Consider the following 109,140-nt stretch of genomic DNA (forward strand, 5'->3'; position numbering starts at 1 on the left):
CAAAAATATGGATAAGAAAAGCAAGCATGATAGCACTGAAGTTCAGAAAACTGTAAAGGACTAGTAACTTGAACATGGGCAACAAAAATAACACTGAAATAGTGACATAACAATTTTTAGTGGAGTGTTAGAAAAGCAGATTTGTGGTGTGTAAGTAATTGGAGTATTCATGTGTTGTATCATACGTGAAGTTGAGTGTCTTTAATAATAACTGCTAGTAACTATCGTGATATCGTATAGCCTAAATATTTTGAGGGGAAATTTTTGCTGATTCGCAGTTTTGGGGGTTACCAACGAAAATTTTATCCTTGAAATATTTAGACCTCCATATAGTCTAATACATTTTGGAAGTGTTTTCAAATCCATTTTAAAAAAAATTAATTTTAGCAACATCGCTCAACCTTGAAAAAATTGCCCCTCGAAATATTTAGGCTATACGGTACTATCATCATCATGATATAAAAGTTACTATCAAATTGTGATAGTGATAGTTGTACTATCACTCAGCTCTAGCTGTCAGCAGTACTTTGATTTAACCATGGAATGTCATTGCACACACAGTCGCACCTACACACACAACTACACCCACCACACTACACACACACATACGCGCGCGTGCGCACACACACACACACACACACACACACACACACACACACACACACACACACACACACACACACACACACACACACACACACACACACACACACACACACACACACACACACACACACACACACACACACACACACACACACACACACACACACACACACACACACACACACACACACACACACACACACACACACACACACACACACACACACACACACACACACACACACACACACACACACACACACACACACACACACACACACACACACACACACACACACACACACACACACACACACACACACACACACACACACACACACACACACACACACACACACACACACACACACACACACACACACACACACACACACACACACACACACACACACACACACACACACACACACACACACACACACACACACACACACACACACACACACACACACACACACACACACACACACACACACACACACACACACACACACACACACACACACACACACACACACACACACACACACACACACACACACACACACACACACACACACACACACACACACACACACACACACACACACACACACACACACACACACACACACACACACACACACACACACACACACACACACACACACACACACACACACACACACACACACACACACACACACACACACACACACACACACACACACACACACACACACACACACACACACACACACACACACACACACACACACACACACACACACACACACACACACACACACACACACACACACACACACACACACACACACACACACACACACACACACACACACACACACACACACACACACACACACACACACACACACACACACACACACACACTACACATTCACACACACTACACATGTACACACACTACACATGCACACACACTACACATACCTACACACAATTGCTACTCTATTTGTGAAAGTTAATTTGAAGAAACTTTGAACCTTGAGTTAAAAGCAAAAAATATGGCTATAGTAGCTAGCTAGCTATATGTTGTGTAAGTTAAATAATTTCATACCATTATCCAAATTTAGGCTATCACCTCAATCAATCACTAGGGTCTATTTAGGATGTCCAACAAATTTGGTACAGTGTCTGCCGTACTGCCATACTCCTCAGCACACTGTAATATACAAAATCAATTGTTTGTACCAATTGTTTTGAATAAAGTGTTTGTTTTTATTACAGGTTTTTGCAATTGAATTCGTCGCCTTTGCAATTGAATTCGTCCCGTTTGCAATTGAATTCGTCGGTATTGCAATTGAATTCGTCGGTATTGCAATTGAATTCGTCCCGTTTGCAATTGAATTCGTCGCTTTTGCAATTGAATTCGTCGCTTTTGCAGTTGAATTAGTCGGTTTTGCAATAGAATTCGTCGAGTTTGCATTACAATTCGTCATAAACAAAACGGCTCCAAGAAACCAACCCGTTCATTAAGAGATGAACTATTTATGCCTTGGAGAGTTACACTTGAGACACTAGAAGGTAATTGAAGCTGGTAGTACGCGAAGTTGATAGCTGTCTGACAAGTTAATTAGCTTGCTCGCGAGTGACCACACCCATCGCGAATGGCGCACTAGAGTTTGGAATGTTGTTGGAGAGGCTGTAGAGGAAGAATTATTGCCTTATAAAGAGTTGTTTACTACTGTTGTACTTGAACAAGTTCTTGTAGCAGCTGCTACATCATGTTTTCATGTTTGCTCCAGCTGCCATTCTTGTTATGGACGAATTTAACTGCAAAAGCGACGAATTCAATTGCAAAAGCGACGAATTCAATTGCAAACGGGACGAATTCAATTGCAAAACCGACGAATTCAACTGCAAACGGGACGAATTCAATTGCAAACGGGACGAATTCAATTGCAAAAGCGACGAACTCAATTGCAAACGGGACCGGCGAATTCAATTGCAAAGTCGCCGAATTCAATTGCAAAAACCTGTAATGCAGGCAGCAACAATGTCTTCATCCAAAGTCTGGTGTAACTGATGATCACTCTCATAGGCCATAGCAGGCCACTACCTCAACTGATTGTTTATTATTAGAAGAACATGCACTGTCATCATCATGAGGGAAGCATTTTCATTGGAGATAAGCTATTAAGATATAACAAATGTATTTAGCATTCTTGCACTTAGTTTGCTAGTAAAATTACTTTAAACCAACAAATATTTTATTCATGAGCAACCACTACAATGTGAGAACGGTATCACAAGTCAACGAGCATCACAGAAGGCATTTTCACAATGCAGCAGGATATTTATTACTACAATTACAGTGTTAGTGTTATGCTATACTATGCTACAGTATTGTATTGCTGCTTACCTTTTTACACTATAGGCAAGCCAAATTTGATATTTTATGTATTATTGAGCAGCTATTAGATAATTGATTTTGTACAATTACGCTAGGGGTGTCACTAGCTCAGTTCAGTGCAATGCGTGTATGGCCATGTTGGAAGTTTACTTGTTCCCTGTGAAGTACTTAGTCTCACAAAAACTACTTTGCTGACCGGCCATGAACATGCAACTTTCCAAAATAAGGAGACAGACAACGACAAACACACTACTGGTAAACACACCTGCGTTAATGATCATCCCACATGGAAACCAAAAATATGTACCTTTAGCTGGTAAGATTTGGGTTCCCACTGTTGTGGCTCCTTTGCCACATGCCTTTATAATCATGTGTTTAGTCCCCAGAACCATAAAAAGTCTTATCATAGTAACAGTGAAGAACCAGAGAACAAAGAAGTGACTCCTTGAGATGCAGAGTGATCGATATTTTGGCACAAACCAAGTCTGCATAAACTGATAGTTCCCAACCCTATTCTGTCAGTATCCTACAGAACTACAGCGGGACCTCCCTAAAATGGACTATTTTTGGCCTATTTTTGTGACATTATACAAGGTTATCCTTTTTAGAGATAAAATATACTAGACCAAAATCCTTGTTTGGAAAGGTTTTTTCTATTGTGTGCTTAGCTTAAGAGAGGTCCCACTGTACATTTATCCACTGCAGTTTGGGTTCTTGACATGACCTAGCCATTAAAAGCTTTATAAATATAGTCACCATTGAAATAATTATAGGAGTCGTCAGTAATTCTACCAACCAGCACAGATGATGCTGCACCAGTTGCACACCAATCCTGCACGCATAAACACACCCTGCATACATTATACTCACAGTTGTATTGCCACAGATAGTTGGATTATAACCATGTTGGAAGTCCACATCACTAGGTATAATCACTGGACTTAACTATTGGAAATATGACTGGATGCATGTACATGTACCAAAAGTAACTGCTAGTTATAGTTAAAGCACCGCCACACATGTGTATGGAAATACAGCATGAGGGGCGTGTCAAGAGGGTAATACAGCACGAGGCAAAGCCGAGTGCTGTATTTGCCTCAAGACACCTTTTGAATGCTGTATTTTTTGTACTGAACGTCTGTAGGACATCTGGTCCTACAGCCTGTTTAAAGATGCTAAGTTGGTTTTTTAAAAGTGTCACATTGTACTTTCTGATCGTCTTGCTTGGAGTGATTTTCTTGAGTCCCCAAATTCCTTCAATTTTCAGTGATCAGAATACAGTATAATTATGCAGCTAATTTGGCAAATACAGTACAGTCATACGAATTATTGGGCAAATACAGTACACTTGAACAAATACAATATGGAAAATTTATGTAAGGAATGTTACAAACACTCAGACAGCATGATTGATCACATGCATGGCATTGTAAATCGCCAAACTAATCCTACCAGATTGTTCTACAACTAGAAATAGATTACATGAACACTTACTGATAGTGCGATCAAAGCAACAACCCCACACAGACAGCACAATGGATCATGTGCGTGACATTGTTGTCAAACGTTAAACTAATTCTACCAGTTTGTCCTGCGGCTGCAAAAAGATTGTATGACAAGTAACGTAGTAATATGACTCATAGAGTACAGTTATGGTCTGTATGGAAAATACAGTACACGGTGGCACTTTGATCCTCCCATGCAAAGTACAATATATAGCATTATAGTACCATGTGGGCATAGCAACAAAGGGGACTAAGTCGGCTAGAGCACAACAAAGTTTATTATTAAAAGGCCTCCTCTTCATTCAGAATAAAAACTGTATCTTAGAAGGATTTAAAAAGGCATGTCGCACAGACCTCCCTAAATAGAGCATGCTATTTACAAATTGTATCAACCAGTTACCTTAGAGCTTCCTAGTCTCTCAATTAATTTTTGTTGCTATACCTCCATGTGGCATTGCAACACACAGAGGTGAGTAAGAATCATAATTAGTACAAAATAAATACAGTTGGAGAAGAAATTCCATAAGAAACGAGTTAGCGACACAGCTAGTGGTAGGAGAAAAAGAGAATACCATTGGTTGATGGTGCATGGCAATGAATAAAATTCTGATCTAGCGTTGTACAAATATGCGCATCTCAGTCTAATCCTATCCTCAATATTATCCTGCATCTACCTGCACTTACTTTTTTATCACACAGACTCAGCGATGCCTATAGTATCAACCCTATAACCTTCAGCACATATGGATAACAAAAAAATAGCCTCAAATCAATGTTGCCGTTAACAAGTGTTGGCTAATGCCCAGAAATGAGAAATGATGATTGGCTTGTTATGAACAAGGCAGTTCAGCTGAATGAATAAAACATATTGTATCCATGTTTCATGTGCGTTAATCCTCAAACTGAGGCTACACATTTTTTGGAAACATTAGACAAACAAACCAGCTGATACAAGGCTTCACAAGCAGAACACTGCACTAATGTCCATGGATTTGTAAAGTATGGGCAATTATTTTATATCAGGATGGTTTAGTGCCAGGGTAAAGACTAAGATACAAATTCCCATCTGATTTGCTTACGGATTCACTTGCATGGAGTGGGGGATACAGGCCCCCTGCATCCTCTACACCATCACTACCACTAGTAATCTGTTGTACCATCCCCAAGATGCAATGAGGCAACAAAGGTCGGTTGGTTGCACATAATAATTTCATACACTAGGCTACAGCACTATCATCAAGAGTTACAGGGGATTTATTACTTCTTGCAACATTGGAGAGTGAAAAGCGTAGAGCATGGTATGGCTTCTTACATGTTAACTAGCCACAAACAGTATAGTTCACTCCCATTATGGTGGTTGTTTACTGTTATCATTCCTAATATGGACTATAGAACAACATTCTTTGGTCAATTAAAGAAGCCATATGACACTTTATGCTTTTTGAATTTTGCCTTCTGTGTTGCAAGAAGTAATAAATCCCCTGTAACAGCAAAAGATAGTTAATGTGGCTATCAAGTTATGTGACACCAAAATCAGTGCACACTAATTATGTTGTATACCCAACAGTTGCCAAGCCCCAATGTTGGTTACCAATGTTGTAAGCCATCATAATTATATACCCAGGGTTCAACCCAGGTGTGCATTATAAAAGGACATCAGCTAACTTGTCATTTGATAGTAGACTGAGACAAGTGCACACAGTTTGCAGTTTGCACACCTCAATTATCCTGACAGTTCTGTTGCCTCTAACTTGGCTTATCAGACTTCACAGTCATCTCAAGTATCGATTCTAATTATAGCACTCAGTAATATGCATGTAATTATTTTTATGAAGACGTTTATGAACTTAACATGGGTGAACAAAAAGATAGCCCCACATTAGCCAGTCCGAGCTTTTTAATGAACGGGAAATTGAGTTGGTTAACCTCAAACCTTACAAGCTCTACTAATTGCCTAGTCTGGCATAGCGCAGACCCTAACTGCCTACAAAATTTGATTTTACCCAAGATTTCAATACTCAATTACAAAAGACGGGTGTAATGCCTCGTGTAATATCCAGAAATTTTGAAGTTAGATTTCTAGTAAAGATTTCAGGATTGACCTACAAGATTTCCAGCTTGTTTTTGACCCCTTGGAGAGGCAATCATGCACTCTTTAGGGTACAATAATGATGTTCACAATCCATTAGTATACAAGTCATTTAAAAATGTGCTGCAGGCACAAAATACCAGCCATTTTTGGAGGGCGAAAGATTTTTTTTATATGACTGTGCAAAGCCTCTAAGTAGAGTATAAAAGCACAGAATAAATGATTAGTTAGCTACTCATGTCTAGCCTTGCTAGTTTCTCTTCAAACTGCATTAAAAATTCAACTAGAGTAGGGACCATAGTACATCAATAAAAAGTACTGAAACAAGCTGGAGTAGTGCATGATATTAAATCACACAGTAAAGTAATAAGAAGTGTCATATCCCTACTGTTCATTTCCATTGTGGTAGCTATATAACACTAATTCTTATTGTTTTACTGTGATTTAATATCGTGCACTACTCCAGCTTGTTTCAGTACTTTTTATCGATGTGCTATGTATGGTCCCTACTCTAGTTGAAAATTCCAATTTTTTTGTGTACTTGTTTATTAACTGGTAAACCCATGCATACCACATCTGAAATGGCACTGTGCATCCCAGCTATATCAATTATTTTCTGAAAAGTGAAGTATCCATTATGCTTCGTTGTCAGCTATATTTCAAATCAAGAGCTGTTCGAAAAGTACCTCTGCATACGGCATACCAAAAGAAAAACGCCCCAGTTATATCAATTATTGACTGAAAAGTGAAGTACCCATTATGCTTTGTTGTCAGCTATGTTCAACCCATTACACAGCAGTACAAACCTCTGCAATCAAAATAGCCACCATGAAAAATACAGACAATTTCTGTTACAAAGGAAGTCATCACGTGCTACCACCAAATTGACACTTTTTGCTGTCAGAAAAGATGAATTGGACACAGAGGAGAACACTGGAAAGTCCATGAAGAATGCATTGTATGTACTGTGCAGCGGTATGTCAAAGGGTACCTCTCGGGCCAAAGTGACATTGAACAGTGAAAAAATCAAGCCCATAGCTTTAGCCATTATCGAGTTATGCTTGTCTGAAGGCATCAGTCAGTCAGTTACTCAACCAGTAGAAAATTTAAATTATATATATATTTAAATTCTGTAGCAACTTGTTGAAAGCATTCGAGTTGATCTGAAAGCTTGTTTCGGCTTAGTTTTGCCTAGCCAATACTGCCTCACTGTTGTCAGGGAAAATTGAGGCTGGTTTTTGGGTGATGTTATTTCATGGGCCACGCCTACTCCTTTGTGGTCCCTACTATACAGTACTATTGCACTGTATGATGATATCGTTACTTGGAGAATTCCAAATTTTTATTGAAGAGGGTAGGAATTTATTTTTGTCATTGGTTTTTGAAATTTCATCTGGTATAATGGCCAGATGAAACCGGTATAAGATGGGTATTGGCAGGTATGTCAATAAGGTAATAATGTGATGTCAGCTGAAACATATCAATGACAAAAGAAGTAGTTTGAGGATTAAACCAATAAGCTCAAGCATGGTAAAATAAGTTACTCTTCAGATGTTACAGAAGTTTTTAGGTGGCTATACAGTGAGTAACAAAGCTGACAAACTGAGCTCACATATTGTCAGTTTCTTCCTCAGAGTCTGGGTGTGTGTGGCTTGGTGTTCTCCCAGTACCTTCCTTGGGCACTATAAGCTAGATAATGAGTCTTTGAGGATTGTTCTTGGTCTATGTTTCAGTGTTCCTATTGTTGTTGAACATATGTGTTCCTATTGTTGTGTAAAGTGGTACTTACAGTTTGTCTTGCAGGTGTAGTGGAGGCTGTAGGTAAAAGTTACTCCATAGTGTGCGAACAAGCTTTCTATAGGGGTGCCTACCCCCCCTCCAGGAAATTTTGATAATTTAACGTTCTGAGGTTGATTTTGGTGGCAATTTTGACTGAAATTTGGTTGATAGTTCAACATTGGAAGTATGAATATTAAAAGTATGGCTGAGTTAAAACCAGAATCGGTAAAGGCCTATCGGCTGCTCCCTAAGAAAATTAATATTGAGATTGAATTTGGTGGCAATTATGACTGAAATTTGCTGAGCTCAACACTATAGTCATATAGTGCAAGGGAAATTTTGAAAAATCCACTTTCTGATATTGACTTTAGCAGCAATTTTTACTATTGTAAATGTTTATGGAAATTCAATACTATGAAGTCCACAAGGAAATTTTTGAAAAATTAACCTTTTGAGAATGATTTTGGAGCTAATATGTTTAAGTTGATAGATTTAGATTTTATTGAAAGTTCAAGTATTACCAAGCTACAAAACAAAATTAGCATAAGGTCCCCCTGCACAGGCAACTGCATAAAAAATGTTTGAATTATATATAAGGTGCCTAGCAATGCTCAATGAGCAACACCATTAAAAAATTCTGGAGGGGACACATGGCTCCTCTGGATCCACTACTGTATACAGTACATATATATTATGCATTGGTTGGTGATATTCTATACATGAGCATGAGTATCACCTATATATACAATCCTTCCTATTATACATGCATGTGACTGTGTATTAAAATTTAATATTTACAAAATATTACAGATTCATGTAATTATTAAGTCAACTCTTCAGCAGCTTTCTTCAATACGTTGGCTGGGTTCATCACTGTACACTATATTATAAAGGTGCATATGAGAATCTTACTTATGAGTTATGACACATATGATATAGATGCTGACCTGGGGGATTGGGAATACAGGTGGACTAGGGGCATGCTCTCTGTCAAAGTCTTCCAATGATCCACATTTAGCAATGTCATCCTTCCAGTGGCCTGATAATGTTTGACCCTTGTCAAGGAATATGAACTTGCCCGTACCATTCTTCATATTGTTAGCCCATGATCCCTCAAACCTGTTGTTGTTGGCTAGAGAGAGAGAGAGGGTGGTATAACATACAACTGACATTCACATGTTGTTGAAGGTGAAAGTGCAGTGAATGTGATACAACTGAAACATCAATCAAAGATATAATAGCCTTTATTACAAAGACCCTTTACTCACATTTCATTAATTTCCTGCTTCTCATGACATATTTATTACATTTAACACAATTATCTACAGTCAAGACTTCATGAACTCTTAACACAGTATATACCTAGTCTTAGTAGGCCATTTCCATGACATTGATCGTTGTACCACTCCCCTTCATATACTGATCCATCAGAGTAGTACATCCTGCCCCATCCTGACCTCTTACCAGCATACCATTCTCCCTCATAGTACTCATCAGTAGAATAATAATTGGTACCATAACCCTGTAGTGTGCATGTTAGAGTCAAATGGAGTACTGGGAAAATAAATAGTAGAATATAAATTAAAAGGTGTTCACAATACATACAGTTGAATTGCATTGTTAAGATGCCACAATTTTATTGACTTCTGAAAGGCAACAAACCTAACGTCTCAGAACAAAATTATGATGTTAGATACCTTTATAGCATGAAAAAAAAATTGGGACTGTACTGCTCCAGATATAGTTACAGTAATATAATAATGACTACATCATCCTCACTACAGAGGGTAGACATGTGTATTACAACAACATTATGAGAACAGTCACTATTGCAACTGTAAATCTCAATTGTTAGTGACCATGCACAGTGACAGTAAAAGTGATATATTTAAAAAGGTGAGCTCCCTGCAGGCTATAGAATATCAGAGGTTAGCTCTCCCAGAAGTTTAGCTTTCTGGTGTCTTAAAGTTCACAATTAATTTATAGACAGAATTTGATTCAACTATCACATCAACTTAACTAGTCAAAGTAGTTAAAACAGAATTGGTTAGGCTAATTAGATCATTGCAATGAAATATTGTCATGGAAAAAAAAATTTAGTGCTATAATACAAAAATCACATGTAGGCGGTCAGAGAAGGATTATTACAGAGGTAAGACACTAGTTATTGGCTGAGAGGATACCAGCTTTGTAAGACTACTTTATGAATATCTTTTATGAAGACTTTTACTGCTCTATTAGAGTATAAGTATATCAATCCTGAGCTCTATATAATATGTCCCATTCCTAGAAATAATTTCAACCAAATCTCATAGTAGCTTAGCTTCCCATTCAATTACCTATGACCATGCAGTCTCCTTTATAAGGTACCAAAAAAACCATAACTACAGAATAACTGACTGGACAGGACAGTAACCAGCTTACTAATTATTATTATAGGATCAGCTGTTGTGAATACTGTACACATAGAAAATTTGGTGGTGAGTTTAATTTGGTTATTTGGTAAATAGTGTTAAATTAAAATTACGCCAAATACAATCAGTCCTGGCTTAATTATTCACACAGATTCAGTGGTGTACCAGGCAGCATGCTGAGTATAGCTATGGCTACTATTAACCTAGTTTTCAACTATGTTTTGCCTGTTATGCAGCCTTAAACATGGAGAACGGTTTGTGAAGCCAGTCTTTAACCAATCTGCTTACTCCAACTGTTGAAGGCAAGTTGCAAAATTTCTGAGCAACATAAAAGCATTGGTGTACTGTGAATCGATTCCTTGCATTGTTGAATTTAAAGGTGGACAAGTTATGTCCATGATGCACTGTACATACTGCGGTATGCCAAAAGGCACTTGTTGGTCTATATTATGTGAAAAAATCAAGCCCCTGTAGACTTAGTCATAACAGTTGACCCTCGGTTATCTGAACCCCAGGAAATGGTAAAAAGTGTTCAGATAAGTGAATTATTTGGACAACTGAACTTGCACTGTTTAAATACTTATTAGAATATACACTGACACTCAAAATACTCTAATATAACAATCATTTCCTACTTCGGATAAATGAGGGTCAGATCTACTGTATTGAACTATGCTTATTTGAAGACATTAATAAGTCAGTCATTTGGTCACAAGAAATTCCACTAAAAATAATTGTTTTTGGAAGCATTCCAGGTAGCGCTTAATTAGACCATTCTCGGGATATTATAATTTTTTAAATAAGTACACAAGTAGGTAAAGCAAGCTCTTACCCTTTTAAATTAGCAGTGGTTGTTGAGAGGCTAAACAACTTGGAAAGGGTCAGACATCTCACAAACATAAATTACTCTAATAGAACACACACTTGAAGAGCGGCTTATTGAATAGTCACTTTCAGCACATTGTAGAGGTAGTCCCTGGGGATTAATACAGCTGAGTCTTATAATAAAAAAACCCATGAAGAAACTGAGTGTGGATTCTCAAGGGGAACTAGAGTAGAAGTGAGAGGATACAAACTCAACCTAAAATACTCTTTAATATGTGACCAGATCTGGACATAATTGCATATTTTTCAAATTCCTGTTTATTAAATATTTATAATCTACTTAGCCAAGTGTACCCACTGGCAAAGTTTCAGCTTCATACGCCAATAACTTTTGGAGTTACAGCCCTACAAAATAGCAACAGAAAAATCAATTTGTACAGCAAAAGTATAGGGAAAATAAATTACAGGCGCTTACAAAAATGCTTGTAACTTACCAACGGTTTGAGGTACGGAGCTGAAAGTTTCACCATTATGTTCGCCATGTACAGGGGAATCAATTACTGGGTAAGTTTTTCCTTTAGTTACCCATCTTCATTGCATACAAAGATGAAATTCATGAAGAAAAATCGATCATGTATGATCGCTTCGACATGACGTAAACAAGTGCTCATAACTTACATATCCTTGGGTCTACTACAACGAAACAACGATTTTCCAACTCCTCTTGAGCAGGCGAATAAGATGATATCCAGGATTTTATTGTTAGTCCTTTCCTTCATTAAGAAAGAGACGTTCAAAAAATTCATGGAAATTTTTCAACAATACGCAAATATTTCACCTAATGTATTCAATGCTTTATATTGTAAATTTAGGCTTGTGCGATTATGTCCCTTTTTCGCAGATGCGGTCACAAATAATAGTCAATTGTCATGTAATGACCATGTAAGTGGTATTCTAATACAAGCAGCTACATTCTACCATTCACTTTGTCCATCTGAGCGCCCTGATAATGCTTTTGACCTGTCTCCACTTTCATATCTTGTAGAAGAATGTTGGCTTACAAGGTCACTGCAAGTTAGCAGAAGTACCTTGTTTCATGTAATGCACATACAATTAGTGTTGAACCGATAACCAAATTAGCCGATTATTCCGATAACTGATATTAAGCAACCGATACCGATAACTGATCCGATATACACTAATAACACTATCTCTCAACTTCATCATTAAATGACTCACATTAGTGACATAAGCATTGATATACAGCTCATTCTAGACTAAAATATAAAGTTAGATGTATACCACAAGCAAAAGCTACTCATGTTGACAAGGTTTAAGTACATTTTACTACTGCTGTATGGTTGAGGCAAATGGCTGGTACTACATAGAAACCTAAACCTCAGTTTACTGTTGGGCATGGCCTAAAACCTGACAGTTTATTATGGGCCTGGCTTGTAGTCACCACTAAACCATCAACACATAACTTAATTAAAATGCCAAATAACTTATGTCTAGCCTCCCCCACATCATTATACTACACAGCACAGTGGAGATTAACATCGGCTTTAATTTAATCAAAACCGATTAATCGGCTAGTAGCCAATATCGGCCCGATATCGATTATTGAACTGATTATCGGTGCAACATACAATTACTATATATCCAGTGTAAGGCTATATCAGATACTGAAACCTGTGTGCTAGGCTTTATTTATAGATTTTACTATTGCTGGGTGAGAGATATATACCTACTAACCCTTGTGATCATGTTGGTAAACCAAGATTGTTAGGTGTAAAAGAGAATTTTTGGCCACACGACACTCACAATCTTGATTTGCTCTTGAAAAACTGCATGGGGTCATCATGTTACTCTAACAGAAAAGTTGAAATCCAATATAAACATCAACCTATATGACAAATCTATTGTTTTTAGTTAACTAATAAATAGTAAAAGTGAAAATCTGCAGTAATCCAGGCATACGTAAAAGAGCAGTAGGCATTTGATGACTGTTCTAATTATGACTGCTCTATTAGAGTAACTCAATAGTGAGTGGATTGAAAGTGATTTTTTTAAAAACTACTCTTATGCTCCCCAAAGCAAGAGGAGCTTGAAAATCCTTGTTTTGAAGAAAAATATGAGTGTCAGAGTGGATGAGCAATTCTCTGACAGTTTTTCCCGATGTTTTCACCTTTACTGGTTGCAGGAAGGATCTGGGAGAAAAAACTTATCCAACAATGGATTCGCCTGTTCACGGAGAACACAATGATATATTTTCATGGAGAACATGATATAAATTGCATCTCCATAGAGGAAGTTATGACCGTTTAATCAAGTGCCTGTAGTTTATTTTCCATGTACAAACCAATCTTTCTGTTGTTACCACTTTGTCACTAGTGCTGTTATTTTGAAAGTTATTGGCTTCTAGAGCTGAAACTTTGGCTAACCGTTTCTTTGTCTATCTGGATATGGAAAACGTAATGAACTGGAATTTGAAAAATGCACTAACATGTGGGGTTCTTGCAGATCCGGTCACAAATATTCTATAGTTGCTTTTGGCCATGCGGATATTCAAGGTGCTGAGGTTTGGATAAGTGAGATCCGCTCCACTGTATTACCAAATTGTGTAGATGCCTGCCCTAAATACCACCACTCTCTTCTCACACACTGGAATTACTATTGCACTAAAGCTAAAGTCTACATATAAATCTAGGAAAACAGAATCTTCACACTATAAAAACCTGTTGAACTGCAGAAAAAATCCCAGACCCAAACCTCCAGCTACATGCAATCACATACACCAGAGGATGCAGAACTTCCTCTATATTCACCTTAAGCACATTGACTTCTCGCCAACTAAGTCACATGCATATAGTAATTACAGTACTTGCATCACTAACGTGTTTCTTGTCATTCTTCCACCCTCCTGCATATTCCTTCACTAATATTCCACTCCTCATGACACTGTACACACCATAGCCATGACGATTATCATCCTTCCAGTCTCCATCATACACTGCTCCAGTTTTACGCCATATTTGGTTACCTTTACCTGTATAATATCACCTTAACATAGTACCCAGAGTAATCCTAACAAGCTCACCGTTTTTCTTGTTGTCATACCAATCTCCAGTATATGTGTCACCGGTGGTAGTGAGTACAGCATGGTGGACGCCTTTCTTTTGAGCTAGCCTGTCCCATTCTTTCCAGAGGGGTTCACGTTTCTTCTGTGTCTTCGTGATAGGCATCGTTTACGTTGCTAATAGCAACGACCTCGTGGGATCTCGTGCGCAACCAAGGACCGCCCCCCAATGGCGGGATAGACAATACCATCGCGTTGCAGATGAAGCCCTGGGTGTTGCTGGAATGGTCGCCTCATTTGCCATTTAATGCTCGTGTATGCTGGACAAGATGTCTGATATTTGGTTGACAAAGGCGCAGTCCCGAAGTGAACTCGATGCCGCAAGCTCCGTGTCACTCGCTCGTTCCATCTATGGCTCGCAGGTTAGTAGTAGAAAAGATCTCCTGCAATGACCCTTAGACCTGTTCTGTTAACAGGCATACTTTGATGGCAGCACCAGCAGCTTCCAGGGCTCAGAGGTCAACTTGTTACAGACCAGGCCACAGTCAGCAGTGCATATCCAATCAGGGGGTCGCCTTAATCGACCAAAGTCTTCACCAGCTAGAGCACTAACAGAGAGAAACAAAAAGGTGCCTCCTTGGAGTGTTACACTATTTGGTACAGTAGTGTTTGTAGTCACGGCCAGCCTCTGCCATGGTTGGTAGCTGGAGTGCGCATCATCTAGGTAATACCCGTCCCAGTTCTGCTTATCCAATGCGTGGGAGACCGTCAAGTGCACTAAGGCCTGGCAGTGGAGTGAGAAGACGTCCTCAGAGTGCCGCACCCTGGGTATGTCATCTGTTTGTGTGATGTATGTTGTGATGGTTACTGTAGTCGACGTCCACTCCACTTATTGAAGTAGAGGATTTTGAAGACACTTCCACCAGGAGTACAAGTCGTATCAAATCAGCCAATCCAGTGAGTGTATAGCAAAGGGTGTGTTACCCACTGCACAGTACTAATGTCTCTGAAAATATAGTCAAACACATTGTCTCTGAAAATAGTCGTACAGGAATTTCGATGCATTAAATTTTCTGTGAATATCAGTAAATGAAATGCATGATATTACTAGGAGTCTAACACTTAATTATTTGCAATTGGACATTTTATTGTGTCACTTGTACAGGTGGCATTGAATAGCATTCCAGAATACATTAAAGTATGGGAGGGAAAACCCCTACTTCCCCGTGATTATGGAAACAAGCAGTTTGAACGCAAGCCATGGCAACGACCAAAAAGTGACTATGGCACTCATGCCTATAGAAGAAGACGCAAGTCCAGTAAGGATGCAGTGACCCCCATTATCTCTGTGACAACGATCGATGGATCCAATGATGGCAATGATGATGATGGGCTAGGTGATGGTAGTCGTGGTGATGGTCACAGAACTAAACATGCCTGGGGGGATGATGATGGTGACGGAAGAAACAGGGTATGCATTATTTAGAGTGTGATGTGGTGTTGAGGTGTTACAATTGTATGTAGTTCTTGCAGGATGTTGATGGAGGGAAGGACAATGGTGATGACACTGGTGGTAGAGGTGGTGATGATGGGAAGCGTAACCAATCAGATTTGTTTACTGGTGGTCGTCGTGACAATGATGATGGTAGTTCAAGACGTAACCGTGGTAATGCAGACAACAGCGACCTATGGGCATCCCGACTAGTGAGTGTTAACTGAACAATATGTTGTGTGTTACTATGAGAACACTTAGCAACCACCACAGGGGGACAGTGATTCAGACGATGATTTTTTCAAGAAGGTATACCCTTGAACATCATGTGATCTCTGATTCTGGCCTTGCCTGCGTGCCTAGAATTACAAAAGACGTTCAATGTAGTATCATTTAAAACTAAAGATTTTATGAGAAGTTTTATGGGAACTATTTTTTCCTTTTCAGTCTGAGGAAGCTGAGTCATCAAATACTCAGTTGCCAAGTATTACTAATTTGACCAATGAAAGGCCAGAATCAGATGATGAATCTGACAGTAATAGTCGGTTGCCATCACAACCGACTTTAAAACTACCGCCAGTAGTAGCCGCTGATGTTAGTAAACTACCCCCCTTGGTTGCCAAGGGCGACACTGGGAGGAGTGTTCTAATACAGCTGCAACAGGTGTGGCTGATCATGTGATCTGGTAATGTTGAGCTCCTCCCCTCTGCAGAAACCACAAGATGTACAGTGGATGGACTATCGGATGGCACTGGCTCGACACTCAACAAGATTTGAGCTGCCAATGGATATGAGAAAACTGGAAAGTTAGTGTATGGTGTATATTGTTTTGGTTGGTGCATCCCCTATAAGCAAATTTCCGATTAAAAAGGTATGTACCTGTCAATTAACTAGGAAAACCAATTATTTTTGTGTTGAGGAAAGAATGCTTGTGAGTATTTTGGGACATGTATTGCATGGAAGTACAAAATTTGGACTTTGTATAAAGGAATTCTTTGGCCAAGTTTGGTTCTTTTACCATAATGCTCATGACATCTTCTCCCTCACATAGCAATGACTCCAGAGAGATACCTGTGTACCCATTGTATAGTCAGTGATCGTCGAGTACAGCACTACAAGAGGGTGTTCACTGCCATCACTAAGAAGACACACCCACTACAAGCTGCAGCCAATTGTCTACATGGATTCAATGAACTAATTCCTGCTCTAATTGATGCTCACTACAGTTCATTGTCAGAGAGCGAAGTCCGCAAGGTGTTGGAGGTAGTGTGCTTGTCACCTGACCAGTCAGTGGACTTCAAGTTGTTCTCTGGAGTGTGTGCACTTACTGAGAGAATGTACAGGGACAAGTTCATGTTAGTTACTATTCTGTTGTCGTGTGTGTTGGGGATTGTGTGTTCTTATTATGTTTGCCTTGTTTCAGTATTGCTATAGCACAAGTGGTCATGTTCAGTATACTTTTGTTAACTAGTTCACAAAAAGTTCCTGCTACAGAACAGTTTTTCTGGAATGGTCATAATAGTGAAAAAGAAACAAAGAGATAATTAGTCACAAAATTTCTGGTTTGCGAAAAATTCAACCTTGCACAAATCTGCTACCGTATACCTGGAAATTTTCAACTTTCGCAATTAGTAAAACTACCGTGAAATTTTATTACGTTAAAAATTGTGTGTCTTACAAACTTCACCTTGCTGATAAATTAGTGTGGTTCCTGGTGTGTGATACTGTTTGTATGCTTACAAACAATATTACACATTCCGATATTTATTAAAGTGGGTGTGGCTCACTAAAGAAGCTGGCCTACTGCCAGAGATTGCTGCTGCTTCGTTCAGATGTGCTTTAGCCATCTGTATGACGCTTGAAGTAAAATCATGACTCTTTGTAACCTTGTGGTCAGGAACGAACATCTTCCAACAGTGATCCGAGAGATGTAAACAATAAAAATCCTTGGCTAAGAGGCATCCGTGAAATTTAAAGTGCAAAAATCCTGACAAAAGTACATAACTGTGAAATATACATACTGCAAAAATTTCCAGGTATATATATGGTATACATATCGTTGGAAGTAGCATGCATTTTGTTATTTTACATGGCTTGCTTATTAAATCATTGGATCAATCTTTGGACCCAATTGACCCTTATTTAATCACATGATCACCTTGCAAGTAGAGATAACACCACAAAAGGTCATGATTCTAAGCCCATCACAAAGTGAGGATTGCCAAATACAGCTTGCCGCTGACAAGTGCCAATGTAGTTATAGCTACTGTTGGACATGCAGATTGTTCTTCAGCCAGTAGAAATTAATATGTTTATTTTACTGACCCACTGATCCTGTACTCAGCTGAAGATCTAGTTGAAGTAGTCTTAATTGTGTTGTACTATTTCTAGCTCTTCTAGATCCACTGGTCCGGCTCAGGAGTATGGCCGATACAAGGAAGTGGTGGAGGATGCTGACTTTGAGGCATTAGACTGGAAGCTACGAGGCTGCACAGTAAGTAACCACTTAACAATTGTGTATAGTACTATTGCATCTCATTCTCCAGATCAGTAAATCACTTCGCAATTTATTCACTCAACTTTAAAGTTTCTCACGAAATAAAACACTGCCACAGGTATTTTTAATTTATTTTAGTCCTCAGAGGACAATAAGAAATAATTTTGTACTGAATATATAATTTTTGTACTTTTGATGCACATGGAATTCTATTTTTTGTATAGTAATTTTGGAATTGTAGTGATTTTGTAACTGTGCATTGAATAAAAACTTCTTACTCAATGTTGTCTGCATTGAGCCCCACCCCCTGTACTAAAGAAAACAGGGAGGAAATGGCAGACAGGTGGTACTGTATGGTGGCCCCAAACAACCAGCGTACTCTGAACACTGCTTGCTCTGACAGACCACCAACTCAAGTATGGTAAAATGGTTAGTGTAGTGCCCCCCTCCACCCTGTTGCACGCAAGATCAATCCCTGCCATACCTGGTGCTATTACAAATAACCAAATGCTAAATTATAATGAAATTTTCATTGTGCTCAAAACACCATTTTGTGTGGGTACTGTCCCTTTTGTAATGTAAATCGTCCCCTCAAGTACCCCTTTAACTCGGGTATCTTGGCAACAGCCCCCAATACTGACTGATCAATGTCCTTTTGGTCTTGTTTTCTCTCATCACTCGCACTGTAACCCTGACAACAACAACATCACATTACAAGTTTAGTTTAGTAGTTACTCTTACTTGTTCACTTTCTTTGAACACACTCTCTCCCTCAGCTTTCTTGGCTTCCGTCCTCTTGAAGTATGCATCATCAAATTTCTCCGGCACCACAAATCCAGCTAGGTCAACTTTGGTCTGTGTTGCTATGACATATGTCTGACTGACACGTCTTAATGGGACACCGTTCAACAGGTAAGGACCTGAGAAAATATTACAGGTGACTTGTTTTACTTAATGTGGAGAGAAGAGTATCTAACGCTGTATAGTCCTGTAACAGATGATTGTGCAGAAGTTAAATGGCTTCTTTTCCATGTTCTAGTATTTGTTCGTTCCATCACTGCACAGTGAAGAATGTTGAATATTACCCTACTGAACCAGCAAATCACTGAAGACTGAGAGAGCAAATATAACACTGCTCCTTCAATTACAAAATACTACAAGGTAGGTTTCACTTGTTAACATGGTGACACATGGCCGGGATGCAGTTGAAATTTCCAAACGGGATCCCATTGTCTGTAATTTGTTTTTCAGATGTGCTCACAAGAGTAATCCTTGAAGGGTTATCAACCATGCTCTTTAGTACAACACCGCTGCTCTTGCTGGCCAAGTTGAACGCATGCTGACATCTTTATGGTTAAATATGAATACACTAGCCAGTTTACACTATATACACGGAAAAGAAACCATTTAACTCCTGCGCAATCATCTGTTAACACGACTATATGGCATTAGATAATCTAGTCTCCTCTCCATATTAACTCTTGGTTTTACATTTAGGACTAAGACTACACATGGTCTAGAGTAAGCACTTCACATGTGAGAAACAGGTTCTCTAATCAGTTGCAAGTCAAGCCTTATTACATCCTCAGTGCTTCAGCACTTTCTTAAATTTTTGTACAAAATGTTCAGTGTGGTTATGCTTGTGTGCACCATAAGTTAGAAAATACTCTTAATCTATGCTACAATCATAGATAGTATATACTACGTACCCGGGATTGCGTACCGCCAGTTTTCAAAGGAATGATCATCGTTGTACTTGTTAACACTTTTCCTTTGTTCTAATTGTAGTGTACCGCGCAAGTGTTGCACTAGGCAGCATAGTACTGGATCTCAACAATATCATATCTGCTACTCTCTACTGTTCCAACGGCTAGAGAACAGATCCTGATAGGCTAAGTGTCAAAGCCAAAAAATCGGCACAAGCTGAGTCGTAAAATAGTGGTATCCGCTTCGTGTTGTTGGAAGGTGTTTGGGGATCTTAGCTCTTGTTAAATGGCTAAATATGTCACTTACTATGATGCTGTTGGTTGAGTGGACAGACGAAACGTTTAAGATAGGAATGACGATTGTAGCTTTGTTTTTTGAGTCGTTATTCGATGAAATATGGTGGCGAGTTTGAGGCTTGTAAAATCACTTGCACAATGCTAATGCTGTATTTCAAGGTTTTCCTGGTAATTCAGTCTATTGAGAAGTGTTCGAGTGTATCCTTCACTGTTTACATAATGGTGAAGAGGTTAAATCTTTCGTATTAGTAAAATCGCCAGGAGGTGGCCAGTTTTACAGGAAACATTTACGATTTCTAACAGAAGACCGTATATTGAAGTACAACACCGATTGGCAGTGTTGATAAGTGTTAATGAAGTCGGTACGCAATCCCGGGTACGTAGTATATAATATCTATGCTACAATCAAAAGTAATGTTATAAAGCAGCCTGAGGCGTACACCAACCACACTACAGATAGTGTACAAACTGCAAGTGTAGAGATGTCACTGTACAAAATTTTTTCCACACAGAACTAACCAGTTACAAGTAGCAGACCAGTCTCCAGTTGTTTGAGAAACACGACCCGCTGCAATGAGTTCACTCTGTCAATGAGGAATACATTGATAACTACCCACCTTGCCCATGTGTCTACCAGCTACCAAGATCAGTACAGTACCAGGGGTGATGGAAGAGCGTAGTTTAGGTGCTCTTGACCGCTTGGTCATCTTTAAGCGACGAGGGTCGTCTTCAGTTGGGTAATAACGCGGCTAAACCACACATATCGCGGTTATTGGCCATACCAGACATCGTCGAAGTTTACTTACCGACTTGTGCACCTGTACTACTCTTGTTTTACCATTTTTGTCGCCTCCGACTTCTTTCACTTTAATGTGCTGTACTTTCTTAGTTGGAGGAGGCACTTTGACTAGTTTCTTCTTGTATATCGCCTTCTTCTTATACATAGCTGTCCTCCCATATCGAGAAACGCCTCGAGCTAACAAATAATTCCTTGGTTGGTGTGGGTTCCCCATCGTCCTCACCTAAGCATCGAAACACAAGAAATATCAGTCCACTGCACACCTCTACTAGTTCTAGCACACAATGGGTAGGATTAGCCTGGATTTAGAAGGATGATGCCTCACCTGTGATGGACCTCGTGAGCAAGAGGAATTGAATTGTGTGGTACCCGAATCAAATTGCACCACGTGGGTAGGCATGGATTGGAGTCATGTTGTGCCATCGCTACGAGTGGATGTCATTTCAGCACTCAAAGTACAAGGGTACGATAAAATGACACCCGTACAGGTTAGGCGAGATAGCTTTATCTGGCTGTAAAATATGGCGTCGTTGTAGGCAGCTACCATTCCTCAAATGCTACAGAAGAAGGATGTAGCAGTTGAAGCGGTATAGTAAAATGTTGTGTGCGTGCACCATAGTGTAGTCACGGTGTTAATAGGTGACTGGCTCGGGGAAGACGTTAGCATTTGTTATTCCAATGTTGGAAATGTTAATGTGAGTGTGTGATGGGGTTGTTTGCAGTATGGGTGCACATGTGTGTTGTGACTTGTTTGTGAGCAAATGTGAAGTACCATAGTTACGCGTGGTTAAAAAATGCGAATGGCACCCTGCTCTGTATACTGGTGGATAAGTTCCACAATACCAACTAGGCCTGAGCGATTATGGCATTCATAACATTATGATTATTTAAAAGAAAACATCACGGTTATTTGATTTATTCGATAGTAATTTTTATGACAACTGGAATACAGCAAAAGCTTGACAATGTAGTATGTAATTAAAGTACATTAGGTATAAAAGTGTTATAAGTATGGTAAGGTACAGTTCAAGGCAAATTTTCATACAAAAAATGAGCATACTGACGTTTTCAGGGAGCAAACATGCTCTCTTTTTGTTCACAATACCTCCAGCAATACTAAATGCTCTTTCACTAGGTGTAGATGTGGCTGGCACAGATAAATACTTTCTTGCCATTCTAGCTAGGGCAGGAAACTTCTACTCATTCTGCTTCCACCACAGAAGTGGGTAGCTAACCTCATATATGCCTCTTCATCCACATATCTTCTTATCTATGCTTTTGCTGTTTCAGTAGAATCACGATTAGAAGGTTCAAGTACAAGAGACGTTTTTCCCCTCGTAATTTCTTAGCTGGATTGCTTCCTTCTGGGCTCTCATCTTCTTTCTCCTTCACAAAAGTGTTTGTTATCTGGTACTTCTTGTTCTGGGTGCTTTACCAATGGAGTTTTCTCTTCATTGCCTAGATAAGATGGCAATTTAAACTTTGGGTCAAGAAATGAAACATTAAGAAACATTGATGCAGCTTCAGTGTACCGATCATGAAGGTTGTCAATCATAGCAGTTTTCATTGCCTTCACCCACCTTGAATCTTGATCAGAGCACACTAAATGATCATCTAACAGTATGTTCAACAGTAGGCTAACTGTGGATATAGTCACCCACTTTTCACCTCCAACTGCTTCACTACTGGCTTCATAATTTCAATGAATTGCTCAAGGGTAACAAATTCACCATCAAAAGGCATTAGATCTCCCTTCCGAACAGCACACAAAGCAACACTTAATGGCTCTCGTAATAGTATTATTCTTTCAGCCATATAGTATGCTGAGTTCCAGCTAGTTGGAACGTCTCGTACTCAACACAACTACTCATAATGTAAGTCGATTTGTTTTTGATGTAGCGTATACATAGATTTTGTGGAGTGATGAAAATGACTTACTAGTCGTTGACATCTTGCTAAAGCATTGGAGACTGCAGGTAACTTTAGTGCAGCCTCTACTGCTAACTGAAGGCTATGTGAAAAACATGGAATTCTTACCCATTCCATCAAGTCCATTGCAAGAACCATATTAGATCCATCATCAGTAGTTGCTGCAGATACCTGCTCTAGGTGACAGATTCCATTCATCAAGTACATTCTGAATTTCTTCAGTAATATTCAATCCAGTGTGAGATTGTACGAACTAACAAATGGCTTTGAAGATCAAAAGAACGATTGATATAATGAACAGTAACTGTTCCATAAGATCAGTTTTGACAGGACGTCCAAAAATCTGCATTGACAGAGTAATTGTCAGCATTCACCAGATTGTCCAGCACACGCTCTCTCTCCTTTTCATACATCTTGCACATGTGATTGCTGGCCAGTGTCTTCCTATCTGGAGGCTCATATCTTGATTCCATTACATGCAACAGTTTACGAAAACCGGGTTCATTCACTGTTTGGAAAGGGTGCATACCTTTCGCAATAAAATAGCACACTAAATCAGTGATGGTTTTCCAACACGAAGAAGTATGGGCAAGAGGTAATTGACTCTTGAACAACAAAGGAACTCTTAACTGGTGGCTAGAGCTACTTACAAATTGTGAAGATGTCTCAGTCTCATCTATCTCTCCAGTCATCTCTGTGTCAGCGACTCTGGTAACATTAGTAGCACTAGCACACCTTGGTGAACTCTCATCAGGTTTACCTTCTCTGAAGTGACCAGGATGGGACTCTTTAAGGTGTTGCCACATATTAGTGGTGTTTCCAACGTACGAAAAATCTCGAGGGAAAAGTTTGCAATTCACTTGCTTCTGTTTCTTCTTGTCTGGCTCTAGAAACTTCCTATTTTTAGCTGGGAAGCCAAAATAATCCCATACTCTGCTCATAGCTCTTTCAAGCCTCAACAATTCAAGTGATTTGCCATGGTGCATCCTCAAACATGACCATGTTGTCTGTCACCATTTTTATTAATCAGGTGACGAAAATTCATGAAATTTGCACGTGTGATAGATAGTGAGGGAATTTAATTTAAAAGGTGGTGCTTTTAGAATTGATTGTGTTGCAAACATCGCGACTATTCTGATAATTGATTAATCGCTCAGGCCTAATACCAACCATATACTGCTGGTTCCAGTGGAAAAGTTTTGCAATGCACCTGCACTTGAAAAATACTCATTTGATGACATAGTTTGAATAAGTGCCTTGTGTATTAGCTACTAGTCGTGTGCGCTAATCATGAATGCTGAGTATCTCGTGGAAAGTTGTGTCAGGGCACTATCAAAACATTTTGGGGTCCCTTTTTTGAAGAGGTATTACCTTTCCTTCAAGAGGATGGAAATCCACTTGATAGATTGCTGTTGCTGTCTATAAATCAAGTTGCATTGTTGAGCAGGATTTCTACCTTGTGTTACATGTTTTTGAGGAGGTGGTGCCATTACAGGCACTGGAAGATACTTGATTTGCCACAAGGAGGCATGGAGATACAAAAGCTCTGTTAGAAATACCTCAAAGCCATCTTGTACCTACCACTAAGTCAAGTAGTAGTTATAAGTCTATGCAAACAACTCATACCACTAGTGAACTGTCGTGACTATAGTGTAGATGTGTTTAAAGTGTTGTAGATGACTAAAGTAATTTTATTGCTTTTGTGATTGCAAATAATTGACTGTAGATAAGAAGAATGATTTGTGTAAAAATAAGCCTCAAAGCCAGGGCTTTGCAGTATTAGAAACCAATGATTAATAAATCATGTTAAATATTTCATTGCACAAGAGAAATGGTGCAGCTAAAATTGTAGTATTAGAAGGTGTAAGGAAAGGGGGTGATGATAAGCTTCAGGCAAACAGATGCTTGTGCATGTTTTCTTGTTTGTAGAAAACATCAGAAGGGTCTCCTCCATACACAACAGAAGTGACAAAACTAATTGCAAATATGCCATGGTCTTATGCCAGCTACACTTGCACTTTCTTCATACACTTTTGACAGTCATCCCCACCAAATGTATTCTAGCGAGTAGCCACGTTGTTTGGCCATATCAACATTTGGAAACACGGAGTCATACACTGAATTGCTGTTACAGCCGATGTTGGAGACAACAATCCAATGATGCCTATTTAAGCAGTGAATTATTTGGACAGAATCGTTATGAAGATATAGCATATTTCTTGCAAAATGGTTGAGCGTAATCCACCAATGAAAGGTAACTGTTCTTTTATCAGTTTCTGAGCAAACTGTATATATATGCTTATCAGAAAACTCACCCCCCAATATGAAAAGAATTATTTTATCATTCAAATTAAGCAGCCATTGATCGTATCGGACCCACCTTTTCATAGATTCTACATTCATCCAGTGATTAGATGTGCAAGTCCCTCAGAACTTGACTTTAGAAGACAGGCTTTTGTTTTCCCTTTGTAAATAAGCTGTGGTGGCCAGATAGTGTGCCAGCAAAAACTGGCATTTATCTCCCAAACTAGATAGGGGAACACTCTTGGATCCCTGCCTTGCCATAGTCCAGTCACTGACTTGAACATACTTTAGACCAATCTGGTCAAAGTTTATTATCAGTTCAGGCAGAATTTTTTCCAAAGCCACCACCAAACAAAAAAAAAAAAACTTTAGCATTGAAGTCTACATAGTTTTTTGCCTTTGTTGTAACCTTTTATATCCCATCTGCTGCAATGGATAACGTGCCCAGTCTTTTGTCAACACAACCGGTCCACCGACAGAGGCTAGCATTCCAGGATGTCGTATGCACATAACTGCTGTACCAGCAGTTCTCACAACAAACATATTCACAGTTGCGCCAAGCCACCCCATGCTCCTGCACTTCCTTGTCGTACTTCTCCCCAATTAGTAATGGTCACTCATTCTTTGCTGCTGGTAACACTTTCACCTCTATATCTTGGCACCCTGTTACTTTCTCTTTCCCATTTCATCCAGGTATTTAATTTCCCAGCTTCTTGTAGTGCTCTCCTTTAGTGTATCTGGCTCACAGCTGAAGTATTGAGTGGGAGCCACATTGGCGTGGTCCAACGCGTACTTGGCTATTTCAGCTTTTTTTTTTGTATAGTCAACCGACCAGAGATATGGATTACACTTCATCGGTGGTAACACCTGGCTTTTTCTGCTGGCATATGGAAACCGTTTTCTCCTTTCACCTCATGCTTGAAGTACTTGAGCAATGCCATTATCAGCACACAGTACAAGGCTTGCACAAAGGTACACAACTTCGCATGAGTCAAAAAAAAAAGTTTGTATAGAAATCAAACATTTAACTGGGGTAAAAGTTCATTCCTTGGCTCAACTGTTGCCAAGATTTACAAGTGCATGTCCCACTTAAGTTTCATCAACGCCTTTTGTAACCTTGGAGCAGAGTTAGTGGGGCTGACTGTATACTGTGAAGATATTATGAATTAATCCACACCACAAATTCAAGGGCTAGAATAAAGTTTATACCATGCATCACTTGAAATCCTCATCATGTTCCTGCATTTCTAGTTGCGTGATAGTAGTTTAGTAGTAGTAAGGTATGCATTACTTTTGTTTTCATTTATAATCTTTTGCCTACAGATATCTTTGTGTAACTTGCCTATAACTTGCTTCCTTGTCAGAAAATGGAGTTCTATGTGTACTGATGTTTCATTCATATATTAGTTCTACATTCCACTGTTTTTGATTGGTACTGTTTGTTTACTGTAGACCACTTGCTCCTGGATCACATGATACACTTGCTGTCATAGTGACACCCACCCGCGAACTAGCCACACAGATAGGTCATGTGATCCAGTCTCTAGTGGACCACCTAGTAGCCTGTAGGCTTGTGTTACAACTGTTTATTGGTGGGTGTGGTCCTGATGATGACATCATCAGATTTAAACAAGAGGGGTGTGTTATCATATGATCTATTGTTCTGCTGACATCATTATGTTATACCAGGTGTAATGTAGTCATAGCAACACCAGGTCGATTGGTTGATCTGCTAGAACGTCAAGACTTTGGATTATCACATAGTGTGAAGTCACTGGTGAGTATCATGTACCGTATTACGGGAATGATTTGCGGAAGAAAACATTTGCGAATGATCTATTTCCTCATTCGCAAGAAAACGTTCGTGATTTATTGCATTAAGCAATTAATAATTGGACGCGCTCACAACAAATGAATCTTTTTTCCATGGATAGCTAGGGAACGCTCGACTATATGGCTGACTCTGACATGTTGCGTACTACGCATACTATAGTAGCCATGCATGATCGCTGTTTGCTAGAGATGTAGGCATTCACGATAATGAGTGTGGACGATAGCACCCTATAGCCTTGGGGGGCCGTGTGGCATGAGGCTAAGATACACTATTCCGGAAGAGTGAATCGCTGGGCTGCAATTATATTTGCCCCATTTAGTGGCACTGATTTTTCCACTGTCACTGAAGTTTGCATCTCTGTTTCAATCACATGCCACGGTCCTGCACCTCACTGGCTATACCGTCACGCATATATAGAAGTTTAGCGAGTAGCTACCCGCTTATGCACTCATTACATGAATGCTGAATGCTACATCAACTTATCCATGAAAAAAGTAGGAAAAGAGATTTTAAAAAAATTTTTTTTTTGCAAGAAAACATTCACGAATGTACCTAAAATCGTGAAAATCGCGAATGTTTTCTTCTGCGAATCATTCCCTGTTATACGGTATGTATCTGTGTGTGTACATGTGTGTGTGTGTGTGTGGAACTTTTGATTGGATTTTCAATAAACCAGTAGAGGTCCTGCCTAACTAGATATATAACTAAGTGAGAAAGCCAGTGTTCTCAAATTGTGTACATAAGAGTGACATAATTTGATGCAGCATGATGTGGCATCATTCCCACAACTCCTCTACTTCATAGGAGATACTAATATTGGATGAAGCTGATCGATTGTTAGAACTTGGCTTTTCTGAAAGGTACTGTGTCCTACCTAGCTACACCCACTAATGATCATGTGATCTGCAGACTCAACACCATTCTGCGCTACATGCCTAAGCAACGTCGAACGGTATTTTTGTTGTTATTAGGTTAAATGTGATATGATTGACTTTGGTTATTTGTTAGGGTCTATTTTCAGCTACTCAGACAAGAGAACTGCAGCAGCTAATTAGGGCAGGGCTCAGAAATCCTGTGGCTGTCACTGTTCACCAGAAACAGGTGCCTATGTTGATTGCTGCTATGGTATCTACTGCTAGCCTTTGTTGTTTCCTTAGCGATTACCAGACAGCCTTTCCTGCTACTACAAGGTGAGCCACACCCATTTATTCCTACCTACTCTGCATGCATGGCTTCAGGTGGTTGAACCAAAGGATAAGTTGGATTGCCTGATAGGATTTCTACAGCAAAACAAGGTATGGCACATAGTAGACAGTGGAACCTCTGGTTAGTACCATAATAACTAGTTGCATAAAATCTAATGTATGAACCTAGTAGTACTTAGTATGAACCTAATGTAATTAAAAGACATTGTCTTCATCAATTTTAAGAGATTTCACCATATTGATGCGTGTTTGTATTCATGACATTTGAGATGGTCTGTTTATTTCCAGCTACTGAAGAATATGGTATTCTTATCAACATGTGCTGGTGTGGACTACTTCACTGAGTTGCTAAAGAGGTAGTTGTGTTGCTATGGTGATGCACTGTGTGTACTCAGTGCAGTCTTACTAAAGGACTGAACATTTTGGCCATTCATGGGAAGATGAAATCACGACGTGTTAAAATTTTTAAAGAATTTTCTCTACTAGAGAGGTAATGTAACTTGTGCTGCTGCTGCTGCAGCCTGCAGCAACACTGGATTAACTTCTCTCATAATCTACAGTGGAGTGTTAATATGTACAGACTTAATGGCCAGAGGTGTTGACATTCCCATGGTCAACTGGATAATACATTTTGATGCACCAAATGATGCTAGAAGTTTCATCCATCGATCAGGTCGCACTGCTAGGATGGGCAGAGAGGGAAAATCTCTGCTGTTACTGTTACCGATGGAAACTGCGTATGTAGACTTTCTGAGGCTGAACCAGGCCGCCACTGTTACAGAATATGGTGATGCCATAGAGTTGGTACCATCCAGTGGGAAGGTACAGAAGATGGCCAAAAGGTGTCGAGAGATTTATGAGAAAGGATTGAAAGCTTTTGTGTCTGCAATTCAGGCATACAGCAAACATGAGTGTAAACTGATTTTCAAATTGAAAGGTGCTCCACAAAGTGGTTTTGTCTCCAGCCACTCTTACACTCTGTTATGAAACTATCTACAATAACAGGGTTCTTGTTGTCTAGTAAGGGCTTTTATCACAAGCAGTCTTGTAAATAGATCGTGTATGGGTGGCTGGAGACATGGCCACTCTGTGTGATCTGTGTTTGATGAAGTAATTACACTCACAGATCTTGATATTAATGGACTGGCCATATCCTATGGATTACTACATCTCCCACGAATGCCAGAATTACGAGGACGTGAGATTGTCACATTGTCTGATGTCAACCCTGATATGATACCATACAAGTGAATATTATGCTTTTGTTAATATGATGACTCAGCAACACCTAATAGGGACAAAGTACGAGAAAGGCATCGTAAACAGAAACTGTCACAACTACAAGAAAAGAAAGAAGAACTTCCAGCTGCAAAACGTAGGAAGGTATGGCTAGATAGTATAGTAGCAATAGTTTGGGTTATTAAATGTGAATATAGTCTTTTCATGTGGACTATTACACTTCTTGGTTATATATCATTAATAACACGTAATGTTGGTACTGTGTAGGTAACAATGAAAAAGAAGAAACTAAAAACAACCATGACATCTAAGCGACGGGTGAGTTACCCCCAAAAGCTATTCTGTTTCAGTGGTGTGTAAAATGTATAGTGTTTTACTGATACAGAATTGGAGGAATTAGCTCAAGAAGCTCGACAGCTAAAGAAATGGAGAGCAGGCAAAGTATGTACCTTAGACCCCACCCTCCAGTGGTACTTATTTTCTTCTGAGGCAACTTCAACTATAAATAATTAGAACAAAATGAGTGCAATAATAAAAAAAAAGTACAAGTGAGGTAGCATAGTCTCGACAAAATGGCAACTTTGCAGTTAAATGTATTGGAAGAATACAAGGCTTGTGCTCAGAATTTCTAGCAGTATTTTAGCTTCATTTTCCACCTATGAAAATTTTTAAAAGGTGGGTTGGTTGGGCCCGTGAAACAACAAGTTGACATGTCCTGATTTTTATACATTCACAGGATACAGAGTAGCAGATTGGTTTGCTTTACACTTTGATAATTTTAAAGCACTTTGATATTCCTGATTTTTTTCTCAGCTGGGCTGTCTATATAATCTCAATCATGTTTAACCACATTGAGGGTGGGATGTGCACTAGAATTGCATCAACTATATGATAATGTTGTTAGATTTCCAAGCAACAACTAGAAGATTCAGAGGAGCAACAATTAACTATGTAATTGTACAAGTCGATATAATTTCTGTATGTGTCTATTCATTTGTATCATGTTTCATCAATGCTTTGGACCAGTAAATGGTCACAAGTTATGGTTAAAAGGAGCGACATTTTCCTGCTAAGCTTACACCTTTGATTCATGTTTTCACTTTTAGTGATCTGCACACTTACTATGCCCAACACATGCTTATTTAAAAGTGCATGTGGCCCCGTATATACATAATACACTTAATTCAGTACCACATACATGCATACAGTTGGTTATACTACTGACTATAAGTAAATGCTTGTCAATCCACTCCATTTAAAATGCAAATTCATTTACATATGCATTAAGGGGTGCAGCCCCAATAAAGATAATGACTGCTGCAGTATTTGCATGATGTGAGCCTCACCATATGAAAATAGCTGTGCTCAATTGGTGCAATATACAGCCGCATTCATTATGATTGACATCTCGCATTTCAGCTGTGTAACCAACATGCTCACCCTACTTTGCAAAATTATATTATGACCAAATTTGATAAAACAAGGCTTCCATATGCATCCACTTTTATGATTTTGAACCATAACTCAATGTAGGAGTATGCCATTAGTTTCAAATTTTTTGACCTGGTAGTTTACAATGCTATGGAAGAATTATGTGAAATTTTTAGGTCAATAGCTTACTATCAAGTTAGTGAGAAAAATTGGATGTGTGGAAGCCTTAATTGTTTTATCAAATTCAGTCACATATAGTCTCATTTAGGGATGTGGCGATTATGCCGGCATAATTTTGGGCATAATAGGTATGTGTGGGAATCAGGAATTATGCTAGCATTTTGAGGTGATTATAAAGCTTTAACGGTAGGAAAATCTGCAGATTACACAATTCCGTTAAAAAAATCGAGATACTTTAATAGAGCAGTCAGAAATTCTAATAGAACAGTCACTGAATATTATTTACTCTAATAAAGCAGTCACATTGAAACGAAATACTCTAATACAGCAACCAGCTAAAGAATGCAAGACTATTGGAAGTTTAAACATCGATGAAAATGGTCTGATACAGCAAGAAACTGGCATCACTGATTAGCCAATATGATTGTGGCATAATTTTAGGAATAATGGGCAATTCTCAAAAGCATAATAGGTGATTTTTTTTAGCACTGCTCAAAAGCATAATGCTCAATTTTTGGAGCATAATAGCCTCATTCCTAGTCTCATTGATATAATTACTAACTCCTGTTGATTTAATTCCTGTCACTTTCTAACACCATGCAGAGGCCATAAGATTTCATCATATCTATGCAAGGACATTAATTCAGTACAGTAAACTCATTTTCTCCTAAATCAATAAGATTGTGGAATTTACTTCCACCAGACCTATATAATCAAACAACAATCACTGCAAATTTTTAAGTACCAACTGAAACTATTACATTTCCCACCAATCAGTACCCCATACATGTCTGAGTATAATCATTGCGGTCACTTCCTGTAAAACACTGCTCAAGATTTGATATGATGTATATAGCTACTTTTTCAGAACAATTAATATTACTGTGGCATGTGCATGTGCTAAGCACTCCTTCATAATTATTATAGAGAAAACACTTTATGACACTACCAGCACTTTCACACTTTGACTATACTAGGTGTTGACAGATCTTATCTTTACATCATGTCATGATTGTGAAGAGCTTATCCAGTTCTGTTACGTCATTTTTTCTAGCCAGCTGCAGTCAGTGAAGCCACAGCATGTAATTTTCTATGGATATAGAGGCACCAGGAGCTGATAAGCGTAGGGCTAGGATTATATAAAGTGAAATTCACAGCTGTAATAATTATCACTTATGGTTTCCCCCCCCCCCAAAAAATCTTATAGGCTAGTGCATGGTAAATGCCTTGTTCAGGCTCTCTCTTCTGAGTTCACCCTCCAGTGTATGCCATTACACTTGTTGCATGAGCCAATTAGCAATGTGCGTACTATCTACATCATGCACAGTACTTGGAGCTCTTCCTACTTCCTTGAACTATTGGTGACCCCCTCATGTCAAACAACTGTATATATACTTTCCAACTCAGTGGAAATACCTTGCAGGTTCCTTATTGTAGCACTGTTTCAGTCAGTAATGTCAAATACAACTCCATTACTGAGTATACTAGTAAAGTACTAAGTTAGGGTCCGCAACGCGAAAAATCGATATCCTCCAATCAACTACCTAACTATTGTCATGTGTTAGGCTAAGTGTAACTTGAATAGCACCAGCGTGGCAACTAAGTTTGTCACTTTCTTCTGGTAGAAAACGACACAAATGTCTTAAAATCACGTGATTTTTCGTTGCAGCAGTTCGTAAAGTTCTTCGTATACCACAATATTCACTCTCAACATTGTTCAAGTAGTCTATCATCAACTCAAAGTATTGGTGGTTTGATTTTATTGGTCAGTTTCCGGTGGCAGCACGATCTGTGCAGCTTTTTGGCGACAGACAAAATGTTTCTTGCTCTGGAGCACAGGACAAGCAGAGCAGCAACTGCACTGTGGGTCAGCAATGACCAGTACTAGGTAAAGTACCTGCATGTGGAGTATGGTTATAATTGAAGCTTGCTGGCCATCTGGCTGAGCCATCTATATGCTGAAATTCGGCCAAAATGACGCAGTTTTTGCAAACAAATACCAGAATGGTTGATACATCAGTGAGACAGTCTCCAACAGCAAGGATACGAAGCTTATAAACACCTAACAATACGGCTATCTCGCCCAGTAAACGTATAGAGCAATCCAATGCATGAAATAGGCACTCACGTGATAGATATTCAAATCTCGAAAAGTACAACCATAATCTATTCCATGACATTAAAATCACTTGGAATCAAGTGACAATCAGCATTAGGTTCAACATCTCGATTAGCCCAGCAGTCTGAGACTCCCTCACAACATAAAACACACCGTGCCTGCACTGGCCCAGACCACGCCTGAGTGAACAATTAACACAAATATTTACAGAAGGAGCACACTGCATGGTTCCTATTCAGAAATGAAAGCGATTTCATGGGTATTTCCGCGATTTGAATTTCGATCACGTGAGTGCCTATTTCATGCATTGGATTGCTCTGTGCGTTTACTGGGCGAGATAGCCGTATTGTTAGGTGTTTATAAGCTTCGTATCCTTGCTGTTGGAGACTGTCTCACTGATGTATCAACCATTCTGGTATTTGTTTGCAAAAATTGCGTCATTTTGGCCGAATTTCCTCGCGAATTTCAACATATAGATGGCTCAGCGGCTCAGCCAGATGGCCAGCAAGCTTCAATTATAACCATACTCCACATGCAGGTACTTTACCTAGTACTGGTCATTGCTGACCCACGGCGCAGTTGCTGCTCTGCTTGTCCTGTGCTCCAGAGCAAGAAACATTTTGTCTGTCGCCAAAAAGCTGCACAGATCATGCTGCCACCAGAAATTGACCAATAAAATCAAACCACCAATACTTCGAGTTGATGATAGACTACTTGAACAATGTTGAGAGTGAATATCGTGGCATACGAGGAACCCTACGAACTGCTGCAACGAAAAATCACGTGATTTTAAGACATTTGTATCGTTTTCTATCAGAAGAAAGTGACAAACTTGGCTGCCACGATGGTGTTATTCAAGTTACACTTAGCCTAACACATGACAATAGTTAAGTAGTTGATTGGAGGATATCGATTTTTCGCATTGCGGACCCTAACTAAGTCTGGCCGGCTTCCACAAGTTGTAGTCTGATGTCCGTGCGTCCCGCCCTGATCCATAAAAGTCAGTGACGGCGAAGGCACTCGTTTTCATGAACGATACCACAATTACCCTGATAGAACATACATCTACTCTAATAGAACGCACACTAACCGACGTCCCGTTTGTGTATGGATTGTTATATTACGCATGCGCATTAAGTCCACTTTATCGGATCATCTCATATGGCCAGAACAGAACCGTAATCAGCAATGAACGAACAGAAGAGAGTGTTGACTGACAACTACACGTTCATTATTGAAAATCTGGAAGCTGATGACGTGATTGATGAGCTAATTCAGGAAAAGATAATGGGCCGTAGTGTACAGTTGGTGGGGATGAGTAGAGTTGACAAGAATCGAATTATAGTTGATCAACTAAGTACTGCTGGACCCGGCACACTGAAGATGTTTTGTGAGATTTTGAGGGGAACAAGAGGCAAATGTTTATTGCAGAAAAGTTGGATGCTGAACGTAAGCTAAATCATACAGGGCAGTTATTAACTCCACACCAGCCGAGCTCATCACAAATTAATACACTGTATTTATTGCTCTGCAGGTATCCATTTAAGTACTAGCAAGTGTAAACTGCCTACTGTAAAATCCACTGTAATGGATCCTACTGTAATAAGCAGGTTGCAGGCCAGATATCTCAGATACTTGTCAACTGACTGGCCACACTGCTATGTTCAACTGGCTTTGGTGAAAGGAGAAAAGATGACGAGTCCGGATGACAAGATAATAGAGATAACAAGACTAACATTACATGGGAAAGTTGATGAAATATTGTTGAGAAAGGAGCAGCTTAGTGAGCTAAGCGACATCTTTCATTACCAAAACAAGCCCTGCCCTCGACTGATAATCATAACAGGCGGCCCAGGTATAGCAAAAATTAAATTAAAATTGTTATGTAGTGCATGGATGCTGGTAATTGTGTAGGGATAGGCAAGACAACCCTTGCCAATGAGATCTGTGTGAAGTGGGCAAAGGATGCATTTTAGCTGCAGATTTTGATGTTGTGATTCTAATACCTTTAAAGTTTGTCCAGCAGAAGTCAATCGAAGAAGAAATGATTGAGCACATTGGAAAGGAGGCATATGAGCACATGAAGAAATCAGCAGGTAGCAGGTGTCTGGTAATATTGGAGGGATTGGATGAGATGCCAGCTGAATGTCGATGGAATGATACATTCTTAGTACGTATAATGAAGTGTACGTTGCTGGAAAAGGGCACAATTCTCATTACATCAAGACCACATGCTTGTGAGACACTGGATGTAGATAGGATTATAGAAGTAGTAGGATTTGGTAAGGAAGAGATCCGAGGGTTTGTGGAAGTCTTTTAGCAAAGACATGAAATGTGCTGAGGAATGTTTACAACGACTAAAGGAGTATCCTCACTTAGAAAGCTTATCATGTGTACCCATGAATTTAGTGATGATAGTCAATATATTCGAGTGTGGTGGAATGATGCCACCATCCACCCTTACTGAATTACTCCAAATGTTCGTCGTGATGATATTGCAGAGGCAAGTTAGGAAGAAATTTGAGGGGAAGCAAGTGTGTTTAACTGTAGCAACTAGTGAAGATTGCATATAATGTTTGCAGGTATTCCCAAAGAGGCAGTGAGGACTCTATTGTTATTAAGCAAGTTAGCTTATCGTGGCTTTCTTGACTGGTACTTTAATATAGAAAATTATTCTGGCTTTGAAAATGAGAGAGATGGATATTTGATGTTTGGTATGTGGAAGGAGCCAAAAATTATTTTTACTGTAGAAGATCTGATTGAGTGCGGTATAGAGGCGACAGAAGGATGGGATGGATACAGCCTTTTAAAAGTTACACATACTCACCATTTACCCACAGATATCTTAACGTACAGTTTTTCCCATTTGACCATACAAGAGTTTTTGTGTGCAGTTTACATTTCAACACTATCACATGGAGAGCAACAGATTTTAGTACGTATATGAACACTAATCTTTAGAGACTATCCTAATGTTATGGCATTTTTGTGTGGATTAACAGGATTAGCGTCCAATGAAATGTTTCAGTTTGTGCTCTCAAAGTTAACAGGGTCATTTGGTCACGATGTCATGGCAGCAGTTAAGTGTTTGTACGAGGGTAAACTGACTTGCCTGTCTCAATCAACTCTACCCATTGAATTGAACATGAATGGAAATATTTTACTACACTGTGATTGTTTGTGTATCTCCCGTGTGTTGTCATGTTGTCCAATTGCAATGCTGGACATGTATGGGTGTCATATAGGAGACACAGGAGCTGAATTGTTAGTACAGGATTGTCCATACAAGAGCATTAGTCAATTACTGGAAGTGTTACATCTCAGTTACAATAATCTTACAATTAAAGGGGTAATGCATATAGTGAAGATTTTGAAGACTAGTAAGTCATGATTGCTGTCACTATTACCTACATGTTGCCACATTTTTGTATTATAAATTTAGGTGGTGCCTCATTATGAGTGCTAAATGTTAGTGGTAATCCTATTGGTGATGATGGAGTATCATTATTATCAAAGGAACTCCAGTACTATGACATTCTGACTGAGCTATGGGTAGTAAAATGTGGAATATCAACAAAAGGTGCTACAAGTCTTTGTGTGTTTATATACTACAATTTTGTATTATTTTGATATGTACCGTGTTTGTATACAGTTAGGTGAATTTGGATGTCAAACAATTTAATAAATGAAATTTCTTCCTTGTAAAGTTGAAGTAGTTGTTTCGTTTTGCGTTTTGTGCACATATGCAGTATTGTTGGTGTATGCATGCAAGACATGTATCATGCTGTCAGCTAAAATATGCTCACTATACGTAGGTGCTCTCTGTATTAGTGAAGTATTGTGGGATTCTCTACAAGTCCTTAACTTGTCATTAAATGGTATCGGTGATGATGGTATCATTGGCATCACAGAAGCACTTAGTAACAGTCACATTTGCTGTTTATATGTGATAACGTGTGGCATTACTCTCACTGGAGCAAGAGCACTTGGAGAAGGAATACAAATCAACAACAGTGTTAGAACACTAGATGTACGGGATAATTCTATCACCGTGGAGGGAACTCAACTAATACTGCAGTCAGCTGTGGACAATGGAGTCTGTCAAGAAGTAGTTATTGATAGTGACTACAAAAGTGATGATGAAGTGGTAAAGACAATGGTGATATTGGAACAGAGGAAGAAGCAAGAGGTAATGGTATTGCAAAGAGTTTGGTGGTTGTGTTGTGAATGTTTTACTGTGAAAAGAGTTACAACAAAATAACACCACAAAGAGGGAACATGTAAAAGAAAATGAACAAGATGTTAGTAGTAAAGATGAAGTAGCTATAAAGGCCATAGGTATATAGTTAGGAGGTTGTATTATAAATGAATGCAGCTGTATATACCAACAGATCAAACTGTCGTCCAGGCAGGGAGTGGAGTATCAAGGTATTACTGCTGTCATGGTTGTTACCATTACATAATTAGGATTGCTCATCATAAGAAATGTAACATCATGTAGATCAAGTGATCATACACTCCTTATCAATTATTGTATTAGTATATTTACAAGTTAGCTAAAAGGTATTATGGTTTATAACTTAATACATTATACAATTAAATGAGTACATGATAGAGTTAAAAGGATATACAGAAGCTCCCTTTCAAAGAAGTCATGTAACTCAATAAGCAAGGTGATTAATTGTTAGCCAAGCAAATAAAAAATGACCTGTAATCCCCAGTCAGTATACTAGATATTTCACAAGTGGGGGAATTTTTTTATGGTTACATTGTAGTTATGGAATAGACTTATATATAATTTCAGGGAAATTTGTGACTAAATACAAAACTTATACAACTGCAAATCGTAACCATATAAGTGTTTCCTGTGATATAGTTATGCATCTGCCTAATGTTTATTTCATTATTGATTCTACATGGGTACATTATATTTTCCATGGATTAAGTCAGCATTCTAAAAAAATAACTAGAAATCAAAATTTTATACCCTGGTATTAAGGCAATAGCAACATTATAGACTACATTGTTGTGCATGCAGTACTCAGTGTGAAGTGTATATGCTGCTACAGCTAGTAAGTACTCGATGTAGTAGTACTCTGAGAGATACAATGTAATATAGACTGTACATATATATATATAGAACATGATTAACTACCTAACACTGTTTGCTGGACTGATAAGACATTCTCTACTTCAGTAATCTGACACTTTAAACTCTAACAAGCATTCGGATTTATAGAGATTTCACTGCATTCTAATAGATCATGCAGCCAATATAATTATAGCAAATATCCATGATGTATCATGTGGAAATGATGTGGAATATTGAATTTCATTTCCATTGGAGAAAATGTTTTTAGCTATACATACATGTAAATGGATGATTAAAAAGTATGGCAATCGATCTTTTTAAGAATCTGGACTGCATTACCAATGCATGGGTTGTTTTCTCATTGTAACACTTCAATTTCTTCAACCACAGAAGGTTTGAGCTACAATGGTTAACTTATTCATGTACTAATTTTTAACTGATTCACACTCTGTATATAGGCATGACAACAAATTGGCTTTTTATAACTAGAAATTACTTATTCAAATTAAACTCATCACTACTGAACCTCTATCAGATCTATTATAGCAATGCTTTTTGTAAGTGTACAAGAAAAGACTGCATGTTAGTCACTACTGGGTCTGGGATTTTTTCATGTTTCAACTACATGTTTCTGACTCCCTGTATTCACAGGCTTTAAGCCTCCTCACAGGTGTCCCCAGTGGGATAGCACTAACAATAAGCTGATCATCCTAATAACAAGTAATAAACTGATCTTGACCTTACTGGCATATCAAAGTGATGTATATATGGTATCTCTTCCTAAAAAGATAGGACAGAGAAAGGAATGAAGGGAGGGGACTGCAGTTCATCTGTTGTGAATGACTTGTGCATATTGTAGTTTGTTGTCCAGTTTTCGAACCATTAAAATAGTCAAGGTCTCTCGGTGGCTGGGCCTTTGCCCACATGCAGACTCCTGCATCTATAACTTACCATATACTGCTATTGGATACCTCCCATTGAAAAATCCTGGCTTTATGCTTCTGATTACTCTATAGAACCAAGTGGAGTTTGAAAGTTCCTTCTCATTCTTTATCCTACAGAAATAGTTTTGCATTGGTGCTGCAACTATGCAAACAACTGAACAGCTAATAAGCTTTACATTACATGTAAAGGGACCATGAAGTATAAAAATATTCGAAAGAAAGAAAGAATATTGCAGTATGCACATGCTATGTTTAAGAAAAAATGATTTTATGGTTACTTTATTAGATAGATTCGCATGAAGGTTCATGGCCAAAAATTAAAACTGAAACTTCTATGGTAACAGTTACAACACTATTAGCATGTTTGGCATACAAAGCTAATGTTTTATTTCACGTTCGATTGTAAATTATAACACCACCATCATTGATACTTTTCATAAACCAAGATAAGGTAGCACATAAAATAGCACATAAAATAATCAGTTGTGTATATCTAAATAAGTTATATTTGTCAAGTAAATCAGATTACAAAACAAAATAGCTAGAGACAATGTATAGTTTCTGGATACAAGCTATATCTCATGATAGTATAGTTCTAATTAGCTATTAGTCACTTTCTATACAATTACATTGTATAACTAACTCTAATAAATAAATACTATGAAATTGTTTAGATGGATATTTATAAATAGCTCACGTCTAAGGCTTCAGCTTGTCTAACTCCACTAGGTGGTGCAATCTAGTTAGAAATAGAAAACAAACCACACAATTTGTAAATCATTAAGTGGCACCAATTGTTAATTACAGTATAGTATACCTTCAATTATCTGAATATTGATTATCCGAACCCTCAATTAACTTAACAGTATAAGTGACTGTTCTATTAGAGTATTTCAGCTAGAGGTGTATGTTCTACTAGAGCAGTTTACTGACAAATGAATGGCCTTCATCCAAACAAATTCAGTTATCTTATAGGTTTTTGCAATTGAATTCGTCACCTTTGCAATTGACTTCGTCCCGGTTGCAGTTGAGTTCGTTGGTTTTGGAATTGATTTCGTTGCTTTTGCATTAGAATTTGTCCGTAACAAGATTGCCAGCTGCAGTAAACATGAAAACAAGATGTAGCAGCTGCTCCATGATCTTGTTGAAGTCCAACTGTTGTAAACAACTCTTTATGATAATTCTTCTGCTACAGCTTCTTCAGCAACATTCGCAACTGTTCTTCGCCAATGGCGATGGGTGTGGTCACTCGTGAACAAGCTAATTAACTTGACAGGCAGCTAATGGCTTTGCATATAACCATTACTCTCTAGTGTCTCAAGTGGTATTATCCATGGCGAAAACGATTCACCTTGTGGTGATAGGCTGGTTTCTTAGAGTGTAGTTATGACGAATTCTTGTGCAAACGTGACGAATTCTTGTGCAAACGTGACAAATTCTAATGCAAAAGTGACAAAATCAATTGCAAAACAGATGAAATCAATTGCAAAACCAATGAATTCAATTGCAAACGGGACGAACTCTACTGCAAACGGGACGAAGTAAAGGTGACGAATTCAATTGCAATAACCTGTAATACTTTTTATGATTTAATTGGCACACAGGTATTCGGATAATGGAGGTCCCACTGTAGTAAAGAGTGGTTATGTGTGATCAAAGAAAGAATAATTTGTTGCATACTCACTATTCATCTTTATTATGCTTTATCTTTGCTTTAGTGTTTTAAAGTGAAATCTCACTTTTTATTTAAGGCTTTACAGCAAAAGTGCTGAAATCTCACTTAGCAGCCACCTCTTTAATAAGACCAGTGGCAATCTCTAATAGGTCCAAAAAAACACAGCCAAGGTGTACTTCATTACCTCGCCACCTCATTATTAAGACCAGATTTTTGTAGTTGGCCCTATTAATGAGGTCTCACAGTATTATGGTGACCATTCAATTAGAGCACTTGAATCATGCTGTAACTGTTACTCCAATTAATTTGAAACCACAAAAAATAAACTGTGATAGGTGGTAGACTATCCACGCACTAAATTTTCACCATGATCCCAAAGAGGTTTATCCTGTAGGCAAGTGGTCTTTTTTCGAGAATCTGGATTGCATGCTCATTCCCAATGGTTGGTTTTCTCATTGCAACACTTTGATTTCACAGAAGGTTTGAGTTATGATGAGTAATCTATTCACGTACCGATTTTAAATAAGCAGTTTACTCTGAGGCAGTGACAACAACTTTATCATGAAATTCTTCATTGCATCCAAACCGAATTTATTAATGAGATTCACCTTTAAACCCAATACTCCTTTACATATGCCAGATTTCAAGGCAATCACAAAACATATTATAAGTGTGGTCCATGTAATGAATTGAAAGATTCTACTATTAAAATAACTGATACCAATAACTTTATTTTCTCACATGTTTAAACAGGTTTGGGCTATCAAAATGCTAACATTTAAAACAATCAGTTCATTACATATAAAATATTGCACTTCATGATATCAGACTAAGAATTAAGTCACACCGATTATTGCATACTACTCTAATAAAACAATCAAATATGCGCTACAGTAAATCTCCCATGACCTTAGGTGAGCTTGGGGAATAATAAAATGATTAGATTAATCAAAGGCTGCCAAGTACTTTAATATAATTGGTCAAATATTTTACTTACCACTTGTAGTTCACCAGTTTTGGTTTTTGAAATTAGTTTCTCATTGCTGATGAAACAAAACCATATCAATCATCACCAACAATATAGTAAAAACCTACCCCTTGTGGAAGAGGATTGTGCCAGATTTGTTACCAACTAGATTGTGGGTTACACTATAGCCACGGTCACACATTGTCAACATGAGACAGTTAATATAACATTACTTACTTTCCAGACGAGTCGATGCTGAGGCACTCCAACTTGTTACTGTGTTCAGACAACAATTTGATAAGGAACTCTATCACGTGTTCCACTTCGATCAATAGGTCACCCTGTGGGTGAAGCCAGAACATCATGTCACAAGTATCCCAGCAGAACCTGTGCAATGTGGATACCTTGGGACCAACCAATATTGTCCTAGTCAGTTTATGAACTAAGAGATTCCCAAGTGTCTTTATTTTATTTTTGATTGTGCACATTAGCAAGAAAAAGTAGTGAATTACAAGAAAAATACTGTTGACTTGACTTCAACTTTATAAAACCCCTCAACCATGACATACTGCATTATACGATTGAGGTAAATGCTTAAGCTACCTACCTCAAATTTAGCTCACCTTACAGTCCTTAGAGTCAGTTGGCAATCTAATGATGATCACCCCATCAGTCAGTGAGCTGACCACTATCCCTGAGATGCTCTCAAACAGGTGCTGCTCTTTCAACTTATATGTGCCTGACTCTAGCACTAAACATCCCTACTTGTACAGGAGGCTAGGTTACTTTGGGGATGTTGCTTTTGGTATACTGACCTTGTCTGTGATCGCTATCACCCTTGGACGAGGCTTGTAACCATGTCGATCGTATTTTGTACAGTGTGCAGCATACTACACATGAACACGTGTAGTTACATGAGCAGTGTTGAAATAGCAACACAAGTGTACATGTACCTTGACAGTCCCAAGACCAGGGAACTTATTCAGACAGTTAGTCTGCATGTACTGCTGTTCTGATGGGGCTAGGGGTATGAGGAATACGTACATATAAATAACAAGTATAGTATCCCACTATCAATGACACTTCCATTACCCTACCCTTACTGTAACATACATACATACATACATACCCAAGCGGTTTGACACAAACGGAGCAGCCACACTGGCAGGATATGCTTCCTTACGTCCTTTAAATGCCTCACTTGCTGTTAGCTTCAGGCTAAGCTGAACATGTTTAATGACATACAACTATTTCCCTACATATATTTGCTTTACACTAACCTGTGCCTTCCTTTCTGGTGTTAGTTTCTGCATGTACCCTCGCACCATATTTCTCTGATGTATCAATCGAAGCATGTCAGATGCCTTGACAAAATAAAACCCTTACTGTTACCAACACCACAATGATGACATCATTAATAATTCACCTCAACTAGAGCTGGGGGAGGAGTTGGCCAGGAGTGATCAAGAACATTACGAGGGAGTTGCTGGGATAACCTCTTCAGGAAATTGACCCTGACAAACTCCAGGAACTAAACAATAATCCAAGCACTAGCATCCATTGAGATACTCCCCACCCACACATAGTGAATTGAAAACAGAAAAAAAACCCAACCAAAACTAAAAACATTGAATACAAACATTGAAAACCCACTCCAATACCATTTCACAACTAGGTGTTTTTTGATAAGTGACCACATCTAGTCCATCATTTTTAAAGGCCGTGAGGGTCAGGTCTTCCATGACAGTGAGTGGGTAATAATATAATAGCATTTAAAATGGTTAAACACCTAACGGGTTTATACCAACAGTCAGCACCCAAAGATATGCTACATCTTGACACACACACATGCACGCACACATCTTATGGTACAGTACAATCTATGATGAACGTACATTAACATTCTCTGGACATTTTGGTTTATTACGATTCTTGAAGCCAATAACAAACCTGTTCAAGACATAGTCAATAAGTGAAACGTGTTGCCATTTACTTACTTCCTGACAACCATTGCAGCTGCCCTGTACCGCTTGGCATAGCGCTGAGCAGTAACACGTCTCCAATGTTTGGCTATCATCGTTACTATAGTAATAACACAACATTATTGTTGGATCATATGAGTGTACTAAGAGCTCACCTGACCACTGCATCTTATGGTACACCTTCCTCTGCTGGTACATCCTGAACAATGCTGTGATCTGAGTGACCAGTTCATGCTTACGATTCTGGAAACGATCTTCAGTTTCAAACAGCGTCTTTGGAAATCGGATGAATATTTTAGTCCTACAGGGATATGTCAACATGCAAAGCAAGACAGGCACATGCTACCACATACTTGCCAATCTTGTACTGCTCAGAAGTGTAGCCGAGGTGGGTGCACAGCTCTCTAATACCATCCCTATCATTGCCTGTAACCAGACCATGTAATACACAAGTAGACAGTCAATAACTGCCCACACATTGAAGGTAATTCTGATGGGTAACTCTCAGTACAGGAAATACTGTGAACAATTTTCCGCAATTTATAGGCCAACAGAGTAAACAGTATAGCCAGCAACTGTCAAGTATTGCAAAAAGTGGGCAACTAGTATGAGGTTATGTAAGTACTACAACCCACCACACACCTCTCCAAGTGGGCCAGGTCTTAGGACAGAGGGACTTGTAGCGCTCCAAGAACACTGCAAATGGTCTACGATAGCAGAAGCCTGCCCGACGCACACGAAGGTTCTCCATCAGACCAAGATATTTCACTTGATGGAAAATGATTTTCTCATCCAGCAATGCTATGTGATAAATACATGATGGTATCACCAGCAGTACAATGATACACCATGCACTTACCAGGTCTTTTGTCATCATTTGGCTTGATACAGCGGACATAAGATGGCTGTTTGGACATCAGTATCACCATCAACTCTGCAAGACTGGTCTTGAATTGAGTGGCTGCCTATATAGATGAATACAGCAGTAAGAAAAAAAAAAGGACAATGAGGCAACTTCCTCAAAATTGTGCAGCACAAATGCCATACCCACTAGTAGTCAAGCAGACTGCACCCACTAACTTACAGTTGGAGGTCTCTTCTTAGATTGCAGCTCCTCTAGGGTAAAGATATCCTTTAGTACTACATTACTACTGCCACTCATTGCCTGATGACATGGAAACAAATGATATTACATTACTGAAGAAGGAACACTCACCTCTTTCAGGTCACGATATAATAGGTCATTGTTCTTATCCACAAACCCAGTGATGCAGTAGGTGACATCACCAGCATAGTGACACAGTCGGAACTCCTACAGCAGCATCAACCATGTAAATCATTTCTTAGTAGAGATCATGTCTTACATTACGAGCCAGCGTCTTTCTTCCTTCATAGTCAGTAGTCTGATGACTGGTACAGCATAAGTAAAGCTATTATTAACTAAACAATGGCTACCTGATGAAGTGGGCATGATTCCCGACTCCCTTACAAAGTCGTTCCAGGAAAGTGTCATCAGAGACTTCGCCAGGTCTCAGACACTCCTCATCCTACACAGCATGTAATGTAAACTATAACTGAATCTATTATACTCACCAATATGGCAATAATTCCTTTATGCTTTTCCTCCACAAGATCACAGATAATCTTGTTGTTAAAATACTCCACTGGCTCCCACTACAACCAACCAATGATAGCAAGCAGCTACCAGCCCCACCCACCAAACCTCAATATTCTCCTGGAAGTATTCCTCTTGCTCTGACTTGAGCGTTAGCTCGATAAACAACTGCTGTAGTTTCTCGTTGCAGTAATTGATGCAGAATTGTTCAAAACTGTACACAATATAATCTGTTAGTCCCAATAATAACATCTGCTACTAACCTGTTAACCACAAATATCTCAAAGCCATAGATATCCAGCAATCCCATCACATTTTTCCTCACTTTGGTCTGCATTCATATTACTTATAATTCTACTAACAATACTTCCCCAATACCTTATTCTCTAATGAGGAGTTTAGCCGGCGCACTAACCACTGGAACATCCTCTCGTAGGTTGCCTTAGCTAAAGCATCACGTGCATACAAAGCTTGTTCTACTGATAATGGAGTCAGCAGCTTCTCCCCACGAGCTTCTATTGTACGATGGGTCAAGGACTTCTCCAAGGTCTCAGCTGAACATTGCAACAACTATTCACAACATCCACACTCAAACACATTGTGGTTACGGGCTATAGTAGGTCACCTTGGCTAGAACACTGGCTTGGTCGGTGTCCTTCAGTTGTGAGCTCTCATCTGTATCTCCCCTCACATAATCAAGGTTTCCCAGATGCATAACTCCACCAACAATCTCCCACAGACCCTATATAATAATCCATAACAGATACACTACCTACTAAGCTAGGGAGTACGATGAACGTCTAGCTTGTTTTCACTATAGACATCAATAATTTTTATATGGACAACTACATTATGAAGTTACCCCCTCCACACACTTAACACCAGTGATACATTCATCAACATACCTGACATTCTATGTCCTGGAAGCCCAACACAGACAGGGCTTGCTGCACCACTACAAAGTCAGACTTGTCATTGATAGTCTTCACGTTAGTACAGTCACCCTGTAAATTTATTCATGAACATCATGTGACCAGTACTTTGGAGGGGGGGAATAACCTGGCACAACAAGCGATAAGACTGTGGGTCTGACTTTAGCTGTAGTTGTGACAACAAACTAGACCCAGCACCAGCAAGTAGCTGATAGAAAATGTGAAAGTTGCGCTCGCCTGAAATAACAGTCAATAATAGCAGATAGGGACTGGAAGGTAACCACACCTTGTGCCTGTGTCACAACCCTTGATTTCTCCAGCAGATAATTGTTGATGTGACCACCAACTGGAGACCCCTGTGATGCACATACAATAAATACTAATGGTAGCATTCAGAAAATAATACTCATTTGTTATACATTAACACACCTTATAATCAAACTCAATATCCATGTATTTTCCAAACCGACTGGAATTATCATTACGTATCGTCTTGGCATTACCGAAAGCCTACAAGGGAGCAGCAGTAGGGATGTAATTATTTTAATCACCACTAATCAACTAACAGACACATTACACACAACACCATAAGCCATCATACAACATTGAAAAGGCTGCATGAAAATTAATTACGCAGTTCACTACACCAAATCCACCAAAGAACATCTCCACATTAAGAAATCTCATTAGTTGAAGTCTTAGTTTTGATGACACTGTGACACCAACAAGAGAATCTTGATAAGATTTTTTCATACAGTGCCAGCAGCAGTAACACAATACTTTAAATGCATAGATAGATGGAGAATTTTCAAGTGTGCAGTTCATTTTCTCTTTGGCAAAGTAATTGTTGTTGCATTCCAATCATGACTTATACTCAGTGGAATTATGTACAATTATGTGACGCATAAAAGCCCATTTTTGTATTATCAATATTGCTTCCAATTAAGGCTAATTCATATAACGTGAAAAAGTTATATAATGCAGTATTTTATTTAGGATCTATGTATGTAAACAAATATTATGACAATTGTGATAATGAGGTGCATTTTATCAAATTATTATCGCATAGCCTTAATGTGTGTACACATGCATGACACACACACACACACACACACACACACACACACACACACACACACACACACACACACACACACACACACACACGCACGCACGCAAATGCACAAGCAAACAAACACACCTCCAATACAGGGTTAGACTGCAGTAACCTCTCCTTCACTCTATCAACATCACCAGCATGACCACTACAAGAAGCCAAGTAGTGCAAGATCTTCTTAGAAGCCTCTGAATGAAACACATACCACATTATCTAATAATGCATGCACCCCATTAACAAATTGACGTGACAACTAGATGTCAGCCACATCATTACTTCACAACTAATCACTACCTGTCTTGCCAGCTCCACTCTCCCCTGAAATCAGCACACACTGGTCAACAGCCTCCTCTCTCATTGACCTGTAAGCTGCATCAGCTATGGCATAGCTATAAGCATGCAAACAAACATCATTATGCATCATTCCACATGTAAAAAAAGGAGATACGTTATTTATATGGCTAATATGTCTCCACATAAGGACTAATCGTATGCACCACAAACGCTACTCACATGTGTGGTGGTAATTCATACAGATTAACACCACGATACTCGTCCATAGCTTCAGTCCCATACAGGCCAGGAATGGTCTTGTACGGGTTAACAGACACCAGCACGCTGCCTATGTAGGTCTGTACGCATTTATGCTAGGATAAAGTGGAAGTTGTACGTCGTAACTAACGTAAATAAGGTTCTCCTGGTATCGCTTCTTGAGGTTCTCCACGAAAGCATTTTCGCTTCTGTAGTCTTCCAGTAGCACAAAGTCTTGTACACCAATTTTGTCTCGCTTAGCGAGTTGGCTTTCCATGGTCAGCTAAGCTCGGCTCCACAATGACTTAGCCTCGAACAGTTTTTGCCCTGATATGGTAACGCGTATGATAAATATGCGAATAGTTTACGTAGAATACAGCGGAACGTCAGCTGACGTGTAGAGACGCATTCAGGTAGCTACCCTAGTTTAGTATTCGTCCACCTGGTACCCTGCGTCGAGCTTAATGTGTTGTATAAAATTGTTTGAGACAAAATTCTGGTGTTAAGCATCTAACTTATTGTCGACTACTAACCAACCACATGGGGCTGATCAGTGCTGAAAACGTTGTCACGTACGTATCTATGGTGATATTATTTATCATCAATCTATTGAACTACATAGATCGCTACACTATAGTGGGTAAGCATTAATTAGAACTCTACATGTTGAATATATAATGTGCATTATTAGGGGTTTTACCCGAGCTCAAGAATGGAACACAAAATGGTTTCCATGAATACTTGTCTGACACTAAAGTGGCTTTCCTACAAACTGGTTTTATCATTAGTTACATGTGTTTCTCTCCTGTATTTGGTTATCTTGGTGACCGATTCAGTCGTAAGCATATAATGGGAGTAGGAGTGATATTATGGTCATCGTTTACTGCAGCCAGTTCCTTTGCTCCAGTAAGCTATCAGTTCTACCAAGAGTAATAATATAATTTACTCTTGGTTCTACTAGTTGTAATGTTGCAATGGTCCTTGCAGAATTACTGGGCCCTATTAGTGATGAGATCAATGGTTGGAGTAGGAGAGGCTAGTTATGTGACAGTGGCTCCAACCATCATTGCTGATTTGTTTTCAGCTAGAATGAGAGTTAGGGCACTGTCCATCTATTACATTGCCATCCCTGTTGGTACTGCAATGGGTTATGGGGTGGGATCAGGAGCAGCTACAATTGCTAATGAGACACTCTCCAAGAATTATACAGCCACTCATGACCTGATGAAACCATGGAGATTTGCCTTAAGGGTATGTGGGATATTTACAGTGGAACAGTATCCACTTAGTTGTATGATGCATGGTATGTGTGCAGGTCACCCCCGTGTTGGGCATACTGTGTGCTCTGTTAATATTGTGTATTCTGAGGGAGCCAGCTCGAGGACAGAAAGAAGGTGTTAGCGTCCGTGGCAAGTCAGGAGTACGAGCTTACTTTGAGGATATTATATACTGTGTCAAGATCCCTTCATATATGTTATCAGCATTGGGTTTTGCTATGGGAACATTTTCCATTGGAGCACTAGCACAATGGGCCTCATTATTCATCTACAAGACATCACGTGATATTGGCCATCCATACAGCAACACATTGACTAACTTATTGTTTGGTGTGGTGACGGTTGTCGGGGGACTGGGGGGCACAGTAGTAGGGTCAGAGACTTCTAAACGACTACATTCAAAAGTTGGACCAGCATCCGACTGTTTTGTGTGTGCTACAAGCTTACTACTAGGTGGTGTGTTCACTTATTTGGCACTCACAACATCACGGCACATCCTGGAGCTCAGTTGGGTAAGGCCATCATAATATGATACTTACTATGTTGGTTGTTAGGTTTTGATGTTTTTTGCTGTCTTCTCATTGTGTCTATGTTGGGCTCCTGTCACCGTAATTGTCTTAGTAAGTTTTTGCTATAGTGATACATGATGTATTAATTATGGTGACAACAGAACACTGTTATACCAGAGAGGAGGTCAACAGCTGCTGGTTTTCAAGTGTTCTTGTCTCATATTCTGGGTGACTCCTTCTCTCCACTTCTAGTTGGAGCGGTACGTTTTTTTCCCACCACTTTTACCAAGAACACATCAATTATTTCTTTTTCAGGTGTCTGATACAATCCGTGGTGATCATAAGACCGATCATGCAGAGTCACTCTCTTTACTAAAGGCTCTCTATATCACTTGTTTTGCTGCAGTCATCGGTAGTGGACTATTCTTGATGGCCACGTTCTACATCCGTGAAGACTGCCACAAGGTGGATATATATGCCAACAAGCACCGCAGCAAGTTGGGCCGTGATCCAACATCTAGTGAAAGTGACACTGAACCTCTTGTTAACAGTGACTACAATGCAGCTGTTAATGAATAAAACACCATTATTTTTAAAATTTTGTACAGTATTACAATTACTTGTGCCCCAATTGCAATTTCTTTGCTACCATAACTCTTTATAATGGTTAATGTACCTTATCTATTTTATTTAGTATAAGATTTAGTGTATTTACCATAATACCTCCTAAGTGATTAAAGTCTTATCGTTCGAACGGTAACAGCTGATGGCGGTTAGATGACACGCGGTACGTTATGTCTGCTGAAAAAGTGAGCAAGGTCGTCTTCGTCAATATGATGATACTGTTCGTCATCAACATGCTGAATTACGCGGACAGAACTACAATATTGGGTGAGCATTAATCAGAATCTAGAGCTGCAGGACTGGAAGCAGTCTTACTCGCTGTTATCCCATGTATGTTAGAAGGTATATATTATCTATGGTTAGAAAAATAATATGTATGCAACTTTTAGACCGTTGGATCGTTAGCGGATACAAGATCTCTAGTCTAGAGATTTTTAATTTATTTATATTTATTATTACTGTGTAAACCTCACAGAGAGTATATAACACAGATAATGGTACAAATGAGTTCTATAATTACAAAGTGGTAGATGTTGTAATTTTGTTCATCACGTGGTTTTATAGGTACATGTTGTTTGGAGTTGGCTGACTTTACTTGTTGCTTTGGAAAGTAGCTGCTTCCCTCAGAATTATCTTACCATGCTTGATTCTATAACGTTTTCCTTCCTTGTTAAGATTAGCTAGTTCTTCACAAAGTTGTTTGCTCTTTTGTTGTTCTAGTGGAGTCAAGTCAGGTGTGATGAAAGTTTTGGTGACGTGTGATGGGTGCTCTTTGCTTCTCAGGTTCCATCGATTACGAAGGATGGTGAGTGTTTCTTCTCTAGAATAGAGTGATACCTTGATTAGCCTGGGTTTATTACCTTGTTTTCCAATACATATAGCGTTAGTGATAGAAGCTGATACACCAATATACTAGTTGAATAAAGTGGATAGATTCTGGATGTCTTCTTTTTTTCTGGCATGTGCTTCTGTTAAGTTTGGTTCGGGAACATTATGTACAATCAGGTTTTGTCTCCTTTTCCTTTTCTTTTTCTTCCAATATGATGTCAGCAGTCATCGAAACAATAGATTTGACAGATAAGGGATGTTTGCTGGAGAGTCGAGTAGAGCGGAGCTCTTGTTTGGGTGGCTGACTACTTACTGTAGAGACATTATCCAAATCTTCTACATCATGGCAGTTTAATTGGTAGGACAGGTCATTTATTGTCTCAGCTAAACTATCAAACTTGTTGAACAAAGTATCCTGTACTGGTTTTGTTTTCAATAGTAGTACAAGCTTCTTTAGTTTTGTCATAGGTGACAAGAACAGTAGGAAGTTTATTGATACACTCACAACAAAGAAAATACAATGTTTTTGGGAAGGTCGCAAAGGTCAACACTTATCCTTGCACAACTTCGGTGCTGATGCCTTTCACACCACACACACTCTAGATAGTCTGACAATTGGTCTATCACAAGTAATACAAGTATCACAATTGTTGATTGGTATGGTTTCAGGTGAAGTCAAGTAGTGCTCGCAGTCGCGCCTGATTCCTCTAATTACTGACATGGCAACAGCAAAAAACACTTATCACTTCCTCATCAATCAAGTTAAACCATAGGTTAAACCAACAAACGAGTCACTTTTTCAGTCAAAGAAGAGAGCGAGTCAGTTGCCAGCCACTCCAGTGATCACGTGATTTTTTTTTTATTAAAGCTTTACAGCACAAGTGCTGAAGGTCTGTAGGACACCTGGTCCTACAACCTGCTCAAAGACATTAGATACAAAGACATTAGTTACGTAAGGTGTGTTTGAAAAGTTGCAGGAAGGAGAAAAAATCCATGACTGGACCTAGGTAGCCTCGAACCTGCAGCCATCCAATTTATGCTAAATATATTGTTTGACCATATATTATAATCAAAGTATTGCCAATCTGTGTGCACCACATTGTTCCATGTGTCTGCCTTTCCTCCTCCGCTCAGGTGTATTTCCATGTGGGCAAGTGGTCCATTTATATTATATATGACTGGCTGCTTATTTACCTGAGCAAAGCCATAGCACAACTACATAAAAGCATACTTAAGGTTGTATCCTCATCTTTTAACATAAATTTGTGCCAACTCTAGTACACTGACACATTAGCTAACTTTACAAGATCATTTGTAATGCAGAAAACAATGGAGGAATACAGAATAATGGAATATTTTAGTGCTGATAGTAAATAGATGCTGGGACAGAGAATTTATTTGGAGTAGCCTTATTAGTCTCGCATACTTTCCTGAGGGAAAGTCAAGACCATGCCTATTTGTCTCTTTACATGTATATACACATGTGTTGATTAAACCACATTCCAAGCACCATTTGCTGTAAATTCAGTGGTAAAGGTATGACTCCTGCAGCACTACATGATGCTGAAGCACTGCTGGTCCGGCAGGAGTCACACTCGATCCTTCCTCACTTGGCCATGCCATATTGCCAGGCTCTCGACATTCTCAAATCTCAGTATAATCAGATCTGGGTTTAAGATGCTATAATGTCAATAAGACTCCTCCAATTTAAAAAAAAAAAATTTTTTTTTGGCTATCTATTGTATAATAGATCATGACTACTCTATTAGAGAAGGTAATACCATCAGTAATTGACTGTTCTATTAGAATATATTACATAAGGTGTGTTCATTTCTCCCTTCTGCAGTAATAGTAGTATACATTTACTGCAAGGCAGTTGTTAATCACAAAATGAAAATAATCAATGCATAGAGATCAATAGGTTAAACTACTACTAAACAATTCATGCTGTGTTTTCTGTGTGTTTTAACAGGAGCTTATAACTTCTGCCTTGTTGCAGTTGAAACCAGGAGCTTATATTAGTTCTAATAAGAAGGTACTTTCTGTACATCTGAACTTTCTTGAAACCTGGAGATTTTTGAACAGTTGAAACCAGGAGCTTATAAGTGCCTTTTTTAGGTTTTAATAAAGGCACTACTTAGTATACATCTGAACTTTTTGAAGAGCAGCTATTTAAATTTTAGCTGATTTTTAATCCCCTTTCCTGCAGGTTTAATGCTTTGTATCATTCATCCTCATAATCCCAAAAAGCCAAACATTGGAAATTCATCCCCTGTGATAATTTTCTGGTAGGGATCGCCCAAAAGTGACGTGCACCACCAATATTGTCGCTTTTAAAAATCATCCTAAAGAAACATTTTGCAACAAAACCACCTGTGGAATATTATTAGTCCATCTAATAGTCCATCTAATATGAAATACAGCATTGAAAACAAGAAAACACTTACCGGTGACCAGATAAAGGTTTTTTTTTAAATTGCCAAAACTTGAAATTTAGTCTGCCTCACTGCCTGACCACATTCGCAAACCTAAAGGCCAAACGAAACAGCACATGGCCACAATTTTATGCCACAACAACAAACTGACCGGTGGGGTGTGCCTTTTGGGGTTCCAATGAGTGTAGGTTCTCTGCACCTTGTCATTTCTTTTATCTTCAATCAGGCTGCTTGTCTTCTTCTTCATACAACGAAACCATATTGAGGCGTTAATTTTTCATATCTACACGTTCATTCAGCAGCATATTTAAATTATTTCAGTGCTGGATTTCAGAAGTGCTTCAGTCCTGGCACTACTATAAGAGGTATACTAGCTAGATATCCGCTACTTTTGCGATTCAGATTCCGTTATTGATAGGTTTGTGACCACACCCATCAAATAATAAAGACTAATAGCGATAGAGTACGAAGACCATGCACACCTCTTAACAATCTAGCTAGCTATTTGCTTAACAGTAAGCAAGAAGACCTCACCCTTTATTGGTCTAGCTAGCTGTACACCCCTTGGCTGATTTGCGACACTCTAATACAACAGTCATGTGTGATATTCAAATAGAGCAGTCACAAGTCAAACTGTGCTACAGCAAAAAACTAAAAAACTAGTATTTTAAAACTTGTTAATTTAAAAATGAAGTAGGGATCTATGCAATACTAAGTAGTGAAACAAGAGATGAATGATGGTATTACAGCATAGATCAGTGGGAAAGTCCCTACTTTGGCACATTAGCTATAATAATTATTTTGTTCATTGCCAAAGTAGGGACTTCCCACTGATCTATGCTGTAATACCATCATTCATCTCTTGTTTCAATACTTAGTATTGCATAGATCCCTACTTCATTTTTAAATTAACAAGTTTTAAAATGCCAGTATATGTATAGCTAACAGACTGTCATTATTGATCTTTTTTATTTGTAAGTGACCCTTCTATTGTGCTGTAAGTCAATGGCTATTTAAATGAAGCCTGGTTGGACTATATGTATCATTCCTTCAAGTGTTATTATGCAGGTTTTGAGTATTGAGAAGTGAAACTATGTATTACCACCATATATGGTATAGTAATAAGTTTTTGCAAACTTTTTGGACTCTGCAAATGATCTATTTCCTGCTTGGAATTTGCTGGATAAAAGGTTCAATGCGTAAACTATAAATGCACCAAATTTGTCATTTCGTCACTGTTACTCCTGCTGTCTTCTTACCATGTACAGTATTATAGTTCCAGTGCAATTACTTTGTTTTATTGGTGCAACTATACTGCAACTAGTTTTGTATTTATTTTTTCATGTACGGTACACATGCTTTTAGGGTATACTCTACCTTGGAACCCATGCTTAACTGTCTGTATTTAAAGAGGTGTCCTGATTTCAGGAGTTTAGTAGTATAAAGAAATGGGATCATGGATACGTATCCTGATCATCAAGGTCACCTCATTTTGGCTAGGTTCCTTCTCAAAGCTGTTGTTGTATATAAACAAAGCCTCATTAATAGGGCCACTTGTGGTATGCAGTCTAACATTGTGGGATGGTCACTATGTGAGGTTTTATTACTGTTGTCATTAGATACTGCACTGACTACAAGAAAGATGCTCTTGACTCCACCAAATCTGCAATGCACTTGACAATGTTACTGTTTCATCAGAAATACAGTGAAACAGGTCACTATAGTAAGGTCACCTGTTTACAATGGCCATAATAGTAATAATCCCATCTGTGTACAAAAATGATCTTGCTTAATGCAGCCACCCACTCTGGGAATTTTGGCCTGAATAGACAGGTTTCACCAGACATGCAAATAGTGATTGCTAAATAAGGAATTAAGGACAAATGTACAATTGTATGTTAGCACCTTTGCCACTATCATGTGGATGATTCTAGTGATCATTGTGGCTTCTACCTCAGAACTAATGTTTAATGGACACTCATTACCATATAGTGTATATTGACTACCAAAAGAGATGCATTCAATTAAATAATAGCCTAATGGGACCATTATGATAGTAACACCTGCTATGGATTATGTCATAACTATACAATAGTACCTGACACTTCCATTAAATGGTATTCTCGTGATGTGTATGACACATCATATGCCTACACAGGCAGCCACCAACCAGAGGACGAGACTAGTGATATATTACAAGTTATGACCTTCATTCAGTCCAAGGTCTGAGTTGTGTCCATTTATAGCAGATGCATTTACATAAACTTTTAACTGCATCCTCTGAGTGTTTGTTCTTAGTCGTTGGAAGTTACTGTACACGTAAACACATATACTACATACACATAATGCCACGCATGCACAAACTCACAGCTGTAATATAACCTGGAGCTTATTGCGTCTGGACACAATAAGCTCCTGATATAACAGACTACATAATCAGATTGACACTCTATACATAGTTTCCTGTGAATGCAGTTCACAGCTCACTACATCGTGTTAGTATCCATCTGCTAGTGTCTAGTCTGTTCCATTAGCTAATAACACCTTCTGTTATAAGTGTTCAGTTTTTATTGATCTCACTCTCCTAATTGATGTTTAATGTATCATGTTCAAAGTGCTATTGTCAATAAAATTATTTCCATGAATATCATTAGACTAGTGTCAAGTTTTGAGAAGATCGTTATGCGTTGAATATGTCTCAGGTGTATGTGTTTACTGAGGGATTATCAGTGTATAATGTCCACTTATTAGGAGTTCTACCTGACCTCAAGAATGCGACACAGAATGGTTTTGATAAGTACTTGTCAGACACCAAAATTGCTTTGTTACAGACTGGGTTTGTTGTTAGTTACATGTGCGTCTCACCCATATTTGGCTATCTTGGTGATCGATTCAGCCGCAAACACTTAATGGTACTGGGTGTCATCTTGTGGTCATTTTTCACAGCAGCCAGCTCCTTTGCCCCAGTAAGTTACCAGTTCTATTTATAGTATGGTAAGATATAGTGTTGTCATCAGACCTACTGGGCCCTGTTAGTGTTGAGGTCAATGGTTGGAGTAGGAGAGGCTAGTTATGTTACAGTGGCTCCAACCATCATTGCTGACCTTTTCTCAACTCATTTGAGAATTCGAGCATTGTCCATCTTCTACATTGCCATCCCAGTTGGTACAGCAATGGGCTTCGGAGTAGGAGCAGGATCAGCAAAGATTGCTAATGAGACACTCTCCAAGAATTATACAGCCACTCATGACCTGATGAAACCATGGAGATTTGCCCTAAGGGTATGTGGTGTATGATTGTACAACAATTAGTATAGTGTTCCCACAGGTCACCCCCTTGATGGGCATACTATGTGCACTGTTAATATTTTTTATTCTGAGGGAGCCACCTCGAGGACAGAAGGAAGGAGTTGATGTCCGTGGCAAGTTAGGAATACGAGCTTACTATGAAGATATTGTTTACTGTTTAAAGATTCGCTCCTATATGTTATCTGTATTGGGTTTTGCTATGGGGATATTTACTTTGGGTGCCCTGACTCAGTGGGCATCACTATTTATCTACAAGACATCACGTGATAATGGTCACTCATACAGCAACACGGAGACTAACTTGATGATGGGTGTGATTATCATACTGGGTGGCTTGGGTGGGACTGTGGTCGGATCAGAATCTGCGAAACGTCTGAGACTTAGAATTGGAGCTTCAGCTGACTGTTATGTTTGTGCTATTAGTCTGTATGTTAGCAGTGCTACTGTGTTCTTAGGCCTCACCCTGGCCAGTTACTCAGCACCAGCGGGTCTGGTAAGTCAAGTTGATGTGTGTTCTAGTAGTTCACTGGTTTTGCTCAGGTTTTAATGGCGATAACAGTGTTTTTCTCAAGTTTGTGTTTGGCCCCTGTGACTGCCATCATTTTGGTGAGTGTGTTATCATATTATGATCCACTGTTAACTGTTGCTATGGTGACAGAACACTGTTATACCAGAGAGGAGGTCAACAGCTGCTGGTTTTCAAGTGTTCCTGTCTCATATTCTGGGGGACTCCTTCTCTCCACTTCTAGTTGGAGTGGTAAGGACATCATTGTTGCATGTTTTCTAGAGTAGCAACCATTTTGCTGAAACTTCTATAGTATCAGTGCAAGAGAAATTAGAAAGGTGAAAACCGGAAATACTCACTATATTGCTTCCAATGTTACCCTTCTTTTGTTGATGTTTTTTTGTAATGTGTGATTACATAACAACAATAGTTTACTATCCCTGCAGCTGTTATTGTATAGGATACTTATTTGTCACCTTCACTGTCGAGTAGTCACCCACATACAAGTAACACTCCTGTGTAGAAATACATAGTATTTTAATTGGGAATAATGTAACAGCAGTGTTTATTGTTTAACAGATATCTGATGCCATTCATGGCGATGATAAGAGCGACCATGCTGAGTCCTTGTCCCTTCAGAAGGCACTCTACATTACTTGCTTTGCAGCAGCCATTGGTAGTGCCATGTTTCTGATAGCTACCTTCTTCATTGATTACGATGAACATCAAATGGAGTTGTACATTGAGGAAAATCGCAACAAGTCAAAGCATCACTCACAATCTGACAACAATGACACAGAAAATGATCCACTTATTTCATCACAATATAAACAGACGTCAATCAATAATGATTGTAGTGTAAATGATGACCAATCTCATGACTAAGTACCTTTTATTAATCAATATACAATTATAATATACCTGTTTTTCATCTTCACAAATAAACAATTGATTTTAAAAACAGTATCTAAAACCTGTGTTTCCTTGTTAGTGTGTGCAGTTGTATAGTCAAGTCGACAACAATAATTATGACTTTGTTTTGTTTATTTTTCCTTCCAGCAACAAGTGTTCCTGTATACAAGAGATATACAATAGACAACATGTAACTAGTCGTTTCTTACCTTGTTCAGTATTGTAAGGTGTTCCCTCAGAGTGGACACCTCTCTCTCCAGCTGTTGTTCCTCAGGTGACTTGCCTCGTCGATGTCCCTTCTGAAGTTTCCTAATCTCAGACATCCTCTCACGGTTGGTTTTAATGGCGGTCTGTTTCTCCTGGTCAATCTTTGCTCTCAGTCCCTTCAGTTGTGTGCTTAGCTCAGCATTAATATTCTTCAGCTGGACTATGGCAGCCCAGCAGTTTGTGGGAGGGGCTTTACCACTGTGCAGTAATTACAATAAAATTTATTTTAACACACTGTATGCACCTTCTGATGCGCTTCATGAGTAAGGTTGACATTTTGTGACACTCTTCCATTATCTCCATGGAGATGGCTTTGTTCTCTTTGTTGTGCTGGTGGCTCACCTGATCTCATGTGATCATATTAAGTATTAAAGGGATACACACACCTCCTTTTCTCTTTGTTGTGTTAAACGCACTTCACTGCGAGCTTGCTGTAACTCTTGTTCCAGTTGCTGTTCTCTCTGCTGCCATTTGACACGCTCTGCACTGTGTTCCTATCACAGTCATATTGGAATACTATCAGGATATTATTGGATATTACCTGTTTCAATTTCTCCACATGTCTGCTAGCCACACCCCCTTCTCGTGGAGTGGGAGGGTGACTTCCCTAAATGTAATATGCCACACATATACAGTTAATTGTACAACTCACATGATCTTTTTTCTGAGCTTCTTCCAACTGCAAACAGAATTTCTTCTCCAACTTGCTGATGGCAGTCATTTTATCCTCGTGACATTTTTGCTGCAGCTGATGTTGGGATGGTGTGATGTGATACATTTACTAATTTACACTAATCAATTTACCTCATGTAATTCCTTTATCTTCTGTTGATTGGCCTCTTCTACAGCTCTTGCTACTGCCAATGACTGTACCACAACAATGAATGGTTAGATCACCCTAACCATGTATTGTAAGCAACAGAAGTTAACAGGAGTCAAGTTTCAAACTTGAACAAAAACTTTTTAGGTTTTAGGCTGATCAAATTATTCAAATTGTTGACTTTAAAGGTCTTCACCAGACAGACTTGTCAATAGTCTCATCCCCAGCTGCCCACGCGCTTGATCATGCGAAGCACGTGGGCGACTGGGGATGAGACTACTTGTCAAATGGTAGTCTTCTGTCTCAAACGCCCATTGCTTACACACACTATTGTCAAACCTTTTCCTTCTTCACTTGGCGATGGTGTTGTTCATTCTTGCTGGTCAACTCTTCCTTCAGCTTGGCTTGTCTTAGTTGGTTGTCACGACGGCACTCCTCCAGTTGCAGCTGCAGTGCTACAAGCCCCTCCCCCTGCTCTTTTAGTTTCTGGTTGGCTAGTTTCAACTCCTGTTCCTTCTCCTAAAGCTCCTCATAACTAACGAAACGTTGTTTGTAAACTACTCACTTTAAGCTGATGATGTAGTTCAGATATTTCGGTGCGATGGGCCTTCTTAAGTTTGTTAACTTCTAGTTCATGTTCCTGTAGTGATCATATGATCTCAGATATCCACTCCACACCTACTATGAAAACCCACCGTAGTCAGTTTGACTTGTATGGATTCAGTCTCAATCTTGTGAGCAAGAGAGCTGGCCTCTTTAGCTCGTTCCATTGAAGAGTTGTGATCTCGAGAAAGGTTCTTTGTCTTCCTTTTTGCAGATTCCAGCTCCTAATGAGTTCATGATGAAATCACATTACATCACAACAGGTATAATAATTTACATGAATAATTTTATTATTATTATAAAAATTTAATTAGGCACTTGAGAGTTTGCACTAAAGTGGTCAACACAGGCCAGACCTGTTTCCCTCTCATTTCAATAGAATAGTGCCTACACATTGATAACAAATCTAACAAATTATCTAGGAAAGATGCATTACAAACTACCCGAGCACCTGCAAAACTCCACCCACTCTGAAGAGGCCAGCCAACTGGGATTACCTAGCAGTCATAATTATCATAGAAGCACATGTAATAGAGACTTTATCAGCTGCACTGTACGGATAGTAGACCCATACACACTCACATGCATACACTCAGTTATGTGTGTGTAGTGAGATATAATTTTGTCAATAGAAAATGGGAATGAGACCACTAAAAGGATTCTATTTACCCTAATAGAAGGTTTCCTCTGCTGAGGCTTCCCCTATGTCAATGAGTGTGCACCTTTCACTAACTAAGTGTGCATGCATTACCCTGTTAGTTCAATTCAAATACTGTGCCACTTTACCTTTTGAAGTGTACTGATTTTCTGCTGAAGCTGATTTCTGTCATTTCTTCGTTCCAGTTTCACTGCCTCTAACATTTCATTCAGCTTGGCCACCTCCTGTTGATGGGTCTGCTCCAGTTGGAAGATGCTCTCTCTTGTGTTCTGAAGCTCTTGCTGCATCTTCTGTCTAACCAACATGTTGGCTATCTCTGCAGATGATGGCATGGGTGGGGCTATGCTGTGGGCATGGTTGGGAATATCTGGTATCCCGTCCAGCACCTCTGACAGCAAGTCCTTCTCTTCTCTAATGGTACACCATCGTATAATTATGTGATGCTACTATTTTTAGCTGTGTAATCTCATTATATCATGTTACTATTTACAGGAATGTGGCTTCCTTATTTATAAGAGACAGATACTTATTGCAGTACATATTTTTAATATTAGCTGCCAGCAATGAATAAAACTAATATAGCACAGACAGCATTATAATTATAGTACAATGTACACTATCATAATTCATTTGTTATTACATGTACGCGCACACAAATAATACGAAGGGGGAGGAGGGTTCATAAAATAATGTCGTCTTCATCGACTGGTGCTTGCCGATGTCTTAGTCTGGGTCGTATCCGTGGTGAAACGGGTTGTTCCTGTAGTATTTTATCTGACGGATCATTTAAGTGTTCTCCATGAGATGTCTGGTCGGGAAGGTCGGTTTGTGTATTACCATCAAGTTGTATATAGTCTATTGAGTCTTGTCCACTTATGTTGCTAGCTGCATAGTCATCACGGCAACTGTGGAAACTCATATCTGAAGATTCTGATAGTGACAGTTTCCGTTCAGGAACAGTTAGAAACTCCATGTTAACCTCACAAGGTGCAGATGATTGTGCTGAATCATCATTGAACGGCCATGGCTCATCTGGGTCAAGGGTAGGAGGATTATCCTTTGGTATATTGGCTAGCCAATTAAGTACTGTAGAATTAGGAGGTGTGGCAACAGTGGCCAACTTACGCTGCCGCCGCTCAACTTTTGGTGAAGAAGCTGGATCTTCGATTTGTTCCATTTTGCCTTTGATATCATCATCAAACGAAGTGACACTGAAGTAAAAAGAATTCTCACTAACCATTGAATCAACACTATAGCGATGATGTTCACGTGGAGAGTGCTCCCTCTGTAATGACACCTTCCTCATGTGTGGAACTGACAGTCGGTGAGATGTGGTTTGTGGTTTATTACTACGTAGTTCACTTGCAAGGTCAAAGCTGTCTCCCAGATCAATTGACATTCGGGGAGACAGCACTCTGGGTGAAGGAGATATTTGACTAGCTGTTTCCTCTTCCACTGTATCCAACAGCATACTATTCATTGAAAACATACTAGTACGAGGGGGACCCCCCTCAATGGGAAATGATGACACCGGCTCAGTTCTCTCAGGACTTGCTGATTTGCTGTGTCGTGATGATCTTGGACTACCTGTGGTACGAGGGGTAGATGCACATGGCAATCTCAACTCCGAATTTCCCAGTTCACTAGCATAGAAATTAAAAGTATTAGCATAGTCTTCGTCCAAACTACTGGAGTGATCACAAGATGCTGATGGACTGTAGGAGCCAGAAAATATTTCTTCCTCTCTGATATTGTCTACAATGGCATCAGGGTTTGTATCCAGAAATCTTGGTGGGATTAACCCATCAATGTCATCGTTGTCAAATATGTTCATGAACAAAGCTTCTGCTAGATCTATAGCACTGTTTGGCTCCAGAATTGTACTGAAGTTACTACAGGTTGTCAGTGATGTTGTGGCAACACTGTAATTGCTGAACCGACGCTGTAAATAAAGATTACTGCGTCGTCGGAATGAGTCATTATCACTAAGAGTGGATGTTTCACTGAACCTATGAATACTACTCCCTGTTGTGCTCCGTCTTTTTGGGATACTACGAAATGGTAACTCTTCACTGCTCTCAACTATTGACACTTTGCTCTTCCCATTTTCATTCCATTCAACCTCTTTCTCGGGACTACTACTAGTAGGTGCCTCTTCTGGTAAAAAAGGAGTGTCAATTTGTGAACAAGAGTTTGATCTCTTCAATAGAAGTTCTTTCAATCGATCATTAATGCCCTTATCAGGCAACTGGGCATGCGTTGCTCGTCGCTGAAGCTTGGGCATGGGTGACCTTGCCTCATGGCAATGGTTGCTATGGAGACAAGAGAATACATGTCATCTACAAGGCATAATCTAGTGTGTTCTCATGGCAACATAGTCAGCATGCATGATGACATATATTCCCTAAGGTCCCCCAGGTAAACAACAACAAAAAGCAAAGTCCAAGTTTAATCCTAATTTTGTGGTATAGTTAGCCAATCAAAGGATTATAACTCCATTGCCATGAGGACAGTGGAAGCCACAGACCACATAAAGCCCTGCCAATGGAATGTTTATCCATCAGCTGGAGGGCATTGTGTACAGTGTGTTGTGCAATGTACTGTAGTGTACTGTAGTGTACGATACATGTACTAACTAGATACAGCACAACAGATCAAGCTATCACACCTTGCTTCAGCTGGCTGTCTGTTTTCATCTTCCAGCAGCTGCAGCTCCACAACATTATCACCTGTCATATACAACAAGACAAAGTGATAACGGTTGATAATTACCCTCCCCTTGGCAGTCAACAAACAACTCACCATTTTCTCTCTTGTTGTTGACTAACTGCCTGGGGTAGCTGAGGACAATATCATCACTCCCTGGTGACATTTGCTTTACTCTCAACATGTTGCCTTGGGTTGGAGGATCTGGGGATAGCCACCTTGATTGTTCATCATCAGAATTTGGGAAATCCACTAGATCTACTAAAGATCCACCGTGCTCTGAGCTGCCATTGCGTAGATCATAATCAGATGGCAGGCTCGGTTGCTCGTCCTCGCTGCCTACTACCCCGTAGTGACCGTCTCTGGTGGCCGTGTCGTAGCGACCTCTTTGTAAACTATCTTTTACACTCTTAATAAACTCCTCCGTGTCCCCGCTACTCGACTCCGGCTATACAATTGAAGATAAACAGTCAAGATCGCACCAGTCACTACTGGCGTTACTTGATCTCTTACCTCATAAGACTGCCTTGAGTCGGGCGGGTAAACCACTCGATTCGCTATAAAAACAACACGCGGCATAATCTAAGTCTCCAGTAGTAGAACGAGCTGCACACTTACCAACTTCCACGGACATTTCACAACATGCTACAACTAGCGCTAAATGACAAGTTTTTCAGACCAACCGAAACTACATCACCTTTTCTGCTAATCTGTCACGTGATCCGTGGCTTTGGCCGAATTCGGTATGATCTAATAATCAGAGCGACAATTTTGTATTCTGTAAGTTTGTGTTTACTAGTTCCGCTTACGAAGCTGATCCAGAGCTGCTGATCTAGGGAATCATGGCGGACTTGGAGTCTGTACTGGCCGATGTCTCCTATCTTATGGCCATGGAGAAATCCAAGGCCGCCGCAAAGTCTGCTTACAAAAAGTTTGTCCTCCCCGATATCAGGTGAGCGAGCCAGCCAGTAGCCATTTACTATAATTTAGCCAGTCTAGTGATGTGCTCTTGTGTTTATAACTCTCCAGCGTCCATTGCGTGGTAACCAAGTATCTGGAAGACAGAAAGGAGTTGAGCTTTAGACATGTCTACCATCAGGACATGGGTGCGTGGGAATTGACATTGATTGTGATTGTTTAATGATGGACCCCATTAGGTCGTCATTTCTTTACGCTGTTCTGTGGAGGCAGTTACAACTTGCTGCAGTTTCTGGAGCAAGTTAGTTCCCTACCATGATTTTGTGTTTTGTTTCATATTAAAATGTTACCTTCCTGCATGAATGAATAGCTATTGGAAATATGTAGAACAATTGTTTTTTTTGTATGTATGTATGTAGAAAGTGCTGTAGTAATGGCTGCTTTACATACAGGTTCTGCCTTCTGTGTATGTCCTTAAGTGCCAGGTAATAAAGCGGTTTCACCATTGTACGCACTTTAATACAAAATAGTATCTGCCATGATGGAAACATGGACTGTGAATTCACTGTAGTGATATAATTGCTGGCACTGAAATACTAGGACGATACAGCATAGGTACTAGAAGGACAACATAGCATATATATATATATATATATCTAGTCTGTATTCTCATAGAACATTTCATCTATATGTAAATTTAGAAATGTGTGGGTGAGGAGATGGATTAGGTGTTCATAGTCAAACTATGCACCATCCGTCTATTATGTTAGTAAGCAATTATATAGTTTTTGGCTATCCGTATTTCTGCACTTCACCTGTATAAATACCACTTTGTTTCAATTTAATGCTGCACCCTGTAATGTTGCTTAAAACCGCTCTATTAATAATCTAAAGTAGACTGGGGCATAAACTACAATGTTTACTCCATTTGGTTTGACTCCATATTCTCCCATTAAAATGTTAAATTAACACTGGTTAAAGTACCAGTGACCATTGTTTCTTGTAGGTGGTATATGTTTAGCTGTATGTGTGGGGGTGTTGTCAGGTTGTCAACATGAGCTATCCTGGTAACCCGAAGGTGGTAACAACTCTTGGTTTTATATTTTGTTGTGTGGTTGGTAAAGTACAAGGTGTAATATAACGGCTTGTAATCGGATTAAGAACATTTTTTTTTTAAATTTTGTTGCACTCTTCTAGCATCACAGCTGGCAACAAGACTAGGGCTGTACATAGGCACATTCAACTCTCGAATGTATACACAAATTTTAGTTAGAGGTTAAAGTAGAAATTTACAATTGAGAGTGGATAAAGTGATAACTGTACTGTTTACCATAACTTCATCAGCAAAGTAACTAACAGTCAACACTGACACACAAACCATCATGTCCAAAAGATATGGGTTCAGGTAGCTTCAAGTGTTTTATTTTTGGAGCTTGCTCTATGTGTATGCATATATAAAGATGCTGTTTGTTAGTTTACAATTGTTTAGAAGAAGTATCTGTACAAATTTGATCCTCCATTCATGGGAAATTTCCAATTGTTAATTAGTGTAAAAGCAAAGAGAAACCATCTGTGGTGTGACACTTTTAATTAGATTAACACTTAATAAGGGTCATGAACAACTCATGTTGTTGGCATGTTATACTGTGTCACAAAAATTTCATTCAAGAGTCTTTTTATTTTGCCCTACAATATGCTACTGGGTAAATTCTGGTCGTGACAAAAACGGTTGAAAATTTCTATGCAGCTAAGGAACTGTGGAACCCAAACCTCACAGTTATGCTATTATATATAGTCACTAAATGAATGACCATACATGCCCTCATAGCATTCAAAAGTGAATTTTTTTTGCAACAATCCACTTTGCTCTAGTTTGAATTTTAGGTGATCGTTGCCACTAACTATTGATCACTTTGGGTATACCTTTGCAGTCACTGTCTTAAGCTCTACAGAATAGTCTATAGTTGAGATTATTATGTGATCTTGAACATTGCCAACATGATATGTGGTGTTCCCTTACTACTGCTCCCGCCACCGGCTAGATCAATAGTTTATGTATCAAGACTCATGGTAGTGAGTGACGGGGCCAAGTGAAGTAGAAACGCATGCCGCAGACAACAATAACACAATGTTATTACTCTCCTGCATGGGAAAGTATATTGTAATTGTCTGATTTGTGTTGTATGGTAATATGAAAAATCTTTTCTCAACAGAAGCCACATAGGCTGGTCTGTAATGAAAGTACGTGTGATCTCTTCTTGGAAACTGTTGCTAGAAGAAGCTATGGGACTTCTCAGGCATTGGTGCGTCATGTAGCATGGGCATGATATGTGTACAAGACATGATGGAATTTTGTTCTTGCACTTATTTATCTGAGCTCTGTCTAATGCATGAATGGATAGGAGGATGTCTACACTGGCGTATCTTGTGTAGTATTGAGCCATCACTTGTTAGATAGTGTTTAGTTATTGTGTTTGTTTGTGTGTAGCAACGATTGATGGAAATTGAAGAACTATAATTAACATGACTGAGTGGTAGCTAGCATGTAAAAGACAGCAGTGCATATAACGTGTACCTGTGTGACTTAACTCTTTCATCGATGTAATATTATTTAATGACAGTAGATGTACCATGTTGCCATTTCCTTTGTACTTTTGCCTTACAAATGAAACTGAGCAACAAAATAATTACGCCTCCTTGGTGAAGTCAGCTGTTGGAAGTTAGCAATTTGTACCCTGCAAGTTTTACACATTGGGTAAGTAGACATTTACCATTGCATAGATATTCAGTAATGCAAAAGCTGTTCTTATGGAAATTTAACATGCAAGCTGCAGTTCATGTGTAAGCTATGTTGTTTGGTGTTCTTGCTGCCATTTGTGTATGATTGCCAGCACCAATGTACCCTTTCATTCTCTCCACTCACTTATATCTGACCATTCGATAAATCTGGTTGTTGTGTCTTCATATGAAATGCAGAGTATTCAACCTCCTCCTACCACAACTTTTTAAAATACATATCTCTTGTCAACTCATGTATCTGTGGTTACCAATTCAAATTCATGAGGCTGAGGCATAAGTTACCATCTAGTGTATTGTTTATCACTTTATGGAATGTGAACTAACTGCTGCTCAACTGATAATGCTTCCTCATTTGGTTCCAAACATAAAATGGTGGTATACTGATTACAGTAAGTTTGTGGATAGGAAGTGGAAGGTGTTGTTTGGGATGGCGTTGCTTCCTGTTATGCTGAGACTTCTGGAACAGTTTGTGGGATGGTTATTACAACTGAATGGAGGGAAGGATCTTTATAGGAACTATGAAGCACACAGTAGCTTCCCTTAACCAGCCAAAATGGCTTACTCTAGCTAATTGGAAGGTTTTTGGACCTGTTTGAGGTGCTTGTGTTGTTTGTGGCTCCAAGTCTAGGATTGCTTTCTACTTTCATGTTATGTAGCGTAGCATAGCAGTACGACTGTCAATTGGCTTTGCTTTAAATGCTCCCAACACTCAAACAAAGATCCACCATTCCATTGTGCACTTTTGCTTCTCCTTGTTTAAAAATGAAAATGTAACACTAACATTTATGAGCTGTGTATCATGTCACAGCGGTGCAATAAGATTGGCATTTGCTAACTCATTCCAGTAGTAGGAAGTTATGCATTGAGTTGTTAAAGTATTGACCCAGTGTATTCTGTTGTGCAACCAAAACTTCCGGTACATTAATTCGTACCTAGTGTTGTAGTGTGTGGTGTACTGCTTGTAGTAGTGCTGAAGTGGAAATGGTATGAAGCCTGTCAAATAATTATTATAAGTGGCTTTATCAAGTAGGCCACCAAACTCTATGTTGAAGGATATCCTTGAAGGGAATTCCCCTACTGCAGCTACACCTGTGGTAACATCCTGTGGGTTATAATATAGGCTAGTTTTTGTATTATGGAATGGCTGGTTGTGTAATCAGATGATTTATGATAGTTGACATGTTAATCTGATCACTTCCTGGTCATTACACTAGTAGTAATGTATGTTCCAATAGTGGCAAATATTGAGAACTGTCCCTATAGCAACTTGTGAATGTGAATATCTGTTTGTGTAGAGATTTTACTTATTTAGGTTCTAAATGATGGAGAGATCACTGCTGTCATTTTGCTAAGGCTTCTAAAACCTTTGGTCATTTGACAATCATACTCTCTGTTAGCACCAAGACAGTTGTGTATAAGGTTGTTGGAGCTGTGTGGTGCTGAGATGTGAATTTTGAAGGCTCCTAAGTGGGAAGGTTTACCACTTTCCATAACTGCTATGTACGAACAACATTGGGTATATCCAAGTTCCAGCAACGGCTGGATCATACTACTTCAATTTGTCCTATGCTGGTCAATGCTAAAGCAATGATTACACGTAGTGACTGAATACCATTATACTTGGGTAGTTATTATGAAAAAGATTCGTGTTTTTGTTGTTGAGAAGTGATGGAGGGATGAAGTAGTATCTGAATTACTAGCTATGGATGTTGAGGATTGGTATTTAGTTTGCCAAGACAGACCATAAGAGATGATCTGATTTGTGATAGGTATAGCTCTAAGATGAATCCTGGGCTAGTGACGAGAACTGTACACATCACAATTTCTGATGAAATCTCTCCACAAATACATAATAGAGTCCATTCTTATTGGCAGTGCAAGTATTTCTTTTCATGGCATCATCAAATCCAAATGAATGTGTACAGTTCAAACGAATGTGTCCAAACAAATGTGTTTAATTGCCATCTTTGAATTATATTATCAACTTTTGAGTTTTTACATCACGCTAGCAACCTCACACTAGCACAGGTTGCTAGTGGGCCTTCAGTACAGCATAAGGAGCTAATCCTATTACCTTCTGTGATTGTATTCTATTCGAGCTGTACTGTAAAACTATTACTATTATACACGCACACACACACACACAAACACACACACACACACACACACTTGCAGTGCAGACGGCAAGGTTGAAATGTTTGTTAAACAAATTGAGCGGTTGTTCAACACGACATGTGGCATATCAATGTCTCTGGCTAAGGTTACTAGCAGGACTTGAGTTAGCCAGACAGGAACCGTGTGCCCAACAAAAAGGTGCTCACTTTATTGTAGGGAAGAAGCTTGAAGTTTCAAATTGGGGGGATACTACTAATGCCATGTTGACAAGAAATCTTTAAAGTTCTTTTCTGGTTATATGATATCATGACTCGTGAGAAGATCTTATGCAATGAGATCAGGTAAGTCACTGCAGTGAATAATGAGACCAGTCACACCTAATGAAAAATAAGCTGTCTGTTGATGGTAATTGTAGTTCAGTGGTACCCCTCCAATGGGGCCAACTAGCTCAATGAACTAGTGAGTTCGTGAACTACACCTAACTATCGATGTTTGGAACCTACTTGATGACATGTTATACTGATGGAAGTCATGAATGTACACTTCACCGACATGTGTTTGGGACCTACTTGATCATGACATGGCTACTTGCTTAGGTGTTCGCATGTCTTATTGATTAATGAAATGGCTGCTACGTAAGTGATCCTTTCTCTGTATTAAATCACATGTAACACCAGCGTGTTCCATTGCTTTCTCCCACTAAATTATCATCAAATTAATGCTGTAAGATAAGGGTAATTTGTAGTATTGTAGTATTGAAATATTGAAATCCCCACACAATAATTAATAGTTCTAAATTATATGGTATTGATACTTCTAATTACCATGAGGCTTAAGGTAATTCCCTAAGGAGAATGGTTTTCCTTGTGAAGGTTCTATTCATGGTTTGGCTGATAGTATATTTAATTTTATTACTGATTTGTGTGTTAGTATTTATTCCTTTCAATATCCTTTTGAACTCCATAATGCAGCCCTGTGGCATGGGTCAGGTAGCACTGTGCTCAAAAGACATTGAAAACATCTTACTTACATTACAGACTAGCATTGATGTTTCAATAATATACCTATCTTTATTGATATATCACACGTATCATTCCTGTCAAGATATTTCTGCAATGTATATAGTTCTGTGTATCATATTATCTGTAACGTCATCAGTATTGATATATTTTTAAAGGAAGTATTCGATTTGATGGAGCACAAATATTTAAATGTTAAACATTTTAAATTTGATGGTGTGTAGGTTCAGTTTTGTAACAATGTGAGTGACATTTTATAGACTGTTTAAACTTGTTTTGTAACAGTAGTATGTTTGCTATGTATCATACAACTCTATTAGCCATCTAAGCGGTATATAAATAACGGAGGGTACATATGCTGTATGGATATATGATACTGTGTACAATGGAGATTGGGGGCACAGTGTTTCAGGCATGCTGTGTGCACATGTCACTATTGTGCAGTGTGAAGTTTTGTAATGGAATGTAGCTCCAAGTTTTCTCTCTCCACTGCGGTTTTCAGTGTGACGCTGTAGATAACAAATAAACGCATGCAGAGGCTTTCAGTGGTAGCCAGATAGTGGGTGCTTAATTTCAAGCAAGGGCCATGTCAATACACGCAGGTGATGGGTGAGTAATTGTCATGTTAGTCAGACAGACAGCTTTTCAGTATTATTATTGTTTATTGCAGATAGTCTACTTCCCTGATTATTTCATGACATCATTGAATATCATATTTAGATGAAGTCATCCTTTCTTAGTAATCCCATGTGTTAAGTTGAGCCAACCCTGAACTGTCAGTGTCATATTTCCTTGTTTTAATGTGATTATAACATAACATTACCTGCACCTGGTAATGTGCTGCATTGTCTGCTACTCTACTTCCTTACATTGTAGACTTTGTAGTGTTTGGGAAACTGAAGAGCACCCATTCTTTATAGCAAGAGTACATAATAATAGAGGAGAGAGGAGAGTGTCTAACTCTCAATATAGGCTGTACAAACACACAGCGCTCAAACCCTCCTACTTCAATCCATAGAACAGCTAGCCATATATCAATACCTTTTTGTGAACAGAAGACTGTTAATATCTGTTGATTGAAGCAGTATAATGCTGAAGCCTACTTCAGAGGGCAGCGCCTATAATCGAAATAGCAGCGCCGTTTGTCACCTTTGGTGGCTATAGATGATTGCGTAATGTCTGAGCGCTGTGCGTTTGGCGAATCTATAGCAGTTAGACACTCTCCTCTCTCTTCTATTATTATGTACTCTTGTTTATAGCAACAGCTGTTTATTGAAGTGTAAAAGATTATTTCACTATTTCCCAGTAACTTCTGTGTTGTTTCTACGGAATGTTTCCCTATGCTCTTACCATATTTGTGACAGTCGCAGCCTTATTATGATGGTTGTCAGTTGGAAGGCTTTAGTTTTCATTACCCGTGGGGTGTTTATTGGTGATGTAATGTGTTGACCTTGTGTGGACCACAACTCACCTCTTTGTCATCACTAATTTATCTCTGTTAGTTTTTGAACTAAGTTTTATGTCATGTGGCTCACGATGCTGTCCCTGATCAATCTTTCCCAAAACGAAGACTTTGAATAGTGAATAAAACAAAAGAGAAGATCACGATACTTCATGTTTGTCATACGTAAAAAACTTCAAGGATGTACTCTGTGTGTTGGAGGGTGTCCGTTTGACCAAAGCTATAGGACACGGGGATCGTGTAACTGAAGTCTACCCTTTGGTATAGCATGGTTCAGCCCATCTCTCATTCTGACTGCATTTAGAAGTAGTTGGATAGCTGACCTGTCATAATATTTGTTGTGACTGAGGTTTAGTGATGTATGTGCATAGCTCATATGAATTGACTGGAGTACTGCGCCATTTAAATGTATTTCATTGTAATCACAATTAACAGCAGAAAACATCATTTGCAAGAGTTCAGCATCACATAACAACTCGTGATGTGATGTGATAGTCTTGTCAGGACTTGTTGTAATGAATGCTACATCAACACTGTTCCATGTAATATGCAACAGTAGAGGTATTATGAGGAGCCTTTCCGTGAACCAAGGGCACACAATAAGGGGTAGGGTTGTAAGTAAACAAAGAAGAGTTTGATTACAGGTAAACTATCCTACGAGCTCTTAAATGGATGACTTGTCAACAAAAAATTATAATGATATTGTTCCCTGAAATGGCCTTCAGCTATCAGGTAAACAGTTGAGTATTTGGATGGAGAATTAGCAGTATGGTTATCCTGTTAGCATATATTATAGAGCTTGATGATCAAGGGATCGTCAGCAGCTGTAATTTTTTTGTTTGTTTAGCAGAAATATGGAAGCCACGTGCACGTTAAGATGTTGAGTTTACTAGCAAGTCATGAGACAGTTTTGTCACATGCTATGTGTGTGCCTTTTATGGAGTAACACTTTGGAAACCGCAATGTTCCCCAGTCTCAATAAGTGACTGAATCCTTTTCTGTACTGGTTTCAATTTCACATACGGCATATATAATAGTGAATTCAGAACTGCTTTGAAAGTGGATTGAGTTTGTTATATAATAGACGACATTTATGATGACTTTTGTTCTATGTATACTGTACAAATCAAAGCACACAAATGCTAAACAGAACTTTTACGTGTTCATTGCACTAACTAAAGTACTGACTGGTTGCGCACAATATCTGAAATACTGACTGATGGCTTGTGTCAGATTGTATAATGTTGTGCCTGCGGTGGCTATGTTGTGTATTGTAGTCAGACTGTTATGGTGAGGTGTTGAGTGTGTTGGTGTACAGCTGTCATGCTGTTTATGGTTGATAGTGGATCATGTGAGCCATGGCTTGGTTTGCATTTGCACACACCTAGTAGTAATTGCTCTTGTTTATGGCTATATATAGTGCGCATGTCAACAACATGTACTATGCTCCTTATACGGTGTAACCTGTCTTTATATAGTTGTGTTAGGTTCAATACAGATGCCTTTAGTTTCATCATCACACATCATGTAATTTGTTTGACCACAGTATTTTCATTTTTTTATGTTGCCCACGCATGTTTACTAATAGCTGTGTTTAATCTCCCCGCACGCATTGGGGGTATGAATAATGTCACTGGTGGTGATGATGATGATGTTAATTCATCTTTAGGATTTACTTTCTGTGGTTTCTGTACTAACCCTTGGCCTCTCCTTTTTTGTTACATGGTACTCTTTTTCTGTCTAGGTTAGGGAATATTTGAAGTTTTGGTGTAGCTCTGGCACACTGGCATGTTTATTTTATGTGAAATTTGATGAGAACAAGACTGTGGGTATTTCATAGTTGAAAGGTGTTATTATATTCAAAAGCTGTCATCATAGTTTAGACATATTTTACATTTCCCAATTTAAAAGAATTTGTATAAGAGAAAGCACAACAAAGGGAACCTAGTGCCATTCTTCTTATGTACTTGTAGTGAGCAATTTGTTTTCATTTCATTTTATGACTTGGTGTAAACAGCACTAAATGTTCCCAGTAACAAGTGTAAACAGACTCAACTATGTTCTTAAATGTTTTTACTAATTGGTTGTTTTGTCTTCTGAAGTATGAAGAAGAGTTCATGAATTCTTGGTATGAAGAAGCTTAAATTTCTTTGCTTGAGTGAGATGTGTTTACTTTAAACTGCATGCACCATTAATCTGATCAGAGAGGTATTTTGTAAAATATTAAATAAAGTGATTTTTTCTCAAGAAAATTAACATTTCAGCCATCCAGATGATTAGTGGTGTCAACAACACACATGTGTGGTTTGGCTCCATTACACGGGTGTGGTTACAAGTTTGGGAAAGGGTTGTAATGGACACAGAGTTTTATGGCTTCTCCATAGGAAATGTGTGAATTTTGATTGACCACAAATATTGTGTCGGGAATTTCAACGAAAAGATTTTGAAACATTTTTAGCAGGTCAAGCATGTAAATATTTTTGAGGATCCATCTCAACGCATACATAGTTATAGTTAGCTGTTCTACCTATATATCAGTTTTCTACTAGTTCGTTGTTATGATGGGATAGCAGTAAATGGTTCTCAACAATGAATGTTGAGTCATGTTGATTATTACATTATGCCAAGTGGTATATACTCTCTTTGAAGTTTTATTATAGTTGTCTTGATCATTATTATTTTAGATAGTGGATTACGAGCACACAGTGTCAGTGCAGAAAAGGAAGTCGATGGCTCGGGCAATTTTTGATACTCACCTGATGCCTGATCTTTTGGCAAATGAGAGTGTAAGGAGATCATGTGATCAATAGTAGTAGCTCATGTGATCTATAATAGCTGTACAACAAGGACTTCACAGATGAGATTAGCACAACGTTTAAGGAGGAATCCTTTCCAACTCATGTCTTCAGGGTATGTGAGTGTCTGGGGTAGGGGGAAAAATGGAACCTTATTATTGGGTTGTAGTCCTTGTTAATGAGGTCATGAAGTACACCTTAGTTAATGAGATGATCTTTTTAATGGCATCTTACAGACCTACTTGACATGGCCACTGTAACAAGGTGGTCTTATAAAAGAAGTGGTATCTAATTAGGGCTCTGCTGCAGTATTGCCAAAAACCTTTATTCGGTATACCTCATTATTACTAATTATAGAACTTTGCGTGGGCGAGATCAATGGAAAAAGTGTACTTTAAATTTCATAAAGTACACTCTCAGTCGGCCAACTGCTTCATCGACCACAAAGAGTGCTTTATTGCACCGCAAAGAGTGCTTTATTTGTTCAATAAAGCACTCTTTGTGGTGCAATAAAGCACTCTTTGTGGGCAATAAAGCACAGTTGCCCACGTGCCTTAGTGTAGGTTAATAGCCTACGGGGCTCGCGCCAGTACGACTAATCACCCAAGCCGGTGAAGGCTGATAGCCTCGCCACGCTGGGTGATCAATCACCCCAGCCAATACGAGTTCCACCACTGGATTGCTTTTATAGACATACCAAAATGCTTCGATGATGGGTGGGAGAAGGTAACGTTGCTGTTACGTTTGTTAATGTAAACGGACAAGTCCTGGAGATATCACGGAAATACTTCACCATGTGACTCACATAGAATCGATTGTGGGTTGTGAGCAAAACCTGCCAAAATACGCTATGAACGTCTACTATGCCAAACTATGGTGAAATACGCATGAGTTACTTTGTTAAACTAGTTTGTATGTGTTCAGGCTGCTAATAGTTCGTGCAACGCTTGTTAATTACGAGTCCTAGTGTATGGTGAAACTATACGACTAGAAAGTTCCATAAATCATTTAAAGCATAGCCTTGCTCGTGCTTCGCCTCGTGCTTTATTAGCATCGAGGCCAAGCGCCGAGTACTTTATTTTTCATATAGCACTCGTGGCTATACTTTAACATATACATATAGGTATTGCCCATGAATGGATACTGTACAACAAATGTTGTAGCAAGGTGAAAAGCTCAGCTACCCATTCTGTAAGCACACAGTTTAGTTTGATGCCACAAAATGTATTTTACTATTAACCACTACAATATATTTGATATTTTGCCTTTGGTATCACAACTCGGTATTGGGCCTTGGTATATAGTATTGTGGCTTTGTTAATACTTTGGCATGACTAAATATAGGTGTATTGCAGATCCCTAGCTACATTGTATAAATGGTGTGTCACTGTACTAATTCAACTCACCAATTACAATAAATACTTGGACCCCATAAAAGGCAGGTAGTGTTAATATATTGTTGTTTGTTATAGAAAATTAAAAGAGAGCTGATGTTATTAATAGAAGGATCTAAGTTTAAGGAATTCCTTAAAAGGTATGTTGCTATATAAAGAGAATTAGTATTTACTATGTTTGCCCACTGCAGTCCTGAGTATGCCAGATTCTGTCAGTGGAAATACATTGAGCTAAATATTCCTTATCATGTGAGCCAGCATGTGTGTCATGTGATCCATTCTAGTTCCTCCCACCATTTCAGATGTCACTCACCGATTTCAGCGTCCATCGTATAATAGGACGAGGAGGATTTGGTGAGGTATATGGAGCCAGAAAAGATGACTCCGGGAAAATGTAAGTTTGTTATATGTTGTTATTGTGCAGTAGCCCACCCACTCCTTGTCTGCACTGAGCAATTTGTTGTGCAGAGAAACATGCTAACTAGCTATAGTGCAATTTGAGAAGATGGCCTAGAAATCAATAACAAACCATGCACAATTGATGAAGTCCTATACAGTGTACTTGCTAAGGAAGTACTTTTGCAGACATGAAGTCCTGTGTCATGTTCATCACAAGCAATGTGTGTGTGTGTGTGTGTGTGATTAAGTAGTCACATTGTTTCAAATAAATTTTGGGCAGTAGATAATACAAAATTAATGGAGAAATTGAAAATTGGCTCTTGTGACACAGAAATGATTAGCATAACTGAAACACAAAATATCAAGAATTTTTTAGCACTGTTACATAATAAGTAATAGAAGTATGATAGGCCAGTACCTAGTTGTGTCTTGTTTCAGGTTTGCACTGAAGTGTTTGGACAAAAAGAGACTAAAACTAAAGAAAGGAGAAGATGTCGCAATAAACGAAAGAAACATTTTACTTCGTGTCAGCAGCAAATTTGTTGTCAACATGTACTACTGCTTCCAGTCCCAAGACAAGCTGTTCTTTGTACTAGATCTCATGAATGGTATGATGTGTAGTATAGTGTAGTGTAGTGTTGTAGTGTGGTGTGTGTTGTGTAGTGTAGTGTGTGGGTGGGTGGGTGGTGTGTGTTGTGTAGTGGGTGCGTTCTTGTTACTGTAGTGTGTTGTGCTTCCTTTATCGTTAGTGTAATACACGAAAACATATGCCTATCAAGCATTTTTCAAACTTGTTTAGCTCACATTTTTGTGGCATTAGCGGTAAACAGTTGAAGCAAATTCACCCATTACTTGCATTGCTGCTTGCTTCACTGTAGCTCGGCCATTTTACATCTTGCAATGAGGCCCTATAGTTGTGCAGAATTTGATACTGTTACTGAGGGTGTTTTATTGGAATGAGGAAATTGTTCAAACCTTAACAGTTTCAATATGTCAATCATGCAGGAAAACTGGGGTGTAGTGTAAATGTTATTTCAGCATATGGAGACTTTCTCTAGCTTTACTTTTATCTTTCATCACATGTTAAGTAAGTTTTGCCAAGTTATCACTAAATGTCCTCAATGGTGACCTCTTTCACTATCAAGTACATGTAGCTATAAAGTGACACCAGTGCATTTTATGGGATTGACAAACTATTCTACGCGGTTTTCCAAAGTTCTTGAAATCATAAGTGCCATTCGCTAGTGCTGTTTCTTCATCTGCAGTTCTGTACTTGTGTAACTAATGTTCTGTGGATGTGTCAAGTTGTATGTATGGACATGCTCCAGTTCCTGTGTGTACACAATGCCGACACTTCTGCTATTAACGCTGATTGCATGAATCTTTAAAAATTGCGTGACACATGCGTGTGTGTGCACACAAGATTTAAAAACATTTTGTTTCACGGAACAGGTTGCTGATGTCAGGGACTAAGATTCCCAACATAAGCAACTTGTTCTATGAAACAAAACATTTTAATTTTTGTGTGCACACATACGCATGCGTCACACAATTTTTAAAGATTCATGCGATCAGCAGTAAGCAACTATGCATGTACATGCTCATACACACATGATACTTGGGATGAAGTTTTGCCATGATACAAATGTATTTATGAAGCCCTGCATGGCATGTGATTACCACATTGATGTCAAAAAAGTGAAAGTACCAAAAAAAAATTGGATACTAATTCCCCTTTGCATAGGCGGTGACCTTCACTATCACCTGACTCAGAGGGGTGTGTTCACAGAGGATGAGGCTCGCTTCTACATAATTGAGATCTTGTTGGGGTTGGAGCATCTCCATGGCAACAACATTGTCTACCGGGACCTGAAGGTAAATGACAGCATCATGTTATCTACCTCACCACACCCCTCTACCAATTAAGCCATCTAACATACTCTTGGATGAAGCTGGACATGTGAGGCTAACAGACCTTGGACTTGCCTTCGATTTTGTAAAGGAATCTCATGGCTCTGCAGTGTGAGTAATGCTCGTGTATGATTGGCTAGTTCACTCATGTTGCCATGACAGTGGCACCCATGGTTACATGGCACCTGAAGTGATCACTAGAGGACTCAACTACACTTACACGGCAGATTGGTTCTCTTTTGGATGTGTGTGTTATAAACTAGTCAAGGGGTCAGTGTGTGTGTGTGTGTGTGTGTGTGTGTGTGTGTGTGTGTGTGTGTGTGTGTGTGTGTGTGTGTGTGTGTGTGTGTGTAGTGAGTACTGTCATTTTTTTAATAGTCACAGTCCATTCCGGCCGCATGGCACTCAGTCTAGAGAAGAGATTGATAAGCTGACATTGGAGAAGGTTGGATGAAAGTACATTAGTTCAGTCACACTAATTTTCCCTTTTAGGAGATCACATTTTCTTCCAGCATGTCTCCTCAGCTGCAGGAGCTCATTGGTGGCCTGTTGATTAAGGACCACAAGACACGACTTGGTTGTCGAGGTCGTGGGTGAGCACCAGGCCGTCACAACAGTGATATAGTGAGGGTGATGTCATTGCAGGTCACAGGAAGTGAAGGAGTGTGCCTTCTTGAAGGATATGGACTGGGACCAGGCTCGTGAAGGCAAGGTATGAGGAGGCAACTTTATAAAGTACTTTTATCTGTACATAATCTTTTTGTAAGATGTGGTTCTGTGGACATCTAAATCCGACATATGATTCTAAATATATTTTGTGTGTGGTGTAATGTTGTGTCCAATAGTTGTTGTGTAATGGTAAAAATACTCTGTATAGCTAGCTAGTGTGAAAGTTTTGGTAAACAAAGTTTCAAGTTAAAACTTTTAGCAAATATATATTTGAGGATGTATAAAGGATTCAATGCTTACTAAATTGAGCCTGATGGTAAAAGTGCAATTTTCCATGACTCATTGCCTAATATTTGTCCAGACACTGCAAGTGAACTTACAGTAGGTAGTGAGATTTTCACAGCATAGACAGCAAGCAACATTCCAAATATACTCACTAATAAGGTAGTCACAATGTCTTATTAAATTTCCTTTCTTTTTGTTTTTGTTTTTTTTAAATTATTTTGTTAATTTTACAATGAAACAACCAACTGATAAACTTTCATTTTAAGTGCTACAGTTTTAAGCCATTGTTTTGTTATTTGTGCTTGTATTCTTTTGCTAGTTGAAGCCTCCATTGATTCCACCCAAAGGGGAGGTGAATGCTGCAGACACTTTTGACATAGGATCTTTTAATGACGATGATGTGAAAGGCATCAAGGTGTGTCACCATTGAGGGGGGGTGGAAGTAACACAGTGACACAAATATTTTTTTTTTGTCTTCCAGTTGACTGAAGATGATGAGTATCGTTACGAAAACTTCAACACTGTTGTTGGAGCTCATTGGCAGTTTGAGATGATGGGTTAGTTTATATATTATATAGCCTGTCGTATTTATTTTTTGACATGATGATCCACTAACAGACTCAATTTTTGAAGTGGTGAATACAGCTCGTGACAAGGACGAGGCCAAGGAGCGACAAAAGTTCATCAAAGCACATGTTGGTATGTAATGATATCGTCAGTAATGATGTAGTGTGATGACACTGGTAGATTTCTACTCTCCATCACTGGTTGAGGGTGACTGTATACTACAGGGACTGGCACAGAAGTTAAACTCTGCTGCTCTCATTTCATACTGGAACCACAAGTACATCAAACTGTACCCTAACAGGCTTGAGTGGGCAGACAATAGCATGGTATGTACATTTGGTGTATGTATGGGTAGTGTGTGCATGTGTGTGTTCATGTGTTTATGCGAGCAACTTAAATCACCTTTCAGTCAATAGCTAAAGGAAGTGGAATGGCATTTCCATTTGATGGAGAAGTACTGGTCAGGGAACTGACAGTGAAGGGTGCCAAGTGTATCCAACTGCAGAAGATCGGTGACCGCAAGGAACACCAGTTCAAATTTGAGGTACATATGATAGTTTATCAGGCCAGTGACCATCATATCTTTTCTATAGTCTGTAATCGAGCACAAGGTCTGGTTTAATGAGATGAGAAAAGTAACTCAGGCAGCAGCTGCTACTATTGACAGTACATCTGGTGGTCTCCACATTGGTGACAATGCCAACATCAATATCACACGTCGTGACCGCAATGCGCACAGACTCCTCCAACAATCAAGTAGCACTCCAGCAATTTTGCACTGACTCCCAATAAATAGTTCAATACAGTCACAGTATATTTTTGTTAATGACATGCATGTCCACATACATGCACAAATTTTAGTTCTGTATCAGTGGAGTTGCGTGAGTACCATCGCAATATGGTGGGCTACTTGTGTGTTTGCAGCCGCACAGGAAACTGTCATATTCCGGAATCTCCTGGATGGTGAATTTAATTGGGCGGATTTTGGAGCCTTTATGTCTGCCGTCACAAAATGGCTGTAGGAACAATTGTAGTGACCACTAACACACTAGGTACATAATACTTACCTGTTTCTTGCTCTTGCCACATGCACACCAGAAGTATGTTTTGTCTGGCTCCAGGCTGACTTGAAATGGTTCCTTAGCAGCCATTACAACTTCAGGTTTAGTGGAGTAGACAGCCACAGCCTGCAACAACATTATGTGATAAGACTTGTATCACTGGCATTACATACACACCATGGATATTGTTACTGAAAGTTGGATGTGGGTAGTGCAACCTTGTGCAATGTTTGTGACTCTAATAGAACAGTCAGTAAACTGGACAGCTATTAATGTCGTGTAGCTGTGTAGAACAATAGTACTTTATCAGTTGGTACAGTACAAAAAATTATGTGGTACAGTGCAAAGCAACAAAATTTTAAGTGAGGGGGGACTAAGAAAGATGGTAACTAGTTAATACAATTTATGCAGAGTGCACTCTGTATACTTGCAATTGAACTCTGAAATTAGTTCAGTAACAATTATTATTGCATACATGACTGCTCTATAAGGGTAACTGACTGTTCTATTAGAGTATCTCTATCTCAAATAAGTTGAGGAGCCCAAACTTATTTGTGTCAAATAGCTATATACCACTTGCACGTGTACCAAGAAGCTAACTAAATGATTTCATGATAATTTTTTGCATGATTGGACAATCTATCTTAGTACATTATGCACATAGCTATGGGTCGAGCAAGTTAGCTGCCATTAACTTTATGGTGCGGATGAAGCACGATTACTCTAGCTAGCTAGTTCACTGGCACATGCTGAAGTACCAGGTTTGCCAGTCTAGGTAAATTGTACCCAGATGAATATTGTCTGGTTGGACCATTTTTGAATGTAAATGGTCCAAGTAGAATCCCTTTTTTGTGTGACCAAATGTAGTCCAGGCAGATTGAGTATGGTTGCGTCCTCTGATCCCAGGAACAATTTTTCCATGTGTTAACAGTGAATTTGTTGAGCACTTGGACTAGATTATATTAGCAAAGAGTACATAACGGAGCCTGTAGTTTGTTACTAGGCACTTTATCATTTTCAGCTGATACTTTGTTGTTCTTTGCCGACTTTCATGCAGGTTAAACACTAACTTACATGAGCATTCACTCTAATAGAGCAGTCGCTTTGATACATAGCTTAAAATAAAGAAAACTCATAAATTACTACCCTACTAGGGGACCAGCATGGGAAAAGTTCACAGATCACTATGCTGTACACAGAAAAAATGTTCACAAAGATATTCAACTTTTTCTGCCATGGTACATGATCCCATATTGGATAGCTAACATTGTAGCTACACGGACTGGGCTAGACCAACTTTTGCTCATCACGAAAAATTGGTCCACGAAAAAAATGAATACCAAAATGGTCTCTCCTGATCAAAATTAGTTGTTACCCTCACTGCAAATTGCATTCCTGTTTAAAAATTTTTCATGCATGAACATGTTCACTTCAATGCATAATTTTATTTCAACCATGGAGAATACGTTTACAGACTAGTAGTAATCTTCATGATAGCTAACAAATGTTCTGGCAACTATTATCTACAAAAGAAGGCTCACTGATCTACTCTGCCTCTTGAAGGAGGCATAGCAGATCAGTGATCAACTGTGAAATCTGCAATGCTGCTCAGCACATCAGTGATCATTAGTGAGGTGTGTTGTGCGTTGACTCCCTTAACTGGAGATGTGAAGATACTTATCTGCCATATAGGAGGTCTCTAACCATTTTAGAGAACCTCTCCAGAGGTCCCTTCATGATTTTAAAGATCTCATTATCTCCCAAAGATCAAAGGATTTTATGCATACCATTTTCTAAGGACAATTTGCAACTGATATCTACTGTCAGTGAGTTTTAAAAAGTTGTATGCAGCACACAATAGTGCAATTTGCAGTACTGAACAATTTGCCTGCGTCACTGCGTGCATGCATACCAACAACACAATGGGCTATCCCACTAGGGACACCTGTGAAAAGGCTTAAATCCTGTGAATACAAGGAGTCAGAAACACGCAACTAAAACGTGAAGAAAGCAGAAAAAATCCCTGACCCAGTGGTGACTTGATCCCCAGCAACATGCAGTCTAGGCTTGTGCCAAAGGAACCACAACAGCCGGGATCTGATGATCTACCTGTACTTGAACATCAACTTCAAACAATTCCTTAGTATGGTGATTGCTGAAATTCTAGAGGACCATCAACATGCAATGTCCCCTGGTTCAACTGTAGATCTTACAGTCATGGCCCACAGATAAGATCATCCAACTCTATTACAGTGATTCACTGACTGTCCTCCATTGCATTTTCGTGCATATAGCTATTCAACTCTAGCCAGCTATAGCTACTGATGAAAATCACTAAATAGATAGAAAAAAAGTTGTAGGTGGGGCATATCTATAAAATTGCCGACTGCTCTATTAGGTATCTCGATCTCGAATAGTACTCAGGATGAGGTGTGTCGGTTTGCCTTGCAATTGGTTTCCTGGATGGTTGCTATGCTCAATACCTCAATACCTAGCTAGGTGATGAAGCAGTGGTATGTATAGAAGTGTGTGAGGAAAATTGGTTTGGGTTGGACCAATTTTGGTTGATTAAGTCTAATACATTTTGTGATTGTTTGTAAATCTGCGAAAATTATTTTTAGCTGCATTGTTCAACTTTGAAAATACAGTGGATCCTTGTTTATCCGAACCTCAGTTATCCAAACACCTTGATCATCCGAATGGCAAAAGTGACTGTTCTATTAGAGTATTTTGTCATCAGTGTGCACTGTTCCTAATATTATAGAGTAATTGAACAAAGCTCTGTATATATATATGGTTACTAAAGAACCAAAGATGTTCAGATAAATGAGGATCTGCTCTATTATCCCTCACAATATTTAGGCTATATGGCACCTAGTAACTTATTAATTATAACAATACTCAGCATTTCTCCTAGCATAAAGTGCACACAGTTTTTGCCCTAAAAAATGGTATCTTATTGTGTGCATGTGTTATGATAGAGGACCACTCTCTAGATCTCACATGGTCTATAATAAGAGTGTGGTGTTCATTTAAAGACTGTTTACTACTACATATTAACTTCAGACTGATGAGGTAACAATACCAAGACATTTGTATTAACTCTTGACAATAATAAAACAGCAGTAAATTAAGTTTTAACTCTTACTTCAATAACTTCCAAATGAACGAAAGCAAAAGAAAGAATGCTACATAAGCAGATTTGTGCAGACAACAGCAGCTTAAGTAACAGTGATCTCTATTTACAACGTGTGTTAGGCCAGGCCAAGTTAATTCACAGTTTATCGTCACCGCTCGCATGGGTTTTTAGGAATAGAGCAATAATTTCATAATTCACGTGATTAATCATTGCTTATGCTCCCGAACTCGTTTTAGTATTGATTCATGGTGTGTGCAACAATGTAACAAACGTAACGATTATCCCCGCCCTCAGGGACTCATTAAAACCTTCAATAAAATGGATTTCTAAAGAGAGATTGGATAAACGAGTAAGTATAAATGTAATCAAATTGCTGTTAAAGTATGTAGCTAGCTACTGAGTGAAGCTACTGTTTAACATGTTTTTCCAAGTTAAAAGAATTATGAAGTATGAAAAATGACCTCCCGCCTGCATGACTTTTTCAAATATCCCTGACAATAAACTGTGAATCAACTTGGCCAGGCCTTATGTAACTATAATAATTTTATGGAAAATGATCTTTTAGGTAAAATGTTGCATGAAAGCTTTTAGTTCTTGAACTAAAGATTCGTTTAAATTTTAGCCAAAAGTTGCAACAATTTTAGTTTTGTATATGAACCAAACTTGTAAGAACTCTATAGTTTAGTTTTTAGTTTTGTAGAACATAAATTAGGCATTCTAGTATACCATAAGACATGAAATTTTTGTGGGATACAAATTTTGTGGATTTCGCAGGCATCTTATCCACGAAAATTGAAAACCCCATGTACTGAAATGATCCAGAGATTGATGTCCAAGCCACAAAAATTTGTTCCACAAACATTGTCTACAGTACTAGAACTAAATTAACTTACTGTACTAAAAGTACATTAAATGATAGTACTTTAAAACTAAATCAACACTATTACAGACTGCCTTTAGCATAGGCGGATCTAGGAGGCACTGTCAGTGGGGGCCAAGGAGGGAGCAAGAAGTTTTAGTGTACAACAGTGTTTATTCCACTAAGAGGAACCCTAGTACACAAGTTATATTCAGTTGCATAACTTTATTCAGCATAGCTGGATGAATGATAGACATAGTTTTACGACTGTAGTTAGATAAATTTTTAAAAGATAGACCTCCTATAGCTAGGTTTGAATTTGGGAGCATTTTGATAACATTTAGCTAACGAAGTGTATGCTGCAATGCATATAAAGATTAGTTAGCCTGAGATAAAACCTGTTTGATGGTAAAGTGTATTAAATCAAAAATAAGGTGTAGCTAGCATTGTTATAATGACATTACAGTTGTGACTGTTCTATTAGAGTATATCAGTCTTAGCACAAAAATTCAAACTTATTTGCCTCTCTTTCCTTACAATGTACAGTTGTCTTCTATTTGCCCATTGGCTTTCTATACTCCTGAATACAGTGTGAATGCATGATTCCAGTTTCTGGTATCAATATAGTACTGTGAGTCCAAGGGGGGCAAGAGAAAGGCCAGGGGGGCACAGCACCCCTCAGATCCGCCTATGGCCCTTTAGGTTATGCACAGAACATTAATAGAAACTAAGATTTTTGACTCCCCAAATCAAGGATCTGACAGTCAGGCAATCATAAACCACCCTAATAGAGCAGTCATTCAGATTTTGATTAACCAGTTACGCTTCTACGCATGCAGAATTATACAAATCACGTAAATATACTGTGATGAATAGTGTGAGCGTGTAGAACTAGCGCTGCAGTGCCGAGGTTGGCGCTTGCGCCAATTAAATAGTCAACTGCTAACCCTTTGCACTGTTGTCAAGTCACGTACTATCACTTCACTTGGATACTCACCAGACGAGTCGACAAAAATTGTTTAGTTGCTCCAAATATCCTCCTCGTGATTAGGCCGTTCATTTTGCTGCTGCTTGAATTAGTTAGAATCCACATGGCGCTGGATCCAGTGAACACGCTACTGGCCGTCTCTGCTGGAGCGTTCTTTTTAGGAGGAACATTTTATGTGCTGTTTGGGTCGCCGTTTGAGCGTCGAGCCAATCATACACGTGAGCTATCAGCATAGCTAGTTCTGATACTGCATTTGGCTATATGCAGGCTAGGTTGTTACCTTATGACTCTGTGTTGTACCTCACAGATTATTACCCCGGCCTGTATAACCTTGGGAATACGTGCTTCTTGAATGCCATACTGCAAGTACATATTTGCTGTGTGGATAACTATATGCTATATATATTGTGTGTGCAGGCATTTGCTTCAGTTCCACCATTTATTAACTGGCTACGTCATACTAATGGGGGACCACTCGCTCGTGCACTACATCAAGTGCTGGCTCCACTTACCCACCCAGCAGTCGAAGAGGACAACTGTAATCCAAACATGGTATTGGTAGCACTGCAGGAGCATGGATGGATGATTGACCTGCAGCAACAGGTGGGTGGAGGTGGTGGTGCTCACTTATTTAGTTTCCTGCAGGACTCACACGAGCTTTATCACGTGCTGCTATCCACACTACAAGAGGAACAGGTACATGATGCTGCTCATGTGATCCATGTGTTTACTAGCCATGATGTAGGAACATCATAGTGTTGATAGCTTGTCAAGCATCAGTGATATTATAAAGGTATGTATGGCTATGGCTATGGAGTAGTAGAAGGGGAGGGTGTCCTTGGAATGTGTGCATCAGTTGCATTTTAAATAAGCTCTCTGTGTACTGACTGACACTCAAATTTTTCATGTGCTTTTCGCATTATATCGATCTACTGCAATTCATATTGTTTCAGGCTCCATTGATCAATCGTGTACACTCTCGGAATGGTATGTTGTCACGGTACTCTGTTTGAGTGGTGCAAAATCTTGTCACAGGCAAAGTGACTGCTCCACGAAGAAACCATAACAGTGTGTTCACCGGATTGCTGGCTGGAGAATTGATGTGTGTGTTGTGTGGTTATCGGGTGAGTGAAGGATTGTGGTCATATGTTTATCAAAACAACTCACTATCTTAAAGAAAGGTTTATTCAACTCCACATTTGTGATTTGCATGTATCACAGTTAGTATGCCTAGACCCCACTCTAGCGTTTCAGTCACCCGTCACCTTACTTGACTGTTCAGGCTAAGAAGCAAGTCCACACTTGCGGTTCTAAAAGCAGTGTTGGGATAATTACTTTTTAGAAGTAACTCGTTACATATTGCATATAACTTGCAACTAAAACTATTTAGTTACAGTTCCATAAAATAAGGTAACTATAATAATATTACATAATAATATTACATATTATTATTACTTTGTGTCCACAACCTTTTGCTGTCACGTGTGCAACTACCACCTTATCACGACTGACGTGACAGATTGTGTTGTTGGACAATGTATAAATCTTAGTATTCAAGAGAAAGAAACTGGTCAATCATTAATTAGACGTGGGCTTCGTTACTTTGTTGTGGCTAGGCTTCGTTACTTATAGCAATGAAATTATAGGAGGTGGAGACCATGCCCCCCCTCCACTTTTATGGGACAATGTTTGCAAGAAAAGATCGAGATATTCTAATAGAACAGTCAAGATCTAGATACTCTAATAGAGCAATCACAGTATTCTAGTATTCGGAGAAGCAGTGTAACAAGCTACTTAGCTACGTATGTGTAGTTATAAATAAAGAGATATAATTGGTGGAGGGCAGCTATTGTCAGCAGGTGATATTTTTTTTTTTTTGTTTTCAGCTGGCCTGGCCCCCTTACTCTTTGGCCTGCTCCACCATCCCTGGATGAAATTCTTAATATTAAATTTGTTACAGTAACTTTATTACTTAGGTAACCCATTACATTTGTAAGTAAAGTAACTTGAGTTATATTACTAGCTTTATAATCTTATCAGGAGCTTATAACTGACCTTACATACCCATGCACTGTGATGCATTCGTCATGTACTCCAATGTCATCCACAGTACCCTACCAAGTACGAGACATTTGACAGTTTATCACTGACATTGTCAGGAGGCATGGCACTGGGTGGTACCCAACAGGTAAGCATCAGATGATACTGGTTACAGATCACATGATCTTGTTCCAGGTATCAGTTGACACTTGTCTCAGACAGTTTGTCCAGCCAGAGCCAGTAAAGGATGTGTTGTGTCCGCTGTGTCATCGTAACAAGGTATGGCATAGCAAACTCTAGTGTTCCCCATATCAAAGAGGACACCTTGAATTGTGGACATTTTGATAATCAGGACACTTGTCTTGTGCAAAGTGTACAGAATTTAGAATCCTGAAACTGAAATTAAGTGTACAAAAAATGAGTGTAATCCTTTGGACTCAGACTGTATATGGTGTGCTGGAATGGAGTGTTATCACCACAGGGTACTAGTGGACATTCCACATTCCTCAAGAGTCTTCGTATTGGCAAGGTAACCTTCCAACAGTGTGGTCTGTGTGTGATAACAGTCAATACTGTAGGCACCACAATGTCTAGTGATCCACATAAGACGGACAGCATGGTTACCGGGCAGTCTTCATAAGGTGAACACTCTAGTGTCATTTAAGGATACTCTGGACCTCAAGCCATACATGTACTCTCATGTGATGCGGCATGCATTAGCCCCACCTCCACAAGAGGGGCGTGGCTCCAACAGACTGCTATACTCACTGCGTGCAGTAGTGGTGCACATGGGCGGAGCTAATTCTGGACATTATGTCACTTACCGCAAGACTATCCAATCAAATTGGGTGTATACTTCGGATACCTCCGTATATCCAGTCCACAGAGATGTTGTAATGTCGTCAGCAGCATACATGTTATTTTATGAAATTGTAAAATAAGCGCCTCATTAAAAATATAATAATTTTTCGAAATGGCAGATCGTGAGGACGTGCTATTTCAAGCCAAACTAGCTGAACAGGCAGAGAGATATGATGGTAAAGCATCGTAACTAAATAAGCGTGTTTATAGCATCATGCAGAAATGGTGGAGATAATGAAGAGGGTTGTGAAGATGGGCGCCAATTTGACGATTGAGGAGCGGAACTTGCTATCAGTTTCTTACAAGAATGCTATTGGTGCTAGGAGGACAGCATGGCGGGTGATATACAGTGCGGCCATGCAACACAAGGTACTATCAATATTGTAACCGAAATTCCATTGGTTCATTTAAAGTGCCCAAGTTCAAAGTACAATTCAGTTTTGCTGAAGATGAGCCATCAGTAAGCTAAAAATTGGACCTTACACTTATACAACTAGTAAAATATGTACCTACAAGGGTATGGTGGGCAGCATTAACACAGGGTAACATTTTTGCACGAGGGGATGACACAGATCTGTGATCGCTATCAAACTATAAGTTGCAGGTCAAGGCCACCAAATTTGTGTCAAGTCAACAATCAAGGATAAAAAAATTCAACCCACAATTGAAAAGTACTAATATCATCACTAGGTCGCAGGTGAAAGATTGAGAAAGGCACTTATAACAGCAAAGTGGGCCAAGACTTGACCACAACATTTTTATACATGTTTCATATGTGCATTAATCCTCAAACTGAGGCTGCACATTTTTTTGGAAAATAAAATAAATACAGTCTGATCTACCTACAGCGCATACCTATGTGCCACCCCTCGCTGATCTTCAGTACTCAATATGTACCTATATATATTGTAAATTACACAACAAAGTGTCGTCTCTAGGCTCACCCTATGGTACTGTTAATATCTAGTAATAATGATATTTGATGTTGTACCCTAGGAGGGACTGGATGGGTCAAGTAAAGGACAAGCAATCACCACATACCAAGTACAAGTAGAGAGTGAGTTGAAAGAGATTTGTCGTGACATCCTAGGAATCATTGATGAGTACCTGCTGCCATCAGCTGGAGAAAACCAATCTAAAGTGTTTTACTACAAAATGTAAGTCCCAAAAGGCTAACTTGAGAAGGAAAATTGGTACTAACACAACTAATGGGAGTAATGGCTAACCTCAAAAAATAATGTGGACCATGCTCTGAATTATACAATTCAACTTATTAAAACTTCATGCTAGTTAGCAGACCTCTCTCTTCTCTCTATAGGAAAGGTGATTACTTCCGTTACTTGTCAGAGATTTCAACTGGCGATGCTCACAAACAAACTGCAGAGAGTAGCCTAATGGCTTACAAGTCAGCCACAGACATTGCAGAACTAGAGCTGCCACCCACCCATCCTGTCAGGCTGGGCCTAGCTCTGAACCTCTCTGTATTTTATTATGAAATATTACAGTCACCAGATAAGGCTTGTCAAATTGCTCAGACAGCTTTTACCAATGCAATTAAAGACTTAGACACCCTCAATACTTCAGTGTACAAGGATAGTAGTTTAATATTGCAACTGTTGCAAGACAACCTCACGTTATGGAAATCCGATTGCTCTGATGTGAGTAGTTGGTATAGTATAGATATAAAATGGTCAGTTGTTTTTTGCAGGTAAATAATGCCAAGAAGTGATCATCATAGTCCACTGACATTTCATTACTCTCATAAGATGAGAACTAGGCAGAAATGCAGAATTGTCCCATTTTTTGGGATGTAATTGTAAAATTGTTACTCAGCAAAAACTTAAAATGCCAATAACAATCACGTACTTTTTTATGCACAATTGTAAAAAACAAGATACTTCATTAAACCATAAACGCACGGGAGCGTATGTCAGGTTGGGCGCGTTAGGGAATAAATTTGTGGGCTGTTACGCATGTCTCGGGCAATGTACCCAGAAACAGGAAACAACGACTGTAAAATTTACGTTGGTAACTTGCCGGACGACGTGAGAGTTAGAGACATAGAAGATTTGTTCTACAAGTATGGGAAGATAGTGGACATTGATCTTCACGATAGACCGCGAAAAGGTCCGCCATTTTCATTTGTGGAATTTGAAGACGAAAGGTAACCAAGTCATAATACATCAACGAAGTGAACATAACGTCTGTGTTTTTGATGTAGGGATGCAGAAGACGCAGTTAAAGGTCGTGATGGGTATGATTTTGACGGATACCGTATCCGTGTAGAGTTCCCTCGCTTGTCCTCTAAGGGAGGCGGGCATTCGCAGCGAGGAAGAGGCTACGGGGGAGGTCGTGGTGGTGGTGGTGGTGGCGGCGGATTTCGTGACCGTGGAAGAATGAGTAAAGGTTATCAGTGTCTTGTCTCCAACCTCCCGCCTACCGGAAGTTGGCAAGATTTGAAGGATCATTTCCGTGAGGCTGGTGACGTCACATTTACTGATGTGTTTAGGGATGGAACTGGTATCGTGGAATTTGCTCGTTCTGATCACATGAAACGAGCTGTACGTGATTTGGATGACAGCAAGTTCCGTTCTCATGAGGTGAGGAAGATTGTTTTACGTGGCCACCCAAATGATGTAACTAGTTTAACCTATACCTACATTGTCTGAAATGTTGTGATTTTATTGCTTTACTGATGGGTGGCACAAGTCCTTTTTTGTAGTGCTATAATTGTGGTGTGTGTTATTTAGGGTGAGACAGCTTACATCAATGTAAAGGAAGCTGGTGGCAAAAGCAGGTCTCGCTCCCCACCATATCGCAGTCGCTCCCGATCTCCACGAAGACGTAGCCGCAGCTACTCACCTCGGTATAGCAGGAGTAGATCTAGGTCACCTCGACGAAGCAGGAGTCGCTCCAGATCATAACTCATGGGACATTAATTGCTGGTATGGGCCTGCTTTAACATGCATAATATCACTAGTTACTTTTGAGCATTATTATCTATTGTTGTTGACATTGTTTTGTTTATAAATTTACACAGTGTGTGGAACAGGCATGGACCTGTGGATCATGCATGAAAACTAACGGGATGGTTTTGGGATTGGGATTCTCAGAATGGAATGGAGCTTACATGATATAATTCCTTTGGGATGCTCATTCTGGATTGGAAGTTGAAAAATACAGAAATACAGCCAGGCTTAGGAATGGAATTACTTGTGGGAAACTCAGATTTGGAAATCACAGCTTGGGCTTAACACTAAAAATGCTTTGGGATACACTCAGAATGGAATGGAGCGTGCAAATAAGCTTAAACTTAGGGATACTCAGAATGGAACACAGAATCAAGCTCATGCCATAAAATACACTCATAAAAAATATTTCAGAGGATAATTTCATTGTCACATTTGTCAACAGAAGGTTCTATACAATTCTCCCACACTGTCCCTGGTGTGGTGCTGAGCTGGTGTTGTGGAAACACATGAACTGCAATGTCATTGAACACAACTCCATCTTCATAGTTGTTGTGAATAGTCACTTCTCTACATAGTGTAATGGCCTACACAAGTTAAGGATAGAACAGCATCCTTTAGTTAAGGAGGAATACATTCCGCATAATATAGGATACATGGTAAATATAACGCCACTTTTCTTTTAGTTCTTGAGTGGCGTACCTGCAAATAGTATCCACTAAATCATTTTTCAATAGACATTAAATTACCTGTATTGATAGTTGCTAAGCTTGTTACTGACTAGGATTACATTAGTTAGAGACATCTTATTCCAATTAGCCCACAGTAGATTGTTGTACATTGCTGAACTACAGTGTAACATGTACACCAACGTGGGTTGTGAAAGGGTCCTCCTGCAACCCTGTAGAGAATAACAAAGAAAAAATCAATAGTGTGTGCATACCTTTGTCTAATACCATATTTACTCCAATTTGTGCCATACCCTCAAAATAGTGCAGTACTGTTTGAAGGTCTTTATCCTTGTTTCTGACGATAACTTTAATTTTACACCATTGAATAGTACCGCACCATACTTTCGTAATTACTCTTTCTAGTGCTCTAATACCTTTAGTATTAATCTCAATTTAAGGAAGGCATTGGCCTGCAAGACCTAAAACAGCTGTCACATAATTGAAATTCCAGATATTAGTAAATTGACTACGTACCACGAGGTGTAACATGGTTGTGCTACAAGGAATTGAGTGAAAGAAAGAGGTCTTGAAAGATCTTTTTGGGCAAAAAATAGTACCCCTGGGGCACAAATTGAGTAAATACGGTACATACTGTTACAATGACACCACTTTTATTTAATCCCATGTTCAACAGCAAATTTGTTTAAATTATAAACAGATCCACACAACTGCTCTAATATAATATGCAGAGTGTACAATATGACAACATACTCTGATGGACCTTACATCACAAAATAAAAATGGCAACAATAGTGTGAGAACTTTTACCTTCAAACAGTAGGGGTGAGGCACACATATTTCCAATACAAATACATGTGATTTTGTATACATGTCAGACGTTAGGTCTGGTTTTGTCTATTTTGCATTACCACAGCGTAGTTACTACCCAATGGTTCCATGTTGTAAAAGCCATAAACCAAGTTGATTTCAATTGCAGAAGTCCCCCACACTATCATGGCCATTTTATCAATAAGGTCCATAGGGTTGATTAATCGAGGTCCTACTGTGTGTATCAACATTGCCATAAATCCCAACCTTACAGTCAACCACAAACTTAGAAAGGTAATTATACACTTGTTTTCATGTATTCAACATGCCCCTCTTGTACTATATTTTCTGTACACACATGCCACAGTAATTATAATATATTGTACTTTTGTGTGGGAGGATCAGATGTTGTACCAAATAATCAACATTACTGTACAAGTTGTACATAGTGGTGGTATGCTAACCACGTCCCCCATTAGTCCATTACTGTGACACAGGCTGAGATGTGTTCACATTTTCTGTATGTGATTGCAAAATGATGCTGCATGATGGGAAATTTTGATGAATTTAAATCACGATTTGTCAAACCTATAGTATGTACGCGTTGAGCTGGATCCTCAAAAACATTTAATAACTCATGGATTGAATTACACATGGTCTTGAAATTTGGCTCATTTGTAGCACTGCCTGACCTAAAAATATTTCAAAATCTTTTCGTTGACACATGGATACCCTTTCCCGAACTGTAATGGAGCCAAATCACAAGTGTCTGTTGACACGTTTACTGTCACCACTAATCATCTGGTTGGCCAAAATGCTAATTCTCTTGAGAAAAAAAAATCACTTCATTTTTAGCTGTTTTTCAGGATTCAGCTCAACTTGTACATACTATTAAGAACCTGTAAAAGTGGGTATTTAGATATGTGATTTTCTCAACATATACATCAAATCTGTGGAAGTGTGGATTCGTCAGCTTTTCCTTGGTCAAAATTTCTGTATTCTAATTACCTCATTACAAGTCAACATGTTAACACCATGTTGTTCAATAGCAGTGACTTCTTCCTTGTGAAGGACTGGGTCATACAGTGATGACTCCTGTAACTATGACAACACATAGGCAGGTCATTGACAGTGGTGAGATAATACCTTCAGGTGGTCTCTTAATAAGAGTAATAGGACAAATTGTGTCCTAGCAATGTGACAACTGCCAATCCTTCCTATTCCATAGCATAGCAGGTGAGATGGAGGTGATACCTCCAAGATGGCTGTTTGTATGGTAGCTACATAGGATCACCACTGACAGGTATTACCTCATTTTCATACACTCACTGACTGTATCTTTGTAAAACTTTGTGACAATCAACTCCAACCTTGAAACATGTATGCACTGCTGCACATGAACAACACAATTGTTTGTACTTTAACTTGTCTATCCGCTTTGTCAACTCCACACCATCCATCCCGTCGTATTCACCTTGGGCGTTGTGTGTGTGCACCTTGCTGGCACGTGCTGCCTTTTTGCGAGACACGAGCTGAAAGCCGTCATCTTCCATAGACCGAAATTATTAGAATAGGAATGGTGAAGAAAGAAATTATACGGTACGGTGACGCTACTGCTGCACCGACGTTTGTGTCGAATGTGAAGGTAAGGACACTGAGATATCCCACAATTGATTCCTGGATGTCGTTTACAGGTGGCCTTTCACTTTCGAACTTTTCGCGTAGGACGAGATGGTGAGACTACGTTAGTGGACGATAGCCGCCAAATTGGTAACGGTCCGTTCGAGCTAATCATTGGGAGAAGCTTTAAGCTGAAGATATGGGAAGAAATGGTTCGTGGAATGTATGTTAATGAAGTAGCCAGGTTTACCTGTGAGCCAGATGTAAGTGTGAATTTAATCAGTCAGTTTTGCTATAGTAAGTGTATTACAAGGTTGTACAAGAGTATCCGATCGTGTCAAAGGCATTTCGTGATGTGGCAGAAAAACGTCGAACAGGAAAGGAAATACATCAACACACTTGTGGCCATGCTGCCATGGCAACTGGTTATGATGACCTCGACAAGATAACAGCTGAGAGACCACACCTGCAGTTTGAGATTGAACTAGTCAAGGTTGAACAGCCGGATGAGTACAAGCAAGACTCCTGGCAGTTAACTGACGAGCAAAAGTGGATGGCCATACCTAAGCTACGACAGATTGGCAATGAGTTATACAGAGAGGGAAAGCCTGCTGAAGCAGCTGAGAAATACTACGAAGCATTGTGTTACCTGGAACAGCTCGTTACTAAGGAAAAACCTCAGTCAGATGAGTGGAATAAAATTGAATCCGAAAAGTTACCACTACTGTTGAATTACGCCCAGTGCAAGATGGCATCACATGATTACCATGATGTCATCAGACACACATCTTCTGCATTAGAGATTGATCCACAAAATGTGAAGGCTTACTATCGCAGGGCTAAGGCTCACGTAGCTTGTTGGAATGTTGAGGAAGCTAAAAGTGACTTTAAACAAGTGATCACTCTTGATCCGACATTAACAAAATCTGTTCAAAAGGAACTTGCAGAACTGCAAAATAAATTAACAAAGGAAAATCAACGTGAGAGTGAAAGATGGAAAGGAAAACCACTTTTTGGAATCTAAATTTAAAAAAAAAAAAACAGATAGCAAATCTCTTTATTTCTGTATCCAACAACTATATCAATGTACATAAATTCTAATCTTCTGTTTAACAAACTAGAATCTGATCAAAAGCTGAGGGTAGTTTAATATCAGCAAAACATGTAGCAAGTTTATTTCAAACAACATCTTCAACTTTCATGGTTAGCTGCAGTAGAACCACAAGGTTGTCATGGCTATTGGTAAATGTGATATACCAATAGCAAGTTTGAGACTATGTGGCCACAAAAAATGCAAAATCCACACTTCTTAGCAAAGTGCATAATCCCTTCAGCATTAATGGTTGTACAGATATGCCTTACAGAATGTATTGGTCTAGCCACACTCTTATACAACTATTGTAATTTTATCTGAGAGCCTAAGACCATAGTGTAGTCAGTTCAATTAACTCTTGAAGTAAACTTCCTTCCACTGTCTAATAGCTGCAGAACTTGTTAAATAGTTCAGTGCACCAGTTCCATCAGTGGTGCATACCACACTGACTGCACAGTCTACCCATAAAGCAATGCAATGTTAATTTTGGTGGGCAATACCTTAGAGCTCACACAAGTAGTATAGATCAAAAAGTCTAGGTGATCCGACTATACATATGTGATTGTTTTCGTCGCTATCCTCTGATCACTTAACATAAATTAGGTGTATTGATTGATGTCAGTAGGTTCCTGAAAGTAAGACAAGCAAGCTTAACAAAATGTATGTTGATGGCAATCAGAGTGTAGTTGGCTTTGACACTAATTCTCGTGAAGTGTTTGGTAGTAGATCCTGAATGCTATATCGTCATCCAAGCCTCCAAAAGAAGGAGATATTAACTGAAACCTGAGTATATTTCACTGACACATGCATACATCAAACAATGAAATCATGGTCTTGCTGACTGCAATGTCAAACGTGTTAACCACAAGGAGCACATATTAAGTGATGATGGCAATTTGGGGGGGAGGGGCTATCTTCAGAGCATCACTTGAAAATCCTGTACACATGCATAACATCCATCTTGTTGCCGATACCTGCCACATGACAGACTGTTTGCTGCAATTACATTTTTCATCATCAATACTGTCTTGGTTATGTGAAATGATCCTAGGGTCCTAACAAACTTGGCTAGTTATACAACTACTAAGTGTACTTGCCTTACTAGTGAATATTAAATACCATGACTATATAAAGTATAAAATCTTCCATAGCCTCATTTTCATTGAATGAATCAAAGTGGCCATGCAACCTACCAGACACACAACTTCGAACTAACTCTGCATACGCCATAATGAATTTTTGGACTCGATCAGAGTGACTACCAGTTTATCAATGTGTCGGCAACCAGAAATGGCTACTAAAAGAGACTAACTACTGGCTGCCATCAAGCACAATCCGATTAATATCAAAGCAATCCCCTGAACCAGCTAGGGTTTGAACATAATTTTTTTAAGTGTGGATAGTAATTAACTATAGTGGCTGCCTCTTTTGACATCACATTTTTCACCCTTTCAAACAGCTGAGTTATAATTATTTTGCAATGTAGAGTTGTATGGCCTACATGTGGCATTTTTTAGATTGGATTATCATTTCAGAATAATATACATACTTGCATACCAGTAACACCAGTACCAAGTATATATTTTTTCAAAGTCCTAGCTGCATGAAAATCTTCCGTATGAATTTGAAATTTAAATATTGCCTCTAGGTTCAAAACTCTGAACAAAAATTCTAATTACAATTTATGTTGTACCATGTTAATTTCAATTTTACATGACCCTTCAAATTAGTATTGAAACTAAAATTATTATGTGGGAGAAGCATATAGTCAAGAATCTTGGATAAGGAAGTTCTTTAGTGGAGTAATGGCCTTTAGTGGAGTAATGGCCTTTAGTGGAGTAATGGCCTTCAGTGGTGTAGGTATATCATGCATTTAGGTATTTTCTAAATGTAAACATGAAAAGCTCAACCATATACTTTACAAACAAACAAATTGCATATACAAAAAACAGAATTTAAGTTATGTTTAAAATGACACTGATCCTAATATTTTAGTTGTCAGATGTAAGACATTGAGGAGGGTTGTTCTTGAAACACAGTACAATGAAAAATTAATTTATTACTTCCCAGTTTAGAGTAATAACACCTGACATCACAGAGTTACATAATCACTTCCGTGGGGCAGAAAATATATGCATCTAACCTCAGGTTCGTTGAAACTGTCTTTCTAAATGGGACCATGTTACCAGGAGCAAGGAAGCAAGTAGTGAAAGCCGTGCAGGGTTATGCTGGGCGAGTTACAGCAAATAATTGGCAAAATGGGCACAAGAATTTCAAAAGTATGATAGAAGAGTCCTCCCACAATGTTTATATCAACAAATCAAAATACAACATTTCCGCATTATTTCTTACTGAAGTGTTGTTTGGTGACAGTCATTTTTTCGAGCTTATCCTTGTAATTAACCTCAGTGCATGCCCATTTCCCCACAGAATTTGCCATTACACATTTTAATTTTGTGACATAAAAGTTATCCCTCTATGGGCTAAAATCGCCTTTCAATTGTGGTGGGGACAAACCCTATGCCCCAGTAGTGGGGCTTTAGCTCTTGCAAACTGTCAAATACCCCATACATATGGGGTTGTATGGGGCATAATGTTAATAGATGCATAACTTTCACCATGAACCGGTATTTAATAATTTGACTACATGACCTCAAATACCAACTCTTGCTTGGTTCTACTCATAGTATTAACTATGTTTTTGGGAAGTGATTTATAAATCAAGAAAATTTTGAGAAGTGAGAAAGTTTTGAGAAACTTTCAAGAAATTGTACAACTTCTGAGAAAGCTTTGAGAAAGTTTCAAGAAATGAGAAAGTTTTGAGAAATTTCCAGGAAATTTTCGAGAAATATTCCGGAACTGCAATGGCCACCATATGTCTGCCCATTTTGTACACATGTTAATTATGTGCCCAGTTTCCGATCCTGTTTCGTAAGCTATAATATCTATGGTGTTACGCATGTCACAGCTATGTTGCCATGTTGTGAATAAAGTTCATAGATTTATGAACTTTGTCTTGTTTGTGAACCTGAAATATATAATCTATGAACATTTTATGAGCTTTTGGCTTGTTTGCGAACTTGAAATAACCTATGAATTTTTTATGAAGTTTTGGCACTCTTAATTCAGTAGGCTGTGACCTTCTTCTTCTTCTTTTTTTTGCTCTTCAGTGCCCTTTTAACCCAGAGATCTATATGGTGTGGGCTTGGTACATGCTGGTTTTTGGAGGGTGACCATGGATTTATGAACTTTTTATGCCCTTGAAGTTTGACAGGGATGGTATTGAACTTTTGTGGATTCAGATCCACGTTGGGTTATATCCAGTAATGTTTGGTGTATTTTATTGTCCCCCAGGATCCCACCTATTGGAACTCCGTTCTTCACTTTTTACAATTCCAAGGACTCAGTTTTCCTTTGTGGTGATTTCAACTTACCAAAGACAAGTTGGAATGATTTGTCCTTAAGTTCTGATAAACAGTCTTTCGTGTTGTATTCTATGATTGACGATTTATGCTTGGAACAATGTGTGTGTACTCCCCGGCACTAGAGGGTCCAATATACTTAACTTGGCATTCACTAATAGACCTGATCTAGTCTCTTCTGTTGATGTTGTCGATAATCTTCCGCACACAGATCACGACTGCATTGAGTTACATATAAATATTCTTCCACCCAAACAAACTTCTGTGCAACGTTGGATATACAACTATAAGAAGACTGATTTTGATGCATTTTGCAAATGTCTTCTGTCTGTACCTTGGGCCCTGGCTGAAGCAGATGATATTGATGTATGGTGGTCTCAGTGGAAAGATCTTTTCTTTGCTGTTGTGCAAACTTTGTAACTCAAGTTCGCTGGCGGCGTAAAAAAAGAGAAAAATTGGTAGTCTGAATCCACAATACAGTTAATAAGACTGAAGAGATTATGCTACAGGAAACTTAAGAAATCATTCTCACTTTTCCGCCAACACCAGTACAATCTGTTGCAAAATAAGGTGCGTGCTGTCACAAGATTTGACTTCAAAGCATTCGTTGATTCGGTCACTGATTGTCTTCATCAAAGAACTTAGCCCTTCTGGAACTGGATCAACAAGATCGGAGCATGTCGTAATCCCATACCTGCTATCAGTTATAAAGATCAAGTGGTAACCTCAGATTCTGCAAAGGCTAACTTATTTAATCAATACTTTGTGTCTGTTTTCACTAAGGAAGATGTTTCTAATGTACCAAAACTGCACCTTCCTATGGTTGCTGGGTTTACTTTTGATCATTTATCAGTGTCTCCTTCTGATGTATGTGCTGAGTTGTCTGCATTGGATACTAGCAAAGCCTGTGGGCCTGATGGCTCATCTGCTGAACTGAGGAGGATGCTGCAGAACTTGCTATCCAACTCATTAGCCGATGGTGTCCTTCCCCTTGATTGGGTCCATGCAAACATCACCCCTGTTTTTAAAAAGGGTAATATAGCAATTATCGACTAATCAGTTTAACTTGTGTTATCATTAAAGTGCTGGAAAGGATTATTTTCAACAAATTTTATAAGTTGTTGCATGGAGTCTCATCAAGTTCTTTGTGATGCTCAGTTTGGGTTTTGTAAAAAGCACTCCACTACCACATTGCTGCTGTCTGCCGTTAATGATTGGGCATCTAACTTAAATAATCGTCTTTGTACCGGGCCACTGTATTTCATTGATTTTGCTAAGGCTTTTGACTCTATGCCTCATCAACGCCTTTTACTGAAGCTTAAAGCTTATGGTGTTGGCAAATCTATGCTAAAGTAGTTCTCATCATTTCTTACTACTAGCTGGGCAGCAACGTGTAGTGATCAATGGTTGTGCTTTGGGCTGGTCCAATGTCCTATCTGAAGTACCGCAAGGCTCTATCCTAGGCCCTTTGCTCTTTATCTTATATATCAATGATCTCCCATCAGTTGTCTCATCTCCTATGAAGATTTTTGCAGACAATGCCGGTTGCAATTTACTGCTCAGTGGGTTCCACCACTGACTGTAAAAATTTACATGAGGCTGAATCCTTCAAAATGTGAGTTTTTATGATTTCTCATAAACATTCACCTATCCATCATTCTTACTAACCATCTTCTTCAGTGTTCGTTATCTGTCAAGTATCTAGGAGTTATTGTAGACTCTAAACTATCTTGGAATAAACATGTCTCGCATGTTTCATTGAAAGCTTCTCGAACTTTAAATCTGTTACGTCGTAACACACACACATGTAATTCTTCAGCCAAGAGGAAAGCATTCAAAGCACTTCTCCTACCAGTTTTAGATCATGCAGTGCAAGTACCATGTGGAATCCTCACACTCAGAAAAACATTTCTGCTCTAGAGAAAATCCAAAATCGTGGGGCTTGTTGGGTGTGTGGCAGCAGGTACAACTGTCACGGTCTAAGTCATTTAGTGAATGTTGTCACAAGCTTCACTGGTCATCCGGCTCTTTCTACTCGTCAGAAGTATCTTACAATAGTTACCATTTATGATATATATCACTGCCACATTTCCTTACCTTTTTCAAGCTCCTTTTCATTTTCTCAGTTGTACAAAATCTCACTCCCTTTCGTCACAGTGTAATGAGGTTTTCTTTTTTTTTTTTTTGTTAATGGTATCTTTTTATGGAATTCTGTCCCACATGATATTTTCTCTCTTCCTCATCGGTCTCATTTTAGACGAGAGTTGCATAAATTCAGTTTTATAACACTTTAGCTAGCTATAATTATATATATATATATTTTTTTTTTCTTGGTCAGTATTTTGTTCTCAGTAATGTGCTTGTTCTCTGTTTTTGTATCTTAGGTGTTACTCCTACAGGCATTTGCCTTTTGTAATCACCTTACCCTTATAGTTAACAAATAAAATAAATAAATAAATAAATAAATACTGAAATAAATAAAATACCATTTGGAGCAAATCATCTGGCAACACTGCGTCACGGGCAATGTATCCAGAAACAGGAAACAGCAACTGTAAAATTTACGTTGGTAACTTGCCGGACGACGTGAAAGTTAAAGAAATAGAAAATGTGTTCTACAAGTATGGGAAGATAGTGGACATTGATCTTCACGATAGACCGCGACAAGGTCCGCCATTTTCATTTGTGGAATTTGAAGACGAAAGGTAACCAGGTCATAATACATCAACGAAGTGAACCTAACGTCTGTATTTGATGTAGGGATGCAGAAGACGCAGTTAAAGGTCGTGATGGGTACGATTTTGACGGATACCGTATCCGTGTAGAGTTCCCTCGCTTGTCCTCTAAGGGAGGCGGGAATTCACAGCGAGGAAGAGGCTACGGGGGAGGCCGTGGTCGTGGTGGCGGTGGTCGTGGTGGCGGCGGATTTCGTGACCGTGGAAGAATGAGTAAAGGTTATCAGTGTCTTGTCTCCAACCTCCCGCCTACCGGAAGTTGGCAAGATTTGAAGGATTATTTCCGTGAGGCTGGTGACGTCACATTTACTGATGTGTTTAGGGATGGAACTGGTATCGTGGAATTTGCTCGTTATGATCACATGAAACGAGCTGTACGTGATTTGGATGACAGCAAGTTCCGTTCTCATGAGGTGAGGAAGATTGTTTTACGTGGCCACCCAAATGATGTAACTAGTTTAACCTATACCTACATTGTCTGAAATGTTGTGATTTTATTGCTTTACTGATGGGTGGCACAAGTCCTTTTTTGTAGTGCTATAATTGTGGTGTGTGTTATTTAGGGTGAGACAGCTTACATCAATGTAAAGGAAGCTGGTGGCAAAAGCAGATCTCGTTCCCCACCATATCGTAGTCACTCCCGATCTCCGCGAAGACGCAGCCGCAGCTACTCACCTCGGTACAGTAGAAGTAGATCTAGGTCACCTCGACGAAGCAGGAGTCGCTCCAGATCATAACTCATGGGACATTAATTGCCGGTATGGGCCTGCTTTAACATACATAATAAATATCACTAGTTACTTTTGAGCATTATTATCTATTGTTATTGACATTGTTTTGTTTATAAATTTACACAGTGTGTGGAACAGGCATGGACCTGTGGATCATGCATGGAAACTAACGGGATGGTTTTGGGATTGGGATTCTCAGAATGGAATGGAGGTTACATGATATAATTCCTTGGGGATGCTCATTCTGGATTGGAAGTTGAAAAATACAGCCAGGCTTAGGAATGGAATTACTTGTGGGAAACTCAGATTTGGAAATCACAGCTTGGGCTTAACACTAAAAATGCTTTGGGATACATTCTGGAGCGTGCAAATAAGCTTAAACTTTAAACCTTCAGGATACTCAGAATGGACCACAGAATCAAGCTCATGCCATAAAATACACTCATAAAAAATATTTCAGAGGATAATTTCATTGTCACATTTGTCAACAGAAGGCTCTATACAATTCTCCCACACTGTCCCTGGTGTGGTGCTGAGCTGGTGTTGTGGAAACACATGAACTGCAATGTCATTGAACACAACTCCATCTTCGTAGTTGTTGTGAATAGTCACTTCTCTACATAGTGTAATGGCCTACACAAGTTAAGGATAGAACAGCATCCTTTAGTTAAGGAGGAACACATGGTAAATATAACACCACCTTTCTTGTAGTTCTTGAGTGGCGTACCTGTAAATAGTATCCACTAAATTATTTTTCAATAGACGTTAAATTACCTGTATTGATAGTTGCTAAGCTTGTTACTGACTAGGATTACATTAGTTAGAGACATCTTATTCCAATTAGCCCATAGCAGATTGTTATACATTACTGAACTACAGTGTAACGTGTACTCCAATGTGGGTTGTGATAGGGTCCTCTTGCAATTCTGTAGAGCAATAACAAAAAGAAAAAATTCAATTGTGTGTGCTTCCTTATGTCTAATACTGTTACAATGACACCACTTATTTAATCCCATTGTTTAAAAGCGAATCCCACTCATTTATAAACTGATCCACACAACTGCTGTAATATAACATGCAGAATGTACATCATTTGACAATATGTGCCAGATCCAACAACCCTGGTAACTACTTGAAACACAGCAAATAACTTGTGTTAACCTAACTTTGCGTAACCTTTTCCAGCAGTGCAGGCCAAACTCATTGTTGAACTCAGAGTAGGCAAATATCAGTTTGTTATTGTAAGTCGGCAACTGACATCAATCCAGATATCAAAATGCCAGAAACGGAAGTGGAAAATCCCAATGTAACTAGTAAACAAGACTTTCAATTAAAGGTCAGCAATACCTGAGCAACTAATCCAGCTCCCCATCCTTGGTTGGGAGGGATCACCTGACTCAACATTCTCTGGCTTGAACACAATGAAGCCATGGCAACCAAAAGCCAATGATTATCAAGGACACCCTGTTTGACATTCATGCAATTTGCTCCACCAACAAACATTTTGGGTCTGAGCGTATTACCTGTGATATACCAGTAAGCACCATCATTAATTTTCATTAAAAATAGTATCCATACTTTTTATTTCATCCCATGGAGGACTTTAATTGTAAAATAATACTAAGGATAAACACTATGGGATGGGTTGAAGTTAACTATTTTAAGGACTGTAACTATTCAGTATCGTAAACCATCAATTCAGCGTCTCTGATGCAAGTCGATCAATTTGTTTGCAACCAGCTAGCTATGTATACTGCTTGTCTTAAAACCTCTAGTCTCACTTTTATTTTAATTTTTCCAGATTGACACTCAGCACTACGTACTAGCTGTCAAGCTGGATAATACCAGTGACTGTAAAACAAGCTGATTGTATACTCTCTTCACCACTATTATTAACTTAGAACCCCCGATCAGACTTTACTTTGACTGTACTCGGCATCAACCACTTATTTCCACAGAAGACACAGCCATTCTACAGCACTTGTTTACAATAAATGTACTTTAAACTTGTGGGTAAAAAAATATACACCTGTTGTTGGTACATTATCTAATTGATGAACACTTCAAACATTAGGATTAGTGTAGTGTGTGTGTTGTGTAGAGAACAAACTTTTACTAGATTCATTTTGGTAGTCATCCCCTAAGATGGGACACACTTATAACTTGAAGAGATTCATTGATGTGATCCTAAATGTGTCTGAAACGGAGTGGTCAAGTTGAGTTACTATTCCACCAGTGGTGTGTCTACACTTTAAAACAAGGAGTGCCACAGTGCTCTCTTGAATATCTAGCCATTGATTATCTAAACACTTGGTTATTTGAACAGGATAAATGACTGTTCTATTAGAATATTTTAAAGACGTCATTGTAGTAATTGAACAAGGCTCTGTATATAAATGAATGGGCTTTGATTGTCCTGGATGATCATATCTTGGGGTCATGCGTACACATGTTAATATCAATTAATACAATACCAAGAGTATAATTGCATTAAGCTTCACTACCATTTATGTATAGCAGCATGCATAGTGACACATTAGCCAAATGATGACTGATATCTTCCAGCTTCACCACTTTGAATGTATCAATTGGACAGTAAAGAAATCAAGTCCATACTCCACATAGTATTATCTATAGTTGACTTACACTAGGCTGAACAGACAACAAAGATCATCGGCTAAAAGAGTATGTCATTATCACTGCCTTAAATAATTGATCACTTAAGCTACTATAAGGAATGCTTCCTCTTCAATGGTACTGTGTTAGTTATCATACACATCAACTTTCATAGTTCAGCCTCACTAACTTAAGCTTGCTCCCCAAGTGCCTCTAGTGTCTTCTAGTTTTGATTATAATGAACATATACAAATAGTAGCTTACAATGCTGTAGGATATGTATATGCTGGGCCAGTAGTCAGTGACACAGTTTTTCAAATAAGATTATATATGTATCATCATAAACACCGTGTAGTATGCTTAACTCTGGTACCTATTTATCTCAACATACTCTAATACAACAATCAAACAAGGAATAAGCTTCAGTGCAATATGCTGAGAATCTTGCATGAAATGCTAAAGTGTAGTAGGAATTTTAGGACGCTCTTAAGTTAACATTTTGTACAATAATAATGAATGCTATATTAGATAATTGCATGCACTGCAGTGTGAATCAGAGATAAATCATACAAGACGCTGAGTTCCACTATTTATACTGCATCTGATTGACATTTGATGAGAACAATCAGAGTAGAAATACAATATACATGTGTTTTCAGTGCACAATTGGTGAGATCATTAAGAACTTGCAAGCAAATGTAAACTTCAATAATCAGATGAGAGTCACCCAGCTTGATGGATGCACAAGGAGTTCAGTACACTACTATAGCTAGCTAGCTAGCTATACAATTCTATACTTTCTACTGTTTGTCAACATGTGGGAGAGTATCTGCACTTCACAAGTGCTTTCATTTAGATATAATGTTATGTTGTTGATTTTGACCGTCCTGATGATTCACCGTACTTAGGTGAGATTGTATATTAAAACAAGCACGTCATTATGTGCACCCACACTGTGTGGGTCTGCATCTTTCTCTATTGCACCACTAACAGTCTTTAGCTAGCCTACACATACATTGACGTGACACTAGTGAGGTCATGAAGATTTCTCACCCTACCCAGTAGTGTTGGACTTGAGGAGCCTTATTGGTCTGGTATCCTGATTATCATCTTATTAATGAGTTGTCTTGAGTTTGGTAATAAATATTATTATACTATTACTAGACCATGGTCACATGGTTACTTTTCATGGTCATTGAAAAATAACCAAAGTCACCATGGAAAAGTCTCCTGATTATGTGTTGTACTTCTCAACTGGATCCAGGGTCTAGTAATAGTATAATAATATTTATGTAGCAACTTTCATGCTGTCATGGGATCATGTTCTCTGAAAGAATAAACAGAATCTTAAGCATGCACAACTCATCAGTAGTTGTATGAAGATGAAAATTTTAAGTTTGGCTTGGTGTCCACAAAATCAAGAAAGTTTTTTTTGTCTACACTTTTATGATGTTAAATTGATCATACTGCATATATACAGTGGGAGAGTATCAGAAAACTCAGCTTAGTTCTATAGACGCCACACATTCGATAATTGATCCATATGTAGAGGAACATTCGTTCAGTACTCGATCCTTGATTTAAATTTACATGTCTTTTAGCAAGAGTTAGGGACCCGCCGATTATGCTGGCATAATAATGAGCATGATAGGTGCCTGAAAGCATTGAGCATAATGCTAGCATAATAGGCAGAACACTTATGCATTACCATAAATTCTTGGTTAGCAAAATACATATCACAGAAAAAGATCGATATACTCTAATAGAACAATCAGAGAATAATCAGACAGCTGACTGTTCTATTAGAGTATATCGATCTTTTCTGTGACATGCATTTTGACAAGCAAGGATTTAGAATCTGTGCTTCAGCAACTTGCTATTTACCATAAAGTGCAAATTTACTAGGAAAACATGGGAATTGAGGTATAAATGTCGAACATAATTTGAGCATAATAGGTAAACATTGAGCATTAATTTATTAGCATAATAGGCAAAATTTTGAGCAGTGCAGCATAGCATAATAGGTAAAATAATGAGCATAATCGGCGGGTCCTTAGCAAGAGTTAATGTACTCTTGCTTTTAGTAAAAGGGGTCTATTTGTTTGCTTGCATACATAGCCATGGCTTATACTTTTCCATAAGTCTAGATTTATGGTTTAGGCTGCATGATGGTCATTTTAATTTAAAGCCCTCCATGCTCACAACTCACTCATTGTAGGTAAACATTGGATTTTTTGCCCTGCTATACAGGCAACCATATTTAGGTAAACATTGAGCACATACCAGGAATGTAGCCATAAAGCTAGCTGTGTTGTGGTTAGATTGGTCAGGTGGGTATCTTACTTTACCCATTAGCTATTTTGAATTATGGTATTAAGGCATCTTTGGTATGGGAAGTAATTGTCATAAGGTGGTTGCCGGACAGGGCAAGACTCCTATAAAAGAAAATCTCTGCTGCTATAATAGCTGTAAAGCACTGATTTAGTAAAGACTGTGAGATAGAGTTAAGGCCACCACAGTACTCAGCCAATCCTTGTATTGAGAGTGCATAGCGCTACAGGGAACTATGTGTGGTTTAAAATAATAATGTCACAGTCACAGTTCTGGAACCATAACTTTTACAATTACAGTTCTAGTTCCAGTTCAGGAACCATGACATTTAGTTATTCTTCAATTTCTAGAACAATATGCATTTTAACTTACGAAAGCCCATAATGAATTATGGACACTCACTATTAAGTTATATAATTATGCAGGTTTAATTGTTTTATGTATGTAACTACATAATACTGTGGTTATCAGCATTATTACACAAACAACTATAACACTACATAGGGTGGCCGGTACTAAAAGACCTGTAGCTAATTATCAAACACTGAACTAGACATAACAATGTAACTGAACCAACATTGCATTTGGCATTCTCTTCTGATATTATAGCTAATCAGTTGTTTCATGCAGTGTTTTAGCACGTCATGCATGGTCGTAATACTTTTTATGAAGTTAGCTATATACTACATTGTGTGTTTTTGTCAGCAGATAAAATTCTGGTCTTATAAAGAGCATAAAATCTCATTGGCAAAAACTGTATGCTTACGACCAATATTGTACACTTTAGTCTGTTCACAAGTCCCTAGTGG

The 109,140-nt window shown here is 38.9% G+C and overlaps 17 protein-coding genes across 23 annotated transcripts; 11 read left to right on the top strand and 6 right to left on the bottom strand.

Annotated features, from left to right (window-relative positions):
- Nucleotides 1-9,147: 9,147 nt before the first annotated feature.
- LOC136242007 (MORN repeat-containing protein 3-like) lies at nucleotides 9,148-14,920 on the bottom strand. The gene is made up of 5 exons (XM_066033321.1): nucleotides 14,717-14,920; nucleotides 14,514-14,665; nucleotides 9,740-9,899; nucleotides 9,325-9,509; nucleotides 9,148-9,257 (listed from the first exon to the last, which is right to left on the bottom strand). Exons 1-5 carry the CDS (start codon nucleotides 14,859-14,861, stop codon nucleotides 9,201-9,203), a joined length of 699 nt encoding a protein of 232 aa, XP_065889393.1. The 5' UTR covers nucleotides 14,862-14,920; the 3' UTR covers nucleotides 9,148-9,200.
- Nucleotides 14,886-18,966, top strand: LOC136242004 (uncharacterized). 2 transcript variants are annotated; one of them, XM_066033316.1, is made up of 12 exons: nucleotides 14,886-15,117; nucleotides 15,172-15,324; nucleotides 15,371-15,523; nucleotides 15,569-15,652; nucleotides 15,861-16,166; nucleotides 16,220-16,399; nucleotides 16,449-16,496; nucleotides 16,635-16,850; nucleotides 16,900-16,993; nucleotides 17,239-17,542; nucleotides 18,579-18,681; nucleotides 18,734-18,966. In XM_066033316.1, exons 1-12 carry the CDS (start codon nucleotides 15,013-15,015, stop codon nucleotides 18,770-18,772), a joined length of 1,785 nt encoding a protein of 594 aa, XP_065889388.1. In that variant the 5' UTR covers nucleotides 14,886-15,012; the 3' UTR covers nucleotides 18,773-18,966. The 2 variants fall into 2 exon arrangements, with proteins under 2 accessions (XP_065889388.1, XP_065889389.1); XM_066033317.1 differs by lacking the exon at nucleotides 16,635-16,850.
- A 211-nt stretch (nucleotides 18,967-19,177) lies between these two features.
- Nucleotides 19,178-21,889, bottom strand: LOC136242006 (large ribosomal subunit protein eL6-like). The gene is made up of 6 exons (XM_066033320.1): nucleotides 21,812-21,889; nucleotides 21,494-21,709; nucleotides 21,305-21,436; nucleotides 21,207-21,255; nucleotides 19,426-19,604; nucleotides 19,178-19,375 (listed from the first exon to the last, which is right to left on the bottom strand). The coding sequence occupies exons 1-6, from the start codon at nucleotides 21,884-21,886 to the stop codon at nucleotides 19,223-19,225; spliced, it is 804 nt and encodes a 267-aa protein (XP_065889392.1). The 5' UTR covers nucleotides 21,887-21,889; the 3' UTR covers nucleotides 19,178-19,222.
- On the top strand, nucleotides 21,861-31,027 carry LOC136242005 (ATP-dependent RNA helicase DDX55-like). 2 transcript variants are annotated; one of them, XM_066033319.1, is made up of 18 exons: nucleotides 21,861-21,974; nucleotides 22,023-22,073; nucleotides 22,126-22,181; nucleotides 27,172-27,357; nucleotides 27,409-27,496; nucleotides 28,358-28,413; nucleotides 28,463-28,505; nucleotides 28,562-28,654; nucleotides 28,711-28,743; nucleotides 28,792-28,848; nucleotides 29,047-29,114; nucleotides 29,159-29,248; nucleotides 29,319-29,695; nucleotides 29,885-30,005; nucleotides 30,054-30,141; nucleotides 30,265-30,315; nucleotides 30,367-30,438; nucleotides 30,902-31,027. In XM_066033319.1, exons 1-18 carry the CDS (start codon nucleotides 21,885-21,887, stop codon nucleotides 30,950-30,952), a joined length of 1,671 nt encoding a protein of 556 aa, XP_065889391.1. In that variant the 5' UTR covers nucleotides 21,861-21,884; the 3' UTR covers nucleotides 30,953-31,027. The 2 variants fall into 2 exon arrangements, with proteins under 2 accessions (XP_065889391.1, XP_065889390.1); XM_066033318.1 differs by having other exon boundaries at nucleotides 28,711-28,848.
- Nucleotides 31,028-34,870: 3,843 nt separating this feature from the next.
- Nucleotides 34,871-38,312, top strand: LOC136243412 (uncharacterized). Its single transcript, XM_066034921.1, has 8 exons — nucleotides 34,871-35,176; nucleotides 35,262-35,582; nucleotides 35,642-35,647; nucleotides 35,710-36,230; nucleotides 36,310-37,107; nucleotides 37,170-37,307; nucleotides 37,543-38,065; nucleotides 38,119-38,312. Exons 1-4 carry the CDS (start codon nucleotides 35,146-35,148, stop codon nucleotides 36,045-36,047), a joined length of 696 nt encoding a protein of 231 aa, XP_065890993.1. The 5' UTR covers nucleotides 34,871-35,145; the 3' UTR covers nucleotides 36,048-36,230; nucleotides 36,310-37,107; nucleotides 37,170-37,307; nucleotides 37,543-38,065; nucleotides 38,119-38,312.
- A 1,898-nt stretch (nucleotides 38,313-40,210) lies between these two features.
- On the bottom strand, nucleotides 40,211-49,222 carry LOC136242720 (unconventional myosin-Ic-like). The gene is made up of 33 exons (XM_066034173.1): nucleotides 48,734-49,222; nucleotides 48,565-48,683; nucleotides 48,346-48,440; nucleotides 48,136-48,239; nucleotides 47,364-47,444; nucleotides 47,221-47,290; nucleotides 47,062-47,171; nucleotides 46,908-47,006; nucleotides 46,628-46,744; nucleotides 46,381-46,572; nucleotides 46,266-46,333; nucleotides 46,111-46,216; nucleotides 45,981-46,061; nucleotides 45,843-45,934; nucleotides 45,752-45,797; nucleotides 45,604-45,699; nucleotides 45,472-45,552; nucleotides 45,247-45,352; nucleotides 45,030-45,188; nucleotides 44,741-44,813; nucleotides 44,543-44,688; nucleotides 44,403-44,487; nucleotides 44,301-44,355; nucleotides 43,832-43,936; nucleotides 43,686-43,769; nucleotides 43,535-43,628; nucleotides 43,359-43,426; nucleotides 43,221-43,295; nucleotides 43,029-43,166; nucleotides 42,643-42,746; nucleotides 42,534-42,587; nucleotides 42,436-42,481; nucleotides 40,211-40,502 (listed from the first exon to the last, which is right to left on the bottom strand). Exons 1-33 carry the CDS (start codon nucleotides 48,857-48,859, stop codon nucleotides 40,446-40,448), a joined length of 3,132 nt encoding a protein of 1,043 aa, XP_065890245.1. The 5' UTR covers nucleotides 48,860-49,222; the 3' UTR covers nucleotides 40,211-40,445.
- LOC136242724 (protein spinster homolog 1-like) lies at nucleotides 48,925-51,048 on the top strand. The gene is made up of 7 exons (XM_066034178.1): nucleotides 48,925-49,222; nucleotides 49,274-49,488; nucleotides 49,570-49,833; nucleotides 49,898-50,371; nucleotides 50,414-50,479; nucleotides 50,530-50,628; nucleotides 50,684-51,048. The coding sequence occupies exons 1-7, from the start codon at nucleotides 49,123-49,125 to the stop codon at nucleotides 50,945-50,947; spliced, it is 1,482 nt and encodes a 493-aa protein (XP_065890250.1). The 5' UTR covers nucleotides 48,925-49,122; the 3' UTR covers nucleotides 50,948-51,048.
- Nucleotides 51,049-51,118: 70 nt separating this feature from the next.
- On the top strand, nucleotides 51,119-59,134 carry LOC136242723 (protein spinster homolog 1-like). 2 transcript variants are annotated; one of them, XR_010694624.1, is made up of 7 exons: nucleotides 51,119-51,259; nucleotides 57,007-57,221; nucleotides 57,273-57,536; nucleotides 57,583-58,056; nucleotides 58,104-58,169; nucleotides 58,222-58,406; nucleotides 58,648-58,786. XR_010694624.1 is itself a non-coding variant. In XM_066034177.1 (7 exons), the coding sequence occupies exons 1-7, from the start codon at nucleotides 51,163-51,165 to the stop codon at nucleotides 58,951-58,953; spliced, it is 1,521 nt and encodes a 506-aa protein (XP_065890249.1). In that variant the 5' UTR covers nucleotides 51,119-51,162; the 3' UTR covers nucleotides 58,954-59,134. The 2 variants fall into 2 exon arrangements, 1 of the variants encoding a protein (XP_065890249.1); XM_066034177.1 differs by having other exon boundaries at nucleotides 58,222-58,320; nucleotides 58,648-59,134.
- On the bottom strand, nucleotides 58,974-64,808 carry LOC136242721 (trichohyalin-like). 2 transcript variants are annotated; one of them, XM_066034175.1, is made up of 15 exons: nucleotides 64,653-64,808; nucleotides 64,548-64,591; nucleotides 64,131-64,482; nucleotides 63,997-64,057; nucleotides 61,457-61,739; nucleotides 60,763-60,894; nucleotides 60,633-60,707; nucleotides 60,407-60,586; nucleotides 60,052-60,114; nucleotides 59,900-59,995; nucleotides 59,789-59,854; nucleotides 59,634-59,741; nucleotides 59,492-59,589; nucleotides 59,190-59,445; nucleotides 58,974-59,139 (listed from the first exon to the last, which is right to left on the bottom strand). In XM_066034175.1, the coding sequence occupies exons 1-15, from the start codon at nucleotides 64,666-64,668 to the stop codon at nucleotides 59,095-59,097; spliced, it is 1,875 nt and encodes a 624-aa protein (XP_065890247.1). In that variant the 5' UTR covers nucleotides 64,669-64,808; the 3' UTR covers nucleotides 58,974-59,094. The 2 variants fall into 2 exon arrangements, with proteins under 2 accessions (XP_065890247.1, XP_065890246.1); XM_066034174.1 differs by lacking the exons at nucleotides 58,974-59,139; nucleotides 59,190-59,445; nucleotides 59,492-59,589; ... (6 more) ...; nucleotides 60,763-60,894; nucleotides 61,457-61,739 and adding an exon at nucleotides 61,884-63,640 and having other exon boundaries at nucleotides 64,653-64,807.
- LOC136242722 (beta-adrenergic receptor kinase 1-like) lies at nucleotides 64,764-81,227 on the top strand. The gene is made up of 21 exons (XM_066034176.1): nucleotides 64,764-64,986; nucleotides 65,064-65,140; nucleotides 65,192-65,253; nucleotides 75,032-75,133; nucleotides 75,183-75,257; nucleotides 76,615-76,676; nucleotides 76,728-76,785; nucleotides 76,839-76,930; nucleotides 77,374-77,543; nucleotides 78,680-78,810; nucleotides 78,863-78,957; nucleotides 79,009-79,116; nucleotides 79,225-79,291; nucleotides 79,339-79,439; nucleotides 79,492-79,558; nucleotides 80,120-80,215; nucleotides 80,282-80,357; nucleotides 80,419-80,499; nucleotides 80,548-80,693; nucleotides 80,777-80,911; nucleotides 80,961-81,227. Exons 1-21 carry the CDS (start codon nucleotides 64,877-64,879, stop codon nucleotides 81,147-81,149), a joined length of 2,100 nt encoding a protein of 699 aa, XP_065890248.1. The 5' UTR covers nucleotides 64,764-64,876; the 3' UTR covers nucleotides 81,150-81,227.
- On the bottom strand, nucleotides 81,164-86,552 carry LOC136242731 (CDGSH iron-sulfur domain-containing protein 3, mitochondrial-like). Its single transcript, XM_066034186.1, has 3 exons — nucleotides 86,424-86,552; nucleotides 81,435-81,554; nucleotides 81,164-81,383 (listed from the first exon to the last, which is right to left on the bottom strand). Exons 1-3 carry the CDS (start codon nucleotides 86,517-86,519, stop codon nucleotides 81,225-81,227), a joined length of 375 nt encoding a protein of 124 aa, XP_065890258.1. The 5' UTR covers nucleotides 86,520-86,552; the 3' UTR covers nucleotides 81,164-81,224.
- On the top strand, nucleotides 86,338-89,396 carry LOC136242726 (ubiquitin carboxyl-terminal hydrolase 30-like). The gene is made up of 11 exons (XM_066034179.1): nucleotides 86,338-86,632; nucleotides 86,722-86,780; nucleotides 86,832-87,017; nucleotides 87,060-87,110; nucleotides 87,160-87,207; nucleotides 87,368-87,401; nucleotides 87,450-87,538; nucleotides 88,525-88,602; nucleotides 88,650-88,733; nucleotides 88,936-88,983; nucleotides 89,033-89,396. Exons 1-11 carry the CDS (start codon nucleotides 86,518-86,520, stop codon nucleotides 89,393-89,395), a joined length of 1,155 nt encoding a protein of 384 aa, XP_065890251.1. The 5' UTR covers nucleotides 86,338-86,517; the 3' UTR covers nucleotide 89,396.
- Nucleotides 89,325-91,165, top strand: LOC136242730 (14-3-3 protein epsilon-like). Its single transcript, XM_066034185.1, has 5 exons — nucleotides 89,325-89,491; nucleotides 89,536-89,684; nucleotides 90,312-90,472; nucleotides 90,634-90,973; nucleotides 91,024-91,165. The coding sequence occupies exons 1-5, from the start codon at nucleotides 89,428-89,430 to the stop codon at nucleotides 91,042-91,044; spliced, it is 735 nt and encodes a 244-aa protein (XP_065890257.1). The 5' UTR covers nucleotides 89,325-89,427; the 3' UTR covers nucleotides 91,045-91,165.
- A 44-nt stretch (nucleotides 91,166-91,209) lies between these two features.
- Nucleotides 91,210-92,716, top strand: LOC136242729 (serine/arginine-rich splicing factor 1-like). 2 transcript variants are annotated; one of them, XM_066034184.1, is made up of 4 exons: nucleotides 91,210-91,479; nucleotides 91,537-91,915; nucleotides 92,066-92,260; nucleotides 92,356-92,716. In XM_066034184.1, the coding sequence occupies exons 1-3, from the start codon at nucleotides 91,289-91,291 to the stop codon at nucleotides 92,237-92,239; spliced, it is 744 nt and encodes a 247-aa protein (XP_065890256.1). In that variant the 5' UTR covers nucleotides 91,210-91,288; the 3' UTR covers nucleotides 92,240-92,260; nucleotides 92,356-92,716. The 2 variants fall into 2 exon arrangements, with proteins under 2 accessions (XP_065890256.1, XP_065890255.1); XM_066034183.1 differs by lacking the exon at nucleotides 92,356-92,716 and having other exon boundaries at nucleotides 92,066-92,350.
- Nucleotides 92,657-95,614, bottom strand: LOC136242728 (SRR1-like protein). Its single transcript, XM_066034181.1, has 7 exons — nucleotides 95,203-95,614; nucleotides 95,113-95,153; nucleotides 94,930-95,063; nucleotides 94,792-94,884; nucleotides 93,034-93,185; nucleotides 92,941-92,986; nucleotides 92,657-92,871 (listed from the first exon to the last, which is right to left on the bottom strand). The coding sequence occupies exons 1-7, from the start codon at nucleotides 95,334-95,336 to the stop codon at nucleotides 92,695-92,697; spliced, it is 777 nt and encodes a 258-aa protein (XP_065890253.1). The 5' UTR covers nucleotides 95,337-95,614; the 3' UTR covers nucleotides 92,657-92,694.
- LOC136242727 (AH receptor-interacting protein-like) lies at nucleotides 92,856-96,488 on the top strand. Its single transcript, XM_066034180.1, has 3 exons — nucleotides 92,856-95,428; nucleotides 95,478-95,666; nucleotides 95,717-96,488. The coding sequence occupies exons 1-3, from the start codon at nucleotides 95,360-95,362 to the stop codon at nucleotides 96,425-96,427; spliced, it is 969 nt and encodes a 322-aa protein (XP_065890252.1). The 5' UTR covers nucleotides 92,856-95,359; the 3' UTR covers nucleotides 96,428-96,488.
- A 5,904-nt stretch (nucleotides 96,489-102,392) lies between these two features.
- LOC136242328 (serine/arginine-rich splicing factor 1-like) lies at nucleotides 102,393-103,862 on the top strand. Of its 2 annotated transcripts, XM_066033737.1 has the most exons (4): nucleotides 102,393-102,623; nucleotides 102,679-103,066; nucleotides 103,217-103,411; nucleotides 103,511-103,862. In XM_066033737.1, exons 1-3 carry the CDS (start codon nucleotides 102,445-102,447, stop codon nucleotides 103,388-103,390), a joined length of 741 nt encoding a protein of 246 aa, XP_065889809.1. In that variant the 5' UTR covers nucleotides 102,393-102,444; the 3' UTR covers nucleotides 103,391-103,411; nucleotides 103,511-103,862. The 2 variants fall into 2 exon arrangements, with proteins under 2 accessions (XP_065889809.1, XP_065889808.1); XM_066033736.1 differs by lacking the exon at nucleotides 103,511-103,862 and having other exon boundaries at nucleotides 103,217-103,505.
- Nucleotides 103,863-109,140: the final 5,278 nt, after the last annotated feature.

This window comes from Dysidea avara, chromosome 13 (assembly GCF_963678975.1).
Source record: "Dysidea avara chromosome 13, odDysAvar1.4, whole genome shotgun sequence".
Taxonomy (NCBI): domain Eukaryota; kingdom Metazoa; phylum Porifera; class Demospongiae; order Dictyoceratida; family Dysideidae; genus Dysidea; species Dysidea avara.

Bases quoted from the DNA above. Each gene is read 5' to 3' on its own strand.
- LOC136242007 (XM_066033321.1), bottom strand. From the start codon at position 14,861: ATGCCTATCACGAAGACACAGAAGAAACGTGAACCCCTCTGGAAAGAA. The intron at 14,666-14,716 runs GTGAGCTTGTTA...GATATTATACAG, and splicing joins GTATGACAACAAGAAAAACG to GTAAAGGTAACCAAATATGG. The intron at 9,510-9,739 runs GTATATACTGTG...CTCTCTCTCTAG, and splicing joins AAATGGCCTACTAAGACTAG to CCAACAACAACAGGTTTGAG.
- LOC136242004 (XM_066033316.1), top strand. From the start codon at position 15,013: ATGCTGGACAAGATGTCTGATATTTGGTTGACAAAGGCGCAGTCCCGA. The intron at 15,118-15,171 runs GTTAGTAGTAGA...TTCTGTTAACAG, and splicing joins GTTCCATCTATGGCTCGCAG to GCATACTTTGATGGCAGCAC. The intron at 17,543-18,578 runs GTTAGTTACTAT...TACTATTTCTAG, and splicing joins ATGTACAGGGACAAGTTCAT to CTCTTCTAGATCCACTGGTC.
- LOC136242005 (XM_066033318.1), top strand. From the start codon at position 21,885: ATGGATTGGAGTCATGTTGTGCCATCGCTACGAGTGGATGTCATTTCA. The intron at 28,849-29,046 runs GTATGGCACATA...GTTTATTTCCAG, and splicing joins GATTTCTACAGCAAAACAAG to CTACTGAAGAATATGGTATT. The intron at 29,115-29,158 runs GTAGTTGTGTTG...TACTCAGTGCAG, and splicing joins TTCACTGAGTTGCTAAAGAG to TCTTACTAAAGGACTGAACA.
- LOC136242006 (XM_066033320.1), bottom strand. From the start codon at position 21,886: ATGCCTACCCACGTGGTGCAATTTGATTCGGGTACCACACAATTCAAT. The intron at 21,437-21,493 runs GTAAGTAAACTT...TGTGTGGTTTAG, and splicing joins TAGTACAGGTGCACAAGTCG to CCGCGTTATTACCCAACTGA. The intron at 19,605-21,206 runs GTTAGTTCTGTG...ATATTTTCTCAG, and splicing joins TGGTCTGCTACTTGTAACTG to GTCCTTACCTGTTGAACGGT.
- LOC136243412 (XM_066034921.1), top strand. From the start codon at position 35,146: ATGTTTATTGCAGAAAAGTTGGATGCTGAAC. The intron at 35,177-35,261 runs GTAAGCTAAATC...ATTGCTCTGCAG, and splicing joins AGAAAAGTTGGATGCTGAAC to GTATCCATTTAAGTACTAGC.
- LOC136242720 (XM_066034173.1), bottom strand. From the start codon at position 48,859: ATGGAAAGCCAACTCGCTAAGCGAGACAAAATTGGTGTACAAGACTTT. The intron at 44,488-44,542 runs GTGAGCTCTTAG...TTATTACTATAG, and splicing joins CCATAAGATGCAGTGGTCAG to TAACGATGATAGCCAAACAT. The intron at 43,937-44,300 runs GTACGTTCATCA...ATTATTGTTTAG, and splicing joins AATGTCCAGAGAATGTTAAT to TTCCTGGAGTTTGTCAGGGT.
- LOC136242724 (XM_066034178.1), top strand. From the start codon at position 49,123: ATGGGGCTGATCAGTGCTGAAAACGTTGTCACGTACGTATCTATGGTG. The intron at 49,834-49,897 runs GTATGTGGGATA...GTATGTGTGCAG, and splicing joins CATGGAGATTTGCCTTAAGG to GTCACCCCCGTGTTGGGCAT. The intron at 50,629-50,683 runs GTACGTTTTTTT...TTTCTTTTTCAG, and splicing joins CTCCACTTCTAGTTGGAGCG to GTGTCTGATACAATCCGTGG.
- LOC136242723 (XM_066034177.1), top strand. From the start codon at position 51,163: ATGTCTGCTGAAAAAGTGAGCAAGGTCGTCTTCGTCAATATGATGATA. The intron at 58,057-58,103 runs GTAAGTCAAGTT...GGTTTTGCTCAG, and splicing joins ACTCAGCACCAGCGGGTCTG to GTTTTAATGGCGATAACAGT. The intron at 58,170-58,221 runs GTGAGTGTGTTA...CTATGGTGACAG, and splicing joins CTGTGACTGCCATCATTTTG to AACACTGTTATACCAGAGAG.
- LOC136242721 (XM_066034174.1), bottom strand. The intron at 64,058-64,130 runs GTGAGTTGTTTG...TGTATATGACAG, and splicing joins CAACAACAAGAGAGAAAATG to GTGATAATGTTGTGGAGCTG. The intron at 63,641-63,996 runs GTGTGATAGCTT...TTGTCTCCATAG, and splicing joins AGACAGCCAGCTGAAGCAAG to CAACCATTGCCATGAGGCAA.
- LOC136242722 (XM_066034176.1), top strand. From the start codon at position 64,877: ATGGCGGACTTGGAGTCTGTACTGGCCGATGTCTCCTATCTTATGGCC. The intron at 76,677-76,727 runs GTATGTTGCTAT...TGCCCACTGCAG, and splicing joins TTTAAGGAATTCCTTAAAAG to TCCTGAGTATGCCAGATTCT. The intron at 78,811-78,862 runs GTAAATGACAGC...CTACCAATTAAG, and splicing joins TTGTCTACCGGGACCTGAAG to CCATCTAACATACTCTTGGA.
- LOC136242726 (XM_066034179.1), top strand. From the start codon at position 86,518: ATGGCGCTGGATCCAGTGAACACGCTACTGGCCGTCTCTGCTGGAGCG. The intron at 87,111-87,159 runs GTACATGATGCT...GCCATGATGTAG, and splicing joins CCACACTACAAGAGGAACAG to GAACATCATAGTGTTGATAG. The intron at 88,603-88,649 runs GTAAGCATCAGA...ATCTTGTTCCAG, and splicing joins CACTGGGTGGTACCCAACAG to GTATCAGTTGACACTTGTCT.
- LOC136242731 (XM_066034186.1), bottom strand. From the start codon at position 86,519: ATGTGGATTCTAACTAATTCAAGCAGCAGCAAAATGAACGGCCTAATC. The intron at 81,555-86,423 runs GTGAGTATCCAA...ATGTTGTTGCAG, and splicing joins AATTTTTGTCGACTCGTCTG to GCTGTGGCTGTCTACTCCAC. The intron at 81,384-81,434 runs GTAAGTATTATG...TTGTTCCTACAG, and splicing joins GTGGCAAGAGCAAGAAACAG to CCATTTTGTGACGGCAGACA.
- LOC136242730 (XM_066034185.1), top strand. From the start codon at position 89,428: ATGGCAGATCGTGAGGACGTGCTATTTCAAGCCAAACTAGCTGAACAG. The intron at 89,685-90,311 runs GTACTATCAATA...GTTGTACCCTAG, and splicing joins GTGCGGCCATGCAACACAAG to GAGGGACTGGATGGGTCAAG. The intron at 90,473-90,633 runs GTAAGTCCCAAA...TTCTCTCTATAG, and splicing joins AAAGTGTTTTACTACAAAAT to GAAAGGTGATTACTTCCGTT.
- LOC136242729 (XM_066034184.1), top strand. From the start codon at position 91,289: ATGTCTCGGGCAATGTACCCAGAAACAGGAAACAACGACTGTAAAATT. The intron at 91,480-91,536 runs GTAACCAAGTCA...TTTTTGATGTAG, and splicing joins GTGGAATTTGAAGACGAAAG to GGATGCAGAAGACGCAGTTA. The intron at 91,916-92,065 runs GTGAGGAAGATT...TGTGTTATTTAG, and splicing joins GCAAGTTCCGTTCTCATGAG to GGTGAGACAGCTTACATCAA.
- LOC136242728 (XM_066034181.1), bottom strand. From the start codon at position 95,336: ATGGAAGATGACGGCTTTCAGCTCGTGTCTCGCAAAAAGGCAGCACGT. The intron at 94,885-94,929 runs GTATTATCTCAC...GTGTTGTCATAG, and splicing joins TATTAAGAGACCACCTGAAG to TTACAGGAGTCATCACTGTA. The intron at 93,186-94,791 runs GTAATTAGAATA...TATTCTCTACAG, and splicing joins ACATGTTGACTTGTAATGAG to GGTTGCAGGAGGACCCTTTC.
- LOC136242727 (XM_066034180.1), top strand. From the start codon at position 95,360: ATGGTGAAGAAAGAAATTATACGGTACGGTGACGCTACTGCTGCACCG. The intron at 95,429-95,477 runs GTAAGGACACTG...TGTCGTTTACAG, and splicing joins CGTTTGTGTCGAATGTGAAG to GTGGCCTTTCACTTTCGAAC. The intron at 95,667-95,716 runs GTAAGTGTGAAT...GTGTATTACAAG, and splicing joins GGTTTACCTGTGAGCCAGAT to GTTGTACAAGAGTATCCGAT.
- LOC136242328 (XM_066033737.1), top strand. From the start codon at position 102,445: ATGTATCCAGAAACAGGAAACAGCAACTGTAAAATTTACGTTGGTAAC. The intron at 102,624-102,678 runs GTAACCAGGTCA...TATTTGATGTAG, and splicing joins GTGGAATTTGAAGACGAAAG to GGATGCAGAAGACGCAGTTA. The intron at 103,067-103,216 runs GTGAGGAAGATT...TGTGTTATTTAG, and splicing joins GCAAGTTCCGTTCTCATGAG to GGTGAGACAGCTTACATCAA.